Source organism: Mauremys reevesii, linkage group 4 (assembly GCF_016161935.1).
Source record: "Mauremys reevesii isolate NIE-2019 linkage group 4, ASM1616193v1, whole genome shotgun sequence".
Classification (NCBI taxonomy): Eukaryota; Metazoa; Chordata; order Testudines; family Geoemydidae; genus Mauremys; species Mauremys reevesii.
Window position 1 is genome coordinate 22051829 of NC_052626.1, and position 139337 is coordinate 22191165.

At 44.1% G+C, this 139337-nt stretch overlaps 2 protein-coding genes across 15 annotated transcripts; one reads left to right on the top strand and one right to left on the bottom strand.

Moving 5' to 3' along the window:
- The first annotated feature begins 3423 nt into the window (after positions 1-3423).
- Positions 3424-41367, top strand: LOC120403789. 13 transcript variants are annotated; one of them, XR_005597730.1, is made up of 7 exons: positions 6878-6961; positions 7715-7782; positions 8456-8509; positions 11621-11680; positions 21844-21884; positions 29259-29398; positions 40717-41367. XR_005597730.1 is itself a non-coding variant. In XM_039535445.1 (6 exons), the coding sequence occupies exons 1-5, from the start codon at positions 6898-6900 to the stop codon at positions 21886-21888; spliced, it is 291 nt and encodes a 96-aa protein (XP_039391379.1). In that variant the 5' UTR covers positions 6878-6897; the 3' UTR covers positions 21889-21934; positions 40717-41367. The 13 variants fall into 13 exon arrangements, 8 of the variants coding, with proteins under 8 accessions (XP_039391377.1, XP_039391376.1, XP_039391378.1 ...); XR_005597731.1 differs by lacking the exon at positions 21844-21884; XM_039535445.1 differs by lacking the exon at positions 29259-29398 and having other exon boundaries at positions 21844-21934.
- On the bottom strand, positions 22079-112218 carry LOC120403790 (cytoplasmic dynein 1 heavy chain 1-like). Of its 2 annotated transcripts, none has more exons than XM_039535446.1 (78): positions 111758-112218; positions 104434-104521; positions 103701-103874; positions 103229-103484; positions 98178-98364; positions 97705-97976; positions 96941-97168; positions 94793-95869; positions 91834-92013; positions 90998-91147; positions 82729-82875; positions 82420-82560; positions 82026-82202; positions 81786-81896; positions 81578-81697; positions 81012-81251; positions 80244-80399; positions 78636-78749; positions 77256-77366; positions 76965-77174; positions 76260-76406; positions 75771-75937; positions 74757-74930; positions 73758-73923; positions 73484-73672; positions 73190-73384; positions 70003-70285; positions 68295-68395; positions 67300-67459; positions 65636-65879; positions 65213-65396; positions 64310-64522; positions 63861-64099; positions 63586-63742; positions 60886-61113; positions 60396-60626; positions 60095-60235; positions 59494-59727; positions 58535-58741; positions 58331-58452; positions 56283-56448; positions 55893-56056; positions 54874-55003; positions 52850-52983; positions 52083-52197; positions 51764-51925; positions 51466-51680; positions 51101-51305; positions 50754-50927; positions 50531-50650; positions 50327-50447; positions 48487-48682; positions 48254-48371; positions 46622-46837; positions 43573-43785; positions 43273-43400; positions 42578-42731; positions 40964-41110; positions 40725-40875; positions 40241-40494; positions 39886-40020; positions 39685-39779; positions 39365-39539; positions 38760-38835; positions 36991-37151; positions 36540-36651; positions 36003-36063; positions 35798-35921; positions 35171-35284; positions 34418-34588; positions 33950-34167; positions 33654-33757; positions 33000-33214; positions 31957-32110; positions 29236-29378; positions 23645-23813; positions 22972-23099; positions 22079-22438 (listed from the first exon to the last, which is right to left on the bottom strand). In XM_039535446.1, exons 1-78 carry the CDS (start codon positions 112026-112028, stop codon positions 22310-22312), a joined length of 13959 nt encoding a protein of 4652 aa, XP_039391380.1. In that variant the 5' UTR covers positions 112029-112218; the 3' UTR covers positions 22079-22309. The 2 variants fall into 2 exon arrangements, with proteins under 2 accessions (XP_039391380.1, XP_039391382.1); XM_039535448.1 differs by lacking the exon at positions 48487-48682 and adding an exon at positions 49091-49285 and having other exon boundaries at positions 50323-50447.
- Positions 112219-139337: the final 27119 nt, after the last annotated feature.

Genomic DNA, 139337 nt, shown 5'->3' on the forward strand with positions numbered 1-139337 from the left:
TGCAAGCACTTTTCATCTATCCTAGGTCAAGTTGCTTTACAAAGAAAGGTAATATCATTATCTACAGTTTACAGGTGGGGAAATGAGGCATAGAGATATATAAAGTGACTTGTCTGTGGTCACACAATAGGCCAATGGAAGATCTAACAATAGAACCTGAGGTTCCTAATCCTAGTCTAGTGCCCTATCCACTGGCTCATACTGCCTCCCACTAAACAGAAGAAAACTGAGTCTTAAATTTCAGAGTAGCAGCCATGTTAGTCTGTATCCGCAAAAAGAACAGGGAGTACTTGTGGCACCTTAGAGGCTAACAAATTTATTTCAGCATAAGCTTTCGTGGGCTACAGCTCACTTCTTCTGATGCATAGAATGGAACACACAGACAGAAGATATTTATACATACAGAGAACATGAAAAGGTGGAACTACCCATACCAACTAAGAGGCCAATCAATTGAGATGAGCTTAAGTGATTATCTTTGCTCATTTCCATTTTCTCCAGTTTTCTTATAATATAGGGAGGATTTGGGGCATGTGCAACCTAGACCCTTTTGAACTGATTTCTACCACAAAAGACTCTACTTCTTCCATGTCCATAGAATAGAGAAGAGAGCTGAGTGAGTTTTCTTTTACAGTGGCAAAGAAAAGGCTCTCCAAATCACTTGGGGCCAGATTTTAGAAGATATTTAGGTCCCTAACTCTAAATACCTTTACAAATCTGGCTCTTGGTCATGCCTAGTAGTGGGGGGTGGGGAGCGGGTTAAAACTTGAATTTATCATCTTAGGCCTAATCTTGTGTTGTTTTTTGAATAATCAACTGTCATATTAGCCACTGTAATGATGCCTAGCTCTTATATAGTGCTTTCCATCAGTCAATCTGGAAGTGCTTTACAAAACAGGTATCATCACCCCCATTTTAAAGATGGAGAAACTGAGGCACAGAGCAGTAATGTGCCCAACGTCAGCTAGTGACTGAGGTGGAACCCAGGTCTCCTAAGCCCCCGTCCAGCATGCTATTCACAAAGCCACACTGCCTTCCTTACAGGAGATATATTTTCTTCATATATTTAGCAATAAGTCAATAAGAAAGCATATTACTCCTAACTAAAACAACCGCAAACCCTATCATGGTCCCTTATTCACTGTATCTCTTTGTTCACAATCTGGGTTGATTTAGTAGGAAGTCTCATATTCTGAAGCATTTCCTACACCATGCATGTAGATGGAGACATTTCCATTACACAATATCAGTAGGGAGTCCTTTGGTCTTTGTCTATTACAGCTTCTAGCTTCCACACACCACCATTGTATCTGAGTGCATGTCTAGCAAAAGGCCTCTTTATTAGAATGCCCCAAAGGGTTGTCAAAATTCCTATTTGTTTATATAGCTACAGTAACACTGTACACAGTCTAAAGTACAGGTTCTTGTAAGAAGGAGACTGGTGCAACTTGCACCTTTCCCATTCAGCTTGAATCTTGACACTTGGTAAGACATTTATTATGTGTCACTGACCGCAGGAGCAAAGCCATCCAGATTTTAAATGCAATATTTCTCTAGTAGGTCAACAAAAGAGCCTCAGCCCAACAATTGACACAAATTATATTAATTTCTGCTATGAGACTTTATGTTGGGTATAAAGCTTCCACAGTGGAGAAGTTCAACTGAGTTCATCAGTTGTATTTATTGGACTTTTAACCAAGTAATTTTTAAAGAAACGTCAGTTATCTAAAACTTCCTTTTCAAAGCCATTGTGCTTGTAGCTTGTATACTACCGCCATAGGCAATTCCACCAGTGTACTTTCTGCAGAAGCTGATTTACCAGCACAGAGCAGTGACGTGCCCAATGGCACCTGGAAAGGTGGCTGCAGTTGTGTCAGAGTTTATATTTTAATAGTCAGCTTTGTTCATGTTAGGACTTTGTATGACACACAGTTTAGTGGCCAGGTCCCAATTACTAACCTGTCTGACTCCTCCATGCTTGAGCTGCTCTGGGCTTGTGTATGTTACATCTGTTTCCAATGAATTCAGATAATTGTGATGCATTACTTTGTTTTATTGTGCCTCATGTACTTACTGTACTTTTACTGCAGTACAGACCCATTTTACAATTTTTTAAAAAGTGCCGTGCTGATGAAAGGCAGATGAATAAAGATTCCTAATACCTGATCAGCACAAGAAATAATGGTATTCAGCACTACACCAGGGGGACTGAGAGGAGCAAGCCAGTGCCAGCCCTGCAATGTGAACCAGTAGACAAGTCTCTTTTAGCTCCAGTCCATCTGTGAGGGGCCCCATGATGGAGCATACACACCTGCTGCCTGTAGGTTGATGGTGAAACAGTTAACCTTCTTAGGAGAAGGACCACAGCTGCACATGGTCAGTGCAGGGTAGCAGCTGTGAAAAGTTAATTTTCCAGCATACCCAGTGTACATGACCTGGCCTGAGAGAAAAGGGAGAAAGGAGCCTTAGCAGTTGCTGCTGGTGTCATTGAAATAGTCTGGATTTTATGTGGGGGACTGTGGCTAAAGAAAGTCTAGTAATGCTTAGGCCCTAACTCGGAGACAGAAACATGTTCTGTTTTCTTTACAATGAAGTACATCTCCCAGCTCTTCGAATACTCTCTAGCTAGATGAATCCTTCCTTGACCACTTCTTCTTGGCCTGCTAGAGACCCCCAAACCTGGTCCCCTCCTCCCCATGGTTGAGGAGCTGTGTAAGGAGTACTAAAGTTTTAACATCATGCTGCACCTTAAGAATGCTTTTGTGTGTGTGTGTGTGTAGGGGGGGAGTCTTTGAGCCCCTGCCTCCCAAACAGATAGTGAGTTGGAAGCCTTGTTCACTGTTATGTCTCCAGATACTAATTAAGCCAAAACATGCTCCTTCAGTAAAACTGAACAACTTCAATGGGCTCAGTGAAACAAACAAGGCAATAACAACAAACCAAGGTCTCAAGTAAGCACAGTGTGACATTACAAGTTGCTATTCAAAACCACTCTGAAAGGCTCCAATTGGAACTGGGGTCCCACTGCGTTGGTGCTGTATAGACATGGAGGGAGACATGGTCCTTCCTGAAGAACATACAGTCTAGAGTCAGTCTCAGCTGCAACTCCAGTAACTCCTACCTCTCAAGACTTGAACTCTGCCCTCCAGCCAGTACTAGAGCTGTAACAGCACAGATAAAGTTTCCTACAGCTGCATACCTTGCCTTCCCCCACTACTTGCCTTTCACAGTAGGCAGACTAACACAACACAAATAGCCTGTATGGTTAATGTGCCAGATAATGTTCCATCAAACCAAGGGATACTCCACAGCTGAGGCACAGCTGTTCCATATTTCCAGTTGTGGTGATTGTTTAAGCAGAGTGTAATGAGCCATGTGTGGTGCTCAAACAGAAAGGTGCAATGGAAGGTGTAGTTCCAAACTGGACCACTGGGAGAGCTGTTCCTTGCAGCTCCCATCTGTCAGACCACTCTGGGAAATGTGGGGAGGGGACTGGTTTGTTCAATATGACTGGGGGACTTTACCAGGTAAGCTGATGAAAAGGCAGAGAGTACCAGTCCCAGAGGGGTTCAAGGCCAATCACGGTTGACAGAGCTCTGCATGGAGAGCACAGTCCTTCCCAAGGAAGATAAGGACCCACCAGGAGTGACAGTAAGTGATTGTTTCAATCTTATTACTGCCATAATTTTCGGTGCAGCTATACAGAGTGTTTCTGTGCCTGTATATCCCTGCTGCTAGCCCTTCATTCTGCTTAGTAGGCAAAACAAAATCCTGTTCTGCACTGCTTCTGCCATGACTCAACCACACTTTTTTATTTCAGTTTTGACCTCTCTACACTTGCAGTTAGGACTTTTAAGCACCAGTTCACACAGACCAGTTGCTGACAACTGTTTTCACAATAGATTAGCTACCTACTGTAGACAGATCTTGTGAGATTCAGATAAACAGTTTCAAACAGAGCTGCATGACTGAAAGAAGAATAGTTGTAATTACACACTTATTGAAATCAGCTGTAGGTCAAAGCACTTACCATGGCAGGCTTCAGCTCCCATATCCCAGCCTGTAAGTCCTGTGAAGGCTGCTCCATCCTTGTTATTGCATCTCCCATCCCACTGATCTCTATGCTCTTGTGAAAGTAGTCAGAGAATCTAGAGGTGCAAAAGAACCATCAATCCAATCCCTAACTACTGGAGAAGGGGAAAGAGAAAATGGAGACAGAAAAGAAAGGTATGGGGGAAGAAGAGAGAGAGAGGCCGTGAGAAGAGAGGAAAGTAACTGGAAGTCAGTTGGAAGCAGGAGGGGGAGCTGGGTAGAAGGAAGAAAAGAAGAAAGGAGTACAAGGAATTAGAAAAGTGGCATGGTGCACATAGCTATGTGACAGGTTTTTCTTTTTCTGTGAGCCTCCCCTTTAAATTCAGTAGCAGCCATTTTCAAAAGTAGAGCCCTCTGATGGGTACAGAGGGTGGGATCCAGGAAAGTACTGAACAGAGGAGGCTCTAGACCCCAGCACGCCAAGTGCGTGCTTGGGGTGGCAAAGCGCGGGGGGCAGCAGGCAGGCTGCCTCCAGCGATTTGCCTGCGGAGGGTCCACTGGTCCCGCGGCTTCGGTGGACCCCTCCACAGGCAAACCGCCGGAGGCAGCCTGCCTGCCGTGCTTGGGGCAGCAAAATCCCTAGAGCTGCCCCTGGTACCGAAGCAGCCCTTTCCCATTTGAGGTTCACTGTGATCTACAGAACTCCTGCCCAACCCTGCAGGTGCCTAAATTTTCCAGAGTAAAAGTTCCCCAGCTGCCTGTGTTTCTGCCTCTGGGCATGTGCACTGCTGCCTCCTGCTAGGTGACTGGATGCTTGTCTCCCACCTAAGCCCCAAAGTGATCCATGAAGCAGGGGAAGATGGCTTAGGTGCCAACTCCATGGGTGCTCCGGGGCTGGAGAACCCATAGGAAAAAAAAGGTGGGTGCTGAGCACCCACTGGCAGCCCCCCTATCAGGTCCCCCCTTCCCCCAGTGCCTCCTGCCTGCTGGCAGGCCCAGCTGATCAGCACCTCCCCCTCCTTCCCAGTGCCCCCCCCCGCACCATGATCAGCTGTTTCTCAGCATGCAGGAGGAGCTGGGGGTGGGGGAGGAGCGAGGGCACAGCACTCTCGGGGAGGAATGGGGTGGGAAGAGGCCTGGTGGGGGCATGATGAGGCAGGGTGGGAGTGGGGCTTTGGGGGAAGGGGTGGAGTGGGGGCAGGGCCTGGGGTAGAGCCAGGGGTCCAGCACCCCCTGGTACATTGGAAAGTCGGTGCCTGTGGAAGATGGGCATTCATGTGTGGAGCCTGATCTGATAGGTGTGCTCGGAGCCCATTCAAAATCCAGAGGGGGAAGGCGCTACCCTTCACTTTATAAGGTGTAGCCCAGTGGTTAGCAACCTCAGCTGGGATATGGGAGACTCAGGTTCAATTTCCCCCTCTCTGCTATATGGGCAGAAAGGATTTGAATAAAGGGCTCCCACCTCACAGGAGAGGGCTTTAAGCACCGAGTTATTGGACAGGCCAGTGTGGGGCTCCCTCAGCCTCTCCTGTTGAATCCTCTGTCAATTAATGCTTAGATAGTCATTGGGCCAAGGAGCAGGAAGGACTCAGTAGGGCACCCACCTGGGCGGAGGGAGTTTCTGGGCCCAGTTCCCCTGTTCTGCCACTCTTCATTACTTCCCCACAATGGCTCCAGGTAGCAGGTGCCCATTTGTGGATCACTAGCAGAGCTAGGTGCCTCCCTAGAGCCTGGACTTATGCTGCTCTCTCTGAGAGAGGGGCGGGGAAACCCCTTGTGTTGGCATTTCCCATTGGTTGGTTTAGGCAGCTCCCCAACAAGCTTGCTGGCTTTTGTGGTTTGCATTCCTAGGGTGCCTGTCTCTCCCCATTCATTGTGTAGAGAGCCAACGTGCCTAACTTGGCTTTGTGGATCACAGTGTTGTTCCTGTGATTTTCTAGACACCTGAAAGTTGGGTGCCGTGATGTTCAGCATTGCAATGCCCAAGTCCCTTTGTGGATTCCATCCAGAGTGAGACACAAAGTGAAGAAACTACTCTAAGGCAAGTTTCCTAAGTAGTGAGAATGAACAAGAATCTGAAATATATATGAAGACACTTGTGCCCTGATCCTGCAGTGAGGTTCCACAGGGGTACACAGGTCTCCTTTGCTGAACTTTTTGCAAAATATGGGTCATGCAAATGTTGTAGAAAATAGTGGCAAGAAAAACAATCTATTTTCCTAACACTAATGCGAAAGGTGTGCAGTACTTAGGCAACCAGCTGTGGTAGATTTCAAGGACTTAATAAAAGTGCTTAGAAAGCATAATGTGCCAAACCAAGACTTTCTATCTGTGCAGATTTCCTGCAAAACTGAGCTCATATTAAAAACTTACAGGGAAGAAGTGTGATGCATGTAAATAGAAAACTGCAATGCCTTTTATTTTCTGAGTACTTCATCTGTGTATTACTGAGGTTTTCTGTCTTCAGCTGCCATTTTCAAAAGGAGAGTCTCCAGGTTTTACCAGTGACATACCCACTTTGTGGTCTCATAGAAAGACTTAATTTGTCCCTCTTTTCATTGCTTCAGTTTACTCTATCTTAAAAGCAATTTAGGTTGAGGTACAGTTTTGCTCTTTGTGTATGGAAACTGATTGGGAGGTAGAGGAAAGCTGTGATACAGAGGAGGGATGGGAAAGGAGATGGTGCTTTCTTTCATGATCAAATCACTGCTTGTTTCCTGAATAATTCTGATGAAAATTTGTTTATGGAATGTAAGGGTGGTGGGGAAAAGTAGATGAAGCATTAGGGAGGGGAGGGGCAGGGCAGAAGGGGGTGGAGAAGTCATGCCTATAAAACAGGAGCATGCTGAGGCTGCTTGGAGCAGAATGGCTTCAGCAGAAAAAAGGCAAAGGAGAAGGAAGAAGTGCTGGGGTGGACAACCCAGAGCAGGTATGGATGGGGTTAGGATGATCCTGGAAAATGGAGTTATAGTGATAGCGGGGATAGGAGCAGAACAGTGCAGTTTCCCTAACACCCCCTTTTCCCCAAAGGCAAGTCTGTATTGCTGGTAACAGGATACACAGTCAAGCAGTTTATTTTGCCTACTAGAGAAGGTAATGGTACTAGTAAATATTAATCAGTTTATTGCAATTTTATATAAAAATGATTTGATTGCATTTCCTGCCAGTGTGCTAGAAATGTGCTATAAAAGTGCAATACCACCTCGCATTCACAAGCTAGAGTGGGCTGAAAAAATGTGTTCCAGTTAATTCTAAACATGGCTTTACTTGAACCTGACTGAGGAGTTCACTTGGGGAAGTGAAATGTTTTCTGTCTTATCTGGCTTCCTGGGTTAATGCAAGCTTTTCTCCACTTTCCAGTGATGTACAATGCTTAAAACCATGTTGTGCACAAAATGACAGTCTTTGTGTCTTTTCTTTCTCATAACAGGATGATTAAATGTTGAATGTCCTAAATTTTTTCTTTGAGCCATCCTTTTGGTAAGATATGAGGGTATGAGCTTTGTGGATGCTCACTGCTTTTAAGCTGAAGAAGCCAAAATTTATTAAATATTTAACTTAAAATGCAATTGTTAATGTGGTGGATAGGTGTGTTTCTAATATTAGAGGAGTTGCCATGGCTGGGTAGCCTGAATTAGAAATGCTTTTCTAATTCAACTTGTCTTTCCCTCCTTTGTGGTAGACTCCTGTGATCTGATGGATTCTGATAAAAGTTCAGACTATGTAGAGAGACTAGCACACAAATACATGGTAAAATTTCTCTTTAATTTATTGGCCTTTCCTCTGCATGTATGATTCTCTGGCCTAAGATTTCAGACTAAATAGATAAGTTGGAAAATGCTGCCTAATGAGCATATGTGGCTAATTGTCTGTGTTGGTAAATTGACACAAACTGATTCACCTGTAAGGAAACAAGCATGGGAGGAAACTGCTTTAATGCCTGTGTCACCACCTGCAGCATAGAACTCCCCCCCCCCTTTTTTTTTTTTGTAGTTTTGAGTAAATACAGAAGACACACTATCTTCTGGAAAAGCTGTGGCTGTGGGTATTGTAGCTGTAGGTTAGCTATTTATCTGTGGTTACACTGCCATAAACACTAACTCCTCTTTTATAACTTGTATGCAATTTAAAATAATGGCCAAAGAAAAATCAAGTTGTTAAAGCTGAAAGTGCTGTTTCTGTTGTAGGCTCTGAAATCCCCATGGCCTGAAATTTCTTAGGTCAGCACAGATTTATTTTCTGAAAATTTGAGTTTTTTTTCAGGAAAGTTATCTTTGTGTAATGGAAGTTTAGAAAAATACAGCATCAGCAAACTTCCTAGGCATATTCGAGAATGGGTCCTGTTTATATCAACTTCAAAATAAACCTTGTGCTGTTTTATATTTACAAACATCTGGTGGTTCTCCCTCCCCCTTCTCTACAGCGAAAATGCACAGTGGAGTCCAGTACGGAGTCAGAATCTGAATCCAATAATGAGGTAATTTCTCTTGCTGCTTGATTCCCTGGGGGCTGGGGTTCTCCTCTCTGACTGTATGAAACAATGTCAGGGGACTCTCTCCCTGCCCACCCTCCTGCAGACTCTAGAGGGGAGAGAAGGCTTTCCTCAGAGCCACCATTGTCTTCCCTTCAGAGCATCCTCTTCTTGTTGGTGTGGTTTTGGTGTTTTTTTTGTTTTGTTTTCCTCCTGAAATGGCTGACCTGGGGATCGGGGTGGGGTATTGACAATAGTGAATGTTTGGGGAGCTGAATGTAGTACTAGAGTTTCTCTGGTAAAAGGTACTTACAGGTGAACTGGGTTGTCTCTGATGAGATGGCTGTTTTTTTTCTCTTAATAGCTCAACTCTTGTGCAGCTGGGCTCCGGCATGTTGTAGAGTTAATGCAAAAATTATCTGCAGGATGTGCTTCCAATGCATATTCATGTCATCAACGGAGTGCAGTAGAGAGTGGATTTGACTTTCCCACTTGCTGGCAACAGTTGCCCCAAATTTCTGTCATTCTGCAAAGAACGTTTCCACCTATTACCCTGATGGATACAAGATAAAGAAAACAGTAAATCCTGTGTTGTGATGGTGTGAATATTTATCTGTGGGTATAAAACTCCAGAATCTAACTGTAAAGATCCACCAGGTAAATATTGCCCCCTCTGTTGTCTGGAGACGGAGTAGGTGTCTTGCTGCAGTCTGTCACCCCTTCCCCATGCTCTGTGGAGTGTTGCCGAGAGGCAGGGCCGCCCGGGGGGGGGGGGGGAGGGAAGTGGGACAATTTGCCCCGGGCCCCACAGGGGCCCCCACGAGAGTTTTTTGGGGCCCCTAGAGCGGGGTCCTTCACTCACTCCGGGAGCCCCGGAAAACTCTTGCGGGGCCCGGGCCCTCAGAGCTTCTTCTGCTCCGGGTCTTTGGCAGCGGGGGGTCCTTCCGCCTCGGGACGGAAGGACCCTCTGCCACCGAAGACCCAGCACTTTGGTGGTGGGTCCTGCTTCGGTGGTAATTTGGCGGCGGGGGGGCCCGCCGCGGGTCTCCAGGGCACTTCGGCGGTGGGTCCCGGAGCAGAAGGACCCCCTGCCGCCGAATTACCACCGAAGCGGGGCCCCCCGCCACCGAAGACCCCAGTGAATCCTCTGGGCGGCCCTGCTGAGAGGAGAGACTGGGAGGAGGCAGAAATGAGTTCTTCTACCAAGAATCTGACCAGAGGTGGATGACTTGTATCTTCTGCTCTCAAAGAGAGAAAAGCCCCTCTTCTATGCAGTCATCTGTAACTGCTTCTGTTGAGAACCAAGGAAGCCCAAAATTTGGGCCATGGATGATGATGGGGGTGTCTGAGGCAGACATGGTTGCCTACTTAAAAGGATTTGCACACCTTCATTAGAGCAGAAAGTGCATTTCCTCTTTGATCAGTACCTCCTCAGAGTATCCAAATCAAAACAAGAGTTGTTGGTGCGAAAATCAGCTAAAAGTCACAAACAGGCTTTGATAGGAATTTTGAGGTAAAATTTTTCAGAATAGGTTTTGAAAGGTCTGAACTCCTCTCCAGGCCTAAATAGGTGGGACTTTAGAAGAAACGTTTCTGAAGACATCCACTCAATGTGCAGTGGCAGTCAAAAAAGTGAACAGAATGTTGGGAATCATTAAAAAAAAGATAGATAATAAGACAGAAAATACCATATTGGCTCTATATAAATCCATGGTATGTGCCCACCTTCAATACTGTGTGCAGATCTGGTCACCCCATCCCAAAAAAGATATATTGGAATTGGAAAAAGTTCAGAAAAGGGCAACAAAAATGATTGGGGTATGGAACGGCTGCCATATGAGGAGAGAGTAATAAAACTGGGATTTTTCATCTTGGAAGAGAGATGACTAAAGGCGGATATGATAGAGGTCTATAAAATCATGACTGGTGTGGAGAAAGTAAATAAGGAAGTATTATTTACTCCTTCTTATAACACAAGAATTAGGCTTCACCAAATGAAATTAATAGGCAGCAAGTTTAAAACAAACAAAAAAGTATTTTTTCCCACACACTACATAGTCAACCTGTGGAACTCCTTGCCAGAGGATTTTGTGAAGGCCAAGACTATAACAGGGTTCAAAAAAGAACTAGATAAATTCATGGAGGATAGGTCCATCAATGGCTATTAGCCAGGATGGGAATGGATAGTGTCCCTACCCTGATTGCCAGAGCTGGGAATGGGTGACGGGGGATGGATCACTTGATGATTACCTGTTCTGTTCATTCCCTCTGGGGCACCTGGCATTGGCCACTGTTGGAAGACAGGATACTGGGCTAGATGGACCTTTGTCTAACCCAGTATGCCTGTTCTTATATTCTTCTTGTGACTTTCTTTGGTGGGTTTCTTTCATAGAGACTAACAAGTGATATGCTTTGCAGATGAAGACTTTTCTGTTTGAGCTGCTGAGAAGGAAGAATAATAGTGACAGCTCCTCAGTGGAGTCTAGTCTGCAGTAGTGGCTGACAGAATAAGACCAAGGAGAGACTGAAGATTGTCTAAGGGTGTATGGGCTTATCTGTGAAATACAGTTCTTGCTGACAGTATTAGTTTTAACACTATAAACACCACTGGAGAAAAATCAGTTTAACAAAGACTTTCTTCAGGAACATACCTAATTGTTTACTTGGGTCTGCACAAGTTCATATTATGCAAACAGAAGATAGATGCAACTTGCTTATCACTGAAATGATTGTTAGGACTTGATTTAACTGATCTGGCTTCAATAAAAATATCAAAACTCATAGGTGGCAGCAGTATTTAATGTTATGGAGCAGCTCACAAGGGAGATAAAAGGAAAGAAGATGTATAGTTTCTAGCTTCTTCTATGTATTTTATAGCCCTGAAACTTGCCTTTCTCCACATCATTTCCTCAAATCTATTCTGTACAATAAAAATACAGTACAAACACCCACAGTTGAAGTGGCTTAGATATTTTTTAAATGGTACTTCGCTTTCTTTTGTGTTTGACTAGACTCTTGCAGAAATTTTTAGAGCACTTAAACTGAATTCCAAACTTGTGGCAACCATGTATGAAACCATTTAATACGTATGTCTGATGGAAATACTTCCTCAAACAGGGCCTGCCCAGCACACTTACTGAAGGAGTCTTCAAGAAAGCAAGAGACACACTACTTCAGGTAGGTTTACACACTTCTGCCATTTCATTATGTAGCAGCCTTGTTTAAATTTCCTTAAAAATAAACCATTGTTCAAGTTGTGGAGTGAGTGGATGTGTTGATTCTAAATGATGCTGTTACTTATGTTTTTCTAGTGTAATCTCTTAGTATTGCAGCAATGAAAGGTTGTGGGGAAAATGGATGGTTACCAAACTTTTTTCCAGAGAAATGTCAAGAAAGGTGCAAAGGATAATATAGTGATCTGCTTTATTTAGATGTATTTGTTTTAGTTTTTAGATCCATATGATGGTGATTCAGAAGATGCATCAACCCATTCAGATTGTAGTTTGAATTCTCTTAATGATATAAACTATAACAGAGTTACACCTTTGGGGCACAATTTACCAGAGATGGTGGAAGACATGTACTCTTCTGAAAACAAAGAGTCCCTACATATGTTTTCAAATTGGGTCTCCCCAATAACAGAAATCTGTGGTGAATATATGCAGCCAGAAAATGACCTTAAAATACAGATGGAAGTTATCACTAAAGAGAAAAGTGATGTTCCAATAAGACTTTCCAGGCCATGTGAACTGTCCAGAGCCTCTGGAGTACTTGCCTCTGCAATGTGGCTGACATCTGACTGTTCCTTACTCATGAGTGGTGACCCTTCAAAGTATCCCGGAATCCTAGAAAGCCCAGTCACCACTATTCTGCAACAACCCATGTTAGCAAAGTCTGATGGTGAAAATACAATGTGTGACCAATCAATAATCAAGAGAAAACTAGCACTTCCACTTCTAGAGGGTGTTGGTGAAAAGCTAAGAAGAAAGAAATTGCGTGCAACCTAATCTAAGGTACATATAGGCTAATTATAATCTGGAATTCCCTCTTTTAAACATATCTCTAATTTACTATAGTACAAGACAACATGTCAGCTAGGTCTAGCAGTACCCTACAGAATATTAATGCTTATGTAGGGGAATTGGAGCTAATATAGGCTGTACCAGTAGTTGTGATCAAACCTGATCCCATCCAATATACAGTTCTCTGCCTTCAGCCCTGTGTTTCTCCTGCATCTGTGGCCAAGTAATTATGCATTTCTTAAGCAATAAGCTACAGCAGATACTATGCCTTATTTTATACATGCCTATGCTATTGCTGCAGGGGTCAGGCCTTTTCATGAAAGGGTAGTTGTTGTGATGCTACGCATTTCTCCAACTAAACCGAAGTAGTGTTGGTACAGAATAAGTAGCACTCATCGTAGTGTTTCACCTTCACAGTGACTGCACCATCTTCAGAGAGGCCTGTATCTGCTTCCTGCAGCTGCTTTGTTCCCATTGTGATTGGTCACTTGCAGGTTCAGCCTTGGATAATTGCCAAAATAACTCAAATCACACAAATAAGAAGTTTGTGGGAGCAGATAATGCTCATCAACTTTCATTTTGCAGGGTGAAACTGACTTTCCTTTTTATTCAGTGTTGACAATTAACTCTAATAGAGCCTGTTTCTCTAACCTTCTCTCCAACACAGTGCATACCAATGTGGGTTTATAATGTAAATACCAGCAGTTGAAGTTCTTCTACAATGAGGGGTGTTTGATTTTTCTCTTTCTCATAAAGGAAGAATATTCTCAAACCCAGCTGCTAAACAGAATGACCAGGACCCAGAGAATAAATAAGTTTTAATTAGCAGGGCTACCTCTTTTTGCCATATGGTAGAGGATAGATTTTTTTTTTTGTGTGTGTAATCTAGAGAAGAAGGGCTTCATGAGCCCCTTTGCTCAGCACTAGTAAAACTGTCTGCTCCTGAACAAATGTAGAGGTGTGGGATGTGCCTCTTAGCAAGAAGAGTGAGAGAAGGGTATTTTGTTGCAGCACCACCCAGAGCCACAGGGATGTTTGTTTAAACTTCTTTTCAAATCTGTTATCCCAGTATATAACCTGTTTATTACAATTGAAATAAACTTTAAACCAAGCCTGAACTTTATTGCTCGTCCTTATTAACTGTATTTTCTCAAGGTGGACCTGAGAAGTGGGGCAAGTGAAACATAACATCTATATCAAGTGTTCTATTGAACATCAGTTAGAACCTGTGTCTTAAGTTCATGAAAAGTTCCACCTTACTTAAAAATCCTCCAAAGACTCACTCGTGTGCTAGAGCATGTATGTTGCTAGTATGGATTTCCATAATGGAAGAGGGTGAAGAATACTTAATATTTAATGAGTGGCTACAATGTAAAATCATTGAACTTGGTGAACACAAATGAAGAATGGAAGCAAGAGAGCATGTTGAAGGTGTAGTTTCTTTTAGTAAACTCTTGTGCTTAAGGAAAACTAAGTTAATTACAGCTGTGATGTGCTGGAGGATGACTATTCTTGTATGCTGAAATTTGCTGGAAATAAAAATGCTTTTGCTCGTTTTTCTTCCCTGCCATTATAATCAATGTCAGTGTAACTATGAAACAGTGACCATTAGGCTGTATGCAGCACACTAGAGCCTGTTGGTGTTTCCAAACAAATGTTAATTATTGGGCTACTGAATCAGTTGTAGTAAAAAGCCTACGCTAAACTGGCAATAGGCTAGTGCCTCCCACTACAGCTATAGAGTAACTCCATAGCACCATAAGCCTTGTTCTTTAGTCAGGGATACATTAATTTTTTTCTAAATTCCTCAATGTTTTCAATTCTTCTGTAAAAGCTTTTTGGACACAGTTAACTTTGCTCTCTAGATTTCATCTCAGACAAATCAGAGGTGGAAAAAGACTTTCTATGCTCTATCTCACTGGGATTTATTTCTACAACTGCTAGTAAGCTGAAAGCTGCTACTGGAGACAGTGAATAAACACTGTTGAAATCTGGACCTCATGGTCCAGCCCTTCAACCTGCCCAAACCCAGAACTGGGGCATAATGTCTGAACCCCCCCCTTCCTCCAAGTGTGTGGCAAACATTATTTAAGCTTAAAATGCTAGAGGATTCTTCATAGCATAGATCAGTGTCTACCTTTACCAAATCATAAGGACATAAGAATGGCCGTACCGGGTCAGACCAAAGGTTCATCTAGTCCAGTATCTGTCTACTGACAGTGGCCAATGCCAGGTGCCCCAGAGGGAGTGAACCTAACAGGCAATGATCAAGTGATCGCTCTCCTGCCATCCATCTCCGTCCTCTGATGAACAGAGGCTAGGGACACCATTCTTACCCATCCTAGCTAATAGCCATTTATGGACTTAGCCACCATGGATTTATCCAGTCCCCTTTTAAACATTGTTATAGTCCTAGCCTTCACAACCTCCTCAGGTAAGGAGTTCCACAAGTTGACTGTGCGCTGCGTGAAGAAGAACTTCCTTTTATTTGTTTTAAACCTGCTGCCTATCAATTTCATTTGGTGACCCCTAGTTCTTGTATTATGGGAATAAGTAAATAACTTTTCCTTATCCACTTTCTCAACATCACTCATGATTTTATATACCTCTATCATGTCCCCCCTTAGTCTTCTCTTTTCCAAGCTGAAGAGTCCTAGCCTCTTTAATCTTTCCTCGTATGGGACCTTCTCTAATCCCCTAATCATTTTAGTTGCTCTTTTCTGAACCTTTTCTAGTGCTAAATATCTTTTTTTGAGGTGAGGAGGCCACATCTGTACACAGTATTTGAGATGTGGGTGTACCATGGATTTATATAAGGGCAATAATATATTCTCAGTCTTATTCTCTATCCCCTTTTTAATGATTCCTAACATCCTGTTTGCTTTTTTGACTGCCTCTGCACACTGCGTGGACATCTTCAGAGAACTGTCCACCATGACTCCAAGCTCTTTTTCCTGACTCGTTGTAGCTAAATTAGCCCCCATCATGTTGTATGTATAGTTGGAGTTATTTTTTCCAATGTGCATTACTTTACATTTATCCACATTAAATTTCATTTGCCATTTTGTTGCCCAATCACTTAGTTTTGTGAGATCTTTTTGAAGTTCTTCACAATCTGCTTTGGTCTTAACTATCTTGAGTAGTTTAGTATCATCTGCAAACTTTGCCACCTCACTGTTTACCCCTTTCTCCAGATCATTTATGAATAAATTGAATAGGATTGGTCCGAGGACTGACCCTTGGGGGAACACCACTAGTTACACCTCTCCAGTCTGAGAATTTACCATTAATTCTTACCCTTTGTTCCCTGTCCTTTAACCAGTTCTCAATCCATGAAAGGACCGTCCCTTTTATCCCATGACAGCTTAATTTACGTAAGAGCCTTTGGTGAGGGACCTTGTCAAAGGCTTTCTGGAAATCTAAGTACACTATGTCCACCAGATCCCCCTTGTTCACATGTTTGTTGACTCCTTCAAAGAACTCTAATAGATTAGTAAGACACGATTTCCCTTTACAGAAACCATGTTGACTATTGCTCAACAGTTTGTTTTTCTATGTGTCTGACAATTTTATTTTTAACTATTGTTTCGACTAATTTGCCCGGTACCGACGTTAGACTTACCGGTCTGTAATTGCCGGGATCACCTCTAGAGCCCTTTTTAAATATTGGTGTTACATTAGCTAACTTCCAGTCATTGGGTACCGAAGCCGATTTAAAGGACAGGTTACAAACCTTAGTTAATAGTTCCGCAACTTCACATTTGAGTACTTTCAGAACTCTTGGGTGAATGCCATCTGGTGCCGGTGACTTGTTAATGTTGAGTTTATCAATTAATTCCAAAACTTCCTCTAGTGACACTTCAATCTGTGACAGTTCCTCAGATTTGTCACCTACAAAAGCCAGCTCAGGTTTGGGAATCTCCCTAACATCCTCAGCCGTGAAGACTGAAGCAAAGAATCCATTTAGTTTCTCCGCAATGACTTTATCGTCTTTAAGCGCTCCTTTTGTATTTTGATAGTCAAGGGGCTCCACTGGTTGTTTAGCAGGCTTCCTGCTTCTGATGTACTTAAAAAACATTTTATTACCTTTGGAGTTTTTGGCTAGTCGTTCTTCAAACTCCTCTTTGGCTTTTCTTATTACACTCTTGCACTTAAGTTGGCAGTGTTTGTGTTCCTTTCTATTTGCCTGACTAGGATTTGACTTCCACTTTTTAAAGGAAGTCTTATCTCTCACTGCTTCTTTTACATGGTTAAGCCAAGCCACAGTGGCTCTTTTTTAGTTCTTTTACTGTTTTTCTTAATTTGGGGTATACATTGAAGTTGGGCCTCTATTATGGTGTCTTTAAAAAGGGCCCATGCAACTTGCAGGGATTTCACTTTAGTCACTGTACCTTTTAATTTTTGTCTAACTAACCCCCTCATTTTTGTATAGTTCACCCCTTTTGAAATTAAATGCCTCAGTGTTGGGCAGTTGAGGTGTTCTTCCCACCACAGGGATGTTGAATGCTATTGTATTATGGTCACTATTTCCAAGCGGTCCTGCTAGAGTTACCTCTTGGACCAGCTCCTGCGCTCCACTCAGGATTAAATCTAGAGTTACCTCTCCCCTTGTGGGTTCCCATACCAGCTGCACCATGAAGCAGTCATTTAAAGTATCGAGAAATTTTATCTCTGCATTTCAGCCTGAAGTGAAATGTTCCCAGTCAATATGGGGATAATTGAAATCCCCCACTATTATTGGGTTCTTAATTTTGATAGCCTCTCTAATTTCCCTTAGCATTTCATCATCACTATTACTGTCCTGGTCAGGTGGTCGATAATAGATCCCTAATGTTATATTTTTACTAGAGCATGGAATTTCTATCCATAGAGACTCTATGGAACATGTGGATTCACTTAAGATTTTTACTTCATTTGAATCTACACTTTTTCATATATAGTGCCACTCCTCCCCCTGCATGACCTGTTCTGTCCTTCCGATATATTTTGTACCCCGGAATGATTGTGTCCCATTGATTGCTCTTAGTCCACCAGGTTTCTATGATGCCTATTATATCAATATTCTCCTTTATCACAAAGCACTCTAGTTCACCCATCTTATTATTTAGACTTCTGGCATTTGTGTACAAGCACTTTAAAAACTTGTCCCTGTTTATTAGCCTGCCTTTTTCTGATGTGCCAGATTCTTTTTTATGTGACTGTTTATCATCTGATCCGGCCCTTACATTATACTCTTCAGTCCTCTGCTCCTGACTATAAACTGGAGATTCTCTATCATTAGACTCTCCCCTAAGAAAAGTCTGTGTCTGATCCACACGCATCTCTGCAGCAGTCAGCTTTCCCCATCTCCTAGTTTAAAAACTGCTCTACAACCTTTTTAATGTTTAGTGCCAGCAGTCTGGTTCCACTTTGGTTTAGGTGGAGCCCATCTCTCCTGTATAGACTCCTCCCATCCCAGAAGTTTCCCCAGTTCCTAATGAACGTGAACCCCTCCTCTCTACACCATCGTCTCATCCATGCATTGAGACTCTGAAGCTCTGCCTGCCTACCTGGCCCTGCGCGTGGAACTGGGAGCATTTCTGAGAATGCCACCATAGAGGTCCTGGATTTCAGTCTCTTCCCTAGCAGCCTAAATTTGGCTTCCAGGACATCTCTCCTACCCTTCCCTATGTCATTGGTACCTACATGTACCACGACCACCGCCTCCTCCCCAGCACTACACATAAGTCTGTCTAGATGCCTCGAGAGATCCGCAACCTTCGCACCAGGCAGGCAAGTCACCATACGGTTCTCCCGGTCACCACAGACCCAGCTATCTACATTTCTAATAATCAAATCTCCCATTACTAACACCTGCCTTTTCCTAGAAACTGGAGTTCCCTCCCCTGGAGAGGCAACCTCAGTGCGAGAGGCAACCCCAGCACCATCTGGAAGGAGGGTCACAACTACGGGAAGGTTTCCCTCTGTTCCCATTGACTGCTCTGCTTCCCTGGGCTGTTCTTCCTCCTCAACAGCACAGGGGCTGTCTGAGCGGAGGTGGGACAATTCTACAGTGTCCCGGAAAGCCTCATCAACATACCTCTCCTACCTCTCTTAGCTCCTCCAGCTCCGCCACCCTGGCCTCCAAAGTCCGTACATGGTCTCTGAGGGCCAGGAGCTCCTTGCACCGACTGCACACATACGCCACTCGCCCACAGGGCAGGTAATCATACATGCAACACTCAGTGCAATAAACTGGATAGCCCCCACTCTGCTGCTGGGCTTCTGCCTGCATTGTCTCCTAGTTAATGGAAGGGTGGTTTACAGGAAGGGGTTTTGAAATGTGGTTTGGTTTATAGGTTTTAAGGGGACTACAGGGAAGGGGTTAGGGCTGGTGGGGGACTTCCACTCCCTTCCCATTCCCCTTCTAAACTCCCTTGCGAAACTCCCTGTTAGCAGCCCCTGGTCGCTTGTGCGGGGCTTTATAAAGCCCTGGCCTGAGTGAATGCCCCGCCCCTGATTAAGGCTCAGCCAATTACCAGAGGCTTTGAGCTTTCCTAGCCCCATGTTAAACAGAAAAAATTCAGAACCCCCATCCAGCCCTGTAGAATAGGAATGGGCTCAGGAGGCCAGTGTAGTGCTGGCATTAAACATCTCTCAGCTTTTTCCTGATGATTATTTTTGTTGTTAATGTTAGTAGACATGTAACATAGATAAGTGAGTAAAAAAAAAAAAAAGTTATGGTCCTCACTTTTAGGGTCATTAGACACATGCAAGCCCAGCTCTATCAATCAGGGCAGGGAAGTAATCCAGTCTCCTATCTCTCCCGCATTTCATGTCCATAATAGTGTCATCAGAGGGCTTAACTTCCCCCACCCTTTGATTTACTTCAGCAACTGCATGAGACTCTATATATTTCAGGGTGGAAGCTCTTCCTCACAGTTTAAATTGAATTATTTTCCATTTCACTGCCTCTAGCACCACCCTAAATAATTATTCTTAATATTTGCCCTGTTCAGGCATGCTTTCTTCCGCATACAACTGACCTTTGTAAAAATGACTTAAATCAGCCCATGCATCCAGTTCCTTACTCCTGTCTTGTTGCATAAGTGGTTCTTTCCTTCTTTCTGAGGCTCCAAACCTATTTCAATAATCTAGGTTTACAGGCTCTTTCCTTTAGACAGATTTCAAAACTACACCCCACTTTAGAAAAAGTTGTGTGTGTTTTATTTGTAAGAGAACAAGCTGCCCTGCATTGCCCCCACTATGCCTCAGGCCTGTCCTGTAGGATGACCAGTGATGAGAGGTCATAGATACTGTCTCCATGTTCAGTCAGTTTTGGCTCTCCTGCTGAGACTGCTAAAAACAAATAGGAACTAGTGGCTGTTTGGGGGGTCGGGGGAGGTTAGGGTAGACACTTGTTCTCCACAGTCTAAACTACAATAAAAAACATCTGTAATATACCAATTGTAATAAAAATGGAACTATATATAGCATCCATGTAGAAGATAAAGATTGGTCACACTGTATAAAATACATGTTGGTCCATCTTTACCCATACATAAACTGTTTTGAAGAGCTCTAACCTTAAGATCCATATTTAATCATCCTGTGAAAATGTAGGGTAATACTCTTTAGAACTAATTTGTGGATAGCCTTTAATATACTGTCAAGTGGTCTGAAATTCATTAGTTATCTATACAAGGCCTACATTTTAACTTACAGCAAGGATCAGTTTAAGTATACAACAAGCATCTTTCACATGTAGTTTAGGGGTCTATATCATGGCAGGTGTGAATGCACAACTCAGCTACTTTAGTGGAAGCTGAGAGACTACCTACAGAATCTCTCTCAAAGCCTTTTTTAATTGGAGCTCTAGAATCTCTTATTCAGTTGATGAGCACTGCTTTAGAGAGTTTCAGCTCAATCATCCCCCTGTAATTTGTTCTAAGTCTGGCACTCTGGAGAAAGTTGCCACTTTCTTCATTCCTCCCTCAAGGCAGCAGGGTTCAGAGGTCCTCACATAAGAATCTTAGTGAGGCGCCACCAAAAGCTGATACTACCCACCCTCCCAATGGAAGACACCCCCCTCCCCCACCTCCAAGGATCAGGCTACTTGTTCTGTTGCCACAGACTCATAAGCCATGTGGTGCCATCAGTCTAAGGGCTAGTTTCCCAATACAGTGCAGGTTGTGCTCCCCTCCCCGCCCCAAGTACACTCCTGCATATGTACCTCTGTGTAAGCATAGCTCATTGAGTTCTTACAGCCACATGATCAGCCCATTTAAGTCCCATATTTCCCTGTTTACAGGAGTTCAGAGGTCTCAAATGCCAAATGGGAACACAGAACAGCAAAGCTCTTGAATATCAAATGCATAACAAAATTTGCACTAGTAATTAAAATTACCTCACCATCACAGGAAGTTTAGACTGATACGCCATGTGGCAACATTCTGCAGTCCTAATACCAGTCTCATTGATGAGGCTTTTAGAAGGCTTAGGGCGTTCTAGTAAGCTTTAAGGCACAAATAAGTCATGCACTTCACTGGAAGTAATGTGAGAGGCAACATCCATGTTCAGGACTCACATTCTACAAAAAGCTCTTCAGAGGCAGGGAATGCCAGATTCTGTGCATGCGGAACATCGATCAAGTGGGACAGTATTCAGAAATTGCAAGCTGTTTTGCTGCCCTAGAAATTTCTGAAGATAAAGGTACCAAACAAGTAAAAATCTAGTAAAGCTGTATTTTGAGAGCAGCAGAGTTTAAAATTTTAGCAACTACTATGTAACCAAAAGCTATTTGGTTGAGTGGGTCAGATTTTTGGGTCTGCCAGCTTTAAGTGTCCTTTTAAGGAATGACCAGAATAAAACCATTATTTTTAGCATAGGCAATCAGAAGAGAGACCTCAAGGTATTTGCCATAAGTATGGTAGAGCTATTAGCTTATGTCAGTGACGCCACTCTCAGCGATGGAAATAATAATACCCCATTAAAAAAAATCCCAAATGGATCTAAATTCAAGTGTCTGCAGGCATGTTGATATTAATGGAAAGTTACTTCCTCACACACATTCACTGTGCTGCTTACTGTATCACTGGAGATGATGAAACTGTTCTGAAAGTTAGCATTCACTGTACAGGGCAGTGTTCACTGTACAGGGCAGGTGGCTCATATCTATTCCAGGTAGATTAAAGCAATGTTTGCAGTTGATCACTCCTCTGTAACAGTAATATTGGCATGACATCTCCCTTGCCTTCCTTTTGAAAACCAGTATTTGCTCAATTTCAACTTGTTCCACTGAATTAATTTTGGCTTTTACATTCTTGTTTCTGGTTACAGGCGATTTATACAGGCGATCTGCAAGTTACGTGCCACAAATGGTAAAACTGGTTTCTTAGTACGTTAGCATCATTCATTATTGAAGACCTGGGTAATGTTTCATCATTATTCTCCATTCCTTGAACATTTAAAAGCATTAATGGAAGTAATTCTCTAGAGCAAGTCATGGCAAAAACAATGCTTTTAGAAATGAAATAAAGAGCCACAAATCATGCTATAGAATTTATTTAATGTAGTAGAAATCACCAAACATTGCCACATGTAACTAGAGCCATCTAAAAACCATATCCAATTCTTCCTCAAATCATCAGTATCACCTTTCAAGTACACCATCCTCTATCAAGTCAACTTTACACCAATCCTTCTGACAACTTAACCATGCCTCGGGAGGTTAAAACTAACAATGGTCGACTAGATTAAAGACACTGAATTTTACTACTATTACCAGTTAGAAAATGTTATTTTGTTACTCTGTGCAGAGGACTGCAACACCACGTTCATAGAAACTGCAAGGATCTTCCTTGGTGGCTATTTCAAAGTCAACAGTGAAGATCAGATCAGCACGGGTGAAGCTCAGATAAACTGGTAATGTAACCTGGAAAAGAAGTTAGGCATTTATTAAAATGTGGATAAGACAGCTGAATGCATGATAAAAGTCAAAGGGAAGACAGCAAAGGTCCCCACCACTGGAAATTATGAATAGAGACATTCCATATTGGACTCTGCCCATCCTCCCCTAACCAAGATCAACTGTATTCCTAAGACAGAACTCCCAGCGTGCCAGGCTAAAGTGTACTTTTTATAATACATTTCTAAGGTGTTGTTCAGACTCCTCAGGACCCAATGCTACACGAGTTTAAATTTCTTGATACCTCCAGCTAGCCACAAAGAAAGAGGGTGGTGGCAATACTGGTCTGTTTGCAAGACTCCTAGGAATTGTAACCCCCCAGGCCGAAAACTCATATTGCAAAGGAACATCGGTGGTACCACAAAATGTAAGACTGATGAGATGGAAGCAGGTATTTTCTCATTTTTATTCTAGGGCACCAGAAAGTAGAATTTAAAGCTGATGAGCCACTACTGAAAGGAGTCACAGAATGACAAAACATTTGCCTCCACATTACTTACCACATTAGCCTTTTTATCTGCATTTGTCTGCTTGATCCAGCGAAGCTGCGTTATGGGCAATATCGTTGATATAGCATTTGAAAGGGACAGTTTATTGTTACTGCATGTAGCTCCCTGAAGCTTCAAACCTATGAGTTAAGAAGTATGAAAATGTGAGGTCTTTCCTGAAAGAGAAGCATATACACATTTAAAGGACGTTTCCTTTCCACTCCACTTTCAAGTCCAGACATAGATTCACCCATCTAAAGTGTGGTCATTGATATTTAGACCTACTGTGAAAATGGGAGACCTAATTTATACAGATGAAAAATACTCCCGAAAAGGTAACAGTGAAGGCTATTAGAGGAATAAAAAAAGCCATTAGAGCGCTACCTCTAACATATTGCATTACTACTGACAATGTTCATTCATAAGGATTCTCAACCATTATGCACTAGCATAGCAAAGTTTTCCATCAACATGTTTTTAAATAATGCAGAATCCCCCATAGAAATTAACTTCCAATGCTACTTCTAGTGCAACTGCAATCAAACTTTCACTGTGCTTGTTAACTCCCCTTGATGTTATATATTTGATATGGTCCGTACCAGCATTTTTATAGAAGATAAATTCCCAGTGTTAAGGGCTATCCTATTTCCTTCCCTTCCACCTTGTAAAAAGCACATCAGCTAACCTGTGACTCCAAAACTGCAAGCATCCAGGACTGCATTCTGAGTAGTTGTAACATTGACTTCTAGACAAAGTTCTTCCAGGGACCAGCTGTTTGCTTGAGCCACATATTGTCTTGTAGCAGTAATATAAGCCTCGGGTACGAACAAGCCACCCAGCCACACATGGATGTTCTGTGAAAAGAACTGTATGTTTTAGAAATTTCTTATACTATCTACTGCAATGGCACTTAGCTACATTCAATATCTATTTAAACAAGGAGTGGCACTAAAATATGGACCATCTTGCAAACTACGTATGGCATGTTTCCTCAGATGAAGATTTACCCTTAAAGGAATAGTTTCCTACTAAAATACACATATAGAAACATTTTATGAATCCTAAAGTCTGTTTTATAGGAAATAATTAGTTTCAGAAGAGTTCAATATTTGTACATAATTCTATTGCACATATATAAGTAGAATTAGAAATACAAATTTCCAAATGTGTCAACATTTCCCACAAGGCTGTGCTATAAGATATTGTCTTCTTTGAGTATATGTAGGGTATTCCGTGCACGTGCCCAGTGCACCAAAGGCGGAGAACTTTGCCTAGCAGTACCGATAGAGGTTGTGCTCATGCCTTGGGACTCCTCCCCTGGGTATTTAAAGGCAGCACTGCCCTGACCCTCAGTTCCTTCTCACTGCCCATGGCTTGAATCGGAGCTCTGAGTGTTGTTCTCACCTCACATTTTAGCCTCAGTTTTCTGAGCATTATTTCTTCTAGATCAGCGGTTCTCAAACTATGGGTCAGGATCCCAAAGTGGGTCGTGACCCCCTTTGAATGGGGTCGCCAGGGCTGGCTTAGATTTCCTGGGGCCCTGGGCTGAAGCACGAGCCCCACTACCCAGGGCTGAAGCCAAAGCCCAAGGGCTTCAGCTCTGGGGGGCAGGGCTCAGGTTACAGGCCCCCCTGCCCAAGGCAATGGGGCTCAGGCTTCGGTTCCCCTCTTGGGGTCGTGAAGTAATTTTTGTTGACAGAAGGGGGTCACGGTGCAACGACGTTTGAGAACCTCTGTTCTAGATAACAGTAGCTTAGATTTTGTTTAGTGTCAATATAGTGTTCGAATAGCAGGCTGCCCTGTGAGATGCCCTCACCAGGGTTCAAGCCCCATCTGTCATGAGGTGGGGACATCCTCACACAAAAAGAGTTTGTTGTGTCTCAGTGAGGGAGACATTATGGAATGGTGCTCCAGTTGTAGGGTTGTTTTGTTTAAAACAAACAAAACGAAAAAAAAGATTCAGGTGGTGAGAGACTTACGGCGGAAGCAGCACTTTCTGTAGCAGGCTTTGAGGCCCGCTTCAGCGCTGAGGCCCTTGTCTGATTGGTGGCAGTAGCAGATTAATGATTTTGCTGCTCCTAGGCCCAGAAATAATTGCCGCCCCCAGCCCCATATGAACTTTAGTTTTTGTTTTTTTTTACAAATTCCTTTGAACTAAAATGAATCTAAATATCATTAAAATAATTGAACATTTACAAGTTTTATTATAAATAAAATTACAAGTACAGCGGACCCTTGCTTGAACGTGTGTCTATTTAGTGCGATTTCGCTTATAGCGTGGGACCGCGCGTGGATCCAAAACTGAGAACCGCTTAATTTCTTCCTTCCGGTCATATTAACGACGTTTAGGATTCTTGCGAGTATGTTTACTAAATGGTGTTGCGCCGTCATTGGTGGTTTCAGTACGCGTGCTGAGTGGTAGAATCGCGGCATTACAAAAATGCTGCTATTATAAATTTCCCGCCCCTGCAAGTTTGTCAGCCTAGGTGATAATACGCTGCTGATTGGTGGTCACCTTTGTAACTAGCAAGTAACTGTGCTCCATGTTCAGACGCTGGTGTTTCACCCAAGAGGAAGAGGAATTACACTCCAGGGCTCAGGGAGACTCTTCCTCATCTTTTAAGTAGGAGTGCTAACTGGCATTGTACTCCTGGCATGCAGAATGGAACAGGTCCATCTAACCCAGGGGTTCTCAAACTGGGGGTTACGACCCTTCAGGGGGTTGCAAGGTTATTGGTTGTGAGCTGTTAGTGTCACCCCAAGCCCCGCTTTGCCTCCAGCATTTATAACAGTGTTAAATATTAAAAAAAATAAGTGTTTTTACTGTATAAGAGGGGGTTCCCACTCAGGCATGCTGTATGAAAGGGGTCACCAATACAAAAGTTTGAGAACCACTGTTCTAACCGCTCTCTGGTACCATGCTGAGAGCAGCAAGAGCCCGTACCATTGCCTCAGATTCTGGCCAGGGGGTGTTCATTGAGTCCAGTACCAATAACGTCAGGACCGGAGCAGACTGTCTCCATGCTAGTAGCATATCAGGCAGCATCAGACCTGCTTTGCCTCTCAGTCCCTGACACTCCACTAGTTCAGGAATTTTTCTGGTGCTGTAGCTTTTAATGCTTCATTCTCAGTGGTGCCCATGGCACCCTTCTAGCTGGGTTGCAGAACTGCTGGGTTTATTGGCAGTGCAGCTTGCACTGCCCGTGTCCCAGACTGTGGAATTGAGGCAGATGCCAGGCCTGGCCCCAGAGGCCCCTCCCCAGTGCTCGTACGCCCTTTAGTACAGTCATTGCCCTGACAAATTGATCCTGTTGTCAACTTCAGTACCGCCCTTGACCTCAGTGCTGGCACCTCTTCTGGTACCGCATAGGATTGTGTCTCACTTAATACCACCAGTGCCAATTTCCAATTCCTCTTTGGTACCGGTGCCACCCCCATGCTGGGACGCTATCAGTACACCATGTTCCCTTTTGCTCTATCTTCCACTCACTGGGTTTTTACCAAGTGCATGATTGTGGTGACAGCATCCCTCAGGAAGAGAGGATTTCATATCTTCCTACATCTGGATGATTGGTACAGAGAGGCAAGTCCAGAGAAGAAGTCCTCATGTTCACTTCACGCTATGCTTATTTGATAGTCTAGATCTCCGCCTAACCAATGGGAAGTCAACATTGATTCTAGCTCTAAGTGGTGAGTTCATTGCGGCTCTGCTAGACTGGAGTTTGAGAGCATTTCTGCCTACCGACTGACTTTGCATTATTCACCACCTATGTCGGGAACTGCAGTCTCAACCCTCAGCCACTGCCAAAGTATGCCTGAGGTTGCTAGGCCATGTTGCTGCATGAACGCAGTCCAATGTGTCAGGTTACACCTTTGTCCTCTTCAAATATGGCTGACGTTGGTCTATCATCTGAACCATCATCAGTTGGACAAACTGGTCTGCCTATCTGAACTCCTTATGATGGACAACTGTTTAGGGAACGTATGCCAGGGTGTTCCCTTTGCCTGGTCCCCATCGACCAGGACTACTGTCACTGATGCCTCCTTTATAGGCTAGGGAGCACACTTGAGTGCACAGAAAGTTTTAGGCCTGTGGTCAGAACAGGAAGCTTCTCTGAAAATCAGTGTCCTGGAACCTTGTGCCATCTACAGTGCCTGTCAGACACAGAGACTCAGCGTGCACATCCTTAACAATATCACCGTGATGTATTATGTGAACAGACAGGAGGTGCATAATCCAGTGTGCCATGTCAGAAGGCACTCAGACTCTGGCAGTTTTGCATCAATGAAAACAATCACTGTGGCCTCTCATTTACCTGGGATCTGAAATTACCTGGCAGATCCCCTCAGTAGAAAGTTTCTCCTTGAATTACAAGTGGTCTAAAAAGCCCAGTATCCTGCAGTACCTCTTTGCAGTTTGGGAATTCTGACCTGTTCAAGACAGACAAGAAATGCCATCTATTTTGCTCTTGAGGGTGTGGGTCTCAGTCCAGGCCCCCGATTGATGCTTTTCACGTAATGCTCTCTTGTATGCTTTTACTTCCAATTCCAATCATCCTGGAGGTTATTCTCAAGCTGAAACTGGATCCTGCCACGCTCATTCTCATGGCTCCAATGTGGCAGAGACAATATCAATTCTTTGATGTCCTCAGATTATTGGTTTGGCCTCCCATATCTGTTCCTCTTCACCCTGACCTCTTTCTTTCTCCCTTTTTGTCAGAAAGCTCCTTTCCTTGTGGCAACATCATCTGCTAGGCGCGTGTGTGAACTGCAAGTTCTGATGGCAAAGAATCCTGACACAATTTTCTAAAAACAAAGTAACCCTGCAGTCGCACCATAAATTTTTCTCTAAAGTGGTTTCTCAGTTTTACTTGAAACAAATTATATCTCTATCAGTGTTCTTCCCTGAGCCAAATTCAACCCCGGATGAGCAGCATCTTCACACGTTGGATGTCAGGCAATGTTTAGCTTTTTACAGATGAAGAAAGGAAACATTTAGTTTTGTCTCATCTGTTTCATATATGAACCAAACAAAGGGGCAAGCAGTCTCGTCACAGATGATCTCAAGGTGGATAACTTCCTATATCATGACAGCATATTAAGCAGATCAGACTGCGCCTCCTCAAAGGGCCCGGGCAACGGTGATGACATTTCCAAGTGATGCTCCTATATTAGGAATTTGTAGGGCTACTACTGGATCTTGTGTACATATGTTTAAAACCACTATGCCACTAATGTAAATCCAAATCAGATGAAAACTTTGAGGAGGTAATCCTGCACTCCTTGTTTAAACATACTCCAAGCCCCACCTCCTGCAAATACTGCTTGAGAGTCACCTACATGAAATTCATGGCTGCATCTACTTGAAGGAATTACAGTACAGGTAAGTAACTGTTTCTGTTCTTCTGGATGTGATGCAGACGTGTATTCCACAACTCACCCTCTGCATCGGAGTCTGTACTCTTGACATTGGGTGAAAAGGAAATGGAGAGAAGTTGCGGGGGGGTGCACCAACCTTATACAGTCACAGTAGAGGCTAGGGTCACAGGGTATGAGTGCTGCCCCTACATGTACTGCTAGTAAAAATTATTTGCTTTGGTGCTCTGGACACACACACACACACACCCCTCTACATGGAATACATGGCTGCATCATATTTTGAAGAACAACAGTTACGGAACAGTACGTAAGGCTATGTCTACACTACCACGGTAAGCTGACCTACGCTACGCAACTCCAGCTACGTGAATAATGTAGCTGGAGTCAACATACCTTAGGTCCGGTTCCCCCGCGGTGTAGACCCTGTGGTGTTGACAGCAGAAACTCTTCTGTCAACTTACCTTACTCTTCTTCTTGGGGGTAGAGTACAGGGGGTTGACTGGAGAGCGATCTGCTGTTGATTTGGTGGGTCTTTACTAGACCCGCTAAATCGACTGCCAGTGGATCGATCTCAGAGCGTCAATCCTGGCTGTAGTGTAGACATAGCCTAGCTGTTTTTTCCCATTGCAGCAACTATGCTGTGTGCATGATCTGTAGCTAGGGTTGGAAAATGGCAATTTTTAAACACAGGAAGTCATTCAGGAACACCATAATAGCACATTTGAAGGGGGTGTGTGTGTCCAGGTAAGATTTCTGATAAGCTCCTTCGCTAAAGCTTTTCAATACTTTTTACACTACCAGTTAGATATAAGCAGTTGCAGACTCCTGTAATGCTGATTTCTCAGAATTTCAGAAAAGCCTTTAATGAGAAGAGGCAATACAATGCAAGACCGATACCTTTAGTTCTTTTGCTCCACCAGAAGCAGCTGCCTGGGAAATATTCTGTAGTTGTTTAATGCGTTCACTGAAGTCAGACATCCACTGAATAACAGTCATGCCAGCAGGTACAGTGTAATGAGACCAGCTACGAGGCAGAATACCTAGAGAAGACGTATCCAAGGTAAGAGCTCTGTATGGGTATGATTCGGATTACACGTGATTTTCAAAAGCAATTTTACCCTTTCAGTGGCAGCCACTTTGCTATTACTGTGTTTTACAACAGATTTTTTTATACCACCAAGCACAATGGGGTTCTAACCTAACTGGGACCAGAGAGTACAAGTGTACACGAAGTGAAAGACAAACAGTTTCATGACATTATAGAAAGCTACTTAGCTTTCTAAAATGTGTTCTGCAGATCAATATTTAAACAGAAATTACTGTCTGACTTACAACTTACTAACAAATCCTGGAAGACATTCATCAGTAAATTCATTAGCATATGCATCAAGTTGCAACATGTGTCTCAGCTTATTTTAGAATTAAGCCATTGTGACATGGAAGACTCCAATTTTAAGGCGTTATTGCACAGGATACCACAACCTTTATCCTCAGGTCACAAGGCAAAGAATATTTTATTAATTCACTGTACAATAATTCTGCTTAAATCGGTATCTCGACCATCAGCGTATTCCACTGTATTGGTACAAAATGACCCCTTTTCATCATACGGCCAAATGTATGATCACAGAAAATGAGGCCAGGGTAACTTCTGGAGTTCCTCTGATCATTTTGTTACAAGTGAGTGCTTAAAGTTGGTTTACAGTCAATAACACCAGGTATGATGTTGCACTCCATATGTTTATGAGTGTGAATATAATGTAACTTTAATATGCTTTATGCAAAAGGTCTCTTGTAAAGTATTATTACAAAGCTTATAATCTACTGAGGGCAGGTCCATACGCACCGCGCGGGTCGACGCAGTGAGTTTGACTTCTCGGAGTTCGAACTATCGCGTCTGATCTAGACGCGATGGTTCAAATTCCGGAAGCGCTGTGGTCGACTCCGGAACTTCACCACCCACCCTGGGGGTGGTGGCGGTGGAGGCGGAGTTGGCCGCGAGTTCAACAGTTCGCCGCCGCCTCGGTCGTAAGTCAGTCGAACTAAGCTACGGTTCAGCCTTTCTATCACGCGCGTCGTAGAACTTGCTGACGGTTCACTCCCCCAGCCTAGTGTAGACCAGGCCTGAGTGTGTTCAACCTATTTGTATGTATCTATCATTCTGGTCTCTGAAGCTAGAAATATGAAGTATTACTCTGAAGTCCTATTGTAATTATGCAAAGTGTAGGCCATTAATGGTGGCTTGGAATCTTGATGGCTCCCATTGACTAGGACAACTGGTTGTGAATGGCTCTGTTTACTTGCAAACCTTCCTGGGGACATGCAGGCCAGCCCTGGAAGAATCTTATACCTGATGCTTTTCCGTTTAGAAGGAGGGGTGGGAACCCAGAGAGAGAGAAAAGATTCCCACCTTGGGCCAAAGCTGTAAAAGTGGGTAGAGGAGAAGAAGGGGGGCTGCCAGTCATGAGACATCCCCTAGGTACCACCTGAGATGGAACTAACAAGAATGGTATCAGAGGAAAGGATTGGGCCTAGACTAAGAAGGAGTCTAGTCTGTGAAAGAAGCTTATTGGACTGTCTTTGAGGGTGACATTTACCTGAATTCAGTTTCTTAATGTATTAGGCTTAGACTTACGTGTTTTGCTGTATTTTGCTTGGCAAGTTACTTTGTTTTGTCTGTTACTACTTGAAATCACTTAAATCCTACTTTTTATTCTTAATAAAATCATTTTTGTTTATTATTAAACTCAAAGTGATTAATACCTGGGGAGCAAACAGCTGTGCATCTCTCTCTATCAGTGTTATAGAGGACGGACAATTTATGAGTTTACCCTGTATAAGCTTTATACATAGTAAAACAGATTTATTTGGGGTTTGGATCGCATTGGGAACTGGGTGTCTAGGTGCTGGAGATAGGTGACCTGCTGAGCAGTTTTTGGTTAAAGTCTGCAGCTCTAGAGGAGGTGACCAGACCTGGGTCTGTGTTGCAGCAGGCTAGCATGTCTGGCTCAACAAGGCAGGGTTCTGGAGTCCAAAGCTGGCAGGGAAAACAGGCTCAGAGGTAATTCCAGCACATCAGGTGACAGTCCCAAGGGGGCCTCTGTGACCAAACCCATCACACCAGGCTCCGGCTGTTTGGTATCAAAAAGTAAGATTTTGCTGAGTTTGAAACAAACACTCTGTTTTAGTGCTGCCAACTCTTAATTTCTTTCCAACTCACACAACATAGATCTCTTACTTAAATCTCCAACTCCTGGATGGTAACATGAAAGTTTCATCGTTCATTTAAATAGTTTCTAGCTCCCACAGTTGCAGCACACGGTTAAAAACCACAATCCAAGTGAACCCCAAAGGCAAAAAACCTAGTATGACTTGAAAAAAAAATTCCATTTTTAAGCCAATCAATCTCATGCTTTCTGAATGCTTAGGTTGATAATACTGCAGTTCATATATGTCACAGGACCAACCTCACCATTTTGACTTTCAGAATTTTGTATTAGGCAAGAATAGTGCTGTTTCTTTTACCTGGTCAGTGCTGGAAATGAGACGACATCAACTGATGTAACGGGATTGCTGGGAAAGCATTTTAAAAAGAGAAGCCTGTTTGAAGTCACATACCTTTCACCAATTCGTTTATTAGTGTACGCAAGTAGTTGGTCTGTTTCTTCTTGCCTTCACAAACCTGAACCACATCTGCAAGATCCTGACGGACATCCTGAAGTAATTTGGCCCCCATTTTCACCTCTCTCTCAAAGAATCGGAACAACGGATCCTTATTTAAGCAAGAAAAGTGAGGAAACAACAAGATGAGCATCTTCTGGTCTGCAACACTGAAGAGCACTAGTTGTCTGCCTAAATCCCACATGTATCATCAGCTGTTAAGGCCTCACCATAATGTGGTTTTTACAATGCAGTCATTTCCTCCACCCACCCCAAAGACGCAGCTGCCTCACAGATGGTAGTTTAAAGGAACTGAAGCAAGAACTTCATTCCCTACTGACACCAACTGCAGGTGGCAACCACAGTGTGCAAGCTGCCTGCTGCAGTTTGTCCTGATTACTACAAATTCCTATTCCTTTCTGTATCTATGTCCAGAGCCCAAGTCCATAACATGATCTAAACCGAAAAGTTTAATATATAAATCCACGTCTGAATTATTCAACAACCTAGAAACTGAGACTTTCCATAAACTCTCTTGATTGTAAAACAACCTCTCTCATACTAGACCTCAGAGCTTTATGACTCCCCACTTCCAATTAGCAGAAGCCTCAGTATTAGCTACCACCCAGCTTTCCAATGAGTCCAACCAGTGATACTACCTTTGAGCCAACATACACTCTTCAGTTCACTTGAGTGATCAGACATGTGGTGCGTATGTTGCTGCACTTACAGCACCCCTGGTTTAGGAAGCAAGAGACTAAGAATAAAAACTCTTCTACATGATATCTTCCCAAGCAAATGGAAGTGTTACTCTGTCATAATTTCTTAAGCTGAATTGCAGCAAAGAAAAGGAAACAATGTCTTGTTTCAAAGTCTGCTATACTACTTGGATCCAGAGAGACCATTTTCAGGCTGCAATCGAGTTGGATACCTCACCCACATTTGCATAACTCCTGCTCTGTTACAGACCAAAATGTGTATTTAGAAATCTTAATAATCACCTTAATATTTTCCACTGTTCGTTTAAGATGTTTTAGAGTTTGTGGGATAAGATGGAACCAGTTGGAGGCTGTGGTGTGCAGTGTTCTCATCCAGGATGGACGCCCATCTGAAGTTGAATCTGTTCTTGCCTTCTTCTCAGTTTCTGCATAAGCTAGGTCATCCTCATCATCATCTAGCATCTGCATTTTCAGCATTTTACTGACCATGTCAAGACCTGAACCAAAGAATAAAAGGAAGCAAAGCCAAAAGAAAAAAAAGTGTTGAGATAAGGAAAGTTTTAAAGATGCATTAGTGCATTACATTTAACACTTCTGTGATTGCCACTTATTTAAAAATAATTCTAATGTATACTATTAAACATGAGTAACCTTCCTTAGAACTAGAACTAAAAGTCAGAGTCTCACTTGCATAGTATCTTCCTGTCTACCGATGAAATTCTAAACAAGTTACTTTCAACCTTAAGAATTCATAGACATTTATTAGTTATTTTGTGGAGGCTGATATAGGTAATACACATTGAGATACTTGTAACTTTACTATTTAGTGTTACTCAAAAAGACACTTGTGTCTCATCTATTTTAAGCATTTAAAATAAAAGAGTTTGAAGTTTACATAACCTGTAAGCACACAAAGAAGTCAAATACAAGTTTTACCCTGTGTGGTGAGAAGAACTTTTTCTGCATTGTTTGGTAAACCAAGCCAGGATGGGGTTTGTGTATCTGGCAGCAACTCAACCCATTGGACAAATTCTTCACGCCTGCAAGTGAAAGTTCTGGCAGTAAATTGAACTACGTTAATTATCCATAATCTCACACATTTTAATAGGCGACCAGGAATACACTGCATGGCTAAATACCAATGCCAAAAAATACAACTTAGAGTCCAGCTTCTCAGAAGGAAAGCAAGCTACTAAGGTGAGACAAACTGAAATTTGAGGCAGAAAAAATACCTGATTCCATCTGGCATCTGAATATCCTTATGTCCATCGACCTTGCAAGCCAGTTTGAATTCACTGTCAAAGCTCAAAGTGGTAAACAAACGCTCCAGGAAAGTGTTTAGCAGACGCTGATCAAATTCATTGTCAATGCGACCTCCATAAATAGACTGTGCCATCAATGTCTTCAGAGCAGACCAGGGGATCTTATCTGGTGAAATATTCTGGCGGCCCTGACAGTAAAGACAATTTAATTAGAATGTGAAGATTCCCCATAAAAATAGAGAAATCAAGTTTGGACAGTTTAATGAAAGCCAAAAATCAAACAAACAGTTTGATATTTTGTTTTGGATATTGCTTGCTTCCAACTAATCTTGTCAGTGTTTCAGATTAATCTGCCCTTCGTTGAACAGTAACCACAAGTAATCCAAATGTTACTTGGTATTTAAACCAAGATTATGAAAGAGCAAAAAATTCAATTACTTTTGCTGTATCATCCAGCCATGTATCTATTGTGTCGCAGGCAGATCTCAGATCAGATTCACCAAATTCATATTTCTTGGACCAGCCCAGGGGAGCATATCGCAAACGTTCTTGAATGATGGCATGGAACCAGGCAAGGAGGAAATATAAACGAGCACGTTCGTTTGGAGACTAGGATGGGAAAAAGAAAATGCATTATTTCTCCACACTAAAACCAAAGTGATCAGAATTTATTAAAAAAGAAACCTGGCTTACTACAGTGCTGGTGAATGTTTAGTAAACACAGTATCTCCAGGTTTTAATGTATCAGATCACAAAAAGCTTAGCAGATTGCTTCCTTACATGCCAGGCATGTTTTAATCAAGGTAAAGTGAAAGCCTCTGAAAAGCTGGTTGCTTTACAGTAATATCAAAAGGCAAAACAGTTTGATGTATGATAAACCAACTGAAAACTATGAACAGGGGCGGCTCTAGGATTTCCGCTGCCCCAAGCACGGTGGCACGCCACGGGGGGCGCTCTAGCAGTCGCCGGTCCGCTCCGCTCCTGACCCGTGGACGCGCGCAGGCGCTCCCTGGATGCACCGCGGGACGGGACCAGCGGCTGCTCCACAGGCATGGGAGCCTGGGGTGCCGCGCCGCGCGCGCGCGCGCGCTGGGGCTGGGGAGCCGCCCCCTCGACTGAAGTTAAAAAGAAACTTTCATAAACAGTTTTCAGTTTGAGTTCCCCATAACTACACAGAAACCATCACCTCACCTTGCATATTCTAGACACAGGAATACTACTGAATGTCCTCAGCATGTTTGCCTTTACACCAGGAGGAGGTTCAAACACAAAGATACGACCAGCATGTAGCAAATTCACCGGCACCTAGGACAGAAGAGCATCAACACAAGTTATATCCTGAGGAATGTGATATTTTGAACAAGTTTGTTAACCTACACTAAGTTTTTTATTGTAACAGAGTATCCTCCCTCTTGCAATAAAATGCTGAAACTACCAGCAGTATAGACTTACAACATGAGAATCATATACTTTAACGTGAATTAAGGACTAAGGGCCAATTCCTACTTTCTACTAAGAAAAGGAAAGGATGGGAAGATGTAGGCAGACTTTTCTTCCGTGCGTAAGCACGGAGACAGGATATTTACAAAGCACTTGACATTACTAGGAATGGGGTGAGCAATACCCTAGAAAGCACCAGGCAGGATTTTGGTGACATTTGTTCCTTCTCCTGCAGATGCATTCCAAAATGCACCCTTTCCCCTGTCAAATTAAGGCCATCATGGGGAATGCTGCCCTGGGTGGTGGGATTCTTGTAACAGTGGACATTGGAACAACATTACACACCACATGCTGTGCCAGTCGAAGCAAAACAGTTACCTTGGGATTTATCTCCATTGTAAGGAAAAGTCTGAAGCAAGCATGAGGTTGTAAAGAATGCAGCTTCTTCTCTAGCTGCATCAACCAACCAGGAGCCAGATGGACATTCTTTAACATCACCCACCTACAAGAATATGGTAACAGAACAGTAACTCACTTATGTTATTCACAGTTCTATTTATATAGAAAGAGGGACAGAACATACCTGCCAGATTTCACAGCTGTATTTATTGCCTTATCTGCTTGATTAAATCCTTCAGCAGAGCCTACAAGCAGAAGGTTATGGTTAGCTCTAGAAACTTAATTGGCTTAAATTATGTTTATATGAGGTGGTAAGTAGTAAGACAAACATGATCATTGCCTGGAACAATTTGCTTTTTTTAAATTAGTAAATGTTAATTTCACCATGCACACACACACACAAAGATGAACACTTTTTTTTTAATCAATAATAAAAACGTACAGACAGGCAAACAAGAAAAATGCTGCTTGAAGACAGATTTAAGGATATTTACTTTGTATATTTTGACAAATGATGTTGACAATCTGTGTTTATGGTGATAAAGCTTTAGCTGTTTGAATATCAAGGTCTGTCATTAAATAAATTGTCTCCCCCCCATGATTTCCCTCCACTGAAAGTTTTAAACCTTTAAGTGTTCTTAAACCAAACATCAGTATCTGTCAAAAATTATTAAAAAATGAAAGTCAAGTTCTGCCAAACCTAACTATAATGTATTCTTACCTATAGCAATAGAGGTAATCTGTGTGTTTTGTTCAGCTGCAAGATCTTCAACATGGCCACTGGCATCATAGCCAGGTACAGAACACATCAGTACAGGAGTATTAGGTTTCACCTATAATCCAAGATGTTTAAACAAAATATTCACAATTACCATAAGAATAAACCATATTGATAATTATGCACCTCCCCTAAATCTGCAGGGGAAGATCAATTCCCTTCATCCCTTATGCTACTGTACTAACTGTGTTCAGCATAGCTGGTAAGTTGCGTTATACTGCAATAGTTTTAGCTAAAAAGGATCCTAGCAATACTGTTCTCTCAGTGCTGAAGCCCATAATGGACACCCATTAGCTCAAACTGAGGCAGAGCAGTCTGATGTGCCACCACCACCAGAGATTTATGCCCTCAATACAATGTCATGTTTTAAAGTATTTTCATTCTTGTTATTTACCTCAGTATTTACAATGTGTGTCAGATCTAATGGCTGCTCCATGATAGACATAAAGGATTCGCCAAGGTTTGCTGAAACAAAGGCATGTGCCATGGCCAGCAGACGATCTGGACGGAATGCCTGGATCAAGAGTAAACGATGAATGGCCTGCCCAATGGGTGCTAAAATGAGAAAAGAAGAGAGTGTGTTATTGTTCCTGAAGCTTAACAGGTCATAACTCAACATTTTGATATTTCCTTCCCAATTCTTGAACTGTGTTAATCAAATAATTAAAGAAAGAAAGAAAAGACTTAGCAAAACAACTACAGCTTTTAAAGACGGAGATGCAAGTTGCTAAATGCAGTACTCTAAATTGAAATTCACATAATGGTAATTGCTGTTAATCTGACAATCAAAACTAACTCTGTCCCAAGAAGGTTATCTTAAACTGACCTAGGCATATCTATCAATGTGACCATTAGGCTTACACACAGTACTCTTTTCAGGTTGTAGGCTCTTCAGTGTCTAGTACAACAGTACTCTAATTTGATTAGCGCCTTTGGATGCTTCCACAATGAGTTCATACACAGACTCTAAAGCCTATAAAAAAGTGTTACCATGAAGTCTCTAGAGATTTCAACAAAGAAAAATGCTTTCCGGCAGCATCTGCAACTAAAGTGTTGCAATACTGTGTAATACATAACACATGAAGAATGCTAGACTATTAAGGCAAATAACTAAGCTGTTATTTCTAATAAATTTTTAGCTTGACAGTATCCCTTGTTAAGATTTTGTCCAGGTCTACTGACTGTTTAGCCATCATTTGAAACCTATATGCTCCAGTGATAAAAACACTAAGGGAAACTAGTGTAGTTTATCTTATGCAAATTCTGATCCCCTAGCCAAAGAGTTTTACAGGAGCTACTAAAAGTGAGCTTAAAATACTCCCTTTAGAAAAAAAAAGTTGGTTAGTAACGATTTATAGCAATCAGACAGCTGTGTCAAAGAAAGGCTATTTATAATGAGCCTATTTCAAATGAATTTTGCATGCAAGTGCTGTCCCATGTGATCTTACAGATGGGAAAGACTAAGCAAAAGAGTGGCAGTTTTCTTTTAACTTTTCGCCAATCCAGAGCTTTTGTTTCTTTCTAGGCACCTACAAATATCTACACTTAGCATGAATTGTTTTAGTTTCAGTTAATACAGAAGCTGAGGCGGGGGGGAAGAGGTAGCAAGGAGCAGGAGACCAGGCAAGGTCAGGAGACATGTAACAAGAGCCTTTTACAGAGCAATGTTACAGAGCGCTGAGTTAGACCAGGCTGGCAATGACCAAAAGGCACAGATGCCCATTCAATGGTCTATGTACAGTGGATTGTAGGGTAGTTTGTTCCTGTTGCAGGGCACCACACTGACTACACTGGAACCAATTTTAACAGTGTTTTGAAGAGACTACTGAAATTTGGCTCTTACTTACGTTTGCAAGCAAACTGCACTCACATAAACATTCTGATACCAAGTAACTGACATCTCTTTGTGGGCAGCCTGAGGGGGATAACAAGACAATGCCCCATCCTGGAGCAAAGACCACATGGTAGGGTAGAGTCAGGGACAGGCTGCACAGTCATTACTCAGGCTGCGATTGTTTTGTGGCTTGAAGACTTCCATTTTCAATCTATCAGACTTGCAGTTTTCATAATGCTAAGTTCTAAGACTTCAATTAAGGTCTATTCTAGTCAAGACTTTAATTGGTAGCAAGGCAATTGCCAGGGTAAGAGTGCAACTGAACTTACTTGCAGGTTTTTCTTCAGACCAAATGTATGGCACCGTCTGCTCTGGTGAACTGCTATCCAACCAGATACAGAATTGCTGTATTGAAAGAAATATGAATTATGATGCATTGTACATGACACTTAGGAGTCCATTCCAGCTGCAAGAGCTTCAGATCAAGGACTTTCTATACACATATGGATACAGAGCCTACCATTATAAGGTCTTGATACTGACCAGGGGTGTTTACTGCAGCAAAATCCCCAACCAAAACTAAAAACATCTTAAGCAGACTATCCAGTATATTGCATGTTACTGAAGTAAAATAAAACCCAATGCTTGAAACTCTATACTAGTTTCTACAGAGAGAGGGAGACTGATCCATGGGGTAAGGGCACCCAGGTTAGAATCCCTGCTCAAAGTTTTCCTGTGTAAACCTGGCAAGCCACTTAGTCTGCGGCTTGGTTCCCAATTGTAAAATGGGAACAGCACTTCCCTACCTCATAGGAGTGTTGTGAGGTTAGCTACATTGTGAGGCACTCATACTATAGCAATGGGGGCCATGCAAGTACCCAACGTAGGTCTAACCTAATTTAGTGCAGTGACAGTGCTTAACCAGGATACTTGCCTCATCAGCTTGAACCTTAGAAACCAGGTCCTTAAACTCAGGAAGGCAGCTCAATCTCATCATAGCTTCTATTTGTTCTGTTGAAAGTCCACTGATCTTTGGAAGAGATGCTGTGCTGAGTACAATTTCTTTTCCTCTTAAGAAATGTTGGAATTCTGCATCATATGTAGGCTCCCTTAAATTAAAAGTAGAGTAGATTTTAGCCAAGTATCTGTCTTCAACTGAAGTAGTGGCTAACCTTAAGGCACCATATACAAAGCTTTCATGTATGTAAATGGGAAAACTGAGACATCTCAAAAAGCAAAGATTCAAATATTTACCCAATTGTGCCTTTCAGTTTAATTCTGGCCAACAGCATAGCAAAGGTTATGTGATCCTGATGTAGCATGCCAAGAGCTACTCTATTGAAAGCCACCTATCGAAACAAAATGTAATTGGTTAGTTGTATTATAAAGAGCCTTAATCAGATTTCCACAGGACAAGAACCTTTGCTAAGTACAATGTCTAGGAAAATACTGAACCTGGAAGAGGTCTTTTGTGATGATTGCGACACGCTGGGTATGATCTGTAATTCCCTTCAAATTTGGGTTTTCATACAAGACATTATGGTAGATGTCCAAGAAAAACTGGAGAGAATACTGGTATAAGAAGTGTATCTAAAGAGGAAAAAAAATTATATATATAACATTTTTTTTTGTATATGAGTTTAGAACTTAAGGCCCTACTGTTTGACAAACACTGAGGTTATTGCAATTCATGATGTACTTATGTAGTCATAACTGGAATTTAAACAGTACAGCATAACTTTAAAAAAATGTTAAGAATAATTAATATTTCTGGTGAGAGAAAGGGATTAAATTTGGTTCTTTATCTAACCTGTTTCAGTGACTCCATTGTGAAGTAGATACTACTGCATGCTGTAGAAAGTGGCAGATACTGCTGAGATACAGCCTCCACTTCTTGCATGACAATATCAGTCTCTTCTACTTTTCTGGTGACCTCTGCTGCTTCCTTCTTTAGGTTCTCCAAAGTAGTTATGATTGTGTCATCATCTAAAATATGTCCCTTCACTTCATTGAGAGCTTGTAGCAGAGATTTTTCTAACTGCCGCAAACGCAGTTGGAATTCACCTTAAGTAAAACAAATTGAGATCTGCGATCACATGCATTGCATATAACCTATACAAACATATTCTATACAGTTTGCCATATCTCCTGTATGCTTTGAAACAGAATGTTCCAAAATATCTCATTCCTCAACTATAAAAAGAATAGCTGTATATTAGTAAGAGAGTGACTGTCAAGTTTATTCTCTGACTAATTAGGACTCATTTTTATTGTTTGATTTTTCAGAAACATACCTTGAAGTTTAAGGAGGTCAGAACGTTTTTCATCAACATCTGGTCTTTCAGCTTTCAGGACCTCATTCAGACACTGGTTCTGTAAACTACTGCGAGTTACTGTGAAATTGACAAACGTAACACGAGAGCAGAGATCCGGGGGAAATTCAATCTATCAAAATAAATATCAGGATCATTTTCTTGGCTTAATATGTGTTCTGCCCTGCTGAAAGCTAAACAAATTCATAAGTGTTCCTTACTGTTGGATCTCTGGTGGAGAGGAAGATGACAAAGGACGGTGACAAGTCAATATCTTGGTCTCCCAGGGTAATAAGCACTCGACCGCCAGTTCTCCGGACTTCACGATTCAGCACAGGATTCAGAACTGGATCATAGCTCTCCACATCCTAAACAGCAGTACAGTTGTGAGAGTAATCAACAGAACAGTAGCTAAACGGACCTGTGCTGGAACAAGCTTGAATAAAGTTTGATCTGGATCTCAGTTTTTCCCTTGCATGGGAAAAGGTCTAGTAGTAATCCACATGAAGATTTGGTCATGTGGGTAACTACTGTTATTCCAATGTTATTCCCCATACAATAAGCTAATTTTTAGGATCGAGTACTATTCAGACATTTTGGATGATGGATTACATACCTAAGTAACGTTTCCAGTTTGGATTTCTTAATTTTGCTGTTTTCATTGTGTAGATATCAGATTAGAACTAGCACCAAGAAGCCCCAATCAGAAGTGGTGCTCCCACTGCTACAAATATTGGACCTAAATCCTGCATCAAAGAGCTCACAGTTTAAGAGCACAAGCAATAAGAGAGTGATGGAGACTGACACCTTTGGAAAGTAAATTAATAATCTGTGCTTCAGTTTTACCATCTGTGCTATAGGGATAATATATTCTTATTTCTTAAGGCAGGGGTGGCCAACCTGAGCCTGAGAAGGAGCCAGAATTTATCAATGTACATTTCCAAAGAGCGACACTAATATGTCGCAGCCCCCCCATCAGTTCTCCCATCCACTGGCAGCCCTGCTGATCAGCACCTCCCCCTTCCTCCCAATCAGCTGTGTGGGGCGGGGGAGTGAGGGCACTGGGCAGAGTGGTGGCAGGGGTTGAGCAGCAAGCACCCCCTGGCACATTGGCACCTGTAGCTCCAGTCCCGGAGTCGGTGCCTACACAAGGAGCCGCATATTAACTTCTGAAGAGCCACATGTGGCTCCGGAGCCACAGGTTGGCCACCCGTCTTAAAGTATTGTGAGGTGCTCAGATACTACAGAAATGGGTGCCATCTCTAGACAGATGTACTTTTTTTTTTTAATATAGACATGCATACATTTGCATCTCTTTTTGTATTTTCATCAAGCCAATCTGGCTTCTCATATCTGCTCCAACCCGGATATTTCAACACTGACTATTGACTGCAGACATCCATAGGAGTGAGTTTTAAGATTTGGAAAAAAAACAGGAGCATTATAGATCAGAGTAGAGACTGTTTTATGCAGACGGGATGGTGTGTAAAGAGTAACTGAAGGGGAGTGGACAAGCAGACTGGATAGTCAAGTCAGAAGGGGCACAATAGGTGACAAATTATTAAGTAGCCTGGGGCACAGCTGAGAAAGGCCTTTAAATTTGACCTTGATATGGTAGGAGAGGGGGAGCAATGTGGGTAGAACACGTAAGGAAGATGGTCTTTGCTGCATTTTGATCCATTGTCTACACAAGGACCTTCATTTATTCAATACCTGGAAAGCACAATTGCCAGAGTAGCAATAAAACTAAGCCCCAGCAAGTGAAGACTTCAAGTGTACTTCCTGGGAAATGTAATCACATTTTTTTTAAAAATTTATGTAAACAAGAGACTAACCTGGACGAGTAGAGGGTTACCAAATCTCAACGCACTTTCCAAGTTCTTTCTGAAAGCATCATCCAAAAAGCTAGTACGAGTGATCTTTTGGTCCTTGTATTCATTCATAATGAACTCTGCAGCTTGTCCAGAAGGATCAATGATCAGTGGATACCTAAGTTAGTGAAAAAATATTTCCATCATATGACAGATTTAAGGCTTCTGATACAAGCCATTTAGTCCACTCAGGTTGAGTTAATATTCTAAATAGTTTTTGGAGAATGTGGGATCATGTAATGAAATGGGGGAGGGATCATGGTCATTGTTTGGAGAAGATAACATTGATTTAACTAGATACAACTATCAAAAGGATACTTTACTGTTTCGAGCGATACAGACTTACTAACAGCTTCAGTTTGAGCTAAGTTGGTATAATAGTGAAGTACACTAAAATGCAAGTTGTTTTGCTTATAAACACAAGGGAAGCAGATTATTAAGACTTGCATTTAATTTGCTATCGTGGGTACTATGTAGATATCAGACAGAGCTCAAAATTCTGTCAAAGCATTTATATTCAGGTTGATGATAAAGTTTTAATCGAGTTTTCCTTTTGACAGGTGTGTGCAAATTCCATTGACTTCAGTGGGAGTTCTGTGCACCAATCCACTGTTAAGTTTATTCCCATACATTCTGTACTTATTGTATAAATGAAGTACCTATTAAACCGCTTAAGCATGATCGCGTTTTCTGTGCACAGGTCATCTGCAGGTAGAGAACTTGCTTGCCAGCGAAGACGCTCATCTGCATTGGAAAGGTATTCTGTCCTTGCAATGTCTGTACGGAACTGAAGAGTAAAACATTATTAGTTGCCCAAAGAGAGCTCAAAGTTTGTTCAAATTTGATCTTTATCTTTTGTGAACACCTTGTGATTTCCCCTTTATGAAGCAGTAATTCATTACAATCAACGTTAACACCTCTGGTAGTCATGACATAAGAAACTGTGGATCAATCTTTACCTGGATATTTGCTTGCTGCAAGTGATGGGACCATGTAGTGAACAAGTTCTGTCGCATTTGCTGGTCAAAGTAACCAGCATAAGCAATAAAAGCTCCTGAAAGCAAACAGTCTCCTGCAATAGTGGACATCTGATTCTTGAAGGTTTCACTTGTCTTCTCCCATCTTTCACGTTCAGCAGACAGACTCTTCAAGAGAGCTGTGCTACGGTTTACCTAGAAATTAAGGAATGGTTTATATTTCAAGATGATGGCCCCCATAATTATCACATCTGCAGTCTATATAGACAGACAAGTTTGCCCAACACACCAGACTTTGGACCCAAATTTTCAGAATTACGTATGTCCAGAAAACAACTATGAGTGCATGCACAACTCTGGAAGTTTGGTTGTTGGTATTCTTGGGCTGTGAATTTTATGGTTCTGGTAGTGGAAAGGGATAGAACAGTTGCAAGAATTTTGGAGAACAGGATTAGAATTCTAAATGACCCTGACAAATTGGAGAATTGATCTGAATTCCATAAGTGAAATTCAGGAAGGGGAAAAAAAGAATCAAATGCAAAACAATTACAGGACAGGGGTGGCCAAATTGAACTTGAGAAGGAGCCAAAAATTCACTAATATACATTGCCAAAGAGCCACAGTAATACATTAGCAGCCCCCCATGAGCTCCTCCTTCCCACCCCCAGTGCCTACTGCCCACAGCAGCCCAGCGGATCAGTGCCTTCCCGCACCTCCTGATTAGCTGATTCGTGGTGTGCAGGAGGCTCTGGGTAGGAGAGGGAGGAGCGAGGGCATGGCAGGCTCAGAGGAGGGAGTGGGAAGGGGTAGAGTGGGGGGCAGGGCCCATGGCAGAGCCAGGGGTTGAGCAGTGAGCACCTCCCCAGCACATTGGAAAGTTGGCACCTGTAGTTCCAGCCCCGGAGCCGGTGCCTATACAAGGCCGCATATTAACTTCTGAAGAGCCGCATGGGGATCTGGAGCCACAGGCTGGCCACCCCTGGGCCAGGATCTAGCTGGCTAGGCTGAAGAGGATCTGGGGGTTATAGCGGATCACAAATTGAGTATGAATGATCAATGTGGTGCAGCTGCAAAAAAGGCTAATATTCTGGAACATATTAACAGGAGTGTTGTAAGAAAGACACGGGAGGTACTGGTCCCAATCTATACAGCAAACAGGGCTCAGCTGGATTACTGTGTCCAGTTCTGGATACCACACTTTAGGAAAGATGTGGACAGGTTGGAGAGTTTCCATAGAAGGACAACAAAAACAATTAAATGTTTAGAAAACCTGACCTATGAGAAAAGGTTAAAAAACTGAGCATTTTTTGTCTTGAGAAAAGACAACCACCATTAAATTCTTCAAATATGTTCAGCGCTATTCTAAAGAGGACTGATCAATCGTTCTCCATGTCCACGTAAGGTAGGGTGAGAAGTAAGGGGCTTAATCTGCAGCAAGGGAAATATAGATTAGATATGAGGAAAAACCCTCTAACTATAAGGAGTAGTTAAGTGCTGGAATAGCCTTCCAAGGGAGGTTGTGGAATTCCCATCATTGGATGTTTTTAAGAATGGATTGGACATACACCTGTGTCATAAACAGATAGTTAAGGGTTAATGTCTCTTTTACCTGTAAAGGGTTAAGAAGCTCAGTAAACCTGGCTGACACCTGACCAGAGGACCAATAAGGGGACAGGATACTTTCAAATCTTGGTGGAGGGAAGTCTTTGTTTTGTGCTCTTTGTTTTGGGGGTTGTTTGCTCTTGGGACTAAGAGGGACCAGACATCAATCCAGGCTCTCCAAATCTTTCTGAATCAGTCTCTCATGTTTCAAACTTGTAAGTAGCACAGGGAAGGCGTGTTAGTCTTATGTTTATTTTCTCAACCTGTAAATGTTCCTTTTTGCTGAGAGGATTTTACCTCTGTTTGCTGTAACTTTGAACCTAAGGCTAGAGGGGGTTTTCTCTGGGCTATATAAATCTAAGTACCCTGTAAAGTATTTTCCATCCTGATTTTACAGAGATGATTTTTACCTCTCTTTTTTAATTAAAAGTTTTTTTTTTTAGAACCTGATTGATTTTCCTTGTTTTAAGATCCAAGGGGATTGGATCTGGACTCACCAGGAATTGGTGGGGGGGGAGGAAGGGGAATGGTTAATTTCTCCTTGTTTTAAGATCCAAGGGGTTTGGATCTGTGTTCACCAGAAAATTGGTGAAGTCTCTCAAGGCAGCCCAGGGAGGGGAAGGTTTTGGGGGGACAGGGAGTGTGCCAGACACTGAATTTCTGGCTGGTGGCAGCGTTATCAGATCTAAGCTAGGAATTAAGCTTAGAAGGGTCCATGCAGGTCCCCACATCTGTACCCTAAAGTTCAGAGTGAGGGAGGAAACCTTGACAACCTGTCAAGAATGAACTAGGTTTATTTTACCTTGCTGCAGCACAGGGGGCTGCACTTGAGTTCCCTTTCAGACCTACATTTCTATGATTCCATCAGTGCAGCTCAAGCAACCAAAAAATAAGAGGACATTTGTATGGACCGTTTGACCTGACTTCACTGGTCTTGTCTGAAGAGAATATTAATAAAGCAGTTACCCTGCCAGGTATTTTTAAAATAGTTGTGATAAGCATTAAGTAATCACAATTCCTCTGAAACACATTTGAGACTTACACAATTGATCATTCTAGTGGGTGAATTTTGTGCTTGTGAAAGAGGACTGGCTTTGCTTCACCTATGCTAGCTTTCCTAGGTTTTGAGTAACATCCTAGATGCTAGCCTAGTCCTGATCAGACAGATTGACAATTTAATTGGGTGGCCAGCATGAGGCAGTGACTGGAAGAGTAATCCTCACTCTGGTCTGTTTATCAATGGTCTGCAAAGTTCTTTGTAAGAAGTCCAAAGGATGAAACATATTGAAAGGCCAACTTGTGTAGAGAGGCCATTAAAGCATTCTGTGTTAGAAAGGTGTACAGAATGTTTGAAAGCCACTACTCCCACCCCCTGAAACAAAGAAAAAAGTCAATAAAATGGAAAAAATGGTACATTAAGTATTCTCACCTTTGTTTCAACTGCAGCCAGGTCTGCCTTAATTGCTTGAGCCTCTGAAATCAGCACTGCATACTCTTCCTTGTAGCGAGCAATACTGGCCTCAAGATCACGAATCATCTGTTCCACCTCATTAGCTTTCTGTTGATTGTCTTTGGCATCATCCTCCAGGTTCTGTAGTTCATTGCGGAGAGGTTCTACTCGTTTCAACATATCAGCATAATTCAGCTGTGAAACATGTGAACAGTCAGTTCTAAATACTTTCTAGAATGGAACTTACCATGTGACTTGGGACCGTGCAAGTCAGCAAGCATAATTTTGTATGGATTGAGGGCACCCCTCAGGATTTTAGGTATTCGGGCTTTCATTTTAAAATGTTTAAGTCCTCTACTTAAACTGATTCACTATTCTGAGTCTGCAGGTGGCCTGAAACAGCCAACAGGTGTCAACTGCATTATTCATCACACTGAAGTGAGACCAAAGTTCTTTAGGAAACCTCCAGATTTCGATCAAATTTCAAATTCAATCGTGCAGTGCAGAGACAATTGCCCATGATGCCAGAGCTCTCTCTTAGGGAGTGTAGGATGAAGGCAAGGGAGAGACTGCAATGAGTCTGGAAGGCTAGAAGAGGGAAGCTTATCCTATGGGCTAAGTACCAAATTAGTGTATCCTTTTCCTTGCACACTGGGATTAGCATGCCCCTGCCCCCACTGAAGGAGCCCTCCTGTTTTCCCATAAACACACTCTACTCAAGCTTCTAAAATCCCACCTGTGAGCCCTTGGCCAAAGCCCACACCCACAAATAACCAACCTTGGCTTTGGATAGGGCTGGGTGAGATGCCAGACATTACTTCAGAGCGAGATGCCCTCCCCTCAGTAAGACATGATCACTCTGCTCTACAACATTCCCCACCCTTGTCAGCTAGGGGAAACGAGAACAAACCAGGCAACAAAATCTGGTCTGTGCATACACAAAACTGGCCACAGAGCAAAAAGACCAGCCATTAATCACTATTATGAAAACAGATATTTTCAACTGTCTTTTGAAAAAGTAAGTTGTAGGGCTGCAATCATTACATACAACTGCATTCATAAGTATTCTTATGAAGTGTACTGCAGGATCCTGTTACTCATGGAACAGTTAACCAAGTATGCAAGAACATTCAGCACCTTACTCTGCACTTTCACTTTAGACCAATTTCTGTTTTTACCTTTACAATAGCAAGCTAGACAAGATGCCACAGACAGGGCCGGCTCCATACCCCAGCGCACCAAGCGCGTGCTTGGGGCGGCGTGCCGCGGGAGGGCGGCAGGCAGCTCTGGTGGATCTCCCACAGGCGTGCCTGCGGGAGGTCCGCCGGAGCCGCGGGACCGGCGGACCCTCCGCGGGCACGCCTGCGGGAGGTCCGCCGGAGCCGCGGGACCGGCGACCACCAGAGCGCCCCCCGCGGCTTGCCGCCCAGCTTAGGGCAGCGCAATTCCTAGAGCCGCCCCTGGCCACAGATCTTCAAGTGATGGAAGTCCATCTATTCCGAGTCCTTGCATATTTCCAGCACTGTAGAACCAGTACTTATCACTAGGTGTTTGATTTCCCACATAACACTGAAGCATTCTAAATTGGTGCATCTACTGTAGATGAGTTACCTGTGCAATTGCCCATTTTACCAGTGGACCACACGCTAAGGATGCTCGGTTTACAATTTCATAATTGTAACTTGGATTTGACATGTAATTCTTCTTCATCTTTTCCCGGATGGATTCACTGCAAAAGAAGAGTTATGTTTGACACAGCATGTGTGCAAGTGCTGAATCTGTCACCACAGAGTTACTGAGAAGTAGTTGCTCCTTTACTACAGTAGATAAACTAAAACCAATACCTTAGATCTTGAGTATTAAAGTTGACAATGCTGCTGATGAAATTATCTCTGAGAATAACTGGTCTGATCTTTTTCCAGTCATTTGTCTCCTCACCCAACAAGAGACAGATTGATTCTAAAGCCAATTTTACTGCAGCAGGAGGGTTGCCCATTGCTCTTACTTCAACAAGATGCTGCTTCCTTATAGAGCTCACAGCTATTAAGGGGACAAAAAAGTATTTTCAGGAATTTAAGGCTATTGCTGGGAAATAAAGAAAGAAATTTAAGTTCAATTACTGGGAATAGTCTATACCCCAGTGCTCTGATGGCAGTAGGTGCTACTCAGACTATACTTTAAAATTTATTTTAAGAGCAAAATTTAGCTCTGAGATTCACATCTTCTCCCTGATAGATCATCTTCATGAATATATGACAGTCTGATATTTTGTTCTCCACATAAAAGGTGGAGATTCTGCATACTCATGAGGTGAATTCTGCCTTTTCTGAGGTAGAAACCAAACCCTATCACCACCAATTGTGACTACTAGTAAGATTTTTATTGTGAAAATCTTGTGAACAATTTCTTTCTATTCCCAGCAGTAGCTCAGTATCTGCAGTTATTCACCTGATCTCTTCAGCAGAAAAGTTTACAATAGTTGGAATGAAGTTTTCCCTCATAATGATGGAACGAATCTTTTTCCAGTCAGCTGTACTTTCACCCAATAGTAGACAGATGGACTCTAGCACTAGCTTCACTGCTGCAGGTGGGTTGGCCACAGAACGGACCTCTACCAGATGCTGCTTCTTTATTGATTTTACACTTAATCACAGTGGTTAAGCCAGATCGAGCAGGAGAAAGGAAGAGTATTGATTGGGGAGAAAAAGGAAGAAAAGACAGCAAAATAGTAAGACAGGAATTAAATCTTCATTGATATTGTTGAGAGATTTTTAAGCTTCAGGTCATATCTAAAATGAATTAAACCTCTCTTGTAAAAACCAAATGCTTTCCACATTTTGAAAACTCTCCACCAGTATTCTCACGTGAGAGAGCAAGCTGAACTCTCAGAAGCCTCCAAGCACTACTACAAGAGCAAGAGTTTGCACCTAGCAGCTATGTTGAGTCCACGAGTTAAGGAGCCTAAAAACAAGGTGATGCCACTACAGCAAGTGACTGTATACCTAGGCAAATAGTGAGTTACAAGTCCTTCCTCCTCTTATGCAACCCACTGATAAGCCACTGTAACTAACTCTGGAGTAAATAAGTTGTAGGTAGTATTTCCATTCACAATACTTATGTAGCATTTATTAAATCACTAATTCCAGGAACTGGACACTGCTATCTCTTAAGAGGCAGCACCAGCAGAAACCGAACACATTAGGGACTTGTCTAGAAAACCGTGAGAAACAAGCTGGGGTGCAAGTGCACAGCAAGCTAGCGTGCTGTAGACAAGCTGAACTATGTGGACCATATTACTGCACACCAGAAATTTCCTAGTGTTTGTTGACCTACTCCTGTTTCAGGAGTTCCTATTCTAATGTGCTCTGATATACTGAAATCTACTGAAGTCTGGCAAAAAACAGTGAACCATTAAGACAGTTTATTGCTCAAAGTTTAATAAAAATATTGCTTAGAATGCAAGTCTACGGTAGCAATAATGGGAAGTTTGGAAGCTCAGCAGTGCTAGTGAACTATTTTATTTCTACGGCTTCCACACTACAGATTAAGATACTGCTGATAAAGGGATGGACCCAAAGTTCACTGAAGCAAATGGAAGCACTCCCACTGACTTCAAGAGCCTTTGGATCAGCCCCAAACCCCTCAAGGAAGGCATGCTGTAGTTATTTGTCAGTGTTGACTTACCATTCTGAGCTTCAATGACAGCAGGTTCGACTTTGTCTAGATCCTCCTTCACACTCATTTGCTTATCTGCAATTACTGCTTGCTGTTTGTGCAACTGCTCTTGAATGTCTTGGCTCATAACCTAAGAGAATGATTGTGAAACCTGTAAGATTATTTCTAGATATACTGTACATGTACAAGAGGTAAAAAAAGCTTTGATTTCACCTTTTTCGTCTCAGCTTCTTGCTGATGCTTCACCATTTTTTTCAGCTTGTCATTAGCTGCTGCATTCTTTACTTCCAACTCCTGGCTCTTTATTCTCAAGTCCCTACGCAGTTCTTCCACCTGACATGAATTGTAAGATTAGAGTCTATACAGACTAAACTCAGTTTTAAAATGTTTAATAGCTCTAATTTTATATGAAAAAGTAAAGTTTAAAGGTATGTACCTGATCAACAGTTTCCTTGATCTTTCTAAGACCAACATTCAAATGCATCTGCTGTTCCTCCAGCTCACTCCTTTTCTCACTGAACAAGTTGGCATAATGGTTGATGAAGTCCAAATAGTGACGGGGTGTGATGGCCATAGTTCTGCCACCCTGTTTTGCTAGACGAGCGTTAGCCTTTCCAAAGGAAAAGGATTTTGTCAAAAATTTGTATATGTAAAAGATTAAGATTATATAAGATCTAGATTTTTTTAAACTCAAAACTGTCATGGGGCAACATTCTTGTATTGAACTTGTGTCAGTCCACTAGAACACGACATTAGAGATCCGAGTAGAACGGCAGAACACACCTGATGAAGGGTCTGGTGAACAAATACACAGCTATTTACAATAGCTTCCCTATGTGATGGCGGCTGTGGTAATTTATCATACACAACTGGCATATAGTCTGGCACAATGTAGTTTTGCTTTTCAAGATCCATTTTGCTTGTAAACTCTTTGCCAACTTGGTACAGTGCTTCAATTGACCAGTCTCCAAACCAGTTCAAGACACACCTGCAGACAGGACAAGATATACATGAAAACCTCCAAACTTTCTTTTTTCAAGAGGGTATTAACAATATTCTTAATTTAAAAACAAACAAACAAACAAAAAAACCTCAAGTGTTAAGACACTTTGTTGTAGGTTAGTTCCCAAACAGAATATATAAGTTACCTGTTGAAGAGAGCTGGAGAAGTAGCTGCTCTGTCCTTCAGGCCCTCAGAAGATGGGTTCATGGTGAACACAACATGGAGATTGCGAATAACTTGACTGGTGAACCATTTGTACAGTTCTTCATGTGAATCTAGCATTAAACCTTCTTTCTGTGCTCCCTCTTTACACTGAGTCATAAGGGTGGCATATTCATCTCCTTCAAAGAGACCAGGAACCTAAGCCAGGAAATAAGTATATTTTCTTAAAGGCTTGATTTTCCCTGCATAACTGCTACTTTACACAGATTTACTCAAGTTACCTCTCCATTGGCCAGAAGAGTATTCAGTCTCTCCAGGAATCCAGAATCCAGTACATTTGACTCATCCATTATAAATACTATTTTCTCATTCTTGCAGCCAGAGCGTCTTAAGACCGTTCTCAGGTCTTCATCAAAGACTTCACCTGTGTATTTTTTTTGAACCTATAAAGATTTAACAATAGTTACTGATCTTTTTTAGCCCTTATCCTCCCTCACAATGACTTGTTTATACATTTATCTTACCAAAGATAGAATATCTGACAGACAACTGAAAGCTTTAACAGTCAATTTTTTTGTTGAGTGATAGAACTAAACCAACCTTTATTTGGTAAACACTTAAACCATTCATCCAAGCCACAAATCGTGAGAGAGTAGTTTTTCCAGCTCCACTAACTCCAATGAGAAGCAAGTGACCCTGAGGCTGGCGGAAGATTCTGAAAGAGATTGGTACTTCAAGTAAATTTACTGCTTGATAAATTGTGAATTAGCCACAACATTTCCAAACCTCCTTTCCTTGCAAACTTAACCTGTATTTTTTTTTAGTACAGTGACTGGTTTGGGGGCACACTGAAGTGACCACTGGCAATATTTCTCAGTCTACTGCTACAATTCCAACCTTGCAGTGCCCCCTTTACAGAATGCCTCTCCCTCGTAGAACACCAGAACAAACTGGTGTGCCATTCTGGACAGGGCCGGCTCCAGGAACCAGTGTAGCAAGCAAGTGTTTGGGGTGGCCAATTCAAAGGGGTGGCACTCTGGTCTGGTATCGGGGCGGGTCGTCCGGGTCTTTGGTGGAAATTCGGTGGCGGGTTCCTCATTCTCTCTCTTCCTCTTTGAGCTGCCACTGAATTGCTGCTGAAGAGGAAGAGAGGGAGGATCCACTGCCCAAGAAGCAGAGCGATTGAGCTGCCGCCAAAGTGCCGCTGCTCGTCTTTTTTTTTGTTGGTTTGTTTTTTGTTTGTTTTCTTCTTTTGTCGCTTGAGGCGGCAGAAAAGCTGGAGCCGGCTCTGATTCTGGATAAATCTGAATACAGATTTGTTTTATAATTCAAACTAGACAAACCCAGGAGTTGGAAATTCAGCTTACCGGTCAATTCTTAGCACATGATCCAAAACTTCACTGAACAACACTAGTGGCACATCAAGTTCTTCTTCATAAAACACTTTCAGCCTGGCTTTTACATAGTCTCTCAGCTCTTCCTGATCCACTGGGATATAATCCTAGAATAAAGAGGCCAATATGTAAGCAAAAGATCTAACAGTCTAGAATTTAAGACTAAGGGAGAGATTCTCACTCTGCTGACCCCTCTGTGCTGGATATAGGGGCTGGAGTGACACAAATTCCCAACTCAAGAATTGATGATAGCCACAGGGACCCCCCTCAGACTCTGATGTAGCATGTGCTACAGGCAGGACCTGTAATGTTACATGCGACGGCAGCAGTGCTGCCCAGAATTTCTGCAGGCACCTGAGAACTGTCTTGCACAATTTATACAACCCATTAAGGCTCAAAGCTACCTCAAGTTCCCCCTGCCCCACTCCCCCCTTGGCTAGGAGTTCTGTGCTATGCCTCTTAGCAGCGCAGTTCAGACTTTCACCTTAAGTTGAAAAACTAGTTTGCACACCAGCTCAGATGCTGCACTTAAATCTGATGCATTTTCTATTTGTGCATCATGTCTGCAGAGCCACTGTAAAGGCATTTAAAGGATCTGTTGCTACTTTAAGAGGCAATATAAGTCAGCATATTCCATAAGTGCCAGAAAATTCCCAGGTAGACAGGTATTTGTACTCCTCCTTGGCAGTTGTACCATCACTGCAAATTCTTGATTTGAGTTATGTTACCTAATGCACTTATGAAAATACACTTGGTGCATGTATGTTAAGTCTAAACAGACAGGAGAGCATTTAGCCCAGCAGGCACAGCAGTAGATTTATGAATACCTGCTTGGACACTGAAAAGCAAACCCTTAAACATTCAGAGTGACGAGCTTTACAACCACATATTAGCATTACACAATTGTTTCTTGAAGTCAGCTGCAACAGTTGAGGCCATATAAAGGATTGGGGGGGATGGAGGAGTCCTAAGGCCACGAACAGTTTATTGATCATGCACTACTGTTTGTTATGAGATGACTATAGGCATTTATTGTTCTGAAAGCAGACAGCCAGATACAAGATTGAATATGCTTGTACTCCACAATAATACCAACTTGGGTCATATCTCAGGTCAAGCTACACAATGATCTGACTACCACCACTTGGGAGACCAAGGAAACCCCGGGATGCTAGGAAACGAAGCTTGTAACTCAGTGGATGGCACTTCTTTGAGTCATTAGTTATCCGGTGTGGTTACAGACACCATTGGCTTATTTGTTAAACAAACCAAAAAGACAACCTACATCTCCTAACTGCACTAGTCCAAGACCACAGGATACTTTCTGCAATTGTTACCCTCAGTATTGTAGAGGAGTCCCAGTTTGGGTATATGCTCTGCCTTCAAATTCACAGTTCTATTTCGTTGGTATCTGGATAGATTTTGCTATGTGCTGGATACCCATCATGGCATGGTGCGTCAAATGTGTTTGGTTACCAACTTCAAATGGTTAGCAATCCTTATTGTCAAAGGTAAATTCTATCATAGCATGGACTGCGCTTAGTTCACTAGAAGAAGTGCTGCCTAAGGGGCTAGTCTACACTTACGAGCCGGGTCGACCCGGTGAGTTCAACTTCTCGGAGTTCGAACTATCGCGTCTAATCTGGACGCGATAGTTCGAACTCCGGAAGCGATAGTTCGAACTCCGGTACTCCACCACTGCAAAAGGCGCTGGTGGAGTCGACCTTGGAGCCGCGGATTTCGATTCCGCGGCGTCTGGACGGGTGAGTAGTTCGAACTAGGGTACTTCGAATTCAGCTACGCTATTCACGTAGCTGAATTTGCGTACCCTAGTTCGACCCCGCTTCTTAGTGTGGACCAGCCTCCACTAAGTGGAGGTGGTTAGTGTGGACCACCTCCACTAAGAGAGGAGGTGGGCAAAGATTCACTCTCTTAATAGGATACTTAGTGTCTGAGTCTGTCCATGGCAATTCTTCTGTTGAGATACTGCTCTTTACCTTTGACAGCCAGTTGCTGTACAAGATGGGTCTGATCATAGCTTTCTCTTTGTCTATGTTGGGGAAATGTTTCAGAGCTACCATATCAATGTTTTCATCAGTCCAACGTCTCTCCTCATCTTCCACAAGTCTAGAGAGAGAGAAAGAGAGAGAGAGAGAGAGAGACAGACACAGAGACAGTTACAAGCAACGCCTATTAAAAACAGATATATGTGAAGGACACGCCAAGTACTATAAATAGCAAGTTAAGGCAAAGAGTAATACTATTGTAAATATGGGTCAGTTCTATCTACTTGGAACTACTTAGCAATCCAACAGACACTTCTCTTGCCCTGAGCTTAGAGGACTAGATTTCAAATCTACAAAGGTATTATTCTTCACATTTTGGTTTTGCATATAAGCCTTTCAAGGTGGCACTTATTTTATTAACTTAAACTGTTGTTCATTTGTATAGCAAGTGCAAGTGCAATTTCAAATTGACAAATCCTGAAGATGTGAGAAAGGAGCAAGGGGAAAAGCCTTTCAGTGTAATTGTAACAATTTAAGGTCCATTTTTGGAAAAAGTCTCAATGTGCATTTGATAAAATCCCTCAATCTCAAATGCAACAATTAAAGAAAGGGGCCTACTGAGATTGGCCGAGCCTTTTCAAGTTATTTGTTTTCACCACCTTTAAATTTGAGGTGAACTATAATCCTGTGGTCTTTGTAGGCAGTCTATACTTCACCTCACACACCTGCCCAGTAAGACAGTTTTGTGCTACAAGCAGATAAATGAATGAGCCATCAGTCTGGAGTTGAAATCACTGACAAAAAAAAAAAGTGAGTTTGGCATTTAAACTACTTGAGTATTCTGCCCAGCTGAGCCCCTGTAAGTGTTTATACTTATACATCTAAAAGAGCAATCTGGAATCAAATTAGAATTCAACTTGGGCCTCGACTTGTTTTAAAGGAAAGTCTCCGGAAAGAGTTGAGAAAAAGATCAATTTGTACTTTTAATACTATTTCCATAGTTTCTTTACCTGTCTTGGAAGAGACGCAAGGCTTCGTGTGCCCAAATCCTAATAAGGCCTTCAACAGATAAGGTTTCTAATGGTCTTAAGGCTTCAAAGATACCTCTCACCCATCGAGTCATTTCACGAGGTGAATAGATGTAGTGTGGCTGTGTGTCCTGGGTGAACCTCTCCTAAAAATTAAAAAAAACCCACTGGGTATGGTGTCTAATGGGATAAAGTTGTGCAACAATAATTAACATGCAAACAATGCTTCTCATGCCCCCATCTCACAACTGCTAATAAAAACAGGGTAAGCAGGCCAAGACAAAAAGCACTGGGGATTTATCTAGAAGTGGCACAGTAACAAGGAAAGAGGACTAGTCAGCAGAAGTTGGGACAGTGTGTAGAGTAAGTTACCTGTGACATTGTGTAGAACTCTACCATGGCAGCAGTAAGAGGTTCTGCATATGTGCGGAGCGATGGGATAAGCCTCAGCATTGCACGATTGAATGTTCCATAGATCTGAGTAAGTGACGCTGGTCCAGGATAGTCCACATACACCACAGGGACATGGCGTAAAAACCTGAAAGAGGTCCAATAGCTTAGTGTTCATACCAGGAAAGATTTCATCCAACTCAGCTAGACTAGATCTGACCTATCTATTTTCAATATTCAAAACAACTGCAATCCTCAGTGGAGATTTCACCTCAAATTAATCCACTAAAAGTCAAAGTAGCAGAGTCAATTACTGACTTGTACTCTGCAATATCAAATCATATTGTTTTGTTTCTGATCCAAGCTGCTTGTTTCATAGGGTAAAAATAACTTAATTTCATAATAGCATTCTCAGCCTCTGAAGTGAGTAATGTTCAGCACTCACATTAGCCGCGACCCTGCTGGCTAATACAAAGTCCTCTTTGAAGTACAGGAATGTGAATGGAGTACAGTCTGTGTTATTCATAGATTCTAAGGCCAGAAGAAATCTAGTCTAACCTCCCATATAATACAGACGGTAGAATTTCCCCAAATAATTCCCAAGGCATCTTTTAGAAAAAAATGCTACTATCTTGATTTAAAAATTGTGAATGATACAGAATCCACCCTCGGTAAGTTATTCCAATGACTAATTACTCTCACTGTTAAAAATGTATGCCTTGTTTACAGTCTGAATTTGTCTAGCTTCAGTCTAGCAAAGAAAGGTATAACTTGATCCAGGGGCTGGAAGCTGAAGAGCCTATTATTAAATATTTGTTTCCCACATAGGTACTTACAGACCAATCAAGTCCCTCCTTAACCTTGTTAAGCTAAATAGCTTGAGCATTTTGAGTCCATCATTATAAAAGCAGGTTTTCTAATCCTTTATCATTCTTGTGGCTCTTCTCTGAACTCTTCAATTTGTCAACATTTTTGTTGAATGGTGGGCACCAGAACTGGACACAGATTCCAGCAGTGGTCACATCAGTGCCAAATCCAGAGATCAAATAAGCCTCTTTATTCCTATTTTGTCCCCATTTAAGCATCCCATGATAGCATTAGCTCTTTTGGCCTCAGTGTTACATGTTCAGAGGGGAGCTCAACTTTAACTGATTATCCACCATGATCCTCAAACCTCTCTCAGAATAGAGACCCCCAACCTGTAAGTGTGGCCAACATTCTTTGTTCCTAGATGTATACATGTACATTTATCTTTATTAAAATGAATATTAACTGCTTGCTGTGAATCAGTGACCTGTTCTCATTCTTTACCATCCTCCCATTTTTGGGTCCTCTGCAAACAGTCAGTGATTATTTTGTTCTCTTCCAGGTAATTGATAAAGACGTTATATCATGTATTCAAGAACCAGTCCCTGCACAACCCTTCTGGAAACAAGCCCACTCAATAATGGCTCCCTGTTAACAGTTACATTTTGAGACTTATCAGTTAGCCAGTTTTTAATCCATTTAATGTGTGCCACATTGCTTTTATATCATTCTAGTTTGTTTTTATTATTTAAATCAAATTGTCATGCAGTACCAGGTCAAATGCCTTACCTAAGTGAGTATATTATATCAACTCTATTACTTTTATCAGCTAAACTTGCAATCTCATCAAAAACAACAAAGTTAGTTTGACAGGATCTATTTTCCATAAACCCATGTTGATTTGTATTAGTTACATTGCACTCTTAGTTGTTTAACAATCAAGTCCTGTATCAGCTACTCCATTATTTTGGCTGGGATCTAGGTCATCCCATTTACCCTTTTTAAAAACCGGCATTTATCAGCTTTCTTCCAGTCTTCAGAACTTCCAGTGCTTCAAGACTTATTGACGATCAACAGGAGCTTGCTGGACCGTTAATGAGCAGCTCTTTTGGATGCAAGGTATTTTTAAACCAATATTTGACACTACAAACTGGATTCCAGCATTAGAATGTAAAGGCATCAGATACTCCATTATAGTTTAGTAGCTTCAGAATAGTATTTACTTATGTGAAAGTGGTTTCCTTCCAGGATCGGTAGGTGGGTTACAAGCTCCAACAAACTGAATCCTCTCTAATTTCACCCAGGTCTGATCCGATGTACGGTAGAAGCCTCCATGTTCCACCATCTGAATGAGGGAATTGTTTTAATATAAGAAAGTTTCCATAATAGAATAATAGTATAACCCTTAGTTTCACAATAAAACAAACCTGTCTAATGAAGGATATGACTCTCTGCGTGCCATACTTATCCATATCTGGCAAGTTGATTTCATCACAGAACAGCACCAACCACTTTCCTAGCTGCACCGGAGCCAGCACCACTCCATTAGGTGTATGCCTGTACTCACAGTAATGATCAAAAGTTTTCAAAAGTAGCTCTGGGGTAGTAGCACTAGAGAAGTTAAGTCCGACCACCTTAAAGAAAAAAAAAAGTGTGTGTGTGTGTGTGCGCGCGCACGCACACGAAACAGGTAAATCCATGAAGACACTGGATACATTTTAATAGCTTAAAGTCTTAGAACCAGTTTCAGTAGATTATCATTCCTCAGTGACCAATATATGCCACAACTTGGCCTTCAGATTGAAAATATATGCTGTATGTTGACTAGATACTGATCACTGGATGCTGTCTACACAAGTATCTGGCTCACTACAGATATGTAAAATTCCTTATAGACTTAGCCATCAAAGTCTGTTATGTGCCAGTTGTACCCACTTGTACCCATACTGTCTCTCATCACTGTTAACTAGTTTAAACACTCGTACCTAGATGGAACAGCTACTTGAACTCAAAATACTTTTGATTTAATACTCAACAAGTGGGGGGAAAAAAAGCCAGTACTACTGCTGCTAGTTAGAAAGGAAGAACAGATGGCCTTGAAGTGAAGGGACTCCTGGAGTTAGGAAGAGTCTAGATCTTCCTGGTGACTATGGGCAAGTCACTGATTTCTGCTTCAGTTTCCACTCCCAATTGACAGATAGTCTTTATACCTCACAGAGTATTACAAGGATACATTCATTAAGATGGGCAAAGAGCTCTGATACAATGAAGTTTTTGCCATCTAAGTAGAAAGGTGTTGCAGTAATCAGAGTAAACCTGGTAGGCAGCTTTTACTTGTTATAAATTTGCTATTATTCAATAACCTACATAGAAACAGAACAGTTACCTCCATATCAGGGAGGGCTCGGAGAGCACTGAAAAGGGTCATAGTCTTTCCAGAACCTGGTGGGCCACAGAGCACCAGGGGTTTGTGTTCCGCTAGCCAAGTATACAGCAAAGCTTCATGGCGGACAGTATCTAGGGTTGGTACCACAACATCAGGAGCAGCAACCTTGTGTGTCTCAACTTCAATCTGAGGAACCTTGGACTGCCATGGGACCCATTCACCTGTAATCGACACCTAGGTGAACAGAAACACAGTTAATGTACAAATTTAGTAGAGAGGTGTTCCAATGGGGTTCTCATCACAACCTCACCTTATTTTACAGAACTTCATGCTTTAATCTGAACTCAGTTAGGCTTTTAACACCTGCAAATTTGATGCTGTGGGACTAATTTAGAAGCAGCTTGGACTACACAGTACATTACGTACCAACTGAGCAAAAAAAACAAAAAAAGAATAAAATGTAGAGTGGCTTGCCTTGAGCTAACTTGTGAGATACTGATTTACTCCCACTGAGAGAGGTTGATTTAGAAATAGCATCATTCTGGTTTTGTTGCCTTAGGAATTAGGTTTATAACCTATACAACGTACAAGAGGCTATTACCTCATAATCAATTATGGGTATGTTGGGTGCCGTGGGCAATGGTACAGTGGTGATTCTCCTAATGTATTCTCCCAGCTCTGCTCTCATTTTCAGACGGCTGTCTCCAGAGAGTGACCACAGTATTGCATAGACCAGATATCTCTGATGGAAGACAAGAGAAAGATTAGTCCACACAAATGCAAAAAAGTGTTACTTGTGTTCGAAGGACAGCTGAAGAAAATACAAGGAGACTATTCAATGAGCCTGGTAACTGTGTTCATCTTTAGGCTTTCAGATCACTTTGCTGCAGTATTTACTTTACCTGGATATAACGCTCCAGCTGATCAATCTGCATAGGAAAGTCGGGATGGTTTGTGTTGTACTGGGCTACATTGCGACAAGCCTGATGCAACATAGAGTACAATGAACCAAGACAGCGCAAGCGAGTCAGGTCCATGATATGCTCTAACTTGAAAGCATGTTCAAGAGCTTTAGTCACCAGTCCATTAGATGTGAAATAGGGCTGCATAATTGTTGCTGCATCTCTTTGAATCTGTTGGGAAAGACATTAGCATTGTTCAAGGAACTTGGTTTGTAGTCTTAAGTCAGAACACTAGATTTTAAAATGTTTGTCTATAGCAGGGGTTCAAAGTGTTATACTTTAATTGGGGAACACAACACACAAGTTACATTTGGTTAACTCAATCTCTATTTATATTCAGTACAGCCTGTAAGATAAGCTTTCGAGGCACTTCCTACTTTTAGTGGGTCTGGTGTCAGTCCACAGTATTACAATCCATTCCAAGTTATACCTGCAACATTGGAGAAGCTGCTTCTTCACCTTCATCTTCTTTGCCCTTTCGCCTGCGCTGAGCTTCCTCTTCACCTTCATCCAGAGGGATGCTTCGTAGTCTGGCCAAGAAGTTATTGAATATCATGTCAGTGCTTAGAACATCTTCACTGAACCAGACCATTCCGCACCTTGACACTGTGGTTAGAGTAGCATATTTCAGATCCTGTACCTCAAACATGATACGCACCTAGAGAGAAAGTGCAGACAGTTAAGAGAAGTTAGATTTTATGTGCCACTGAATCTATTACAGTAACTCCTCACTTATCATGGTTAACATTGCTTCATTGTTACGTCGCTGATCTGTTTGTTTAAAGTTGTGCAATGCTCTCTTATAAGGTTTTTCTGCAAGCAGTGGACAAAGCAGGTGGCTGCCAAAGCAGCTCGTTGGAGCTAGCTGGTGGGGGCTTGGAACCAGGATGGACCGGCAAACCGCCCCCCCCCCATCAGCTCCCCTAAGTTCCCTGTGCCGCAGCTGCCCAACAAGCTATCAATTGCTGGGCAGTTCAGGTATCCCTCCTGCCACGGGCTGATCCTCCTCTCTGCCTTGGAGCTGCTCCCAGGGACTCCTGCTTGCTGTGCGGGAGGGAGGGATGGAGGGAAGGAGAGAGGTGCTGATGTTAGGGTGTCCCCCTCCCCTTGCTCCTGTACCCCATCTCCAGAGAGCAGGGGAAACAGGGACAGGACAGGGCTCAGGATGGCGGGAGCTTGCTGGCAGCAGCTGTTGTATCAACTTGCTGATCTACTTAAAAAGGCAATGTACTTAGAGTGGGGTCAGCGTACTTAAAGGGGCAATGCACTTCACACAGATGGTGTGTCTGTCTGTGTGTCACACCCACCCACAGCCTCCCAAGTGGTGTATCTGTCACACACAGACACACAGTGTGTGTGTGTGTGTGTGTGTGTGTGTGTGTGTGTGTGTGTGTGTGTGTGTGTGTGAGAGAGACACATGCACCTCTCCCCCAGACACTTTGGAAAGTGGAGGGAGTGGTGCGCTCCAGTGGGATAGCATGAGCTCATCATCACATTCAGTTCCCACAGAGAATGTTTGCAGCCACTGCCATGCTGTCTCCTCCCTCCATTCATGCAGCCTTGTAGAGTGTGAAGCTACATTAACAACGTATTTACCCTTGGAGGACTCAGTGCTAGTTCATCATTTAGCAGTAAGACATTCCCTGGGAAATATTCCACCCTGTGACTCCACCACATCACATCACAAATCATCATTGCTGTATACCAGGGGTCTCAAACTCAAATGACCACAAGGGCCACATGAGGACTAGTACATTGGCCCGAGGGCCGCATTACTGACACCTCCCCCTCGCTGCCCTCGGCCCTGCCCCCACTCCACCCCTTCCATGAGGCCTCGCTCCTGCCCTGTCTCTTCCCACTGCTTCCCTGCCCCCATTCCAACCCCTTACCCAAAATCCCCACCCCAAATCTGCCCCCTCCCTGCCCCCAAGGAGTGCAGGAGGAGTGTGGGGGTGGCAGGGGCTCAAGGAAGGGAGTTGGGGTGTGGAGTGCAGAAGGGATGAGGGGTGCAGCAGGAGGTCAGGGCAGGGGATTGGGGTGCAGCAGGGAGCTCAAGGCAGTGGATTGGGATGTGGGGTGCAGGAGGGGTGTGGCAGGGGTTGGGTGTGGCAAGTGGCTCAGGGAAGGGGGTTGGGGTGCAGGAGGGGTGTGATGGGCGCTCAGTGAAGGGGGTCAGGGTGCAGGAGGGATGCGGCAGGAGGTCAGGGTGCAGCAAGGGGCTCAATGCAGGGAGTTCGATGCAGGAGGGGTTCAGGGGGCGGGCTCCAGCCCGGTGCGCACCGGGGGCAGGGCAGGCTCCGTGCCTGCCTGCCCTGCTCCAGGAAGTGGCTGGAATGTGGGGGAGGAGAGGTGCAGGGGTGTGTATTGCTGTTGCTTCAGGCACCGCTCCCAGCATCTCCCATTGGCCGGGAATGGGAAACCGCGGCCTAACCCTGACCCCCTGCCACACTGCTCTAGGTAAACACTTGGGGAGGGGCGTGAGGAGCTTGTGGGCCTCAGAAAATAACCTTGCGGGCCACGTGTTTGAGACCCCTGCTATATACAGTATTAAATTGTTTAAAAGTCTTTTTTGTGGCAAAAAACATTTCCCTGGAACCTAGCCCCTCCTCTCCCACATTTACATTAATTCTTATGGGGAAACTGGACTCGCTTAACATCATTTTGCATAAAGTAGCATTTTTCAGGAACATAACTACAACGTTAAATGAGGAGTTACTGTAAAAGCTCAGTTAACATGCTTCTCTAAACTCCCAAAAAGCCAATAGGTGGTATAAAAATTAGTTTTGTCTTAAAATACATAAGATACCTTATGAAGTTAACACATAGTTAGACATTCATTTATAATCTAGTGTTTCCTGCTCTGGTAGGGTTAAACCTGACATGACAAACTCCATAACCACAGATGGGTTTTTAAACAATTCAACCAGACCATTGCATAAGATCATTTTTGCTCTGATGCAATATTAACTTTACTCTGTGCCCACAGGTTGTGTGATGAGAGCCTGTTCATGTCAGCTACCAAAAGCAGCAGAGATTAAATTTTCAGTAGATTAAACTATTTAGAAATGCTGAAATGTTTGTAAAAACTATTTAGATATGCTGAAATGTTTGTAAAAACAAGAAACCTTACATTTGGTGGAAGGCTGAGACGTTCTCCATTGGGCAGAGTCAGCAGTTTGTTGTCATCCAACACGGAGTTTAAGTTCTCCACCCATTCAGGATCTACATCCCCATCAAAGATGATCCACTGTCGTTTTTGCAATTCACCTCTCACATTGTCTATGATCCTAAGTTCAGGAAAGCATTTAGTGTAGGTTTGAAAAACAGAGTAATTTCCCCTTCCCTCAATCCTCCAAGGATATCTCCAATAAACATAATATAAGTTAAAAAGTGGCTAAGACTCACTTTCTCAGGACATGTGTAAACAATCCATCTGTCCATTCTCTGGTATTTGGATCCAAAGTGCCATAGAGGTGATCTTTGCTGATTGCTTTTGGATCAATGATGTGAGCAACACCTTCTACACCCTCTAACCGCTCCAGGGCTTTTAGCAGCACTCTCCAAGCCATGCTCTTTCCACTTCCAGAAGGACCCACCATCATCAACCCATGATTGATCTGGGTAATTTGATACAGCTGAAGAACCTGTGACAGAACAGAAGGAGCTGTCACTTAAGACTTGCATTTATTAAAATTCAAACATTAATCTGGAATCACTTAAAGCTGAAACTTATTTTAGGTATTCTGTCTATTTGGGGAGCAGTTCTATTTGATTTCTGTATCACGGAATATGCAAAGTGTTACATGTCCTTTTGTCAACTCCACATTGTAAGATTTACAACTATCACAATGTACCTTTTCGACCCACATGCCACCAACTTCTTCTCCATCACCATAGGTAAGGTACATTTCCTGACACACTTTCTTAAGCTCCTCTCGCAGGGCTGTCATTTCACCACGGTGATACTGTACTCCAGGGAATACATCGGACAAGAGACTGAACAGCAGTGGGATGTCTTCTGCAACAAGTTTGGGTACCATTGTTTCACACACACTCTGGATCAAAATCTACATGGAAAATGTCATGTTTTGATTAGACAATACACCGTAAGCAATGAATATCTGCATTAGTTACATTGGTGGAAATATTTCAGGCAGGTCATGCTGAATACTCAGACTGTATATTGACATTTGCTAGGTTTGCATTTGACATTCTTATTCCCTACAAAACTTACTTGATGTTGAGTTTTGTATTTGTGCAAGATCATTTATGACAGTGCATTATGAACATAAAGTGATGGTATACAGGGAATACTTAAGCTATCGTCAAATACAATTGCCTTAGTTGAGGAATGACAACTGTACTTGCCTACATAACATTTACCTGAAAGTGATGTGAACTGCAGGAGTTCATTCAGAATGTCTACTCCACTTGGAATAGAGTCAGGACACCACTCATTTTATAGGAGTGGTGAAAGTTTGTAATGACCACAAACCATCAGGTGCCTCTGTTTTATTGTAAGAAAGACACTTCCAGCAACTCAAGCACTGATTAAAACTCAGTTCAATATACTGAAACCGCCACTCCTATAGCCTAAAATATCATGACTTCAAGTAAATACGAAACTTGTGAACTTAAATAGATTATGTTTATGCTAGATACAGCAGGTGCTTTACAGTAAGTGTTCATATACATGCATATGTACTATAATCATCCCTTTGCTGTGAATCAATATAAAAAAAATCTGTATGTTTTACCTCTTGTTCAGGTAGGTTCTCAGCAATTTCCCCTTCATCAACAACTTCACCACGCTCTTCCTTCTCCCGCTTTATCTTCTGAATCCTCTCCCTCTTCACATTTCCTGCACTAATCAGTACACTCTTCAAAGCTCTTAAGCCAAAGTCATAATGACTTTGAGAGGAGAGCTGCTCATCACAGAGTCTAAGGATAAAAGATTCCAGAGTCAGTTTTAGACATACTAAGATCACAAAACTAATGTTCAACAGTGTCAAGCAGGCTTACTGTTCTATGTTCTTGCTATGGTAGTTTCAAAACTGTTCTATGTTCTTGCTATGGTAGTTTCAAAACTAGCTACAGAGCCATTTTAAGTTCCCAATTTAAGTACATGAGTGATTTTTTTAGTGGTTTGAATCAGACTTGTTTAAGTGACTAGTACTTACTTGAAGAATGGGACAATCTTACTGGCAAGCACTTCAGCAGTACGGAAACCCTGGGAGTACAACATGACCTGGGCAATCAGCTGGCGGTCTGGCTTCATCATTGCCAAGCTACGGAACAGCTTCTTCAAGTTGTCTGGAAGATTGGATCTACCCACATAACCAGGATTCATGGTGATGAAGATAGCCATGTCTGGGCTCACTTTAACTTGTTTATTCAGCAGCTCACAAGTAATAGGTGCAGAAGCTAAAAGTAGTTCACACACAAAGTATTTTTAGTTACAGTTGATTTTGTCTCAGTCAAATCAGCTATCAACTACAGCAGTTTAAACTTCACTTTTAGTGTCCTGTATAGTTTTGTTTATGGTACAGTAACTCCTCACTTAAAGTCATTCCGGTTAACGTTGTTTCGTTGCTGATCAGTTAGAGAACATACTCGTTTAAAGTTGTGCAATGCTCCCTTATAACATTGTTTGGCAGCTTCCTGCTTTGTCCACCACTTTCAGAAAGAACAGCCCATTGGAGCTAGCTGGTGGGGGCTTGAACCAGGGTGGACCAGCAGCCCCCCTATCAGCTCCCCACTCTCCTAAGTTCCCTGTGCAGCAGCCATCCACCAGGCTATCAATTGCCAGTTCAGCTGTCCCTCCCCTCACTGCAATGTGCTGTTCCTGCCCTCTGCCTTGGAGCTGCTCCCAGGAGCCTCCTGCTTGCTGTGCAGGGAGGGGAGGGAAAGAGGGGGGCTAATATCAGGGTTTCCCCCTCTCCTCTGCTCCTTCCCCCTGCTTATCCCATTTCCATAGATCGGGGGGACATGACAGGGCTCAGGACAGAGGGAGCATGGTACCAGCAGCTGCTGTCTCAACTTCCTGGTCTACTTAAAAAGGCAATGAACTTAGAGTGGTTCAGTTTACTTAAAGGGGCAATGTGCATGTCTCTCTCTCTCTCTCTCACACACACACACGGTGTCTCTCTCTGTCTCATGCTGTCTCCCCACCCTCCAACTGTACTGCCTTGTAGAGTACGAGGCTACTTTAACAACATGTTAACCCTTGAGGTCTCAGACAAGTTCTAGTTCATCATTTAGCAGTAAGGCATTCCCTGGGAAATATCCCACTCTCTTACTTCACCACCTCAACCAAGCTTCACAATCATCGTTGTGTACAGTATTAAATTGTTTAAAAATTACTGTATGTGCGCATATATATAAATAAATAATAAATAAATAGTCTTTTGTGCGGTGAAAAAAATTTCCCTGGAACCTAAATCCCACATTTACATTAAATCTTATGGGGATATTGGATTTGCTTAACATCGTTTTACTTAAAGTCGCATTTTTCAGGAACATAACTACAATGTTAAGCGAGAAGTTACTGTACAACTAGTCAAAGTTTTTTCTACCACTACACTAAAGTTATGCAGTCATTTTCAACATTGTGTATCAGTTGAAAGCTGCTTCCTTTAAATTGTTTAATATTTAAGTTAAATTTTCAAATGTAACAAAAAAAACAAAAAAAAACAACCCCCACCCCAAACCACACAACCCTGGCCATGTGGGAGTAACTGATCAAGTAGATTTCTCTAAAGGGCCTATTTTAGACATGCAAGTGAGGGCATTCTTTTGACAGAACAGCTATATAAAACGATTAGCAATGAACAAAATTGCATACTCTTGTCATAGTTTGGATTGCAATGTTCTCGTAAGGCTTCCTGGATGCACTGAACCTGCTGAGAAACAGCAGAAAGCATACGCTCCTCAAGTCTGTTGAACTCATCAAAGCAGCCCCATGCACCCACTTGACAGAGCCCCACAAAGATGCGTCCCATTGCCTGTAGGCAGAGAAAAAAAGAGAAGATAAGCTCTCTCTACACACACACAAAGTTACCTTGGTTATTCTTCCCTGTACATAGTGGATCAGGTATAGACTGGATAGGACAGTGGTTACATATATTAACCCCCTATTTAATGTATGTGTACCTTTATGCTAAGACTCTATGCTTTAAACAGAAACAACTACTTCTCTACCCACCACTCCACTCTTCTCTATCCACTCACACCACTCCTGTTTCTCAGATGTTTCAGTTTTTGAACGCCAACTTCCACATTCTAGAATGTATAAGGCACTACTAATCAACTTCCACTCTTCTTTAGAGAAGTCTGTTACTTACCGGTAATTCTAAAATCTCTGAAAGCACATTCCTAAGCCTGTAGCAGAATTTAAAAGTAGTTCCGATGCTGCACTATATCAGGCAGTCCATTGAGATAAGGAGTATGTGCAGCAAGATATCCATTAGGAGTCAGCCAGTTACATCTACTTGATTTCTACTAAAGTAGGTCTACTTCAGTTGGTCACACAATATGACTGGGGGATGGTAATGGAAGACTGTAGTTTGAAAATATTTTAAGTTACCTTCCTAAAGCTTGCAGTTCAGATTTTTCCTTGCTAAATTATTGTCTAAAAACAGAGCAGGCAGCTTCTAACCCAATTCTGCTTTGGGTGGTAGTGAGGTCCAATGAAGCACAGTAAAGAAACCAGAATCTATTTTACCAGATACAGGAACAAGCTTTCAAACATGTTTTGAAATCTACAAGCTTAAATGGCATATTAATGAGATCGTAACTTAAAATGAAGAATGTGCTCATGTTAAATGAAAGATACTATACCTGGAAGTCAAACATTTCACCACAGTTGAAAACCAGAACAAAGCGGCCCAGCTGGTGTCCAAGGGCCTTTACAGATTCTGTTTTACCAGTACCAGCAGGACCTATTTTTAGAACGGGATAAAAACATTAGTCTCTTCCTAGGCACTAAACCGACAATATTAACATCTAGAGTCTATGGGCTGAGCTACAGTACCATGATAAGTGAGCTCAAGTTACGCTATTTCAGTTATGTGAATAACGAAACAGAAGTTGACGTAGCTTAGGTCGACTTACCGCAGTGTCTACACCACGCTGTGTCAGTGGGAGATGCTCCCCCGCTGACATCCCTTACTTTTCTCAGGGAAGTGGAGTACACAAATAAGTGGGAGAGCACTCGCCTATTGATTACAGCAATGCAGATCTACCGGTAAGTATAGACACGGCCTAAGTGTTGCTCATTTTTCAAAATTGGAGTCTCAACTATGGAAGTTACTTTATTAATGTTTATTATTACCTGATGAAGAGGACCTTGCATGCTGTTTTTTGGGAATGATGACCCCTTGAGAGGACGCAGGGACTTCACACAGGAGAGTGTAAACCCCCCCCAGATTCCTGGTGAGCTGCTGCTGGGAGGAGGGGAGGGGAGGAGGTCAAACCTCAGAGTCTGCCAGCAAACCAATAGGAGTGGAGCCAGGGAGAGGAGGAGAGAGAGGAGGAGAGGAGGAGGAGAGAGAGGAGCCCAGCCAGGGCCAAGGCCAAACTGGCTGGGGTGAGAGCTGGGTGAGTCCCAGGCCAAGCAGGGTTCCCCTGAGGCCTGACCTGACCTGACACCCAGATTCCAGCCCTGCTTTTTTCCTCCTCTTCCCATGATCCCCAATCTTTGTTGTTTGCTGGAATTGTTCCCAGCCAGCCTCCTCCAGTTCCCTCTGTGTTCCCTCCAGAGACCAGTCCCCACATGGTCAGCGCTGTCAGTCTGATCAGATCCCTGGCTGAGATGAGCTGCCCCAGAGCAGCCCTGCCAAATCGCAGCCCTGAAATCTCACCCTGAAGATCATTTTGTTGTGGAGTTGAGTGCTCTGTCTTTAGTTAGTTTAGTCAAGTTTTTTTTTTGGGGACCTCTCCAACTCCCTGTGTGTCCTCGGAGGAGGGTTTGAGGATTTTTAATTTAGTTTTTTATACGTGGAGGGATTGATTCATTCCCTCTACCCACCTGTTGGTCTTTTCACCTCACTCTCCCTCAGTCAGCCAACTGGCTACCACTCCCCAGAGCAGACACTATCGGTCATCAAGGGCCCCAGCAAAGTCGCACACAACAGGACACTAGTTTTTTTTTGTTTTGTTACATCCAGTTTTTTTTTTTTAAGTGTCAGGACATAAAATTTTAAAATGGTGTTCGTGTTATGTTGTTGTGTTGTGTTGTGTATTTGTTGTGTTTGTTGTTATATTATTTGTTGTGTGTGTGTTATTATTTGTATGTGTCTCTGGCAAATAAGTGGGTGGTGATTCCTCTGGGAATTAGATTCCTTTTCCTGCCCCTCGCCTACTGCCCCCTGGAGAGAAGGGGGTGGAAGGAGGGTGGGTGGGAAACTAAAAAGATAACCAAAATAACCAAAAATGGAGTGGGTGATGGGATCCCATCAGAAAGAACCCAACCTGATTAATATTATAGCTGATGCACATCAGTCTTTACATTTAACAGAAGACACACAGGGAATAAGTACCAACTTACCAAATGGCGAGCCTCCAAGTCTTGCCTCCAAGGCTTGCGTCATTGTCAGATAACAGCGGTCAGTAAGAGGAGTCTGAACTAGTTTATCCTGAACACCAAGATACTCAAAGCCATAGTTGAATTTGGCATTTGCCATCTGAATGGACAGCTGTTGCAACACATCTGTCTGTTTTGGGTCAAAGTAGAATCGCATCTGGCTGATCCACTCAAAGGATTTGGAGTTGTCAATTTTACTTTTGATCAGTGATCTTGTAACATCTCGTTGGTGCACTAACTCTGTAATCTGGAGAACAAGCATCTCATTAGCTACCACCACACAAAAAAAGACCAGGTACACTAATAAAACCAACAGTTTTACTGCATCGCACTGCACCTCAGTTTATGAAAAGCCATTGCTCGATGCCAGAAAGCATCATCTAATATCCATCCTCTAGCTTACAGAAAGGAGGAGCTAGTAAAAAAAGTCTGTTCCTGCAGGATCTCTCTCAGTCAAGCTTCAGGCCAAGGCGTGGTTCTGAAACCTCAAGAACTGTCCTTATGGACAACCTTTCTCTGTCCACAAGCAGAGAAAGGAAGCACATCCATACTCATCCTGCTAGACCTCTCTGGCACCAAATACTGTTAGTCACCAGATATTCTTGTCTGCCTCCAAGAAGCTGTAATGATGAATGAGAGTGCCCTCAAACCAGCTCACATTTTCCTCTAAGAAACCACAAGTGCTGTAGAGGGACAGTGTTTCTACATCCCTCAGCCCTCACCTCTGAGGTCCCACAAGTTTTAATCCTCTGCACAAGTTATTCAAAGTCTATATAAAGACTCCAAGAGAACTGGTGAGACACTATGGGCTGAAATCCCAGCAGGTACAGACCAAACCTGAGCTCTCCATCTCCATTCCCAGCTTTCAGTAGCTGGAATCAGCAGCTGAATGAAGCGCATCTGACTAGAGCCGAACCCAGCCAAGACTGAGATGCCGGTAGATAAAGAAATGTTTCCAAGATCTTGCTTCCTCTAAGACTCCATTATGGAGTGCACCTTCCCCTCACACTAGTTTATCACTAGCCTTCAATCCTTTTGGATGCTCAAGGCATAAAAAATGTCAAATTTCATCTGCAATAGGCCAGATATTGGCACCTTATTGTATCAGCACAGATTTGGACATGGTAAGGCTGAAGGTCCATAGGTTTGATTACTGCTAGACATATCTAGCAGTGAAGCCACACCCCATGTGAAAGCTCCAACTAGTAAAAAACAGCACTCTAGTTTCTCGGCAGCACAGACTAACACAAACTCCATTCTGTGGCTAGGCACTCTACACTTGTTCCCCAATTAGAAGTTTAGTTCAAGGTTTTTCAGGAGCCTTTTAATAACAGGACAGATTGTCAGTTGCACTCATCTGGTGGAAAGTAGAGCTTCTTAGGAGGAGCTGGAGTTAAGCTACGAATTCAGTGGGCAAGAAGTGATGACTTAAGACTTGCACAGCTAAATGCAAAAAACCTTCAGTTTAACTTTTCTTTCTTCACATGCCTATGACAACCCCTCACACAAACACAAAAAAGTTTTAAATTAAGCTATTTCTCCTATAAGTTGTTTCTATTTTTAAACAGCTGAAGGGGCTCAGACACTATGGTTATGGGAACCATGTACATACTGTGACAAAGTTCCTCTCTCCCTCGGTGGGTTCTGCGTGCCCTGGCAGTTTTGCTCGCCTCAGAGGTTCACGGCAGTCCTCAGTTTGGCTCCTTTTGTTAGTGTCACAAACCTGCCGTTCACTTGGCTAACCTCATCACTGGCCAGCATGGGGAAAGGGAGGAGAACAATCCCCATAGTCTTTGCTGACCCACCAAGTGGGTCGGGGGATAGGCCAGGGACCTTCCCCTCTGGTGGGACCCACAGTCCCGGTGACCTCCTCTTGTCTTAAATAGGGAGTTGAAGCAGATGAGGGGAACCCAGACCCTCCCTCTACTCCGGGTTCCAGCCCAGAGCCCTGTGGATTGCAACTCTCAGTGTCTCTTGTAACAGCTGCCTGACAGCTACAGCTCCCTGGGCTACTTCCCCATGGCCTCCTCCCAACACCTTCTTTATCCTCACCATAGGACCTTCCTCCTGATGTCTGGTAATGCTTGTACTCTGCAGTCCTCCAGCAGTATGCCTACTCACTCTCAGCTTCTTGTGCATCTTGCTCCCAGCTCCTTGCACGCATCTTATTAACTGAAGTGAGGTCCTTTTTAAAACCAGGTGCCCTGATTAGCCTGCCTGTCCTAATTGATTCTGGAAGATTCTTAATTGGCTCCAGGTGTCCTAATTAGCCTGCCGTACTTGGTTCCAGCAACTTCCTGATTGTTCTGGAACAGCCCATTATTTTACTCAGGGAAAAGGGACTTGCTTAATCTTGGGCTAATAGATCTACCCTCTATCACTCTCCTGTAGCCACCTGCCCTGACCCAGCCACAATACATAGATGTGCATCCGACGAAGTGGGTATTCACCCACGAAAGCTCATGCTCTAAAACGTCTGTTAGTCTATAAGGTGCCACAGGATTCTTTGCTGCTTTTACAGATCCAGACTAACACAGCTACCCCTCTGATACAATACATAGATGATAAATGTTAATATAAACTCTAGATTTATAAATTTTATCTACTCTCAGAATAGGAGATTGGGTGGTATATTCTAAGAGTTGTTTCTATTCACTAAATAATTCTTCAGAATCTTATGTATCAGAGGGGTAGCCGTGTTAGTCTGGATCTGTAAAAGCAACAAAGAATCCTGTGGCACCTTATAGACTAACAGACGTTTTGCAGCATGAGCTTTCGTGGGTGAATACCCACTTCTTCGGATGCAAGTCACTCTCAGCTTCTTGTGCATCTTGCTCCCAGCTTCTTGCATCCGAAGAAGTGGGTATTCACCCACGAAAGCTCATGCTGCAAAACGTCTGTTAGTCTATAAGGTGCCACAGGATTCAGAATCTTATGCTACACTGACATTTAAGTTTATAGACATTATTTCAAGTCAGGCATATGTAATCTCTACAGAAACAGCTGTTCCTCAAGAAAGCTTGATGGGAACATTTTAGTTTTCCCTAGGTGTCACTTTCATGATCTGAAGATGGACAGATGGCGTTTAAATTTTGTGAGAATCCTTTGTGAGAATCCTTAAATTAAGGATGGGGAGGAGAGCATTACTTACCAAATGTTCCAATTTCCTTCTGCGGAGAGTTGGCTGTTCCATCAACACAGAGTCTGCTAACACATTCAGTGTGACTTCGACATTAGCCAGCACAGAGTGCAGAGGACTGCTGTCTCCTCCACCACCCATGCCATTCAGAGCAGATTCCACGTTCTCTGACCATGCAATTTGGGCTGACAGGACAACAAGCTGGGCCTGAACATTTAAAATACAGTTAGATTTTTGCTAAAAGTTGTTCCTCCCACAAAAGGGTATTATTCACGTTTGTCTAAGCAAACTATATAAGATGGATACCTGATATTTGTCAATCCAAGAAATATAGAGAACTGGATCAATTGAAGTTGCTTTACCAAAGATTTCTACTTCAGTCACAGACTCAGCGAGCAGCTTTGCAAGTGTGACCCTCATTTCTTTTTCAACAAGTGTGAGCCACTCATTGATCTTAGGATGTTCTGTGATAGACACGGGTGTTTTGAACAGCACCTGAAACAATTAAATTTGTGTCATTTTAGTTCTCATTTAGACCAGGTTTGTAAGTTTGCAAAAAACCCTGAAGATGCAGCTCTACCTCCTCTCCTTCACGTGATGAGATCCCCAGAACAACAGAGTTATCTTCATTCAGGATGATGCTAGACACTCCAGCAAACATTTTCTTGAAATGTTTCTGCAGCTTAGCTACATTCTTGCTGTTTCCTATGATTTCGAGTAAGTCCTCGTCACCAACGAAGTAGAACCTAGCATTAGAGATAAGGTTAAAGCTTTTTAAAACAACTGACCACTGAGGTGAAATTTTTTTTTAAATTAATTGAAGGCCCAGAATTAATATATTTACATGAACCCTCTATAACTCTTCTAAAACTGGGGAAATGTCTGCTGTGTAATTCCTTTCCTCCATACTTCGGTTAGGTCATAGTAAAAATACCTCAGGGCTTATTCTCTGCACTGTTTTTAGTCTATCTAGAGTTTTCTTCCCACTTTAACACCTCATTAGCAGATATTTGCCAGATATTGAAACATTACGAGACAGCAAAGCTCCCACTCTCAACACATGCTTGATGTGGAGGTTATGTTTAGATCTACAATTCAAGGACCTCACATACTACTGAGAATTGAAGGCAAAACAGAATGCAACATGATTCAAATATAGAATGATACAAGTTCTTAAAGCTTTGGTATTTGGTGAGAGAGATTCCTAGGGGTTCATTTAGTTTAATGAAACAAAACTAAATTTGAGAATTTCATTATTCAGTACCAGGTGAAATAGCCTATTAAGCAATATTTATATTCAAATTATGCCATTTAAGTTACTAATCACAAATGACCCACACAAAGAAATTTAAGTTTGTCATTTCCCAGGAAATGGGGCCATAAAATGTCTAAATTGTTTAACCTTTCTTTTATTTTTTTTAGGATTCCAAAGCATTCATGTTTTGTTATCTGTGTATGCACTAAAAGGTTGCTAGAGGAACAGAACAAAAGGAAGTACTTAGGCACTACTGTCCAAACAAATACAATTTATATTAGAGTTTATTCCAACACAATTGGTTGAGGAGATTAAATTCCTTACCGAGGAAAGAAGGATCTCTCCCTCTCCAGGTATTCTCCCAATGCTTTCTGGATCTTTCCAAGCAAGTCTGCTAATCTCTCCAGTGACCTTTGTACACCTTGGATGTTAAGAACATCCATCACAAGGGGAGATTTGGATACCTTTTTCATAAGTGCCAGAAACTCAGTACTGATGCTGTAAGCGAGTGAAAAAAATATTAAGCACACTTTAAATGGGGGATACAATAGTACAAGTTCAGTTACTGAGCGTGAAAAAGGGGGATATCTATTAATTTTATTAATATTGTGTGAGTATTATGGTGTGGCTGGCTTTATGCTACACAAAAGATTAATTCTAGTTGGAGCACTCCACCTGGTACCCAAGAACCAGACAACGACTAACTCAATTGCCGGTGCTCAAATGGACCATACAGTAAATCCAGTGCTAACGTCTACCTCTGACTCTCTGGAGAGGTGACTATGTCTGTCCGGGGACACCTGAACCTGGTCAAAGACTTTGAAATGGATGAGAGACTGCTTGTTAGCTCAGGGTGGGAAACATCAAAAGAAGATTGGACACAGCCAGAGACTGCAAGGCTTGCAATCTACCTACCTAGCCCAATGCTACATGATGGGTAGGACAAGAGGGGCTACCTCAACTTGCAAGGAAAGGCTAACGTCTAGGTAACTTATAGGTCTTTTATTGTTTTAACCCTTTTCTTATGTGCAAAAAATATATCCATATGAACAAGCTGCTCTATCACTGCACTCTCATACCAGTCATATGCTTCCAAGTCTGCGGCAGGGGCCAAAACCCAGATGGACCTGCTGAGAACACTATTGGTGAACAGGGGTTTTTCGCTCTGGGTCACTAGAACAAAAAAATGGGGGCAAATCACAGGATTCACTGAGAGAAGTGCAGACCTATCACTTGGAAGCGGTGCTCATGCAGTGGGCAAGCAGAGGAACAAAGTCAGTGGTGAAGGTTGCCCTGAACTGTAACTGAGAATTTCACACAAATCCAAAGTAAATATACCTTTGGAACCTCTGTGTTTCAACATGCAGTAAGTGCTTAATTTCAGCTCTACCAGTGAAGATCCCCTCCAGGTAGACCCATCGCCTTTGGACATCTATCCAGACATCAAAGAGTGCCATGATGCGATTCAATTTGTCCTCCCAGCTAAGGGCATCTTCTTCAAACACCTAAATGTTACAAAAAACATTAACAATCAGTTTACCTTTAAACAACAACAAAACACTAAGAAAAGCAACTTCAGCTATAAGTCAGCATGATTTTAAGAAGTTGGACAAGTAACACTAATCAAGCTAGTTGAGAACTGAATTAGAAATAATTCTTTCAATTTCGTTACAGCTATAAAAAGATATAATCACACTTATACACCTAATTTGCCAAACTTGGCACGCAAGGTGCCAGCTGAACAAATGTACACTAGGAAAAGAATACTAAAACAAGGAAGGAAACAAAGATAATTGAAAAGAAAAATAAAATAATTTTACATTATACCTTGTAGTATCGTGATAACTTCATGGCAGACAAACTGTTAATGTGTTCCTTGACCTTGTTGAAGAGATCATCCCAACCACGAATCAAACAACATTTGTTCTGATAGTTAACCAAATCCAGTTCGTAAGTGTTCCACACTTCTCTTATCTTTAAGAAAAAAAGAAAATCAGGTTATGAACTCATTACATTTATTTCATTCTATAGTATAGAAATATAGCTACATGAGCTTGATTCTTATCTTTTTACAGAGCACATGAACCTGCAGGCCTTGGATGGCTGTGAATCATATGGTGGACGATTTCATAATTATGTCTTGTGGGTTGGAGTTAAAGTTATTGCAACTCATAAAATGAAAATTACAGAAGGCAGTTTCCAGTCTTCTACTTAGAAGTTTTAAAATAGTAATGTATTAGCTATGTATTTTACTTGATTTATTTTTAAGTTTAAGTTACAGTAGCTTCAGTAAACTTGCAAAGCTTTTAATAAAACCCCTAAACCTATGGGGTTTCATATTGTGTCAGTTTGTGTGTTAAATTTACTCAGTTATTTAGAACTAAAAATGTATGCTGAAGATCAAAAGCATTTCACTTTCACTATCCTGGGTATCCAAAATCCAGCTTGTTACACAGAGGTGTAAATTAATTTGTTGACAGCTAAAACCTCTCCTGCACAACAGATCTAGTATATGGAATGATAGATACTAGCCTGTTTCAAGAACTCTTCCAAAGCCATCTCTCCTTGAGCCACAAGAAGTACATCTTTGACAATTGCTTCATTCTTCTGCAAGTCAACATCCCAGATCTGTCCCAGGGTTAGTTCAGAGACAACCCAGTTAACATGAAGTCTCTTCATCAGCTGCTTCCAGTGACGATCTTTAAGAGCCTCAGATTTCAGTTCAATCACCAACATGTTTATCTAGAACGCGAGACAGCACATATTAAGTTAACGGACGCACTTACCCTTGATAACGAATTAAAAAGATTAAGTACAGCTTACCTTCATGTAACCCTTTAGAAGTCTCTGAACATATTCATAGGAGGCATACTGCCGCAAACGAGCAGGGAAGTTTTTCAACTGGTTCAGTAAGCCATCCAAATTTTGACGAAGCTGTCAATAAAATACAGAAGCCATGAAAGAATTCATCGACCAGCAACATGATGAGAAACACAATCACTCTAGTAAACTGAATATTACAACAGTTATCCATTTTACTTACAGTTTGTTATCTTAAAATTTTAACTAAACTGTTCTTTAAGAATGGGGGAATCACCCTTAAATAATATTGATCATGCTTTCCTATGCTACATATATTTAATTTTGCTAACAATAAATATAGTTGTATTCAAGGCAGGCAAACCTTGAATACTGGATGTATGAAAACATTCAACTGCCCCTCAAAACCTCAACATTCCAACAGATTCTCCATGCTTTTGTTGATATATTCCTCCTCAGCAGGTTATATGGAGTCAACAGTACTGCTTTAAGATTAGTTCATGACTGTTGGTACAACACTAGTTTTCTCTCTCCCTTGATCATTGGAGTAGCACAGCATGAAGTAATTTACACTAGATCACAGTGGTCATGAAATTGTGACATTCTTCCTTACAGATAAGAGGTAGAAGCCTCGTTTCACGTTTATGTATCCAAGAAGCATCAGCTTGGACAATAGCTTTTCATCAGTGAAGCTGGACAAGTGTTTGAGAAAAGTGCTAATTTAAAAGCTGCAAAGAGTCTTGTGGCACCTTATAGACTAACAGAGGTTTTGGAGCATGAGCTTTCATGGGTGAATACCCACTTCATCGGATGCATGTAGTGGAAATTTCCAGGGGCAGGTATATATAAGCAAGCAAGAAGCAGGCTAGAGATAATGAGGTTAGTTCAATCAGGGAAGATGAGGCCCTCTTCTAGCAGCTGAGGTGTGAAAACCAAGAGAGAGGAGAAACTGGTTTTGTAGTTGGCAAGCCATTTAGATGGCTAATTTAGATCAACTTAATTTCAAGAAACAGATATAACATCAACTCTTGTCCTCTGCAGATGTAGCCTATAATTAAATATATTTAAGGTACTGCAGTTTCTGCAATCCTGATAATTTTTCAAGTTTTGCTTTGTAAGCCTTACCCTGTTGAAGCTTCAGTTAAGAGGAAAAGTTATTTCTGCCGCTCGGTGCTGCAAGTTAGATTAAGATAGAGGCTTCATTCTCAGTTATGAATTCTATTTTTCATATGCCAAAAAGACCCAGGTACATAAGCACCATGCCATATATTCTGGCTCATTTTCAGGCTGTTAGAGCATTTAAAATATATTTAATCCTCGAAGGCCAAGAGTCGAATAGTATAGCTGTAGTTATGCTTTCTATATACATAATAAAAAAGGTACCTTGCGAGGCTGTACTGAAACCCATGGCTGCTCCTTCATCTGATCAATCTGGTCCCAGACCTTGGAAAGCTCAGACCAAACTCCTTTGAGGTCTTGTAACTCTTCTAAAGCTACCTACAGTACAAGGCGATACATCAAACTTTGGTCAGTTATATAGAAAGGACAGATATTTATTATCATTAAGTTAGACAGAACTTCTTAAACAAATCATTGGGATAGAAACTTGGTCAGGGTACTGGTAATTGGACAGAAACTTGACTCGAGCTTGCCTAGCCCATCTCTGGTGGTCCAAAAGGAGTTACCATATGTTGGCTGCTCAGTAGCTTAAGTTAGGGCTTGTCTACATGGCAAGTTACTGCACAGCACACAAGAGCAAACCCCTACAGTATAGCAAACTTGCCTTGCAGTAACATCTCATGTGGACGCTGTTACAGTGCAGTGAAAGTCCTGGAGCGTGGCTTTGCATAATATGACTTAGAACAGCATTTCTCAAAGTGGGGCCCGTGGACCCCTGGGGGTCCCTGAGGGACTACAGAGGGTCTACGGGCCCTGCTGATCAACTTAACTTCTCCCCATCCCTCCCAGCGCCTGCGCCTCCATCCCTCCTGGATGTTACTGAAACCAAAAGGGGGAGATTTTAGGCACTAAAAGTCTGGCGGCAGAGCAGGGTTAAGGCAGACTCCCTGCCTGCCCTGGCTCCATGCCACTCCCCGTGGTCACGGGGGTGGGGATGGGGAGAAGAGGAGCAAAGGGTCCCCACATGCTGCCTCTGCCCTGAGCGCCGACTCTGCAGCTCCCACTGGCCAGGAATTGCGGCCAATGGGAGCTGCAGGGGCAGTGCCTGCAGGTATGGGCAGTGCACAGAGACCCCCTGGCCCTTCCACCTAGGAGCCACTGCCAGAGAAGTACGCTGGTCACTTTTGGGAACCGCCCGAGGTAAGCACCACCCAGCTGGAACCCGCACCCCTCAACCCCTCCTGCACTCCAACCTCCTGCCCCAGCCCAAAACCCCCAGAGCCTGGATCCCGTACCCTCTCCTGCCCCCAAACTCCCTCCCAGAGCCTGCACCTCCTCTGCCTCATCCTGGTGAAAGTGAGTGTGTGTGGGGGAGGAGAGCGAGCAATGGAGGGAGGGGGAATGGAGGGGGCAGGGGTGGGGACTTGGGGGAAGGGGTAGAGTTGGGGCAAAGCGGTGGGGTTGGGGGGGTCTCTGATTTTTTTTTCATCAAAATGGGGGTCCTTGGGTTGCTGAAGTTTGAGAACCGCGGACTTAGAAGCTACCTGTCACATAAACAAGCCCTTAGTCTCATCTCTAGTTAGTTTAATGGCCAGATTTCTACATCTTGTAAAGCTGCCCTCAAGTGTCTGTAGTTGCAGTCCCAGTGGAAAAGCCAATGGCTGAATGGGTATTGAGACTGAATTACTCACCCCTAAGACTGGACCATCCCAGTTAAGGTTAGGGCACAGTGATAGGGCAGCATGAAGTGAGAACCACTGACTGCTATGCCTTCTTTATGAATGAATTGAAGGACTTCTGCCTACAAGAAGTCTTCTGTCCAGAACTATTTACAAGCACCAAATTCATGAATTTTTAAAAAATAGTTTGTACCTGCACACGTTCTTCACTGCCACTGAGTAGTCCTGTATCTGTTAGCTCAAGAGCTTCTTTGGCCTTTGCACATTTCTCACGATCGTCTTTCAACCTACCAAATTTCCCTTCGTAAATGGAAAGTGCTTGAAGAGCCTCCTCTGGACGCAAGTTTCCCTAGAAAGAACAACATGAAGGACAACATGGCACAGATGTTAAGAGTTAGGGTTTAGCACTTAAAATCTGTGCAGAAACTACTTCTGATTAGCATCAGACACCACGCCATCTCTTCTGCTTTAAGGAATTTTCTGCTCCCCTGGCAGACCTTTAACTCTGGGTATGAGAGTTACCAATTCCTTGCCTGGGTAAGCGTTTAAAGAATCATCTTGGCAGAAGAGATTTTTTAGCAGACGCTAGCTAGGAACATTTACTTTAGGACACAGGCTCAACAAGATTCTTCCTCTCACTAAATGCTCTATAAAGTGCACACTCCTTATTGCTAGTTACATTTGTAAAAATCAAGTTACAATAGAGTCAGGAAGTGTTGGAGTTTTAAACCAAAAGCAAAGGACAAGGTACACTTTCTGCCAAGTCACTAGGAACCCCCCTAGAGAGGATTCACCTTTACAGATTTTGATGCAGCAATGTAACAACTATGATTCCCCCTTACACACACACACACACACACACACAGAGTCTATTTCAGGGTTTACTGAACAACCTATTTGTTACAGGATGCCAACTTTCTATAGTGAGTTCAGCAAAGAGACCTGAAAAAAAAAAACTCACTGTCACAGGCTTTATTTTCTCCCAGTCAGTCAGCAGGTCAGTTGTATGGCTCTCCACTGCTCGATCCTCTTGAACTATCAGCATTTGCAAGTTTGCTACTTGTTGCTCAATGGCAGAATCCTTGCGACGCATTATGTCATTGAAAGCACCCCACTCTCCTTCAATGTTGTCAATATATAACCAGGAGGAAGGGAACTGGAACCTCTGTTTCTCTAGCAAGCGCTGACCATTGCGGTAAAGCTACAATCCACACAAACTTTGTTAGAAGATAACCTACTTTAATTTCTCTGTTAGCTAGAAGTTCAATTAGAAATTCAGATAGCCAGAAGTCTAAAGAGAAATCAGCAATAGATCAGCCTAAAGAACCCTCAGAAGTATGAAGTAACTCAGTAAGGCTCACTATAGAATCTTGGTTTGAAAGTGTTTATCTAGAAGAGTAACTAGGAGAGGAAATTAGAGGCAGGGTTTCTCTTAGCAGACTTAGACTGGTCATGATCACTTGTCCCCTCACTGTAAAAAGCTTTTAAGGATTTCCAAAAACAAGACATGAATAAGCGACAAATTACCTCAACTTGTTTCTCAAACTGCTTGATTTTACGTTTCAGGGATTGTACATATGTGATGAATGTCACTGCATCTGATGTGCTAGCAGTGTCCACTAAATGCTGCTCCAACTCCTGACGGGACTGTTAGAGGAAAAAAAACCCAGTATTTTAAAGGTGGATGTAGTAAGTTGATTTTGTAATAAGGAATCATTGTTTGGATTATTCTTACCTTAGAAATCTGAGAGTGGAACTCTGTCATGTTCTGACCTAGCATTTGGCCAAATTTACTGAGTACTTCCTTATGCCAAGAGTCATATTTCAAGTTCACCTTAGATTGTACCTACAATCAAGAAAGTTTATTGAGTATTACTATTAGTTATGAAGTCTCATTTTATCCTCTATAAGCCCATTCTGAAGTTTATTTCCACAAGTTACTTTTACAAGATGCATGAAAGTTTCAGGTTCTTACCTTCCCATAGTCTATGATAACAGGTCCAAATTCCTTCCTGGTTTCTGCATTGTCAAAGGTTCCTCTAGCCTTCCTTATCTGGACTAAGAGGGCTTGCCACTTATTTAAATCTTCTCCAAGATGGTTGTATATGTTTTCAGCTTGCATATCCCATAAGCACTGGTACTGCAGCCATACCTATTAATAAGTATGTTAAAAAAAACTCCATGTAACATTCAGAATTTTCAGAATGCAGATACTTTCCTTATTTACGTAACTGAATTAATAGGGATGATAGTAAACAGGTAACATTGTTGGATTTAGAAGAGCTCTTCTATATCTTTAATCAAAAGGTAACTGCCATCAAATGTGTTATTCTACAATTTCAAACTGAAAATCAGAATTCATATCCTACCTTAACATACTGTTCAACCTCTGTCACAATGCCCATAACAACCGAATAAGACTCCTCCAGTGCTGCAGGACCATCGGGCATCCGTGTTAAGGCATTCCGATAGAACTTCTCTTCCTCAGACAATTCATAGTGTACACCCACCTGACAAGACCCGCAATTAAATACAAGTTGCATATACTTATACGAGTTCAGAATATATGGAGCAATTTTTGAAAATGAAAACTGGCATTCATAACCATTAAAGATTACATTATCTGTATACAACTGTAATGCAACAGTTAGATTTATAAATAAATTTATTATGCTTACCTGGTATCTTTGACTTTGAATTCTGGGTAGTGACAGTATTACCATTTTCCAGGAAAACATTTCTTGATAGAGCTTATATCTGCATTCTTCAATTGGTGGATTCAAATAGATCACCTGGTTGGTTATCCTCAGTTCATGTACAACATTCTACAGGCATAGGAAGACACCACATTCAGTTTCAATTTTGCTAAGTAAGAGCTTGCTGGGCCAGCTAAAGATACACAATTCAAAATACATTTTAGACAAAACCTGCCACCTATTCTTCTTCGAGTGATGGTCCCTATTGTATTCCGCTGAGGGTTATTAACAAGCAGGGTAGGAGAAAGATGATGGAACCGTGGAATGGAGCACAGCCACGCCAAACGAGGCATCCATCGCAGAGTCTTGCACCAAGGTGTAATGGGAAGAGAAGGTACGTACCCAATGCCACATGACCGCTCTACATATGTCTGTAACTAATACATCGTGAAGCGCAGTTGTAGTCGATGCTTGCACTCTTGTGGAGTGTGCTTGTGCCCCAAGGCGTGGGGAAACTCTCGATAACTGATAGTGTAATGCACCCCAAAACCCACTTAGAAACCCCCTGAACGGAGATCACTTGCCCGTTAATCCTTCCTGCTATAGTGATAAAATGTCTAGGGGACTTCCTAAATCATCTCATCCTCTGAAGGTAGAAAGCCAGGGCCCAGCAGACATCAAGGGAGTGACAGTGCCGTTCCTCCACTGAGGCGTGAGGTTTCAGAAAGAAAGCAGGTAAGTGTATGGGTCGGTTGAGATGAAAATGGGATATAACCTTTGGCAGAAACTTGGGGTGCAAGCACAGGGAAACACTGTCCTTACAGAACATGGTAAAGGGGGAGGGGGTCTGTCATAGAATCATAGAATATCAGGGTTGGAAGGGACCTCAGGAGATCATCTAGTCCAACCCCCTGCTCAAAGCAGGACCAATTCCCAACTAAATCATCTCAGCCAGGGCTTTGTCAAGCCTGACCTTAAAAACCTCTAAGGAAGGAGATTCCACCACCTCCCTAGGTAACCCATTCCAGTGTTTCACCACTCTCTGAGTGAAAAAGTTTTTCCTAATATCCAACCTAAACCTCCCCCATTGCAGCTTGACACCATTAGTCCTTGTTCTGTCATTGGGCACCACTGAGAACAGTCTAGATCCATCCTCTTTGGAACCCCCTTTCAGGTAGTTGAAAGCAGCTATCAAGTCCCCCCTCATTCTTCTCTTCTGCAGACTAAACAATCCCAGTTCCCTCAGCCTCTCCTCATAAGTCATGTGCTCCATTCCTCTAATCATTTTTGTTGCCCTCCACTGGACTCTTTCCAATTTTTCCACATCCTTCTTGTAGTGTGGGGCCCAAAACTGGACACAGTACTCCAGATGATGCCTCACCAATGTTGAATAGTGGGGAATGATCACATCTCTCGATCTGTTGGCAATGCCCCTACTTATACAGCCCAAAATGCTGTTAGCCTTCTTGGCAACAAGGGCACACTGTTGACTCATATCCAGCTTCTCGTCCACTGTAACCCCTAGGTCCTTTTCTGCAGAACTGCTTCCTAGCCATTCGGTCCCTAGTCTGTAACAGTGAATAGGATTCTTCCATCCTAAGTGTGAGGCTCTGCACTTGTCCTTGTTGAACCTCATCAGGTTTCTTTTGGCCCAGTCCTCTAATTTGTCTAGGTCCCTCTGTATCCTATCCCTACCCTCCAGCGTATTTACCACTCCTCCTAGTTTAGTGTCATCTGCAAACTTGCTGAGAGTGCAGTCCACACCATCCTCCAGATCATTAATGAAGATATTGAACAAAACCGGCCCCAGGACCGACCCTTGGGGCACTCCACTTGAAACCGGCTGCCAACTAGACATGGAGCCGTTGATCACTACCCGTTGAGCCCGACAATCTAGCCAGCTTTCTATCCACCTTATAGTCCAATCATCCAGCCCATACTTCTTTAACTTGCTGGCAAGAATACTGTGGGAGATCGTATCAAAAGCTTTGCTAAAGTCAAGGAATAACACATCCACTGCTTTCCCCTCATCCACAGACCCAGGATGGCAATTAGGTTAGCCAGGCATGACTTGGCCTTGGTGAATCCATGCTGACTGTTCCTGATCACTTTCCTCTCCCCTCTCAGTGCTTCAGAATTGATTCCTTGAGGACCTGCTCCATGATTTTTCCAGGGACTGAGGTGAGGTTGACTGGCCTGTAGTTCCCCGGATCCTCCTCCTTCCCTTTTAAAAAGATGGGCACTACAGTAGCCTTTTTCCAGTCATCCGGGACCTCCCCCGTTCTCCACGAGTTTTCAAAGATAATGGCCAATGGCTCTGCAATCACATCTGCCAACTCCTTTAGCACCCTTGGATCCAGCGCATCCAGCCCCATGGACTTGTGCGCGTCCAGTTTTTCTAAATAGTCCCAAACTAAATAGTCCCAAAGAAATAGTTCTTTCTCCACAGAGGGCTGGTCACCTTCTCCCCATACTGTGCTGCCCAGTGCAGCAGTCTGGGAGCTGATCTTGTTTGTGAAGACAGAGGCAAAAAAATCATTGAGTACATTAGCTTTTTCCACATCCTCTGTCACTAGGTTGTCTCCCTCATTCAGTAAGGGGCCCACACTTTCCTTGACTTTCTTCTTGTTGCTAACATACCTGAAGAAACCCTTCTTGTTACTCTTAACATCTCTTGCTAGCTGCAACTCCAAGTGTGATTTGGCCTTCCTGATTTCACTCCTGCATGCCTAAGCAATATTTTTATACTCCTCCCTGGTCATTTGTCCAATCTTCCACTTCTTGTAAGCTTCTTTTTTGCGTTTAAAATCAGCAAGGATTTCACTGTTAAGCCAAGCTGGTCGCCTGCCATATTTACTATTCTTTCTACATATCGGGATGGTTTGTTCCTGCAACCTCAATAAGGATTCTTTAAAATACAGCCAGCTCTCCTGGACTCCTTTCCCCCTCATGTTATTTTCCCAGGGGATCCTGCCCATCAGCTCCCTGAGGGAGTCAAAGTCTGCTTTTCTGAAGTCCAGGGTCTGTATTCTGCTGCTCTCCTTTCTTCCTTGTGTCAGGATCCTGAACTCGACCATCTCATGGTCACTGCCTCCCAGGTTCCCATCTACTTTTGCTTCCCCTACTAACTCTTCTCTGTTTGTGAGCAGCAGGTCAAGAAGAGCTCTGCCCCTAGTTGGTTCCTCCAGCACTTGCACCAGGAAATTGTCCCCTACACTTTCCAAAAACTTCCTGGATTGTCTGTAAACTGCTGTATTGCTCTCCCAGCAGATATCAGGGTGATTAAAGTCTCCCATGAGAACCAGGGCCTGCGATCTAGTAACTTCTGCTAGTTGCCGGAAGAAAGCCTCGTCACCATGACCCCCCGTTCTCCAACCCAGAAGTAACAGCTACCAGGAAAGTGACCTTAATGGAGAGAAGAGACAGGGGGGAGGTGGCCAGAGGTTCAAAGGGAAATTTAATCAACACCGTGAGGACAAGGTTGAGGTCCCACTGAGGGAACAATGGATTGAAGGGGAGGATCAGTCCATTGGGGGTCCTTCCAAAACCTGGTAGTCAAGGGTGAGTAAAGAGAGTGCCCCTCCACAGGAGGGTAAAAGGTACTGATACCGTTGATGGAGTTGAGAGTGAGGTCTGACGTCTGCAGGGAGAGAAGATAGTCCAAAAGAAGAGGGATGTCCACAACTTCAGGAGCAAGACCCCTCTGTCAGGTCCATGAGGTGAAACACTTCCACTTGGCCCTATAGGACTGCCTCGAGGACAGCATTGTTTGAGGAGTTCCAGAAAAGCTGGCTGTGGAAGCAGGGGGATATGATGACACGTGGAGAAGAAGGGAAACCAGAACTGGCAAGGTCAGAAGAGGGTAATCAGAGTGACCGTTATTCTCTCCCATCTGATCTTGTGTAGGACACGTGGCAGAAGCTTTAGGGGGGGAAACACATAATTGATCTGGTCCGACCTGCAGAGGATTAGGGCATCATCTTGGGAAAGGTCACTGAGCCCCTCACTCTACCAGAGGAATACTGGGTGCATCTGCTGTTGGCGTGGGAGGCAAAGAGGTCCCTGGTCAGAATCCCACAGCGGTTAAAAATGTTGGTGACCACGGTGTCGTGGAGCTCCCATTCGTGATCGATCATGAATTTCCTGCTGAAAGAGTTCGCAATTATATTTTGAGTTCGGGGAAGGTATGCTGCCGACAACGGGATCTTTGAGGAATGCACCAATCCCAAAGATTAACTGCCTCCGCACAAAGCATATGTGACCTCATGCCCCCTTGTTTGTTGATTTAGTAAACAGTGATAGTGTTTGACATGATGAGAACATGACAGGAATGAATTAAAGTGAGAAATGTGTGACATGCTCTCCGCACCACCCAAAAGTTCTAGGATGTTGATGGGCATCCAGGATTCCCGAGCAGTCCAAGACTCCTGAGTCATGTGCTCACCCATGTGGTCACCCCATCTGAAAAGTAACACATCTGTGATGGTAGTCATGCTTGGAGGATGGAAGGAATGGTATTCCAGTTCAGACCTGGCCTGGATCCATCCACCACTAGAGGGAGGAGAGAAGCTCTTGGGGAACTGTCAGTAGAAGTCCATGATGTAGTTCATGGGAGATTAGATCCTTTGGAGCCACAGCTGTAGGCAACAAAAGTGGAGACAAGCTAAAGCAGTAATGTATGCACAAGTCACCATGTGTCCAAAAAGAGAAAGGCAAGTCCTGGCCAGAACAGGAGGACTGGAAATTGCAGTGGAAATCAGCTCCTGTAGGGCCTGGAACCTGTCCTCCGGGAGGTGGGCACGTGCTGATGTTGCATTGATACAGGCTCCAATGAATTCTAGGGACTGTGTGGGATCCAGTTGATTTTCTGATGTTTACACTCACCGTCAGGGAGGAGTGAAATGTAAGCAGCATAGAGGTCAAGGAACGACCCTCCCCTTTGGCTGCTAGCAGCACAATCAAATCCTCAAGGGAATATAGAGACTCCTTGGCAGTGGAGGTGGTCCATTGCTCCTGAGAAAACTTTGGTGAAGACTTGTGAAGCAGTGGTGAGTCCAAAAGGTAGAATGTCTGTGGATAGGACGGATATCCATGTGGAAGTAAGCATCCTGGATATAGAGAGCCGTAAACTACATGCCTCTTTCTAACAAAGGAAAGATGGCTGCTAGGGTGACCATATGAAACTTTGGCTTGCGTATGAAACGGTTGAGATGATGGCGATTTAAGATCAGTCTCCACATGCCCCTCTTGGGGACTAGAAAATAGGTGGAATAGAACCCTGCACCCTGATAGGTCATAGGAAAAGGTTCTATCCCTCTGCTTTGCAGGAGAGAGTCCACTTCTAGGCCAAGTAAGACTTGCACTTGGTTGCTGGTGCACAGATACCCAGTGATTGCAGAGCCGCTCTGGAGTCTTGGAGGGAATGGAGGGAATCATCTGCCTTCTGACTGAAGAGATGAGACACATCGAAAGGGAGGTCCTCTATGGTGTTCTCGAATTCCCTTGGGAAACCTGACGAATGCAGCCATGAGTCCCTCCACACAACGATCCCCAAAGTCATAGTGTGCGAAGTAGTGTCTGCCACGTCCACCGTGGCCTGAAGCATTGTCCTTCAACTAGTTTCCCTTCCTGTAGGATAGCCTGGAAGCAGGCTTGATCCTGCTGGGGAAGTTTGTCTGCAAAGTCCCATCAACTTGCCATAGGTAAGGAAGTCGTATTTAGCAAATGGAGCCAAGTAATTGGAGATGTTAAATTGGAGTCTGGCAGAAAAGAATACCTTCTGACACAAAATGTCCAGTCGCTTGCCCCCATTATCTGCTGGGGTGGAGCATCAGCATTGCTGCTGGGCCTGCTCTGTCACTGCCTGTATGATGAGCAAATTGAATGGGGGATAAGAGAACAGAAAAATCAGACCCCTTTGCAGGTACACAGTACCTCTTCTCTGCCCCCTTGTGGGTAGGTGTGCACGTGGCTGGAGTGTGCCAGACAGTCCAGGCCAGTTGAAGAACAGCATCACTTATTGGTAGAGCCAATCTGGCAAGTATCAAGGTGTGTAAGAGAGATATCAGACAGCTGGTGCTGTTTTTCTGTACAATGGAATGCGGAGGGTATTAGCCACCATATGTAACAGTTCTTGGAACTGACAATAGCCATCTGGGGGCAAGGAGGGAGACAAAAACACTACAGCATGTGGAGATGAAGGGAACTACTCTGGTTCCAGCAGTACTGTCAGAGTTGGACTAAGAGGCGCATCTTCCAATATTGGTTCAGAATGCCTACTCGATGACGGTCAAAGAGGTGAGGAACTTCTCTTGAGTGGAGTGGGAAGGTTCCAAAGGCAGATACCGAGGCCACAACACCCAGTACGGCCAACCAGGCAGATCCGTTGTTGTGGAGGGCCCCAAAGAGCAGGGTACCAATGGTTCCGTTGCTGGGGAAAGGGAAGGTACTGCCACTGAGTTGGTGGAACCTTAGGGAAGTGATATTGGTTATGGGAGGGGAAGATCCTGCACTCTGTCCAGATCCTCCAATGCCAAAAAATCAAAGCCCAATTGGAATGGCGGTGCCCTCAGAACTGGTGGATCTGCAGGAGCCATAGGGGAGTGGGTGGGAACATGACCTGAAGGAGGAAAGGCTAATGTAGGGGAGCGTACCCCTCAGAGGAAAACAGCACTTGAAGACATGGAGACCTCACCTCCTCCAAGGCAAAGAGGTCAAGAGGCTCAGGGGCTGACTCAAGTCTCCATGGTGCCCGTGGTACATGATCTGCAGTTGGAACTGGAGACAGAAAGGGAGACTGCCTCGGTACCAAAGGTTCCCTTGACTTCAGCAAAGCAAGGGCGTATGTGAAGACCAGCAGACACTATTACTTTCAAAATCTCCAACTCCTCACACGTGGCACCTGCATATAACCCCCAGGGGAATAAAAATTGGGACCATAACTCAAAGAACTTGCATTATATAGCAATATGTCCCACTAGAGTATTTTTATTTCTACTCAAGGTTCTGTATTCTTATTTTAAACAAAAAGCATAATGAGTATGTGTCATAGGTCTCACCCCCACTTAGACCTGTTGGGTTCCAAAATGGGGACCGCATGGACTCCCCTAAACTAAAATCCTAGTTTAGATCTGGTAAAAGCTGCCACCACCCAATAATGTACGTGTATTGGGACACAGTCCTTCCCCAAAATCCTTGGGGATCCCAAGAGCCCCAAATCCATGGAGTTCTTACACCTAGGAGAAATAAACCATTTCCCCCTGCTTCCTCCCCCCTCCCTTTTCCTAGGAGAGATACCGGGATCCAACTACAGAGGGATGCCTTCCTTTTCCCTCCTCCCCTTTCCCTGAGAATTTACCCAAGGAAAGATCAACCAAGTCCTTAACAGAAAAGATTTATTAAAGAATAAAAAGAAAGTAACTGTCTCTGTAATACCAAGATAGAACAATACCCAGGGTCTAAACTTATCAATTTTTGGAGAGAATTCCCCCTCCCTTCTTTCTCAGTAAAAGCAACAACAGTACAGAATTAAAGAAATTCTATAGCAAAACACAGAATTGCAAATACAGAAATAAAAGTATAAGAATACTAGTTCCTTGCTAATACTCACTAGCTTGAATAGAAGAATTTATTGCAGAAACCTGGGAGGACTTGATTAAGATGTCTGTACTCCCTTAACTCCCAAGAGAGACTCTCTAAAAACAAAGAACAGAAAAAAAAACTTCCCTCCACAGGGATTTGAAAATATCTTGTCCCTGATTGGTCCTCTGGTCAGGTGTTCACAGGTACTGCTTGTTAACCCTTTACAGGTAAAAAACAAACCTTAACCCTTAACTAACTGTATATGACAGTATGTAACAGGGTACTGGCTAGGAGAAACAAGCCAGGCCCCTGTTAGCCCTGTTCCAGGGGAAGAAGGGTAATAGTTGGGCTGGCTGAGGGGCCACACCCTAATTACCAGACTGGATCCATCTTCAGGCCTGGGTAGCCAGCCTGCCCTATAAATCTGGCTAAGAGACAGGAAGCAGGGGATACAGGAAAGGGAGGGGCGTGGGCTCTAGATCCTTGCTGGCTGGGAAGTTAGCAGTCTCCCAGAGTGTTGGTCTCTGTAAATACCTGTAAAAAAGTGGTGGTGGGAACAGACACAAACAATAAAAGGACATGGGTGCTGCACTTCAGTTGGTCTCTGACAATACGTCTGTGGAGGGGCTGGGAGAAGGCACCGCTACAGAGTAACAGCCAGATATCTTACTTTGATCTTTGGCTCCCCACCAGGCTTGTGACTGACTTGAGGCGCATCTGTATCCATGTCAACTTCTGCTTTATCATCAGCTTGTCCAAGAAGAACTTGGGTCCAAGCTCTCAGCCCAGCCTGTAGACGGACTCCTAGTATTCGTTCAATCTAAGGGAGGAAGAAGCCATATTGAAAACAAATACAAAGAAATCTGGCAGAAAGACACTTATATCATGTGTTCGCTCCATAAGATTCCCCCATTGTCAAGAAATCCCTGAAACTCAGATACAGAAGGACTCAAAGGATGGAATTTCAGCCTTACACCTTAGAACAGGAGGGTTTTTTTGTTTGTTTTTTTTAAACAAACACTTTTAAAGCAAAGGAAGTTTATGTCAACATGTTAGACTACAGTTTAGAGTATTTAAAATTTATGTTTTAGGAAAGGACCTAAATATCAGATTTACTGCCATGTTATCCTAACACAGACAACTTCACCTTAGCATTATGATTAGTATTGTCCGTATTAAGGTGCTGACATGCACCCACATATGAAAACCTGTTCCCTACCCTGCTATATTCAACTATCCATTAAGCCTTTAGCTATTATCCTGTCAGCTGAAGAGCTAGCAAGTCTCCATTAATTCCAGTCATCAGTAGCTAAGCACTTTTATCTCTCTGCCTAAGAGCCTGCCAGATGTCCTAAAGGGCATTTGGAAGAGATCTTCAAGGAACTGGCAAATAGATTGGAAATTTTCACTCTAGGTCACTTGAGAGTGGTAGACCACATTGTTAGTGACAAATTACTTTGCCACATAACCCCTTTGAAGGCTGTGCACTTTGAGTGAAGGACCTACCTCCATATCCAACTTATTGACCCAGATGGGCAAATTGGAATAGGAATGAAGATTCAAGTCATCCACAGCTTTTTGAACTCTGTTCAAGATTTCTGAAAAAGTCTTATGATCATACATGCAGGTTTCCAAGGATCGAACTTCCAGGTCTATTTTTTCTTCAATAATGAGCAGATCATCCACCTAAGGGAAAATTTAATTTTAGTACTTTGCTGATACCAGTTGGCTATGTTGATGGAAGTGATAAAACATCCCTCTCTCACAAACAGAGCGACATCCATTCTTGTGAGGGAGCAAGTCATTACTCTATTTTCATTCACTGAAACTTACTGAAGTCTCTGGGAACTTGCCTGATAATGGAGATGTCAGAATTTGGCTAATTCCCTTAATCGAAAAGGGAGATACTTAGGCCTGGTCTACACTAAGCGTTTAAACCGGTTTTAGGAGCGTAAAACCAATTTAACGCCACACCCGTCCACACTGAGAGGCCCTTTATATCGATATAAAGGGCTCTTTAAATCGATTTCTGTACTCCTCCCTAACGAGAGGAGTAGCGCTAGTATCGGAATTACTATATCGGATTAGGGTTAGTGTGGCCGCAGATCGACGGTATTGGCCTCCGGGTCGTATCCCACAGAGCACCACTGACCGCTCTGAACAGCAATCTGAACTCGGATGCAGTGGCCAGGTAGACAGGAAAAGCCCCGTGAACTTTTGAATATTTCCTGTTTGCCCAGCGTGGAGCTCCGATCAGCATGTGTGGCGATGCAGTTAAAAATCAAAATAAAGAAAGAGCTCCAGCATGGACCATGCAGATGTGATTGCTGTAAGGGCAGGCAAATCTGTTCTATCAGCGCTCCGTTACAGAAGACGAAATTCAAATTCATTTTTAAAAAATCTCCAGACAGACGCCATAGCAGGGACTCAGAGCACTGCTGCGTGACAAGCGTAACGGAAAGCCAAAGAATCAAATGGACGCTCATGGACTGGAGGACTCAAGCTATCCCACAGTTCCTGCAGTCTCCGAAAAGCATTTGCATTCTTGGCTGAGCTCCAAATGCTTCTAGGGTCAAACACAGTGTCCGCGGTGGGTCAGGGCATAGCTCGGCAATTTACATACCCCCCCACCCACCCCCAGAAGTGAAAGGGAAAACAATCCTCTCTTGACTCTTTTACATGTCACCCTATCTTTACTGAATGCTGCAGATAGACGTGATGCTGCAGCACTCAACACCAACATCCTTGCTCCCCCCACACCATGGGTGGCTGATGGTACAATAAGACTGATATCCATTGTCATCATCAGCCTATTGGCACATGGGGCAGTGCAAAAGGACTGGTAACCATGCCGACTAGCATCAGTGAGGTCAATCAAGGGCGCCTGCTCCTAATTTTTCCTGGTAGATGGTGCAGTATGGCTGGTAACCGTCTTCATCATAGCAACAGGGGGCTGAGCTCCATCAGCCCCCACCCTTCATGTGTAAAGAAAAGATTCAATTGCCCCTGGACTAGCAGCGGGATGCTGGGCTCCTCTTCTCCACACTGCTTACTGTCCTGTCTGGACTATCATAGCAGCTGGAGGCTGCCTTCCACTCATTTCTCACTAACAAGTCACTGTGTCTTATTCCTGCATTCTTTATTACTTCATCACACAAGTGGGGGGACAATGCTACGGTAGCCCAGGAAGGCTGGGGGAAGAACGGAATCAACAGGTGGGGTTGTTGCAGGAGCACCCTCTGTGAATAGCATACAGCTCATAATTTCTGCAGGATCTGACACAGAGCAGCTGTGCTCTCTGGTTCTATGATACACTGGTTCTCTAGTACACTTGCCCCATATTCTAGGCAGGACTGATTCTATTTTTAGATACCATAAAGGAGGGATTGACTCAGGGAGTCATTCCCAATTTTGGCTTTTGCGTCCCTGGCTGATCTCAGCCAGGGGCACTTATGACAGCAGCAAATGGTGCAGTGCAAAAGGACTGGTAACCATGATCATCTTATTACCAATTTATGGTATGGTAGATGGTACAGTATGGCTGGTAACCATCTCTGCTGTCATGCAAAAGCAAAAGCATGCTGCTGTGTAGCGCTGCTGAATCGCCTCTGTCAGTGACATCTAGTACACATACGGTGACAGTCACAAAAGGCAAAACAGGCTCCATGATTGCCATGCTATGGCATCTGCCAGGACAATCCAGGGAAAAAAGGCGCGAAATGCTTGTCTGCCGTTGCTTTCCCAGAGGAAGGAGTGACTGACGACATTTACCCAGAACCACCCGCGACAATGATTTTTGCCCCATCAGGCACTGGGATCTCAACCCGGAAATTCCAAGGGGTGGGGGAGGCTGCGGGAACTATGGGATAGCTACGGGATAGCTACCCACAGTGCAACGCTTCAGAAATCGACGCTAGCCTCGGACCGTGGACGCACACCACCGATTTAATGTGTTTAGTGTGGCCGCGCACACTCGATTTTATACAATCTGTTTTGCTAAACCGGTTTATGTAAATTCGGAATAATCCCGTAGTGTAGACGTACCCTGAGAAACATGCATGCAGGGTTTTAAAAGGCAACTGATGCTATACTAGAATATAAAGCACCAATACAAAGTGTGTTCATGTTATAATCAGTAACTAAAAAGTTTCAGTAGCTACTTTACTCAATTAGCATTTTTTGTAATATATGTTTTCTCTGCCAGCCCTCAAAGAAAACATTTGCCACATTACCAGGTAATAATCTGAGAGCATACATCTTGTCAATTGTTTCTCTATTCAGCACTTTATACAATACTGTAAGAATTGTGGAAACTAAGCAATAGTTGCATACAGTTAGATTACTTTCCAATAGGAAGACAGCTGTTGTCCTGAATAGTATACAATCCAAAACTAAAATATTTTGTTGATGATAAACTCAACTGCCAGTCTCACTTGGAAAAAAGAACATAATCAGTAGAACAAACCTTTTCTTGGAAGCTGAAGACAGTCTCTGCTAGGCGTTGTACATAGGGATCAAGTTTGTATGACTCCCACACCAGGGTGATACCTTCTCCAATCAAAGCCTGCACTTCCTTCTTTAGACCGGCTACCAGCAGAGAAATAGTGTTACGCTCTTCCACCTTCTCACAGGTCCGTTCATACGTACGGACACTTTCAATCAGAGAAATAGCAAAAGGATAGAGTTGGTTTGCTTGGTGAGCTTTGTTGACAATTGCAAGTGGAACACGAAATCCGAACCACTTAAGGTTGCGTACTTCTTTGGAGAGTGTAATTATTTCAGGGAGAAAGTTGACTTTTAGTTTGAGGACATTTCCAGTTCGGCCTCTAACACGAGTGCTTTCAATAGTGAAGATACGACCACACACACCAAGGTTGCGCTGCTGAACCCTCCTTGCCCAGTCATCAAATATTTCTTGAGTGTTGAGCTTCATACGGAAGCTGTCACCATCTTGCTTCAGCTTCTGGCCTTCAACATGGTTCTCCCATCCTTTGCCAAGCACATCTTCAACACGCTTCATGTAGGCTGTGAGCTGTCGATCAATCTGTTTGGCCCAGATTATAGACCCAGACACAGGAGGCAAGTCACGAACATGACTCATTTTGCAAGCCTGACTTTGTGGATATTGTACCTTGAATTTGTCATGAAGAGACTCGATATCATCTTTTACACGCTGGATCAATTGTGTTTGATATTCACGAATAGCACCCCGAATGTGAGGTCTGACAAACAAAGCATTGAATCGGGAGAAGATCCTGAACATTTCATTAGCATTCTTTGCTGTACCAAGCTGGTCTCGTAGACGAGCAGTTATTCTTGTTTCAACCCTATCAATTCTTTCATCATACCGTTTCATTGCTGCCTCCCAGGCTTCCGCACCTTCTTTGGAAACATCTAAGCCATCTACTTCTTTAACGTTCTCATAAGCAAGATTTATGTCTTTAATAGCATTAGCGTCTGCAGAATCAAAAAGGACTTCTGCTACCTTCATATCCTGGGGTTCAGGTACATCTCCTTGATTCTGCTGAGCAACAGCAGTGACCTGCATAAAGTCACATAGTTTAGTTAAGTCTACAAGACTTACTGATCTAATGATTTCTTTGTGTCATATACATGTTGAGAGTTACACATTTTACGTACACACTAAAAAGCCATATGCAATTAATTTTTTGCACTGTACTTACAGTTGACTAAATCCTTTGGAACCTAACAGTGCTAATATGGCTTTTGTAAGGGATTAGTCTGCAAATGAGACGAGGAGAGTATACCTTCTGCTGCACAATGTTTAGCAATAATGAGAGATTCTCCGCTTTAAACTTGTGCTGTGGTTATTTGCCATATTCAAAAATCAAGAAATCCAAACTTAAAGTTATTGTATGCAGTATCCATTTTTTCCCCATCACATGGAAAAACAAGCCAGCATTAGAGTGCTTTTGTTCATGGATTTAAGTATGTACACTTTAGCCTTATTACTAGCAAAAAGTGGAAGAATGTAATACCATTCTCATTACGCAAACTGAAAATGATTAACTATCTTTCACTACTGTCAGGGTATAAACACTGAATAATTTAAGAGGACTGCTACTTTTGGAAAACTAAAGACTATTTAAAAACATGCCCTCAAGGCCTGAAAATAAATCCCCAGATTCTTTTTCCATTTGAAGAGAGATTATACAGAGAAAAAGCATTGCTGTTTGCATGAATACAAAAGTGATCAGTTACAGATTGAACTAGTACTGGTAAGTTTCTAATGTAGCTGAAAATGGGTCTTTACCACTATGTCACAGATGCAAAACTTTGAAATAACTGTTTAACTTGCTACAGATCCAGCAGAGGAGCTCGCAGCTATGCAAGTGATTGTATATTCCTTTCCATGGTGGATTTAGAATGCTTCTAAGAGTTCTACCCAAATCCTAATGGTTGTGTTTTGCACCTGTGGTTCCTTTAGTCAGCTGTTTGCAGGGGAACACAAGTAATTTTGCTTTTGTGAGTTCATGCATTTAATGTGACTGGCTTGTGTCTGCATGTAGACTTTGATAAAGAGATGGGAAACTGCTATATCTTTACCAGATGTATAGGCAGTTGCCCTTATTCAAAAGGAGTGGAACACTACCTGAGGTCTTAGGACTCTCACAATAACTGCTCTCAGCTGCTCATGCTGGCGCCTGAACTTCCTCATTTGATCAAGACGAGCTTGCAGTTTCCTGTGAGCAGGATTGATACGCCACACCATCTTCAAATTCTCTTCTCTCTTTCTCTTCACAATGTCTCTCAGCAACACTTGTAGTTTCTCATACTCATCATCCCAAGTTTGGAAGACTTCAAAACATGCAACCATAACCTGAAAGTTTAAGAACGTAAACTTGTTTGACTTTCAAACGACACGCTCTTATATCTGCATTCAGTGTGTTACGTTAGCTATTACTGCATTTGACACCCTAAACCAGGGGCGGCCAACCTGTGGCTCCGGAGCCACATGCGGCTCCTTCAGAAGAGAATATGCGGCTCCTTGTATAGGCACTGACTCCGGGGATGGAGCTACAGGTGCCAACTTTCCAATGGGCTGGGGGGTGCTCACTGCTCAACCCCTGGCTCTACCACAGGCCCTGCCCCCACTCCACCCCTTCCCGTCCCCTCCCCTGAGCCTGGAGTGCCCTCGCTCCCCCTCAAGAGCCTCGTGCACGCCACAAAACAGCAGATCGGGAGGTGTGGGGAAGCAATGATTGGCAGGACTGCTGGTGGGTGCGAGGCGCTCAGAGCAGGCGGGGGGAGTTGACGGTGGGCTGCTGACATATTACTGTGGCTCTTTCACAATGTACATTGGTAAATTCTGGCTCCTTCTCAGGCTCAGGTTGGCCACCCCTGCCCTAGACGTACCTTTTCAAACTCTTCATAGGCAACATGCATCAGTTTTCTGGTTCCCAATACTTTAAGTAGCTGAGAACTCAGGTCTCTTGAAATGGCTTCCACTAGACGCAGTGCCCTTTGAATGGGGTACTTTGTATTTCTGATTTTTCTCAGATGGGTGAATATTGCCACGAGTGCCTGTCTTATTTTGTCCAGTTCAGTAGCAGACAACAAGTCATTCAAAGGAAAGTCTTTCATCAGTGGATTGTAGTCATTTACTGTTTCCAGTGCCTGTTTTAGACCTAAACACAATACAAGAGAGTTAAAATTTAATTGATCTCATTGTGTCAATTCCATCTGCCCAATTGAAAGACAATAGTTTTCACTTCATACAAGGTGAAGCTTTTTTATTGTCATGTTAACGTTTAATTAGCGTAACTATCACAAGAGCTAAACTTCCACAGAAACTGCTCATAAATCTACAGCACATTGAAATTTCTTACCTGTGTCTGTGTCAAAGCTGACAGTAGCATGAAAACGTTTGCCATGTTTCAAGATATCTAGCGTCAGGAGGACTTCTGGGCTTTCACGCTTCTCCTGAATGCGGTACAGAGCACGTTCCAAGTTCAGCCAGAAACTAATTTCCTGTAAAGCCGTGCCTGAGGCAGGATCTCGATCCAGTTTGGTCACCTTAAAGACATAAATGAAATGTTGAAGAAAGTGACATGCTTTTGTTGTGTAACTGTTAATTGTTTTGCACTTCTATTAAAAAACTGCCTCCACACAACTTTACTAGTTCAACATGCCAAAACGGAAAGATCTAGTCTACACTAGCCCACTGCAAGCAATTCACCAAGAACTGTAATAGTGGACGTTGCATGCAGTAGCTACACACAAAAAGTATAAGTTACAAAATGTTCCTAGGATAAAAGAAGAGCCAAATTAAAGTGTTTTCACAGGTGAGCAAACATATTTCTTTACCCTTCTGGAGGTACACTGGAGAAGGTGCAAAGCTGTTGTTGCCGCTGCCAAGTGGAAGTGACCCCGTATCTACTTGGGGTAGACTGAACTCGTTTAGACATAGGAGTTGTGGTTGCTTTAGAAAACAAAACAAGTGTAGTTGGTACCTTATCTTCATTTGGTTTTAGTCACCATGAGTTATGCAGAAGGGCACTGACCAAAGCCCCAACATAAGCCATGCTCATTGGGGAACCTGCTGGCTGTACTAAATGAGTCCTAGAATCCAATGATTGCAGGAGCAATTATTGAGGGCAGGGATAGCTCAGTGGTTTGAGCATTGGCCTGCTAAACCCAGGGTTGTGAGTTCAATCCTTGAGGAGGCCACTTAGAGATCTAGGGCAAAAATTGGTCCTGCTAGTGAAGGCAGGGGGGCTGGACTCAACTCAATGACCTTTCAAGGTCCCTTCTAGTTCTAGGAGATTGGTATACCTCTAATTATTACCTTCAGCTGGCAATAAAATGAAAGGAGGAAGCTGTAGCCTCATCCTTTGCCTCATGTAGGAACAGTGAGAATTTGGCCATGAGAAAGTAAATAGCCAGTATTTCATCCTTATTTAGATGATGCCTGTGTGTGTTGCACCAAGTGGGGTGCATGCATCCTATGAAATCTTAATGTATTGCAAACTTATACCTTAAGGACAGAGCAGCCAGCATTGCTTATTTCTGTCTCCATTATAGCACAAATTATTTCTAGCACTAAAAAAAATAAAATAAAAACTTAACACATTTCAAGTTAACTGTACAGTAGCCTCTTCAAAATTTATCTTCACCACAACTAGAACAACCCCACTCCCTCTTGGCAGATAGGTATTATGCCCAGAGAAGTGAGCCAACTCAGGCAAGGGAGTCAGTGGCTTCTTCTTGTAACTCAGGTAGTCTCAGGTTGCCTAGTTCCCGGCCTTCACTGTTTATTTCCCAGCAGAGAGAGGTTGCCAAGGACACCTGCTTGCTTTCTCTTCACAGGCTGAGAACAGAGTGATCATCAGTACATAGTACCGCACAGGTCTAAGCAAGCTTACTTCACTCTTAAGGCAAAAATCCCTGGAGAGAAACCACTTAAAAATAAAGTACTATAAAGCTTATCAGGAACCTAAACCCTAACTCGGACTGTCAGCAGCAGTCCTTCAACCCCTGCACAACCTAGGGGAGTCCATCTGGTTATCAGCTCATCACAGCTTCTCTCAGAACTAGCACACAGCCTCTAGGGGACTCAGTAAGCAAGTCCTCCCCTAAGAAGGGAGGGATAGCTTAGTGGTTTGAGCACTGGCCTGATAAACCCAGAGTTGTGAGTTCAATCCTTCAGGGGGGCTATTTAGGGAACTGGGGTAAAAATCTGGGGATTGGTCCTGCTTTGAGCAGGGGGTTGGACTTAAATGACCTCCTGAGGTCCCTTTCAACCCTGATATTCTATGACTGAGGCCCTCATGGACAGAGGTCCTGTCCACTAGCAGGATCAGGACGTCATCCTGGGTCAATTTGAACTCATGCTATTCATCCAGATGTCTTCTCTGAAACTTCTCTTTGCTAGTCTCTCGAGAATCCGGTTTGAACTATATCGAGGACAGGCATGTGGCTTCAAAGGGTTGATAACCAGAGGAATTACATTACTCCTCCCCTCCTAGTGGAAACCCCCTTAATCTTAAAACTTCATGATCAGGTTCCCCATCAGGGGGTCAGACACAGATGGGACTAGAGCTGAGTCCAAAGGAGCAAGAGGACTGTGAGAGACAGCAAAAGCCTGAGAAAGAGCTGCAGGAGAAGCAGCAGCAGCACAAACTGGCAGTGGTGGAGCAGAGAGGCATAGGGGACTTCCCATGGGTGAGTGGGGATAGACCCCAGGGTGCCAGTTCCACTGGGAACCTTGATACTAAATTGCTGCCCCTGGTTAAGGGGGAGAATGTGGATGCCCACCTCACTGCCTTGGAGCAGGCTGGCAATTTGAATGAGGGGGGCCCTGCAGAAAAACCCTGGTATCTAGCTCCCATGCTGGGTCCCAAGGCCATAGATGCCAGAAGGGTGGGGTGGGGGACAGGCTTCCACTCCTGACCCCAACCTAATATGTCTGCATGGAGTCTCATGGGCTACCTCAGACCCCCAGTGGAAGTGGACGGTGATGGACAATGGGGAGACATTCCTGGGGTGGCACGACCCTGGGACAGAGAGAACTGTTGTCAGGCCCCAGATGGTGCAGCCCCACCAGATGCTGAGGGGTTGTGTGATGTCGGTGAAGGTCCCAGGGATGAAGCCCCTCACGCTGCCTAGGGCCCAGATCCCTGTGCAGACACAGGAGGGGTTGGGCTGGCTGGTAGTTGGGGTTCTCCAAGATATCGGCTGTGAGGTCCTGTTGGGGGATGACTGTCTCTCTTTGAGACAGGATCCAGGCCCTGCTCCTGTAATGGCTGAAAATTTGAATATGAATCCAGGGAAACAATTAGCTAAGATGGAAATGGTCAGTGAAAATGCAAATGACCTTGCTGGCAGGGGGGAGGAGCTGCTAGGCTCAGGATACCTGCCTGCCTGCAACCAGGCCCCTGGGGCTGAGTGGGACAGGGAGATGATCCCCCCCCCCCCCGCACACCGGATAGGGGGCTCACGCTGGCTCTGATGCTGTGACCAAAGCAGCAAGCTTGCTGCTTACCCCTGTTGGGACAGCAAAGGCAGCACTGAGCATGGTGGGAGCTGAGACCTCATCTGAGTGAGGGGACACACAAGCAGGGCAGATTGGCTGTCAACCAGGTTTGCCTTGTCCAGACGTGCTGCTGGGAAGTGATTCCACAGCAGGGAGGGAGCTACCAGGAACAGGGCTCAGTGGGGCTGTGAGCCCAGGCCCACCCAGTGAGAGGGAACAGGTCCCACTCCCTTCCCCAGCAGCTAAATTCCAGACTGAGCTGCAGAATGATCCCTCCTCGGAGAAGCTGAGAGTGCTGGGTTGCCCCAAGGAGGCAGGACTGACAGTAAAAGCTGGACGGGAGAGGTGGCATACCTGGGCCACAAGGTGGGGAGCAGCTGCCCAAGCCCAGAGCTGACCAAGTCAAGGTGGGGGCTCTTAACTAAGAGAGTCCAAATCCAGCCCACCAGACTGGAGCACTGGACGAAGACCCAATCCCAGTCTGAACCCCAGGGGTACTGGAATGGCAAAAGGGCATCGGCTGCATAAGCCTTCCCACATGCCGCCTGTGAGTGCCATCGACCACACCTGACCTACAGGAGGGTGTGAATGGAAGGGCCTGTGTAACTCCCACCAAGGAATGGGAGAGATGCTGGAGCATCCATGGGAACATTGGTGGGTTCGAACTTCCCCAGGTCACCAGCCAAAGTGATCCTGCTCAGTTTGGTCTTGAAGCGGGGAGAGACATGACAAAGTGGGAATGTTCTTAATGTTTTCTCTGAATACTGTGTGGGTGCCTCAGTTTCCCCTATGCAGTTGTTAAGTATCTAGGTGGTGGGATAAGGGTGTGTGATTGTCACAGAGTCTTAGAGGGCTAGTGTGACGCTGTCTGCACAGAGAATGACCGATGCCCTGTCTCCTCGCAATGATGGCCTGGGCCCCTCCTCTGCAAAGGTGCCAACTGAAGGTGTTGGAGAACAAAGAGATCAGGGGACCTCCTGGCCCAGGAAAGAGACAAAGGCCAGAGGAGGGGCTGGAGAGTTTCAGTTTGAAGCTGGCTGGGGAAATGGAAGGGGGCCAGATAGGGCTCTGGCCTCCCTGGGCCCAAGATGGACCTCACTTGGGAGTCCTGTTCTCTGTACCTACAAGCTCTGTTTTAGACTGTGTTCCTGTTGTCTGATAAACCTTCTGTTTTACTGGCTGGCTGAGAGTCACGTCTGACAGCGGAGTTGAGGTGCAGGGCCCTCTAGCTTCCCCAGGAGCCCCGCCTATGCAGACTCGCTGTGGGAAGCACACGGTGTGAGAAGGGGATGCTGAATGCTCTGAGGTCAGACACAGGAAGGTTGAAGCTGTGTAAGCTTCTTGCCCTGGAGACAGTATGCTCACAGAGAGGAAGCTCCCCCAGAGTCCTGACTGGCTTTGTATGGAGTAGTTCCAGAGCATCACCCGGTGACTCCCTGACAGTTCAGAACTTTACATGGAGCAGAGTTGAGTTACTGGGGGAGTAACACTATGGAAATACAAAGTAAGCTGCCACCCTCACCAAAGCAAAGCATGGGAGCTACTGTGGGGCAGAACTTTTATACATGCTAGTAAACATTTTCCCAGACCTGCTCTACTCAGTACCAGCCTTCTGCACCAATCCCTTTAAAGGTTTTTTAAAATTACTACCTGAAAAGAAAGACACAAAATTACCCAGAATTTTATTAGTAACAATTTACTTAAAAGGCAAAGCACGTGAGCCAGGTTCTCAACTGTGCACTGGTGTAGCTCAATTTACTCTGGCTGAGAAGCTGGCCCTAAGTTTAGAGTAAGATTTTACAATACAGTTAAGAGGCCAACAGCAAAAGAGGAGGTTTTCACACCCTTAAAGAATGACACAGGAGTTTCTACAGCGTAGTCTGACATTTGGTTCTGCAATTTTACCTTTTGTATTTCTCTAATCCATCGGTTAACTCCAGACTGTAGCTGGTTGAGAAAAGTTGGGTCCTCAACTTTGTCACCAAAGTCAGTAATCTTTGGCTTTTCTCCACGCTCATAACATTGCTTGGCAACATTAGTAATAATTGGATGAATTGGCAAACTGATCTCTGGAATTTCAATATTCTGCTGCAAGTGCAGCAGTCCCATTTCAAGTTCTGCAATTTTTTTCTCAACTGATGGAGCCATTTTATCACCATCCCTAGGGGGGGGAAAAATCATCAAATGAAAAGCTAGACCAACAGCATACATAAATTACATGCACGTGTGTTCATGTAACTTAAATTACATCCCCAACAGCTTTAAATTGAAATTAACAGGAAAATTAGGTGTTTCAAGTTTTACCTCAGCCCCACATTCTTTTCGGTCCATTTTTCATTAGTACTGAAAATTTATTATTTGCATTTAACAGTATTACCTGTCTGCTTTGCCAGACTCTCTGATATAGGACTTAAAAAAGGGAGCAACAGCATTGCTAATGAAAGAATGCAATGTTTCATAAGGAGAATCTTCACTAAGAGTAAGCACTCTCAGTTGGGAGGACACTGGTTTGTCAGCATCGATCACTGATGTACGCTTAATGAACGCCAAACTGTGGAGCAAAGAAAAAAGTTAGTTAACCATAAGACATTTAATTCCAGAATACAGTAAATAACAGTAGCTCTAGTACAACACAAGATTAGGTGGTGTATATCAGATGTTACATGCCAATGTGCTTTACCGGGTTCAGTTTTGAAAGTGTGAGAGAAAAACTTGTGCTAATACTTTAAAACTATTACCAGTAGCTGAATGTATTAGGTTTTTATATTCATGCATTTTAGACTTTCAATAAATTAAAAGCAATCAAGTCTATACTCATGGTAATTGAAAGCACACCTTTTTCTGTTGTAAGATTGCTTTTTAAATATTTTAGCTTCACAGAGACAAATGTGTGCTAGAGCTAGACATTGACAAGAGACAAATATGCAAGCGTATGAGAGAGAGCGCGAGAGCGCGCTGTTGTGAAGCTGTATGTCTGCAGAGCACTTTGAACATCAAAAGCACTATATAAACTCTACATATTACTATGTGTGTGTTAGCATAAGGACTATAGGACTAGCTTTTCCCAGTCCTAAAACATTCATATCAGATTTCAGTAAGACTGCACTTACCTGTTTGACTTCAGCCCATAACGAATGTCAGTATTAATGCTATAGGATAGGAATTCTCTTTCCTCTTCTCCTTCATCACCCACATCCTCTGCAAACAGAGTTTGATATATTAAAAACCTCTAACACACACTTAAAAGCCTATTAACCCATCCCTCTCCACCCCATCTACCTCACACCTACTTGTGCAGGAGCTCATTTGTACCCATTTCTCATCTAGGTTTGAAACTTTACACAAAGTACTGTGTGCCATACAGCTCAAGTTGTATTTTTAGGGGTTTGAGAGACTACCTATAATAACCGGATAAGATGAAAACTGGTGAAGCCTTGTTACTTAACTTGAGAACTGTACAATCAATCTCTGATTTTTAATCAGCATTTCCAAGGCAACTAAATTAAAATCATACCAAGAATGATATCATTTGTTGTCAGCAGAATTGGATAAAACATACCAAAATATCTTTTCATTGGTACTAACCATAACTTACAACCCAGAAACACATGACTCCTCAAGAGACAGGTTTTTATGGCTTTATTACAAGAGGTTAGTTACTTCAGGACCACTACTGCATCCCCTTTTTCTAGGCTGCCTCCTGTATGAATGGCTGTAGTGAAAGCAAATTACAAGCCAACTCCTTACATGCTGATTTCCAGAGATATATTGCAGAGTTTCCTCACAATACAAAGCCTGTGTTATGGCTTTTTAAAAATACACAAAGTTTTGTTATCTCAGTATGCTTAAAGACCTGAAAGAACGTGCCACAAGATCGTCAGTTCAATTCCTTTTCATAACTTGCCGGGATATTTTTCAAAGACTTGAAATTATATTAAGGAAAAGAGGAGATTAAAAATACGAAGTGTAAGAGAGAAAATGACTGTTTCCTTAACTGAGCTAGTGAGTCACAAGGCAATGTAATCGCTGTGCATGCTTAGGGTGACCAGACAGCAAATGTGAAAAATCTGGATAGGGGTGGGGGGGGGTAACAGGAGCCTATATAAGACCACCCAAAAATCTGGACTGTCCCTATAAAATTGGAACAGCTGGTCACCCTATGCATGCTGGCACTTCTGCAGTGAAACCACTGCAATGCAGCACAAAGCTATCTCCATCTGAGGAAGACTCACCCAAGTGAGAAAATGAACGGGAGCATTACTCTCCTGTTCTCCCAATGCCTCCAAAAGAAACTACCCGAGTTTTATTTTGTTTTACTGTAGCACCTAAAGCCCATGGACTAGTAGTAGCCCATTGTGGTAGGTGCCCTCAATGTCCAGGTGAAACCAACCACCTAACAGCATACAATTTATGTTTGAGAAGATTTAACTGGTGAATCTTCGGGATCTGAAATCTGGCTCTTGTTCTGAGAGTTGATAGTAATCAGCACCTGGTGCTTTACATTTTCAAGTCACAGTAGAAAAGTCAATGCTAAACATTTTAACTTTGTAACAAAGCAAGAGCACTAGAACTATACCCACTGAGCTTAAAGGTATTTAACCTCCTTCCTACTGTATAAATTGTGTAAAAGTGCTGATAATCCAGCAGCATATTTCCAGAACTAAGTTCTATTACACCAGGTGCTGCTGACAGTCAGCACAGCTCTAGCGAGCTCATCAGTACTATATTTCCAGCACACTTTTTCAGAATGTTTTTAATCATCTTTTAAAAATTCAACATACGAGTGGTCAGGCTAATAATTTTTAGTGGCTGAAGCTGACCAAGAGTGTCCATAAAAGTCACGTGGGTCATTTAAAAAAATATTAAAATCGTTTCTAGAATGTGGTATTTTAAAGTTGCAGTAGAGGTGCACCTTTGTCTGGTTCCTCTATACCAGGGGTGGCCAACCTGTGGCTCTGGAGCCACATGCAGCTCTTCAGAAGTTAATATGCAGCTCCTTGTACAGGCACTGACTCCAGGGCTGGAGCTACAGGCGCCACCTCTCCAATGTGCCAGGGGGTGCTCACTGCTCAACCCCTGCCCCAGGCCCTGCCCCCAGCCCACCCCCTCTCCTGAGCATGTGTGCCCTCGCTCCTCCCATTCCCCCTCCAAACCTCCTGCACAGCAGCTGATCGGGAGGTGCAGAGAGGGATGGGGAGGCACTGATTAGTGGGGCTGCCAGTGGGTGGGAGGCACTGGGAGCTCATGTGGTGCTGCTGATGTATTACTGTGGCTCTTTGGCAATGTACATTGGTAAATTCTGGCTCCTTCTCAGGCTCAGGTTGGCCACCCTTGCTCTATACAAAGAAAGCATCTGAGGTGATGGTATGTCTACACTACAATTAAAAATGACCCAAGCCCCTTGTGCCTGAGTGAAGGGGCTGTTTAACTGTGGTGCAGACAGACTTGGTCAGACTGAGCTCCGGGACTCTCCCACCTCGCAGGCTGGAGCCTGAATGTCTAAGTAGCACTTTAGCCACAGTCAGCTGGCACAGGCCAGGCACTGGTGTCTAATTACAGTACAGACATACCCTGAGGGAACAACAGTCCTTTGCAGACCCCAAAAGATCAAACCTATTCCTGATCCAGACACTCCATACATTTCAGAGACATGCTATCCCAACTAAAAACATATTTCACTTTTGGTGTTTACAACCCAAATGCTATCACAAAACACTTATGCACACAAATACCCACATGCACAACATGACTTGTTGCAAGCCTGAAGTGAACGATCAGATGGATCAAGCTCCGATTAAAAAGAAGCTCCAGAGGAACAGCTTGCCATTTGACTCCTCTGCCCTTCCTTAAAGAGATTCTTCTGCTAGCGAAGGAACATTAATCCTGCTGAAGACTTGTTTGAGATCTGTTTTTGTAGGGGATGGAGGCGGGGTGGGGGGGGGAGAGCAGGGCCAAACAAATTTGCCAGAAGTCTTCTAGTGGATATCCTATGGCTTGGAGCAGGGGCCTAAAGTTCCTATGAAATGATGGCAAGAAGAGGTCCCTCAGCCTGCTGTGTCTCTTGACAGGTGTTGGGGCTACAAGGGAACATGGCAGTCAAAGCTTGACACACTAGTTATTACAAACCAGATCAGAAATTTTATTGCAAGTAATGCAAATGTTTTCCTAGGGCATCCAAAAAGAGGCTGGACTGGATAGCGTGCTGATGTAAAGGGTAGCAACGGGAGAAGTGTGCTTAGAGAGTGGATCGAGGGCTCAAAATCAAATGACTTGGGCTCTGAGACTGTGCCGCAGATTGCATTACAGTATAGACGTACTTCATGTGTCTCATAAGTGGGGCAACTGGAGTTTGAGCACAATTGGCTTATTTGTGTGCGTGTCTGTCTGTGTTTTTAAGGACTTTGACTTCCCACTCTCACTCCACTTCTCCACCCAAACTATAGCAAATAAGTTTTGTCAGGGGCTAGAAATACCAGACCACCTAATTAACTGTCAAGGATTTGATATCTGTTATTACATCCCCATATCTGAAACTAATGTAGCTTATATTCCTCCCTATGAGCAATTCACCCATAAAAAAGTTACTAGATGATATACGGGGGTGGCGGGGGGAATAATGTAAATACCTAACATAGAAAAGTACACAAGCCAGGTTTTGAAACATTTATTCCATTTTAACTGAATTTGTTAGTCTCTAAGGTGCCACAAGTACTCCTCCTTCTTTTTACTGGTGTTAATATAGCTCAGTTGCTAAGCATTCTTGCCTCTAGGCTAACACCACTGGCTCATACACACTGCTTAAACAGCACTGCAGTACTTTGCAACACTGTGGCAGGTGCAGTCCTTCAGAAGAAATTATAGGGTGATTCCTTACGCCAGCATCTGTGAACTAGCCACATAGAAACGAATGATCCTTTGATACTTCTCAAATTGAGCAACATCATGTCCTTATCTTTTCAAGTTAGGTACCAGGCACAACGGCTCTTGTATTTACCTACATAAGACCTTTGAGCCACCATCTACATATTACTGTATAAAGAACTTTGGGGTGATACGTGGCACAACACAGCAATAAAGTCAGATGCTGTTGTGAAGGAGGTCCAAGTTCAAGGCTTCCAACCACTCCAGTGCTGCAAAGCCAAGATAGAAACTCGACAAAACAGTAAATGCATAGTGCAGGGGTGGCCAACCTGTGGCTCCAGAGCCACATGCGGCTCCTCAGAAGTTAATATGTGTCTCCTTGTATAGGCACCAACTCCGGGGCTGAAGCTACACGTGCCAACTTTCTAACGTGCCAGGGGGTGCTCACTGCTTAACCCCTGGCTCTGCCACAGGCCTTGTCCCCACTTCACCCCTTCCCACCCACTCCCCCTGAGCCTGCCGTGCCTTCGCTCCTCCCTCTCCCCCCAGAGCCTCCTGCACGCTATGAAACAGTTGACTGGGAGGGAGGGGGAGGCACTGACAGGCAGGACTGCCAGTGGGCAGGAGGCACTAGGAATGGGGGGGGGGGAGTTGATGGGGGGCTGCTGATGTACTACTGTGGCTCTTTGACACTGTACATTGGTAAATTCTGGCTCCTTCTCAGGTTGGCCACCCCTGGCATAATTCATGGGAATGTTTTATCTTGACTTTGATTTCAGCCACAGTTCAGATAAGGCAATGTCCACACATGTCTTTTTTCAAAGACCAGTGTTGATTTCTTGATCTCGGTAATTTAAAACTGAAATACCAATTTCTGGCAATTTTCTCATCCCACAGCACAGACATGTTCGTAGCCCCTGTATAGGTTTTGGGTTAGCTATCAGGACCAAGGCTATGGCACATTCCCTCCCTGTGGGAATGGACAAGGGTGTTGCTGGGTGGGTTACAGCATTTCTTCTCTCTACTGCAGTACAGGAGCTTACAGGGGGAGCCAGTTCCAGCCCTGCAGAGAAGGGTGGGGGGGGAAATCAAGGAATTGTTGATGGGGCTGCCACCCCTCTCCCTGTTGCAATAGGGTGATACTGGGTACACCATACTGTGCATGTGGGGTCAGCATCTCCCCTGGGGGACGGGGTGTAGATACAGCGAAAGGCCACAGGCCCGCCCCTCACTCTGCTTGGTCTACACTATGCGTTTAAACTGATTTTAGGAGCGTTAAACCGATTTAACACCACACCCGTCCACACTAAGAGGCCCTTTATATCGATATAAAGGGCTCTTTAAACCAGTTTCTGTACTCCTCCCCAACGAGAGGAGTAGCGCTAATATCGATATTACCACATTAGATTAGGGTTAGTGTGGCCGCAAATTGACGGTATTGGCCTCCGGGCGGTATCCCACAGTGCACCACTGTGACCGCTCTGGACAGCAATCAGAACTCGGATGCAGTGGCCAGGTAGACAGGAAAAGCCCTGCGAACTTTTGAATATCATTTCCTGCTTGCCCAGCATGAAGCTCTGATCAGCACGGGTGGCGATGCAGTCCCAAATCCAAAAAGAGCTCCAGCATGGACCGTACGGATGTGATCGCTGTATGGGCAGACAAATCTGTTCTATCAGAGCTCCGTTACAGAAGATGAAATTCCAAAGCATTTTAAAAAAAATCTCCAGACAGAGGCCACAGCAGGGACTCAGCACACTGCTGCGTGACAAGCGTAACGGAAAGCCAAAGAATCAAATGGACGCTCATGGAGGGAGGGAGGGGGGACTGAGGACTCAAGCTATCCCACAGTTCCTGCAGTCTCCGAAAAGCATTTGCATTCTTGGCTGAGCTCCCAATGCCTGTAGGGTCAAACACATTGTCCGGGGTAGTTCAGGGCATAGCTAGTCAATTTACCCCCCCCATCCACCCCCAGAAGGAAAAGGGAAAAAAATCGTCTCTTGACTCTTTTAAATGTCACCCTAGGTCTACTGAATGCTGCTGGCAGATGTGATGCTATGGCAGTGAACTGTAGCATCCTCACCCCCCCCCTCCTTGGTGGCTGGTGGTACAATATGACTGATATCCATTGTCATCATCAGCCTTGTGGCAGATGGTACAGTACAGAAGGACTGGTATCCGTCCTCATCATCAGCCCATGAGTGCTCCTGGCTGGCCTCCCGGTCATTCCCAGTAGATGGTACAGAACGGCTGGTAACCATATTCATCATGGCAACAGGGGGCTGAGCTCCATCAGCCCTCGCCCTTCATGTGTAAAGAAAAGATTCTGTACTGCCTGGACTATCATAGCAGCGGGATGCTGGGCTCCTCTCCCCCACACTGCTTAATGTCCTGTCTGGACTATCATAGCAGCTGGAGGCTGCCTTCCCCTCATTTTATCTCAGTAACAAGTCGCTGTTTCTTATTCCTGCATTCTTTATTACTTCATCACACAAATGGGGGGACACTGCAACGGTAGCCCAGGAAGGCTGGGGGAGGAGGGAAGCAACAGGTGGGGTTGTTGCAGGGGCACCCTCTGTGAATGGCATGCAGCTCATCATTTCTGCAGGATCTGACACGGAGCGGCTGTGCTCTCTGGTTCTCTGATACACTGGTTCTCTAGTACACTTGCCCCATATTCTAGGCAGGACTGATTCTATTTTTAGATACCATAAAGGAGGGATTGACTCGGGGAGTCATTCCCATTTTTGTCTTTTGCGCCCCCGGCCGATCTCAGCCAGGGGCACCCATGACAGCAGCAGACAGTACAGTACAGAAGGACTGGTAACCATCATCTCATTGCCAATTTACAATGGCATGGTAGATGGTACAGTATGGCTGATAACCATCTCTGCTATCATGCAAAAGCAAATGAATGCTGCTGTGTAGCGCTGCTGAATTGCCTCTGTCAGCGGCATCTAGTACACATATGGTGACAGTGACAAAAGGCAAAACAGGCTCCATGGTTGCCATGATATGGCGTCTGCCAGGGCAATCCAGGGAAAAAGGGTGCGAAATGATTGTCTGCCATTGTTTCCCCGGAGGAAGAAATGAGTGACTGACGACATTTACCCAGAACCACCTGCGACAATGATTTTTGCCCCATCAGGCACTGGGATCTCAACCCAGAATTCCAAGGGGCGGGGGAGGCTGCGGGAACTATGGGATCGCTACGGAATAGCTACCCACAGTGCAACGCTCCAGAAATCGATGCTAGCCTCGGACCGTGGACGCACACCACCGAATTAATGTGCTTCGTGTGGCCGCGTGTACTCGATTTTATACAATCTGTTTTACTAAACCAGTTTATGATTATTCAGAATAATCCCGTAGCGTACACGTACCCTGTGTGTGCATGTGGGGAGTCACAGGCTCACCCAGTCCTATCACAGGGAGCGGGGGAACAAAGGTCACCGCGCCGCATAAAGCGGCAGCTGCCCCCAGCTCGGCAGCTGTCACCTGCAGCGGAGGGAGGCTCCACCCAACCCAACCCCGGTTCCCCCGCAGCGGCTCGGCGCCCGGCCCGGCTCTCACCCTTGAGCGTGGAGCGCTCCACCAGCACCGTGTGCACCTGCGGGTCGGAGAGGAACTTGCGCATCTGCTCCAGGGCGCCCTTCTCCTCCAGCGCCGCCTCGAGCGCGGCCGGCACCTCCCCGCCGTCCTCCAGCAGCAGCGGCACCAGCTTGCGCAGGTGCTTCTGCAGCACCGAGACATCGGCCACATTCTGCACCGCCGAGCCCGGCACCTCCAGGCCGCCCTCCTCGCCGGGACCGCCGCCGGGACCTCCGCCGCCCGCGTCCGACATCCCGAGACCGCCACACACCGCCCAGAACGGGCTCCTGAGCCGCCGCCTAGCGCTACTGAGCCAGTCGCATCCACCGCCCCGCCGGGTAACCACCTCCCTTCCCCGCCCCCCGCCGCGGGGCCGCCTGGGAAGTGCAGTCCGCACAGCCCAGAACCCCACGACAGAGCCGAAGAAAAGGACTACACGTCCCAGCGTGCACATCTTTTTCATTCTGGTCATAGTAATGGGTGGGAGATTAGAATTTGCAGCCGGACTGATACATGTTCATGGGAGTGTGTGAGGCTGGGTAGCCCTGCCAGTTCTCGCTGATTTGAAGGGGGAGCGCTGACCGTTTACATTGTGAGGTTTTTAGTTTTATTTGTTCTTGACAGTACTAACCAAGCAGCTGTAAGTGCAGTTGCCAAGAGTGTGTGTGTGTGGGGGGGGAGCGGGAATTTTATCCTGCCATCAGGTCCATGTGAGCGAACCTTGTGACCATATGGGATGCAATTGACTTCAGCAGGGTGTCATGTGGGTAAAAAGTTACATCCCTTCTGGTCCTATTGCGGCATATGGCAGGTTGGGCTAAATTCCACTCTCAGTTATGCTGATGTAACTGGTGTAACAGAGCAGAATGGCCTCTTAGCTAATTGTTCCAAAGAGAAAAAAAATGTTATATGTAAAAAAAGCCAAATTAGGGGACAGTAAAAATGAAATTTATAAAACGATCATATGAAAATCTGACATCTACTCAGGGGCGGCTCTAGGTATTTTGCCGCCCCAAGCACGGCAGGCAGGCTGCCTTCGGCGGCTTGCCTGCGGGAGGTCCCCGGTCCCGCTGACTTGGCGGCAAGCCTGCGGGATGTCCGCCGAAGCCGTGGAACCAGCGGACCCTCGGCAGGCATGTCGCCAAAGGCAATCTGCCTGCCGCCCTCGCGGCGACCGGCAGAGCGCCTCCCGTGGCTTGCCGCCCCAAGCACGCGCTTGGCATGCTGGTGCCTGGAGCCGCCCCTGCATCTACTGATACTCTGTAGATTAGAAAAGAGCTAGGCTAATGACCAATTTAAATGACATGAGGTGGGCTGACTTGGCCCCACTCCGGTAATTGCATCAGCACAGGAGCCTGCACATACAAATCAAACAGATAGCAAAATCCACACCCTGGTCCCACACTGCAGTTTAGCACTCCCATATGTACTTTACACTCATTAGATTAGTCCTAATTGTGTTTTTTAACTGTGCCACTTAAATAAACAACACTTTTGTTAGATATAGGCTTTGCACAATTTGAGTCCAGCACCTTAAGGGTTAATTCTCTTATATTCAACAATTCATAGATTCTAAGGCCAGAATGGACCACTCTGATTATCCAGTCTGATCTCCTGTATAACACAGACCATAGAACTTCCCAAAAAATAATTCCTGTTTGAACTAGAACATATATTATAGGATGAAAGATGATTTGCAAGGCAGAGTATCAGAGGGGTAGCCGTGTTAGTCTGGATCTGTAAAAGCAGCAAAGAGTCTTGTGGCACCTTATAGTCTATAACAGGGGTTGGCAACCTTTCAGCAGTGCTGTGCCGAGTCTTCATGTATTCTCTCTGATGTAAGCTATCGCGTGCCAGTAATACATTTTAACATTTTTAGGAGGTCTCTTTCTATAAGTCTATAACATATAACTAAACTATTGTTGTATGTAAAGTAAATAAGGTTTTTAAAATGTTTAAGAAGCTTCATTTAAAATTAAATTAAAACGCAGAGCCCCCCAGACCAGTGTCCGGGACCCGGGCAGTGTGAGTACCACTGAAAATCAGCTCGGGTGCCGCCTTCGGCACACGTGCCATAGGTTGCCTACCCCTGGTCTAAGGTGCCACAGGACTCTTTGCTGCTTTTGCAAGGCAGAAACAATGATGAGTCCTTGTGGCACTTTAGAGACTAACAAATTTATTTGAGTGTAAGCTGAAGTGGGTTTTAGCCCACTTCATCAGATGCATGGAGTGGAACATACAGTAGGGAGGTATAACTACACAGCATATGAAAAGATGGGAGTTGCCTTACAAAGTGGGGTCTCAATGCTAACGAGTCAAGCTAGAGGAAATTGACATTCTCCAGTGTTGCTCAATTGATTTTGATAGATGGAGCATGTAATACCTCATTTGGAGAGGGCTGAGAGAACACTTTAGTTTTCTTGCTATTAAGAGTGAAACCAAGACATGCGTAGGCATCGCCAAACACATTCAAGATAGTTTGAAGATCTTGTCATTGCTCTTGTGAGAAGTATGTCACTATGATCTTGGGAACGAACTATGACGTAGTCGAGGAGATGCCAGTGCTTTGACCATGGCTGTCTCCAAGATGTTTTGAACTTTTCCGTTTGTTGGAAAAGAGTGTTTGTAATAATAAGTTCACATTTAGCACACTTGGTCAGGAGCAGAATTCTATTTGAATTGCTTTTGCCAACTCCTTCTTTCCCAATTGTTCCTTTCCACAGGTCTGAGTCTCGTCCAACGCATGCATTGAAATCCCCCAGAAGGATGATCTTGTCTTCTGTAGAAGTCTCTGATAAAATGGTTTCCAGCTGAGAATAAAAAATCTTCCTTTACATTCTTATCGGCATCCAGTGTTGGTGCATAGGTGCTCACAAATAGTTGCCTGTTGATTTTTGGGGAGCCTCATTCGGAGTGTCATAAACTGCTCATTGATGCCAACTGGTACTTCAGAGAGGCACCTTACAAGCTTGTTCTTTATAGCAAAGCCCACTCCATGCAATCAGGGTTCATCTATAGATTTTCCCTTCCAGAAGTAGGTGTATCCGCCTTTCTCCTCCCTCACCTGTCCTTCATCAGCTCTTCTAGTTTCAGACAAAGCAGCAATATCGATGTTAAACCAACTCAATTCACAGGCAATAATGGCTGTACATCACTGTTTGAGTTGTCCATCAGGGTACATATGTTCCAAAGTTGAAAAGTTTCTTATATTTTCAACCGCTGAGGTGGTGATCCTGCTGGATGTGGCTCTCCAACCAGGAAAAAATAGAGGCAAGACTATTTTTTAGAGTATCTTTTCTAACCCCTTCCTGATGCGGGGTGGGCAGAGTGGATCCTAAAAAGGACTGCTCAGTCATGGGTGCAGCTGCCGAGATGCTCGACCCGCCTCAATCCTCGAGAAGGATGATTGTATCACACACTCACCGCCTGTGTGTCAGTCTGTGACTAGGAACTTCCGGATTTCACTGTCCTGTTCCCGTCGCCACTTGCTGATCACCACTGGACTTTTGACTTGTGCAAATGTTAATTTTCCCCAAAACTGGAAGATGCCTGTGTGAGACTCCTTTTAAAGCAAGTTCAAAATGCGGAGGACCATCACGCAGGACTTCACTCCATTTTAAGAGATCAATTCTTGCTGGAAAGAACATCTTGAAGATCTCCTTAAGCATAATTCTATGGTTGCAGATGAAATCCTTGAGCAAATCACTCAACAACCATTTAGGCATGAGCTCAGAGACCCTCCCAATTTGTATGAGGTACACAATACCACCAAGCAGATGAAGAACAAGGCAGCAGGGCTAGATGGGATCCCTGCTGAAATCTTTAAAGACAGTGGACCACAGCTAATTTGGGAGCTTTACCTGCTTATCCTTAAAATGTGGATAAAGGAGGGGATGCCCAGTGAAATGAGGGATGCCCTGATTGTCACACTCTTCAATAAAGGGGATAAAGTGGATTGTGGAAATTATTGTAGTATCTCCCTCCTAGCCATTGCAGAGAAAGTTCTTGCCCGGATCCTTGCAACCTGCCTTCTGCCCCATCAGAAGAAATTTGACCAGAGTCACAGAGTGGTTTCTGACCATGTTGTAGAACTGTGGATATGATCTTCACAGCATGGCAGCTGCAAGAAAAGTGCTGGGAGCAAAACCAACCGCTGTACATTGCTCTTATTGATCTAACTAAAGCCTTTGATTCAGTGAATCTCCGTGCCCTCTGGACTGTACTTTCTAAGATTGGATGTCCTGATAATTACATCAATGTCGTAAAATTGATTCATGATAACATGAAAGCGACTGCTCTGATCAGCACTGGCTCCCAGACTGAACCTTTCAAAGTACAAACAGGAGTCAAACAGGGCTGTATCATCGCTCCAACCATGTTTGCGGTTTTTATTGCCGTCATTCTTTACCTAATTGCTGGGAAGTTTGCAGCTGGCATTGAAATCATTTACAGAATGGATGGAAAACTGTTCAGGCTTAGCAGGCTGAAAGCCAAGAGTAAGATCTCCACAACACCTATTGTGGAACTTCAGTATGCTGATACAATGCAATCTTTGCCCACTCTGAGAAAGATCTTCAACTATCTTGAATGTGTTTGCCGATGCTTACACATGTCTTGGTTTCCTCTTAATATCAAGAAGACTAAAGTGCTCTATCAGCCCTCTCCAAATGAGGTATTACATGCTCCATCTATCAAAATCAACTGAGTGGCACTGGAGAATGTCGATCATTTCTTCTACCTCGGAAGTCATCTTTCATCCAAAGCAGATATTGACGCAGAAATTCAACATGTGCCAGTGTAGCTTTTTCTCGTTTACAGCACAGGGTTTTTGATCATGACATTCAAACAGACACCAAGCTGCTTCTTCATCAAGCTGTTATTCTCCCAACACTGTTGTATGGGTCCGAAACTTGGACAACCTATAGACACCACTTCAAAGTCCTTGAGAGGCACCATCAACGCTGCCTTCATAAGATTCTGAAGACAAATGGAAAGAAGGGGGAACCAATATTAGTGTTCCAGAAGACACAAAGACCACCAGTATCGAGGCAATGATCATCCATCAGCAATTCCGCTGCACTGGTCAAGTTGTCCGGATGACAGACCATCGCCTCCCAAAACAGGTCCTGTTCTCTCAGCTGAAAGAAGGGTGGAAAAGGGTGGGAAGCCGTAACGTGGGTGGCCAATGGAAGCGTTATGAGGACTTGCTGAAGGACAACCTAAAAAAGTGTAATATTGACATTGACACTTGGGAGACACTTGCCCACTATAGTTTAAAATGGAGTGAAGTCCTACGGGCATTTTGAACTTGCTCGCCAACAAGCTGAAGAGGACAAGAAGTGCAGGAGGAAGGAGACGCTGGCTCCCAGTCATGGTCAACTGCCTCCTGCTGAGCCGCCCTCATTATAATAGAACTTGTGGTTCAAGGATTGGCCTTATTAGCCACCTGAGAACCCATAACTCCCATGCAAAATGATCATACTCGGTAATGAGTGATCGCCCATCACTAACCTGTCTGACTCCTCCATGCTTGAGCTGGTCTGGGCTTGTGTATGTTACATCTGTTTCCAATGAATTCAGATAATTGTGATATGTTATTTTGTCTTATTGTGCCTCATTGTGCACTTACTGTACTTTTACTGCAGTACAGACCCATTTTACAATTTTGTAAAAAGTGTCGTGCTGATGAATGGAAGATGTATAAAGATTCCTAATACCTGATCAGCACAAGAAATAATGGTATTCAGCACTACACCGGGGGACTGAGAGGAGCAAGCCAGTGCCAGCCCTGCAATGTGAACCAGTAGACAAGTCTCTTTTAGCTCCAGTCCATCTGTGAGGGGCCCCATGATGGAGCATACACACATGCTGCCTGTAGGTTGATGGGGAAACAGTTAACCTTCTTAGCAGAAGGACCACAGCTGCACATGGTCAGTGCAGGGTAGCAGCTGTGAAAAGTTAATTTTCCAACATACACAGTATACATGACCTGGCCTGAGAGGAAGGGGAGAAAGGAGCCTTAGAAGTAGTCTGGATTTTATGTGGGGGACTCTGGCAGGTAATGCTTAGGCCTAACTTGGAGACAGGAACTTGTTCTCTTTTCTTACAATAAAGTACATCTCCCAGCCAGGGCTGGCTCTAACTTTTTTGCCGCCCCAAGCAAAAAAAAATTCCCCGCCCCGCGGTAACCCCCCCCCGTGAGTGCCGCCGAACCCCCCCCAGCTCCGCGCTGCCAAAACCCCAACTCCCCAAGTGCCGCACCGCCCAAAGTCCCTGCCACCTCGAGCGCCGCGCTGCTGAAGCCCCCCGCAGCGCCACGCCGCCCAAACCCCCGCCCCCCCAAGCACTGCGCCGCCTGAAGCCCTGCCCCCCAAACGCCGTGCCGCCCAAGCCCTCGCTCCCACCTGAGCGCCATGCCGCCAAAACACGCCCCCCCCCCAAGCGCCACCCGTCGGAAACAAAAACAAACAAAAAAAACCTCCAGCTGCCCCACCGAACCAAAAAAAAAAAAAAAAACCACACCACACCTGAGCGCTGCCCCACCCCAAGGTGCCTCCCCAAGCACATGCTTGGTTGGCTGGTGCCTGTAGCCGGCCCTGCTCCCAGCTCTTTGAATACTCTCCAGCTAGATTAATCCTTCCTTGACCACTTCTTGGCCTGCCATACACCCCCAAATGTGGTGTCCCCCCTCCAATGGCTGAAGAGCTGTGTAAGGAGAACTAAAGTTTTAACATCATGCTGCACCTTCAGAATTCTTCTTCTTCTTTTTGGTCCAGGTGGGGAGTGGAAACAAGCTGTCTTTGAGCTCCCTGCCTCCCAAACAGATAGTGAGTTGGAAGCCTTGTTCACTGTTATGTCTCCAGGTACTAATTAAGCCAAAACATGCTCCTTCAGTAAAACTAAATGACTTCAATTGGCTCAGCGAAACAAACAAGGCAATAACAACAAACCAAGGTCTCAAGTAAGCACAGTGTGACATTACAAGTTGCCTTTCAAATCCACTCTGAAAGGCTTCGATCGGAACTGGGGTCCCACTGCCTTGGTGCTGTTTAGACATGGAGGGAGACATGGTCCTTCCTGAAGAACGTACAGTCTAGAGTCAGTCTCAGCTGCAATTCTGCTAACTCCTACCTCTCAAGGCTTGAACTCTGCCCTGCAGCCAGTTCTAGAGCTGCAACAGCACAGATAAAGTTTCCTACAACTACATACATTGCCTTCCCCACTGCTTGCCTTTCACAGTAGGCAGACTAACACAACACAAATAGTCTGTATGGTTAATGTGCCAGTTAATGTTCCATCAAACCAAGGGATACTCTATAGCTGAGGCACAGCTGTGCCATATTTCCAGTTGTGGTGATTGTTTAAGCAGAGTGTAATGAGCCATGTGTGGTGTTCAAACAGAAAGGTGCAATGGAAGGTGTAGGTCCAAACTGGACCACTGGGAGAGCTGTTCCTTGCAGCTCCCATCTGTCAGACCACTCTGGGAAATGTGGGGAGGGGACTGGTTTGTTCAATATGACTGGGGGACTTTACCAGGTAAGCTGATGAAAAGGCAGAGAGTACCAGTCCCAGAGGGGTTCAGGGCCAATCACGGTTGACAGAGCTCTGTATGGAGAGGACAGTCCTTCCCAAGGAAGATAAGGAACCACCAGCACTGACAGTAAGTGATTGTTTCAATCTTATTACTGCCATAATTTTCGGTGCAGCTACACAGAGTGTTTCTGTGCCTGTATATCCTGCTGCTAGCCCTTCTTTCTGCTTAGTAGGCAAAACAAAATCCTGTTCTGCACTGCTTCTGCCATGACTCAACCACACTTTTTTATTTCAGTTTTGACCTCTCTACACTTGCAATTAGGACTTTTTAAAGCACCAGTTCACACAGACCAGTTGCTGAGAACTGTTTTCACAATAGATTAGCTACCTGCTGTAGACAGATCTTGTGAGATTCAGATAAACAGTTTCACACAGAGCTGCATGACTGAAAGAAGAATAGTTGTAATTACACTTACTGAAATCAGCTGTAGGGCAAAGCACTTACCATGGCAGGCTTCAGCTCCCATATCCCAGCCTTGAGCCAAATTTGGGTATGTAAGTCCTGTGAAGGCTGCTCTCTCCTTGTTATTGCTTCTCCCATCCCACTGATCTCTATGCTCTTGTGAAAGTAGTCAGAGAATCTAGAGGTGCAAAAGAACCATCAATCCAATCCCTAACTAGTGGAGAAGGGGAAAGAGAAAGTGGCGACAAAAAAGAATGGTGAAGAGAGAGAGAGGCAGTGAGAAGAGAGGAAGGTAGGTGGAGGTCAGTTGGAAAAGGGAATTGGAAGGGGAGCTGGATAGAAGGAAGAAAAGAAGAAATGAGTACAAGGAATTAGAGAAGTGGCATGGTGTACATAGCTATGTGACTGTGGTATTCTTTTTCTGTGACCTTCTCCTTTAAATTCTTAGTGATTTGCTGTCAGCAGCAGCCATTTTCAAAAGCAGAGTCAGCTGATGGGTACAGAGGGTGGGATCCAGGAAAGTACTGAAGCAGCCCTGTCCCATTTGCCATTCACTGTGATCTACAGAACTCCTGCCCAACCCTGCAGGTGCCTAAATTTTCCAGAGTAAAAGTTCCCCAGATGCCTGTGTTTCTGCCTCTGGGTATGTGCACTGCTGCCTCCTGCTAGGTGATTGGATGCCTGTCTCCCACCTAAGCCCCCAAGTGATCCATGAAGCAGGGGAAGATGGCTTAGGTGCCAACTCCATGGGTGCTCCGGGGCTGGAGCACCCATAGAGAAAAAGGGTGGGTTCTGAGCACCCACTGGCAGCCCCCCATCAGGTCTCCCCTCCCTCGCAGTACCTCCTTCTTGCTGGCAGGCCCAGCTGATCAGCACCTCCCCCTCCTTCCCAGTACCTCCTGCCCACCACGATCAGCTGTTTAAAACTTTAAACAGAGTGGAGATTAGGGATAATCTTGGCATGGCACAATATCTGAAAGAATATTTTGCCTCGGTCTTTAATGAGGCTAATGAAGGGCTAAGGAATAGTGGTAGAGGGACTGATGGGAATGAAGATATGGAGGTAGACATTACGGTATCTGAGGTAGAAGCCAAACTTGAACAGCTAAACGGAAGTAAATCGGGGGGCCCGGATAATCTTCATCCTAGAATATTAAGGGAATTGGCGAGTGAAATTGCAAGCCCGTTAGCGATGATTTTTAATAAATCTCTAAACTTGGGGATTGTACCGTTTGACTAGAGATTAGCTAATGTAGTTCCTATATTCAAGACGGGGAAAAAAAGTGACCTGGGTAACTACAGGCCTGTTAGTTTAACATCTGTAGTATGCAAAATCATGGAAAAAATTTTAAAGGAGAGAGTGGTTACGGAGCATGAGGCCGATGGCAACTGGGACAAATTACAGCATGGATTTACAAAAGGTAGATCATGCCAAACCAACCTGATCCCCTTCTTTGAGAAAGTAACGGATTTTTTAGACAAGGGAAATGCGGTGGATCTAATATATCTTGATTTCAGTAAGGCGTTTGATACGGTACCGCATGAGGAATTACTGGTTAAATTGGAAAAGATGGGGATCGAAATGAAAATCCAGAGGTGGATAAGGAGCTGGTTAAAGGGGAGACTGCAGAGGGTTGTATTGAAGGGAGAACTGTCGGGTTGGAGGGGGGTTACCAGTGGAGTTCCTCAAGGTTCGGTTTTGGGTCCGATTTTATTCAATCTATTTATCGCTGACCTGGGAACCAAGAGTAGGAGTGAGCTGATAAAGTTTGCGGATGACACCAAGTTGGGAGGTTTTTCAAATTCGGAAAAGGATCGGGATATCCTCCAGGGAGATTTGGATGACCTTGTAAACCGGAGTATTAGTAACAGGATGAAATTCAATAGTGAGAAGTGTAAGGTTATGCATTTAGGGATGACTAACAAGAACTTTAGTTATAAGCTGGGGACGCACCAGTTGGACGTAATGGAGGAGGAGAAGGACCTAGGAGTCCTGGTTGATTGTAGGATGACTATGAGTAGGCAATGTGATGTGGCCGTTAAAAAAGCTAATGCGGTCTTGGGATGCATTAGTCGAGGTATTTCTAGTAGGGATAAGGAGGTGCTAGTCCCGTTATATAAGGTGTTGGTGAGACCTCATTTGGAGTATTGTGTGCAGTTTTGGTCTCCCATGTTTAAGAAGGATGAATTCAAACTGGAACAGGTACAAAGAAGGGCTACTAGAATGATCCGAGGAATGGAAAGCCTGTCGTATGAAAGGAGACTTGAGGAGCTCGGTTTGTTTTCCTTAACCAAAAGAAGGATAAGAGGAGATATGATTGCACTCTTTAAATATATCAGAGGGATAAACACCAGGGAAGGAGAGGAATTATTTCAGCTCAGTGCTAATGTGGACACGAGGACAAACGGATATAAATTGTCAGTCAGGAAATTTAGGCTTGAAATTAGACGAAGGTTTCTAACCATCAGAGGAGTGCAATTCTGGAACAGCCTACCGAAGGAAACAGTGGGGGCAAAGGACCTCCATGACTTTAAGATTAAGCTAGATAAGTTTATGGAGGAGATGGTATGATAGGATAACGGGCTTAGTCAATAGGTCAATTAAGTGCCACACTGGTAATTAGTACAATGGGTCAATTATAGGATATTGTTAGCCTTTTTCCAGAGGGTATGGCTGGAGAGTCTTGCCCGCATGCTCGGGGTTCAGCTGACGGCCATATTTGGGGTCGGGAAGGAATTTTCCTCCAGGGTAGATTGGCAGTGGCCCTGGAGGTTTTTCGCCTTCCTCCGAAGCATGGGGCAGGGGTCGCTTGCTTAAGGAGTGGGTGGATTGGCTTATGTGGCCTGCATCTTGCAGGAGGTCAGACTAGATGATCATAATGGTCCCTTCTGATCTCAAATTCTATGATTCTATGATTCTATGATTCTCGGCATGCAGGAGGAGCTGGGGGTGGGGGAGGAGCGAGGGCACAGCACTCTCGGGGAGGAATGGGGTGGGAAGAGGCAGGGCCAGAAGAGGCCTGGTGGGGGCATGATGAGGCAGGGTGGGAGTGGGGCTTTGGGGGAAGGGGGTGGAGTGGGGGCAGAGCCTGGGGTAGAACCAGGGTTCCAGCACCCCCTGGCACATTGGAAAGTCGGTGCCTGTGGAAGATAGGCATTCATGTGTGGAGCCTGATCTGATAGGTGTGCTCAGAGCCAGTTCAAAATCCAGAGGGGGAGGTGCTACCCTTCACTTTATAATGTGTAGCCCAGTGGTTAGAGCCCTCAGCTGGGATATTGGAGATCCAGGTTCAATTTCCCCCTTTCTGCCAGATGGGCAGAAAGGAGTTGAATAAAGGGCTCCCACCTCACAGGAGAGTGCTTTAAGCACCGAGCTATGGGACAGGCCAGTGTTGGGCTCCCTCAGCCTCTCCTGTTGAATCCTCTGTCAATAAATCCTTAGACAGTCATTGGGCCAAGGAGCAGGAAGGACTCAGTATCCCAGTGCTTAGGGCACCCACCTGGGTGGTGGGAGTTTCTGGGCCCAGTCTCCCTGTTCTGCCACTCTTCATTACTTACCCACAATGGCTCCAGGCAGCAGGTGCCCATTTGTGGATCACTAGCAGAGCTAGGTGCCTCCCTAGAGCCTGGACTTATGCAGCTCTCTCTGAGAGAGGGGTGGGGAAACCCCTTGTGTTGGCATTTCCCATTGGTTGGTTTAGGTGGCTCCCCAACAAGCTTCCTGGCTTTTGTGGTTTGCATTCCTAGGGTGCCGGTCTCTCCCCATTCATTGTGTAGGGAGCCAACGTGCCTAGCTTGGCTTTGTGGATCACACTGTTGTTCCTGTGATTTTCTAGACACCTGAAAGTTGGGTGCCGTGATGTTCAGCGTTGCAATGCCCACGTCCCTTTGTGGTTCCCATCCAGAGTGAGACACAAAGTGAAGAAACTACTCTAAGGCAAGTTTCCTATCTAGTGAGAATGAACAAGAATCTGAAATATATTTGAAGACACTTGTGCCCTGATCCTGCAGTGAGGTTCCACAGGGGTACACAGGTCTCCTTTGCTGAACTTTTTGCAAAATATGGGTCATGCAAATGTAGAAAATAGTGGCAAGAAAAACAATCTATTTTCCTAACAGTAATGAGAAAGGTGTGCAGTACTCAGGCAACCAGCTGGGATAGATTTCAATGACTTAATACAAGTGCTTAGAAAGCATAATGTGCCAAACCAAGACTTTCTATCTGTGCAGATTTCCTGCAAAACTGAGCTTATATTAAAAACATACAGGGAAGAAGTGTGATGCATGTAACTAGAAAACTGTGATGCCTTTTATTTTCTGAGTACTTCATCTGTGTATTACTGAGGTTTTCTGTCTTCAGCTGCCATTTTCAAAAGGAGGGTCTCCAGCTTTTACCAGTGATACACCCACTTTGTGGTCTCATAGAAAGACTTCATTTGTCCCTCTTTTAATTGCTTCAGCTTACTCTGTCTTAAAAGCAATTTAGGTTGAGGTACAGTTTTGCTCTTTGTATATGGAAACTGGTGGAGAGGTAGAGGAAAGCTGTGATACACAGGAAGGATGGGAAAGGAGATGGCGCTCTCTTTCAGGATCAAATCACAGTGTGGTTCCTGAATAATTCTGATGAAAATTTATTTATGGACTGTAAGGGTGGTGGGGAAAAGTAGATGAAGCATTAGGGAGGGGAGGGGCAGGGCAGAAGGGGGTGGAGAAGTCATGCCTATAAAACAGGAGCAGGCTGAGGCTGCTTGGAGCAGAATGGCTTCAGCAGAGAAAAGGCAAAGGAGAAGGAAGAAGTGCTGGGGTGGACAACCCAGAGCAGGTATAGATGGGATTAGGTCAATCCTGGAAAATGGAGTTATAGTGATAGTGGGGATAGAAGCAGAACAGTGTAGCTTCCCTAACACCCCTTTTCCCTAAAGCAGTGGTTTCTAAACTGGGGTTTGCAAAATGTTATACTGGATTCTTGGGAAAAAATTCCCCAATGGTGGACAGACCTGTCCCTAGGGACCCCAGGCAGCACGGGGCCAGCAGTCTGGAGCTCCTGAACTTCCAAGAGCTAAGCAGATCAAAGCAAGCATATCTATCACACTGAGGAGATTTAAACTTCAAGACTCCTTATAAGAAATAGAAAGGGAGGTGGATATTCTTTGCTGTTTTTAAAATTAAATAGGCAGCTAGTATTGTTTTTTAAATTATTATGACGAAGAAGTTTAAGCTTTGTTGTAACACGTGTTGTTTTCCTGGACTGCTGAAGACCTGATTGCTTGTGTAGGAGGAACTCTTTGAGTTGGCTTCTTAAATACCTTCATGCTGTTTCACATCTGAAACTCCTTGATGAAACATAGGAGCCTTGTCTTATAATAGGCTTATTCAAAGTGATACAAGCTACAAAAGTAGATCTTGGAAGAGTGCTGCTGTTTCCATAATGTAATAAAAATACTGTCATGATAAATAATAAATAGTGTGTAATAAGTATGTCAAAAACAAATTTTATATTTCCAAGATCACTGCTTTCATAGTTTATACTCAGGTAAAGGAGAAAATCCCTGGAAATATTCATTTTTATGATGGGGTTTGAGAGACTTAACATTTTAGTGAAAGGGGATCATAGGTTGTTAAAATTTGGGAACCACTGCCCTAAAGGCAAGTCCGTATTGCTGTTAACAGGATACACAACCAAGCAGTTTATTCTGTCTACTAGCGAGAGCAATGGTACTAGTAAATATTAATCAGTTTATTGCAATTTTATATAAAATGATTTCTTGATTGCATTTCCTGCCAGTGTGCTAGAAATGTCCTATAAAAGTGCAATACCACCTCGCATTCACAAGCTAGAGTGGGCTGAAAAAATGAGCTCCAGCCAATTCTAAACATGGCTTTACTTGAACCTGACTGAAGAGTTCACTTGGGGAAGTGAAATGCCTTCTGTCTTATCTGGCTTCCTGGGTTAATGCAAGCTTTTCTCCACTTTCCAGTGATGTACAATGCTTAAAAACCATGTTGTGCACAAAATGACAGTCTTTGTGTCTTTTCTTTCTTGTAACAGGATGACTAAATATTGAATGTCCTAAATTTTTTTTCCTTGAACCATCCTTTTGGTAAGATACGAGGGTATGAAATTTGTGGATGCTCACTGTTTTTTAAGCTGTAGAAGCCAAACTTTATTAAACATTTAACTTAAAATGCAATTGTTAATGTGGTGGATAGATGTGTTTCTAGTATTCGGGGAGTTGCCATGTCTGAGTATCATCTCTTAGAAATGCTTTTCTAATTCAGCTTGTCTTTCCCTCCTTTGTGGTAGACTCCTGTGATCTGATGGATTCTGATAAAAGTTCAGACTATGTACAGAGACTAGCGCACAAATATATGGTAAAATTTCTCTTTAATATATTGGCCTTTCCCAGGACTGGCTCTAGGCACCAGCACTCCAAGCATGTGCTTGGGGCAGCACTTTCCAAGGGGCGGCACTCCGCCCCCCCCTCGCCCCTCTTTTTTAGGGAGCCGTCCTGAACCAAGATGTTCCCTGTCAGCTGAGGCTTTCAGGCTGAGCTGGAACTGACACTGCAGTTCTGGCTTCAGTCACTAGATGACGCTCATGGCAGCCCGAATTGCACAGGCTGGACTGCAGTTCAGGCCGCCCTGCAGCTGGAGAGCCGGAGCATCATCCCCCGGAGCTGAGCCCGGGCTGCGGCGGCGAGAGGGGCCCAGCTCCGGGGGATGATGCTCTGGCTCTCCAGTGCCAGGGCAGCCTGAACTGCAGTCCAGCCTGGGTGTGAGGCGCCGGGGAGGGAGGGAAGTGGGGCCCGGGATGCAGGGAGGGGGAGAGGTCCTGCTGCCGCTGCTGCTCTGCTCTGAGTCTCCCCAGGGCGGCGCGACGTTTCCCGCCCTGTGCAGGGCGCCGCCGGGCTGGGCAGGGGGCGCGGATCCCGGCTCACGCGCTGACAGGGCGAGTGGCTGGGCAGCCTGAGCTGCCACCGCCCCCTCCTGCCCCCGGACCCAGCCCGCCGCGCCCCTCCCTCGCCTCAGCCCCGCGCTGCCTGCCCTGGGCGGGGAGAGGCAGAGCCCAGCTCCGAGCGGGACGCGGATACTGCCCCACCAGGGGACCCCCGCGGCTCGGGCACCTGGGGGTCAGTGTCTGTCCTCTCGGCTCTGCCTGCACCGGGCTAGGGAAGCAGCCGTCAGCGCCTGCCCCTCTCAGCCCTTGCACCCCCCATCCCACTCGCAGCCCCTCCACTTGCACCTCTTCCCTTCACCCGCATCTCTCCCCTTGTACCCTCCCCCAGCCCTCTCCTCCTGCACCTCTTCTCCCACAACCCTCCTGATACCCCCTCCTCCTCCATCAATACATCACACCCCACTTCTCTGCCAGTGTAGAGCCCCCAAGCACTCCCACACCCACTCCTCTGCCTGAACCATCTTTACTAGATCCCCATCCCTTTCCAGGTACAAGATTTGAGGGTTAGTCCCTATGCCTTCCATGTGCATTTGGAGCACTAAAGATGTGGTTGCGGGAGATGGAGGGGGGGTGAGATTTATACTAAAGTGAAATAAAAATAAAAGAAATGGTTTGATCCCCACTGCAAGTGTTAATCAGGATTGCTGTGGTGAAAAAGAGGTCACTTTGAGGGGGGGAGCCTAGGGCTGGGGTGGCAGGAGGTGCGGGGGCGGGAAAGAGAGCCCAGGGCTGTAAGGCAGACAAATTTTTTTTGCTTGGGGCAGCAGAAAGCCTCCAGCCGGCCCTGGGCTTTCCTCTATATGTATGATTCTTTAGCCTAAGCTTTCAGACTAAATAGCTAAGTTGGAAAATGCTGCCTAACGAGCATATGTGGCTAATTGTCTGTGTTGGTAAATTGACACAAACTGATTCACCTGCAAAGAAATTAGCATGGGAGGAAACTGCTTCTGGTTTAACTCCTGTGTTAGCACCTGCAGCGTGAAAAACCCTTACTTTTGTTGGTAGTTTTGAGTAGACACAGTATCCTCTGGAAAAGCTGTGGCTGTTATAAATGTTGTTTAGCTATTTATTTGTGGTTACACTGCCATAAACACTAACTCCTCTTTTGTAACTTGGAAGCAATTTAAAATGATGGCCAAAAAAAAAAAATCAAGCTAACAAAGCTGAAAGAGTGGTTCAGAGCCTGCAACAGAAACAGCTTTCTTCTATGACTTTAAAAAAACAAAATCCCCTTAACCTGAAATTTCTTAGGTCAGCACAGGTTTATTTTGTGAAAATTTGAGTTTTTTTCAGAAAAGTTCTTTTGTGTAATGGAAGTTTAGAAAAATACAGCATCAGCAAACTTCCTAAGTATATTCGAGAATGGGTCCTGTTTATATCGACTTCAAAATAAACCTTGTGCTGTTTTATATTTACAAACGTGTTTGTTTCCCCTTCTCTACGGCAAAAATGCACGGTGGAGTCCAGTACAGAGTCAGAATCTGAATCCAATAATGAGGTAATTTCTTTTGCCATTTGATTCCCTGGGGGCTGGAGTTCTCCTTTCTGATCATATGAAACAATGTCAGGGACTCTCTCTCTCACACAGCCTGTGCTCCTTCCCTGCCCACACTCCAGCAGACGCTGTAGGGGAAAGAAGGCTTTCTTCACAGCCACCATTGTCTTCCCTTCAGAGCATCCTCTTGTGTGTGTGGTGGTTTTTTTTCCTGGAATGGCTGACTTGGAGCAGGGTGGGGTATTGACAATAGTGAATGTTTGGGGAGCTGAATGTAGTACTAGAGTTTCTCTGTTATAAGGTACTTACAGCTGAATTGGCTTGTTTCTGAGGTGACTCCCCTCCCCCACACTTAATAGCTCAACTCTTGTGCAGCTGGGCTCCAGCATGTTGTAGAGTTCCTGTGGATAATTTTTGCATTATGTGCTTCCAATGCATATTCATGTCATCAATGGAGTGCAGTTGAGAGTGGATTTGACTTTCCCACTTGCTGGCAACAGTTGCCCCAAATTTCTGTCATTCCACAAAGAACGTTTCCACCTATTACCCTGATGGGTACAAGATAAAGAAAACAGTAAATCCTGTGTTGTGGTTGTGTGAATATTTATCTGTGGGTATAAAACTCCAGAATCTAACTGTAAAGATCCACCAGGTAAATATTGCCCCTTCTGTTGTCTGGGGATGTAGAAGTGTTGAGTCTGAACTCTTTATGAACTGAAACTTAACTCAGACTACATGTCTCTGTCTGAAACTTTTAATCAAAGCTCTGACCTGCGAACTACTCATGACACCCCCCCTCCCCTTAAGTAGCCATCTCCCCTTTGTCTTTTTAAATTTACATTTTAACCTGTTTTATCCTGTAGAATCTTGTTTGATTATGCATGACCATTATAATCTGTTAATCACTTTGTTTACTTCTGTGTATAAATATTGATGCTCACCCCTAATAAACTTGCCACACTTACTCCGAAGGTTTGCTCTTAAGCTAAGGATGGTGTGAGCCCGTTGATCAACGAATTGTTGTCTGGTCTCCGACAGATCTCTGAGCCCTATACCAACTCCGCACAAACTCGGGTGCTGGAGAGGTGAGTAGGACTTGCTTTTTACCTAACAATTTGGGGGCTCGTCCGGGATTCCTTCTGGTGCGGTGCCTCTGTCCAGTGGTCAGACCACTCATATACGAATTGGCAGGCGCCACGGGAGATTTCTCCCAGCCAATTCAATATTGAGGGGTCGTGTACTGGAAAGCAGGATAAACGCCAGTTGGAGGGCTCCTGTCAGACACCATGGGTCAAGGGACTAGCGTGCCTCTTGAGAGTCCGCTGGGGATTGTAAATAAGTTATGGAATGAAGGGAAACTCCCAGTACAGACAGGAATGTCTAGGAGGAAGTTGTACACACTGTGTGTAAGAAATTGGACTGGGTATACCGCGGTATTGGCCGACCCGGAGATGAGGTGGCCTTCGTATGGCTCTTTCGAACAGGCTGCCTTAAGAGGAGTAAGGAGCCAGATTGAAAAAGACCATCCGGGACAGTTATGTTACTGGTTTTGTTGGGACACAGCAGCAGAGCTGTGGAAATCTTTAAAAATTATGGCAGTCAGGTATTCTCCCGAGAGTGAACCCCCTCCATGTTATTTCGATGAAGGGTGTAAACCACGGCGTGTTTTAACTCGTCAGTTGGTCCCCACTGCACCTGCCCCTATTCCTCCGCAGGGGGGCTCTCTCCAGAGCGCAGAGGGGAATCTGCAGGACTCCAGATTGGAATCTCTGCAGAGGGACAAGGAGGAATTGGAGGGGCACACCTCGGGAGGAGTTTTGCATGGGAGAAAGAAAGGGAAAGTAGTAGAAAGAAAGAGAAAAAGGAAGAATATAAGTTGATGGCTTTAGCTTTTCGCGGTGGTATTTGAGGCAGAAGCCGTGGCCGTGGCAGGGGATTTCAGGGTGCTCGGGGAAGAGGGTCCTGGCAACCCCAGCCATCAGGAAATTGTTTTCAGTGCGGACAGCCCGGTCACTTTAAACGTGAATGCCCCTGGGGACGCCCAGAGGGTCCGGTCGCATCCGCAGATACTTACACCAGGGACGAATACACCGCTGCACCACCAGCCCAGCCCGTTCCTCAGGCCTGGATCAACTACGGGCAACAGCAGCAGCTGCAGCGAACTCAGCCTTCTCAATGACGGTACCCCGGGGGCGAAGGCAAACAATGTGATGGTCTTATTTCCTTAATGTCTTTAGCCGGCTCTTTCCTCACTTTCTCCCCTCCCAGAGCCTCATCTAACCCTTTCAGTCCAGGGACTGCCTGTCTGTTTCCTCATTGATACTGGAGCTACTTTCTCTCTTTTAAATCATGCCCCCTCTCCCTGGCTATCCTCTGAGGTTAAAACTGCAACTGGGGTGGAGGGCAACCCACAGTCTCTGGGACTCACTTTGCCTCTAAATGTTATTTATGCTGATAAATGTTTTTCTCACCGTTTTCTTTTTTCCCCAGCTTGTCCGATCTTTTTGATGGGCTGGGATTTACTCTGTAAGCTTGAGGCTACTTTAACCTGCACTCCTGAAGGGGTAGGATTATTGATGACAGTGTTAGGAGATTCGGCCCTAACTCAGGGTAATTGGGAAACCCCCCCCTCTCTCTCCCCTGACCTCACTGACTTGCCTTCAACCCTCTGGGGAATTTCTGACACTGATGTTGGCCTGCTCCTTTCAGCAGAGCCAGTAAGGATTCAAGTGAAGCCCTCCTTAGCCCCCCGTCAGTCCCCCAATACCCCCTGTCGCTGGAAGCCTGGGAGGGCATCCGCCCCATTGTCGAGGGATTCATTGCACAAAAGCTAGTCCGCCCTCAGCGCACTCCCTGTAATACCCCTATACTGCCTGTCAAAAAGCCTCCTAAAAAGGACGGAGACCCTATTCGTTGGCGCTTTGTACAGGATCTACGGGTTATTAATAACTATGTGGTCCCTCTTCATGCAGTAGTTCCTGATCCAGCTACTATCATCAGCCAAATCCCCTGGGATGCTGAGTGGTTCACTGTTATTGACTTAAAATCAGCCTTTTTCAGCATTCCTGTGCACCCAGACTCTCAATATCTCTTTGGTTTCACCTGGGAGGGACAAAGTTATGTCTGGCAACGACTTCCTCAAGGCTACAGAGACAGCCCCACGATTTTCAGCCAATGCCTACGCCACGACTTGGAAGGCTTCACCAGTCCGCAGGGATCCACGTTAGTCCTATACGTAGATGACATCCTACTAGGTAACCGCGAAGAAGCCGCCCTCCGCATCGATGGTAAGGCACTTTTATTATACCTACACACCAGAGGCCACAAGGTAGACCCTAACAAGATTCAGTGGGTCTCACAGAAGGTCCGATATCTGGGCTTCCTGTTAACCCCAGAGGGGAGACAAATGGACCCAGTCCGCATAAAGACTATCCAAAACTGCCCTCTGCCAAACACCAAGAAACAACTTCGAGGTTTCTTAGGATTAATTGGCTTCTGTCGACCCTGGTTGCCGTCCTGCGGGAAGTTGAGCAAACCGCTCCACCGACTCACTGCTAACCTTGCTCCTGACCCTGGGTCATTTTACCACGGTTTGGACCTCTCATGCCTTGTCAGCCCTTCTGCGTAGGGGCACAACCCAGGTCTTTTCGGCCCATCGTCAGCAGCAGCTAGAGGCCGAACTCCTAGAAGACACTAACCTAATTTTTGAAAGGTGTGGGCCCCTTAATCCAGCTACCTTGCTTCCTGACCTGCCAGTCCTCCAGGATCAGCACAACTGTGTAAAAGTAGTTCATAGCATCTTACAGATAAGGAACAACCTGTTTGACGTGCCACTGGACAACCCTAATTGCATCCTCTTCTCGGACGGAAGCTCCTTCTGCAGTCACCTCTGAATGGGACATTCAAGAGGCCGCCTCACTGCCAGGCAACTGGGGAGCCCAAGCCGCCGAACTCTATGCCCTGGCCCGAGCTTGCCAGTTGGCCGCTGGTAAGACCGTTACCATTTTTACTGATAGCAAGTATGCTTTTACCCCGTACCAGTACCTGCTGCTGAACTACAGTCGTGGGAGAGCCTCGGAGCCACTCTGGTCAAAAGGACCTGGCTTATGCCGGATGGCCGAGCCTGCCTCCCTCGCTCCACATACCCCGTGGCAGTTCGCTGGCACCATGATAAGGGGGGTCACTACGGCACGCACGCCCTTGTGGACACCATCGCTCGCTTTTGGTATGCTCCAGGCATTCAACCCTACTGCCTGTCAATAGTGAAAGCATGCAGCACATGTCAGCGAAATGGACCTGCTCCGCCTCTTAACAAAATTAAGGGTGGAAGACCGCCACCTGCTGCTCCATTTCAACATCTTCAAATTGACTTTGCAGATATGCCAAAGGCTTTTGGGAAAAAACACCTCCTTGTTTTGGTTTGCCCTCTGACTTCATGGGTCGAAGCTTTTCCTACTGCTAATTGTACTGCTGCCACAGTGGCGAAGATCCTCCTTAGAGACATTGTACCCCGTTTTGGCATCCCTCTTATACTTGACTCAGATCGCGGACCCCACTTTACTGGTAATGTCCTTGGCCGTTTAGAACAAGGACTGGGCATTTCACACTCCTTTCATACACCCTACCACCCCCAGTCTAGCGGGAAAGTTGAGCGTATAAATAGGGAGCTTAAGCTTACATTGGCTAAATACTGTCAGGAAACAGGGTTAAAGTGGCCTCAGGTACTTCCCTTGGTCCTGTTTCACCTTCGTACTCGCCCAACCCGTGTATTGGGATTATCCCCCTTTGAACTGCTCTATGGACACCCCCCTTTCAAAGGCAGGGTGCTACCACGTGCTAATGTTCCACTATTGGGAGGGGATCATATGACCGCGTGCCAGTTTCTCTCCCTACAGGCTCACCTCCGTACCCTTTGAAAAGCCTCGCAGTTTTCCCAGACCGTGCCACTAGAAGAACAGATCCACCCGTTCCAACCAGGGGACTTCGTCTGGGCCAAAAAGTTCGTTCGTGGCGACGCCCTCCAGCCGAGGTTTACTGGACCCCACCAGGTTCTTTTAACAACCCAGACTGCAGTGTTCCTGGAAGGACGCAAATCCTGGATCCACCACTCCCACGTCAAGCCAGCCGTAGTGGACCACAGTGACGGACCAGCAGCTCTTGCCACCACTGAGGACACTGCCTCTGACCAGTGGACCAGCTTACCTCTTTCAGACATCAGACTTAAATTGACTCGGAAAAAATAAGAGGACCTTTTATTCTGACAACTGTATGTTTTTTATTATGCCTTTTTAGTTTATTTTCTGCTTATGAAGATCATGCTTTTATTAGATATTCCCACGAGGTTAAAACTCGTATGTGGGTCAGTTTATTCTTTTTCTACTTCAGCCAAAGGCCTTACTCTCTTCGAGTTGGCCCAGGCTGAAATTGCCAAGCGACCTTTGGCTCCTTAAAATGGGGTGTAGCTTTGGTAAATAGTTATCCCAAAGCTACAAATGGAGGAATGTTGAGTCTGAACTCTTTATGAACTGAAACTTAACTCAGACTACATGTCTCTGTCTGAAACTTTTAATCAAAGCTCTGACCTGCGAACTACTCATGACACCCCCCCTCCGCTTAAGTAGCCATCTCCCCTTTGTCTTTTTAAATTTACATTTTAACCTGTTTTATCCTGTAGAATCTTGTTTGATTATGCATGACCATTATAATCTGTTAATCACTTTGTTTACTTCTGTGTATAAATATTGATGCTCACCCCTAATAAACTTGCCACACTTACTCCGAAGCTTTGCTCTTAAGCTAAGGATGGTGTGAGCCCGTTGATCAACGAATTGTTGTCTGGTCTCTGACAGATCTCTGAGCCCTATACCAACTCCGCACAAACTCGGGTGCTGGAGAGGTGAGTAGGACTTGCTTTTTACCTAACAGAAGGGGTCTATTTTTGTCAACGTTTTGCCAAGTGGTGCAACTGTTCAGTCTTCTGATCAAAATGGCAATGAAAGTATATTGTCCTGGTGCCCCAGCTCCCTGGCCACCTGTCGAATACTGACCTTGAACTTCAGAGCTCAATGTGTTGAGCTCTGGGCTACCTATAAGGCAGCCCCTTGCTCCAAAATGAAGACCTGGTATAACACCTGTGAGTCACAGTTGCAAGGCAAGCTGCACTTCTGTCTCCTTCCCAGTCTCTTCCAGTGCACCCCCTTCAAGTGTCAGATGTAGTGCTTTTGCCTATCCTGGGGTGGAATTCTGCAATTCTCTCCTCTTAGACTGGATCCTAGGTTACAGTACCCAGTGTATATCAATTGGGTTTACACAGCAAGTCCATCTGGGTTCGGCACCTGTGGTGGTTCTCTTTGAGAGTCTGTGACCAGCCATGCACATAGCCTTCTTGAAACCGAAGTATTATTTATTTGAACAAAGCATTTAGAGAAAAGGATCTTAAAACAACACAATTGACATGTTTGTCTGTCTCACCTTAGGTTTACCATGCCCCGATGGTAAGTTAAGTGGACCTAACTCCTTCATACATCCCCAGTGGGTGCCTGTGTTTTAATGTGGCCCCTCCTGAACAGCTCTCTCTCCTCTTGAGAGACTTTTTTTAAACTGCTATCATCCTTTTGATCTTCTGGTTCCCAAGCCTTTTGCTGCAATGACATTGTCTCTTTACAGCCCTCAAGTGTTTGTGCAGAACTGGTTCATCTTGAAACATTCTATTTCCTTCCTGTTTGATTCCTTATATACTATTATATTATTGCTATTATATTAAACCAGTATGTTCATACTGTAAACAGTGCAATAACCAGGTCAACATATCATACTCAAATTATTACAGAGCAGCTCCACTGCCATCACACTAAAATCCTCAGGAATGATGGAGTTTTCAGTAACTGGAGTAAGATTACTTTGAGTTGGAGACAGACATTTCAGTGATTGGCCCCGGCTATCAAACTCCCTTCCACCAAAGGTAAGAATGAACATAACCTTGGGTGCTTTCAGACAGTATGTAAGGTTCATCAGTCATAGACCTTGCCTGCACTAAAGGGAAAAGTCGATCTAAGCTATGCAATTTGAGTTACGTGAATAACGTAACTCAAATCGATGTAGCTTAGAGCTACGTACTGCGGGGTCCACACTTCGTGACATCGATGGGAGATGCTGTCCTGTCGAGTCCCCTTACTCTTCTCGGTCAGGTGGAGTACAGGCGTTGATGGGTGACTGATCGGCGGTCGATTTAGCGGGTCTTCACTAGACCCGCTAAATTGACCGCTGCAGCATCGATCGCTGCAGCATCAATCCTCCGGTAAATGTAGACAAGTCCATAGTTTCCCATAAAGGTGACGACTGTGAATTAAAAAAACAAATCAAAATCACTTCTTTTGTTTTTGGAAATTGATAGGAGAGAGAATCTACATCAGACTGATCACCCATTTGGATTTATGTACATTTGTAAGACTGTTCACATGCTACCAGTAATGATAATACACCTCTACCCCGATATAACGCGACCCAGTATAACGCGAATTTGGATATAATGTGGTAAAGCAGTGCTTGGGGGGGGGCTGCGCGCTCCGGCGGATCAAAGCAAATTCGATATAATGCGGTTTCACCTATAACGCGATAAGGATTTTTGGCTCCTGAGGACAGCATTATATCAGGGTAGAGGTGTACATAAGTTAATGCTTGGTGCATTGAGAGGAGAGCAGACCCTGGAATTTGATATGTCTAATGGTGGAAATTCCTGTGTCAGATATTGTAGAGCCCCACTCTCAGCTATGCACATTGAAGTCAATGATTCTTTGAGGTGAAGAGGAAGAATTCACCCAAATACAATGAGTTCTGGTGCTTATTTAAGCCACAAAGGCTCCAAGAACGTCTCCAGCTCCATTACCCAAAAGCCTAAATGTAGGACTAGATGTGAACTGTCTGGGAATTATGGTAGGCTAGTAGGCAGCTCCAGGCTCTCATCTGTGGCATGGAGGCTTTTTTCTATTATCTAAACTCTGTCCACAAGCACAGTGTGCATCTGGATGCTGAAAGGGGGCGGGGGAGTCTTTCTGCTAGAAGAAAGGGAATTTTTCTTTCTCAAAGACTCATAGACTTTAGGGTCAGAAGGGACCATTATGATCATCTAGTCTGACCTCCTGCACAATGCAGGCCACAGAATCTCACCCATCCACTCCTGTAACAAACCCCTAACCTATGTCTGAGTTATTAAAGTCCTCAAATTGTGGTTTGAAGACCTCAAACTGCAGAGAATCCTCCAGCAAGTGACCCGTGCCCCATGCTGCAGAGGAAGGCGAAAAACCTCCAGGGCCTCTGCCAATCTGCCCTGGAGGAATATTTCTTCCCGACCCCCAGATATGGTGATCAGTTAAACCCTGAGCATGTGGGCAAGACTCACCCCCCCAGCACCCAGGAAAGAATTCTCTGTAGTAACTCAGATCCCACCCCATCTGTCATCCCATCATAGACCACTGGGCATGCTTACCTGCTGATAATCAAAGATCAATTGCCAAAATTAGGCTATCCCATCATATCATCCCCTCCATAAACTTATCAAGCTTAGTCTTGAAGCCAGATATGTCTTTTGCCCCCACTACTCCCCTTGGAAAGCTGTTCCAGAACTTCACTCCTCTAATGGTTAGAAACCTTGGTCTAATTTCAAGTCTAAACTTCCTGGTGTCCAGTTTATATCCATTTGTTCTTGTGTCCACATTGGTACTAAGCTTAAATAATTCCTCTCCCTCCCTGATATTTATCCCTCTGATATATTTATAAAGAGCCATCATATCCCCCCTCAACCTTTTTTTCGTTCCACCTGCACCCCAGAGAATTAGATTGAGTGGGTGTCTCTGCTACTATGTTCCTTCCTTAGCCTCTGCTTTGGATTGGTCTATACCAGTGAATAGCATCTCTGTTGGAGTCTGATAGCTTTCCCAAGCAGCGGAAGAGTGAAGCTGATCTGATCCTTGTCAGTTTCACTGCGGTCCAGGCTTCTGAATAGCATCAGATCAGATTGGTGTGCTAATTTTCAAATATTACTTTACCTGCTTTTATATTAATAACACTAATTGCCTGAACTTCTTAATTTTTCTTTTTGAAGACCAATTTAAAATAGAGCTCAGTATTTCAGCCATTTTTGGCTCTGCATGAATTCCTTCCATTTTATCAGACCTACTTTTTTCTAGTATTCTTTTCTCCTTTTCATTTCCTGCTCTTTGGGGTGGGTTACTACTTCACCAAGGCCCTGTCATGGACTTAGTGGAACTACTGTATTATTAGGCAAGAGCTACTGGTAGTCATGAAATCTGTGAAACACTTAAATCCTGCTTGTGTGAGTGAAAGTTGCTTATATGGACTGATGATGTTTTACTACAGTATCTCAGATGGTTCAGATCTTTGCAAGACTATCTTGCCAAGTGGGTGAATAAATGGTGCAAGTATGATTTCTGACACCGACCAGGGAAGATCTGTGCTCATCCATGTGGGTTGAGGTGCAGCTCTTGCCAGTGGCAAGTGGAAAATCCAAGGCAGCCCACAAATCCAATATCCTATTGGCTGCAGTATTTGAAAAGGAGTGCAATGTGCTGGTTCAGAGAAAAGAATAGGCCATTAGCTCCTTGGGTTGATGAAGAGTTACTTCCTTCAATGAGCAAATGGAGGCACAGTGCGACATTTTAGAACTAAGAGGAAGTGTGCTTTGTTGCAGGTGGTAATCTAGATGGGATGGAGAGAGATGGTAACTGATTATCCCCAGAGGATAGAGGAAAGCTCTGACACAATCTGCCTGTTACACAACTGTTAGTCATTTTGGCGTGTCAAAGGCCATAAAATGGTTAAAAAAGAGGCTCTCTTGGCCCTGATAACAGAGGGATGTTACATTCTGGAGATGCTACTGTGATTGCTCAACCAGGAGTGGTCCGTGGTTTCAGTCCTAAACACCACTGCTGTGATAGAATGCTGATGCTTCCATGAAATGGATGATTGTAAGCATTTTTGGACTACTTCCAGCTGCAGAAGCAGGTTGTGTGCGTGCGCGTATGATTTTTGTTGTTGTTGTTTTTAAAGGGCATAGACTGTTTTACAAATGGCCAGGTTGATGCACTTCCAGAGTGGAGGAGGTGCTCACTTGAAGAATCTCTTAATAGATTTAGGATTTTTATCAGAAATCGGCAGTGACCATTGAAGAAATTGAGCCAAAGATGTCTTTTTATCTATGGTGCTGCAGTAATCCATAATACAAATATAATTCATGTACATAGGAATATTGGCTTTCACTGAAAAAAGTGAAATAGTTCAACCCACAGAGGTAAAAAAATTCTTGTGTAGAGCTGCGTTAACATGCAATGCGGTTAGGTAAGAACATCAGGGTAAATAAGCTTTTATAAAGGGGATGTGGTGGCAGGAGTAAGGGGCAACATGAAATTCACTAGGCCCTACAGTACCAAGTGTGCTGCAAAATGTAGTCCAAATAGAGGGAGATTAGGGTGACAGGATAGGTTTAACTCTGTTTTCTTGAAATTTTGAGTGGAACCTTCCATATATATGTATTTTAATACTTTAAGGTGTGCTAGGAACCTCAGATAGCACTAAAATGGTGGCAGCATTGTATTTCATTCTTCAGTATTAAAATAATGTTGGCCTATGTGCTTTTGAAACGATGCATAATAGAGTGTAGTTTCGTGTTGAAACTTGACCTGATGAAACATTTTTTAGGTTTAATTTTAAAGTTGGTTTGATTTAAGGTTCACTGCTTGAGAATTAGTGACCCACAACATTGAGACAAAATGTATCTTCATTTCCTAGAGATGCTTTAAAAAAAATTCATCAAATGAACTCAGTGCACAGTAAAAATAAGTATTTGTTTTAGTGGAATCATTAAAATATGCACTGTATTCTTAACCATCAATATTCCTAAATTCCTGTATTTGTAGCAGAAGAAGGTGACGTGAGACATATTTTCATCTGGGCAAGATTCCTGTAAAATGGGGTTGCGTGTGAGCATTGAAAAAAGAACATATTTTCTATTGTTTTATTTTTTCAGTTGTCTACTTCTAACTATAATTCTAAGGTGATAGTCAACCATCTAAAAGAAATGAGGACTGACTCTGTAATT

Excerpts from the sequence above, each read along its gene's own strand:
- LOC120403789 (XM_039535437.1), top strand. The coding sequence starts at position 6,898 with ATGGCTTCAGCAGAAAAAAGGCAAAGGAGAAGGAAGAAGTGCTGGGGT. Across the intron at positions 6,962-7,714 it reads GGGTGGACAACCCAGAGCAG|ACTCCTGTGATCTGATGGAT; the intron begins GTATGGATGGGG and ends CCTTTGTGGTAG. Across the intron at positions 11,681-11,949 it reads CAAGAGACACACTACTTCAG|TTTTTAGATCCATATGATGG; the intron begins GTAGGTTTACAC and ends TATTTGTTTTAG.
- LOC120403790 (XM_039535448.1), bottom strand. The coding sequence starts at position 112,028 with ATGTCGGACGCGGGCGGCGGAGGTCCCGGCGGCGGTCCCGGCGAGGAG. Across the intron at positions 73,385-73,483 it reads CTTGGATTGACAAATATCAG|GCCCAGCTTGTTGTCCTGTC; the intron begins GTATCCATCTTA and ends TTAAATGTTCAG. Across the intron at positions 50,448-50,530 it reads AAGAAGCTGAGACGAAAAAG|GTTATGAGCCAAGACATTCA; the intron begins GTGAAATCAAAG and ends TCATTCTCTTAG.